At 40.0% G+C, this 144,179-nt stretch overlaps 1 protein-coding gene across 2 annotated transcripts; it reads left to right on the forward strand.

Annotated features, from left to right (window-relative positions):
- The first annotated feature begins 10,239 nt into the window (after positions 1-10,239).
- On the forward strand, positions 10,240-71,370 carry BTC (betacellulin). Of its 2 annotated transcripts, none has more exons than XM_008267743.4 (6): positions 10,240-10,651; positions 40,907-41,005; positions 57,783-57,900; positions 63,168-63,314; positions 67,153-67,263; positions 69,113-71,370. In XM_008267743.4, the coding sequence occupies exons 1-5, from the start codon at positions 10,588-10,590 to the stop codon at positions 67,259-67,261; spliced, it is 537 nt and encodes a 178-aa protein (XP_008265965.1). In that variant the 5' UTR covers positions 10,240-10,587; the 3' UTR covers positions 67,262-67,263; positions 69,113-71,370. The 2 variants fall into 2 exon arrangements, with proteins under 2 accessions (XP_008265965.1, XP_051675662.1); XM_051819702.2 differs by lacking the exon at positions 10,240-10,651 and adding an exon at positions 18,410-18,705.
- The last annotated feature ends 72,809 nt before the right edge of the window (positions 71,371-144,179 follow it).

Raw genomic sequence — 144,179 nt, forward strand, 5'->3', positions numbered from 1 at the left:
AGGCTTTTCAAAGTTGGCCTTCTTTCAGGTGCTGGCTCTAGTTGGCTAAGCTGCTGTTCCTAATACCAGTATCCCATACAGGAGCACCAATTTGAGCCCTGGTTGCTCTATTCTTGGTCCAGCTCCCTGCTAATGTCCTTAGGAAGACAGCAGAGGATGACCCAAGTTCTTGAATCCCAGTACCCATATGGAGATGCAGATGGAGTTCCAGGTTCCTGATTTTGGGCCAGCTCTGACCATTGCAGCCATTTTGGGAGTGAACCAATTGATGAAAGACCTTCCTCTCTCTCTGTCTCTCAAATAACTTACTACTTGTTGAATTATTTATTTAATGGAGGGTTAAGCCTGTAATTATAAAGAAAATGGAAGGCATGTTATTGTAAAAATTAAAAAGAAAAATAAGAAAAGAAGGAGAAGGCATGGTTGGAGTGAATGAGGGAAGAAGGGTATGGTGGGAAGTATCATTATGCTCTTAAAAGTGTTATATGAAATACATGAAATTTGTTCCCTTTATAAGTAAATAAATCTTTTTAAAGATTAAATTTAATTTAATTTAAAAATCTTTTAAAAAAATTACTTATTTCTGGGTCATTGGATTGGCTGCATATTCCCAGTGTTCAGAGCTTGATCATATACAGCATAGTTCTGCCACATAAGCATTTGACCCCTTGGTAGCCATTGTTTTGGCTGTGCTTTGCCTTCAGGGTTTCACTAGTAAAGCTGTGTTTCATCTCTTGTTACAGTTTGTCAAAGAAATGCTATATTATCTTGATCCTACTTATTTAAAATTTGCATAAAAGCTCTGCTCTTGTCTGTGGCTGATCAGGGTACAACAGTTTTGGTCTTCATCAGACAGTTTGCTCCACTTAAATTTTTCAGTTAGAATTGTGTAAGCTGAGCCTGTTGAGATGTCTATGGTGCTGGCTATTGTTTCTGCCATATCATAGTCTTTTCCAATTAGGGCATGTACAAGATTGAATTTCCTCTTACAAGTTGATGTGGATGGTCTGCCTTTGTGGGCTTCTTCTTCAACATTTGAACATGTCTTGGCCTTTCGTAAAGTGATGTATCCATTCTTTAAGCAGTAAGCAAGTTTAATGAAGAGAGTACGCCTGACAGAACAAGAAGGCATGTCAGTAAATTTTTATAGATTTGGAATTGGCCCTCCATTTCTCCTTCCCCCTCCCTCTCAGGGATATGGCTGGGTGGAAGGTGATTTATTTATTTTAAACTGCCTATTTCTGAAGCTATTTTAGGATCAAATAGTTAATACATGGAAAAGTGCTGTACAAATGTAGTTCATTAATTATTATTAAACTAACTAGAAATTAATTATTATTAAACTATTTCTAATTGCCCCCAAAATAAACATAGAAAATTTAAAGAGTTATCCTGGTTTCATTTTCTATGGTCTGGAAATTTTTGCTTTTGTAGCTAATACTTATTTGAAACTCAAAAATAACTGTTTATGTGGGTCATCATTATGTAGTAATACTGGAGGCAAAATTATTAGAAACCTCTCTTATTCATTAGTGGAGACAACAGTAAAAACTTTTAATATACATGGATGATAGAGAAAATAATATCAGAATATTGGGCAGGCATGATATCATATCATTTGCTAAGTCATTTCTAAACATTTTACAACTGTTTTAGCATTTTAAAAATACTCTATTTACAGACAGATGGTAGATACATATTACAGGGCTAGAAACAGCTTAGAAAAGATAACACTGAGAAATCTGAAAGCAATTTAAATGTATCATTAAGCAAAAGCTTAAATTCCAAAGATTGTCATAACTGAATTGTTGGAAAAATCCTGAATGTCACCAAATTATGTTGATGTTAATTACAAGTATATTGATGCTTTTACCTTAAAACAAGGTCTATAAGCCAAGATTCTCTATAGAGACAAATAGAGAGACATTAATGGGAATTTAAAAGAGTATTTGGCACATGTGATTATGTCACAACAACTCAAAATGCAGATTGGAAACCTTGGAATATCTGTAGTGTGATGCAGAATCTAAGTCCAAAGACCTCAGAATGGTGGAAGCCAAGGTATACCTCTCTACTCACGGCTGAGTACCAGAAAGAAGGCCATTGTTTTAAGTTCTGGAATACAATGATCAACAAGTGACAGTAAAGGTAGGGGTTGAATATGTCCCAGCTCTGAAAGCCAGTGCCAACTTTTTTCTATATTCATTCTCTGCATATCTCCAGCCCTGCCATATGAGGTACCTGCCAAACTGAGGCAGAGTCTTCCCACCTAGTCCACACAGACTAGGAAACACCCTCTCAGACTCACCCAAAGTAACGCTTTTCCTGCTTGGTTGGTCAGTTGTAGCTATTCCTTACTCTAGCTAAGTTGACATCTAAAACTATCACAGAAGAGAAAAATGAGAAAGAAAATGAGAATGGTTCCAAGGTAGATATCACCTTCCTGATGACCCCTTTAATACCTAAGACTGCCATTCTACTTCTATGAAAGATGTTTTTAAAGAATAATTTCAAGTTCAAGCCACGTCTCCTCACTGCTCTGTGGCTTCCTTCTTTTTGTTCTCTCATCTCACTATTTCTCTTTCCTAAGAAGTTGGTGAGGAAGATAGAGAAGATTCCTGTAAAGTCTTGGGGATTTATAGTCTGCTTAGTTTGTTGTAAGCTCATTGACCATTAATTTCTTTGACTTGCAAGAGAAATTTATATCTTTAGACTTTAGAAACCTGAAAGTGTGGAAGGAATTTTGGAATTGGGTAATGTAGAGACTGAAATAATTTTTAAGTGAATGCTAGGGGAAAAATAAAACCCTGCATTGTTATGAACAGAGCACAGGGTGCAAATATGCTGTACCTGAAAGCCCCAGGACCCACGTACCTGTCAGAGGAGCATGAAAATTGAATTCTTAATCTTATCCACCAGGTGAATTTGACTTGGCTGATGTGTCCGTAGGGTCTATTTCATCTTAGCCAGCTGGAGCAGCCTTGAACGATTTTTTTCCCATCATCTATATACTCTACCTATTTCCAGAAATCTCCTCCTTAATCAGTTAGTCGCCTTCTTTTCAGTATCATCTTCAGAAGTAATGCCTTCTCTGCTTCTGACAGTGCTTATAACCAATCATACCCTAAAGAAGTAACCTCCAACCAGTGAAAAATCCATCCCTTCATACCTAAAGCCTGGATTTTCAGACCAAGCCAATGTAAGCTCACTATACAACGCATAAATTCTGCTAGAATTTAGCCACTTTGGAACACTTCCCAGACTTATTGAAAGTCATTGGGGGTGCAGTTGCTGTGGCGTAGCGAGTGAAGCTGCCTCCTGCCACGCCAATATCCCATATGAGTGCCGTTTGAGTCCCAGCCGCTCCATTTCCAATCAAGTTCTGTGCTATTGTATCTGGGAAGGCAGCAGAAGATGGCCCAAGTACTGGGGCCCCTGTATCCATGTGGGAAACCTGGAAAAAGCTCCTGGATCCTGACTTCATTCTGCCTCAATCCTGGCTGTTGCAGCCATTTGGGTAGTGAACTGGCAGATAGATGATTCGTTTTCTCTCTCTCTCTCTCTCTCTCTCTCTGTGCCTGTCTCTCTGTTACTCTGCCTTTCAAATAACTAAATAAATCTTAAAAAAAAAGAAAGTATCTCCTAGGCCTAGATCACTCATATTCTTCCCATGGATAACCTTATATTAACATTTTTATAGATCCTGTTTATTTCTATTGACAAAGCTGATTCTGGCAAAGGTTCAAAAGAAGTCAAGACTAGAGAACATCTAGAACTTCTCAGAATTTAAGTGCTCATGACCAGAATGCTGTAGAAATGTGGACAAGTGAAGGCCATTCTGATCAGGTCTCAAATGGAACTGAGCAACAAGGGAACTGGTATGACAAATATTTTTGTCACATTTTTGCAGATAACTTGGTTGCATTGTGCCCATTCCCTGGGACTTTATGGAATGCAGAATTTAAGAGTCACAAACTAGAATATATGATGGAAGAAATCTTAAGCACCAAAGTATTCAGGCTGCTGTGTGGCTCCTCTTAACTATTTACAGTATAATTGAGAGTGCAGAGTGTCCCAGGGTTGTTGGGCAGCAGGTTACTCTGATGCCAGCATGCTATATGAACTCCAGTTTGAGCACCAACTGTTCCACTTCCAATCCAGCTTCCTGATAATGCTACTGGGAACGAAACAGAAGATGGTTCAAGTACTTGAGTCTCTGCCATCCATGTGGGAGCCCCAAATGGAATTCTAGGATCCTGGCTTCAGATTGACCTAGCCTGGGGCAAGGGGGCATTTGGGGAGTGAATCAGTGGGTGGAAGAGCTCTCTCTGTAACTCTGCCTTTCAAATAAATAAAATAAATGCTTTTTTTTTTTATGAGAATGCCTAGTCTAAGGAACGTATTTATAATTAAAAGGGAAATAAAATGGAAAGATTTGGAAAATTCTCAGTCTAGCTATGTGGTAGAGAATGAAAAAGCATTTTTACAAGAGAAATCCAAGAATCTCGCTGAGCAACTTATTGCTAAGAATAACGTGGGAGAAAGGATCTTCAGGGTAACAGGAGAGAGACCCCAAAGGTTTCTGAGATAGTGGTCGCTGCCCCAGAGCACGGGGAGAGGTAGTGTGGTTGCATGGCTTGGGCCTGGAGCATCCTCTGTGAACGCTCTGATCAGAGTCACTGCTCCTTGGCTGTTCCAGCTGTGGCTTAATTGACATTCCAGCCACTGTTCTGGAGGACGTAAACTGTAAACCTCAGTGACTTCCACACAAAGTTAATTCTGCAGGACCAGGGAAGAAAAGCTGCGGGGGCATTGCTTCCTCTACCTAGATTTCAGGAGATGCCCTACGTAGCCTCAGCATCCAGGCAGTTTGTTGCCAGAGATGGAGTCACCAACAGAGTCATCACAGAGAGAGCCAAGGGCAGCCCTGAGTGAAAATATGGAGATCTGAAGTGCAGACTGAGCCCAGTAAAGCCATAGTAGTGGGGCTTCCCAATGGCCCAAACCCTGCACCAAAATACCCAGGATGTGGGACACAAACTCAAAGGGGATGATGCTCCAGCTCTAAGACTTGAATGTGTTTTCCTTGCTGGTTTTGTGTCCTGAGGCCACTCTCTTTTGTGTCCTTGCAGTGTCTTGAAGCCACTCTTATCTGTTTCTGTTTCTTCCTTTTGGCATGGAAATGTCTGCCCTGTGCCTGTCTCACTATTGTATTTTGGAAGTAGATCATTTATTTTGATTTCACAGGTTCACCTTGGAGCGCATTTGCACCAGAATCTCACCCATATCTGATTCAGATGCAACTCTGTACTTTAGACTTTTTTTTTTTTTATATATATTTTTGACAGGCAGAGTGGACAGTGAGAGAGAGACAGACAGACAGAAAGGTCTTCCTTTGCCGTTGGTTCACCCTCCAATGGCCGCCGCTGCAGCCGGCGCACCGCGCTGATCCGAAGGCAGGAGCCAGGATCCAGGTGCTTTTCCTGGTCTCCCATGGGGTGCAGGGCCCAAGCACCTGGGCCATCCTCCACTGCACTCCCTGGCCATAGCAGAGAGCTGGCCTGGAAGAGGGGCAACCGGGACAGAATCCGGCGCCCCAACCGGGACTAGAACCAGGTGTGCCGGCGCCGCAAGGTGGAGGATTAGCCTATTGAGCCACGGCGCCGGCTTACTTTAGACTTTTGAGCTGGTTCTGGCAAGAGTTAAGACTCTGGGACCACTGGAGTAGAATGAATGCATTTTGCATGTGATAAGGATATGAATTTGGAGGACCATGGGCAGAACATTATAGTTTGAATATGTGCCCAATAGTTCATGTATTGGAAATGTAACTCCCAAATTGATATGTTAATGGTATTTGAAGGTGAAACCTGTGGGAGGTAATTAGAGTTACATGAGGTCATCAGGGTGCTCCATGATGCCATTGGCGACTTCATGAGAAGAGAGATCTGAGCTAACAAGCTTGCTGTATCTCACCATGGGATGTGCTCTGCCATGCTGTGACACAACAAGAAGGGCCTCCTCATAAGCTGCCTGGAATCGTGCTTTAGATTTCCCAGCCTCTAGAATCATGAGCTAAGTCAACTTCTGTTCTTCATATATTTTCTATTCTGTGGTACTCAATTGCAGCAACAGAAAATGGGCCAAGACAATGCCTGATAAACTACTGTGTTCTGGGTTGTATATCATCTTGTTTTCTAAAAAGAGCTGAAAGAGATAGGAGGAATGAAAAGGGCAGAGAGAAGAGGGATCTAAGGTAGTACAAAAAGGCACACAATGTGCTGAATTCCATGGGACCTGAACTCTGCATTATTTCCTGGCAAAGCTTTGCTGTTTGCTTCCTTCCCTCCAACTCGGCTATTCCTAAGAGAGAGTTGGAGTGTGAAGGGCTCCCCAGCTCCACCTAGAAATAAAAATTATCTATCTGGGGAACCCTATTGAATCATGGGAAGTACTCACACTAAGAAGAGACCATTGTTACTTAGATTATAGTCCATTTTGTAGCAATTGTCAGCTTCTAGTTGGCCTGCTTGTCTGCTGCTCCCTTGTAGCATGTTCAAGAAATCTAACTCCACCCATTTGACCTCACAGTTCTGGTGACTTCTTTCACCACCAGCAATGCTGGCCTCAATTGATTGCTTTCTGCGACAGTGAATAATTCTCCTGCTGGTTTTCTCTATATATTCCAAAATTTAATATTCTGACAACTTTAACTCATTGACTAATTTGTGAGTACTTTGGAAATATATAAGTATATCATGGTGGATCAGAAAGACTGTGCCACTACCATCACATTTTACAGATGAGGAAACTGAAGCTCAAAGGAGTAAGTAACTTGTGTTTTACCCATTCGGTGACACAGCATTTGAGCAGACAAAACAGACTCCAAACTAACTGTACACAATAGTTCACCTCTGGTGTCCCACCCAAAAGAGTGTCTACACTGATGGGAATGTGGGACTAAATAGGAGGGGCTGAAGCCACTGTAGCAAGTGTGTTAGGGAGGGATGTTTATGGCCTTGCCATATTACAGCATGAAAATTATGCCACTTAGGTGTTTGCCTAATTAGCTTACTACTGGTGCCCACACAAAAGCCTAGATTTTTTTTACAATCAGAAGTTTCTTTTTGGAATAAGAATATGTTCAAAGAAAAAGATCATAATGTGAACTGAGACTATCACATACTAAATTGCAGAGACAAGTATACTTGAGATGTATTAAACTGCTATTAAGCTGTCATTTTAAGAATGACAGCCAAGTCAAATAGGCTGAGGTGTACATGTAAAAAAATGAACCCTCCAAACACTGAAGAGGAAGGTGTAATAAAGTGGCTAAGAAAAAGAAAAAAACAGTGATTCTCTCTTCCAAGAAAATAAGATTATAAAACAAAGTCACAGATTTGAGTGGTGTTTTTCATTGCTCTGTCCTTAGAGGTTAATCCAATGGTCTCATTCATAATATTTCAAAGTTTTATATATGACCTATACTTGATTTTTATTCTATAATGCATGTTTATCAATACTATGAATATGTTATATTTTTAAAGTCTTTCACCATTTGCATTGATTCATTCTTATTGAATTAAATGTTGGCCACTAGGGAATCTTCCTACACTACTGAAGTTATGGTTTAAAGATATAATTTAGAGAGTATATGTTGACCTAGAACTAATGCATTCTGAAATTGTCCTTTCCCTAACATGTATGCATCTGTTTATGTGTTATGACCCCCAAATAGCTAGAAGCTTATTTTGTCTTGTTCAGAGGAAGGGGAAGAATGTTCCTGCTGGAGGCTGCTCTGTGTGGGAAGAGAACAAGGCTGATGCTTAAAGGCCTTTCAAAGGCATCCATTTAACCTCATTCCAGATTTGGGAGGGCTGGCTATACCTGCCTACACCCGAATAGGAAAGACATCACCAACTTGGGGTTACTGAGGATACAAGCTCTACCTTGTGACTCTGGTGTAATTTTGATCCATTTGTCTTTTAGCAACAGCCCAGTTTACAATCTAAAGTATTGAGGCACACTTCAGTAACACGAAGACCCAGGAAGATCAATGTTACCTTCTACTCATCCCAACTTAATGATTGTATTCCAGATTTCCCTTCCTCCATAAGCAGAGAGAGAGAGAGAGAGAAAGGAGAAGAGAGGAGAGGAGAAGAGAGGAGAGGAGAGGAGAGGAGAGGAGAGGAGAGGAGAGGAGAGGAGAGGAGAAAGGGACATGAGAGGAGGGGAGGGGAGGGGGAAAGGGAGGGGAGAGGAGGCAGGAGAGGAGAGGAGAGGAAGGAGGAGGAGGGAGAGAAGGGAGGGGGAAGGAAGGAAGGAAGGAAGGAAGGAAGGAAGGAAGGAAGGAAGGAAAAGGAATCTCTTGACCTTTAAGAGACTGGATCTCTGGTGCCAGGAGATTTGGAACGCGTATTCTCTGGAGCTGTTTTATTTATGGCACATAAATAAAGCCCTCAGGGAAGGTTATCAATTTAGTATATTAAATTACACTATTTCATACTCTAGTGGCCTGAAAAAGTTAATTTGCTATTTGAATGGCATGGATGATGCATACTTATATTAAGTCCTGGTGATTTATCATACTCAACAAGTATTTAGTAGTTTTAATTTAGGTGTTCTTTATTTTTTATTAGTGTCTTTGGAAAATGAAAATAAAGTTGTAATGCTCTCCTGGGGAAGACAAGATAGCTGTTGGCGAGGGTTTCATCCCAAGTGAGAGAAGACCCTGAGTGAGAGAGAGAGGGAGAGAGAGGAAGAGAGAGAACATCAGGGAGGAAATGGAGGGGTGGAAGCATTGCCAGGAAGAGAGAGAGAAAGCCAGAACCCCTCGGCTTCCTGCACTTCTGCTGCTTTTTATGTGGGGTGCAGTCACCCTCTGTCCCAGAACTCTCCCAGCTCCATGTCTGCCTTCTCTCCCAGTGCTTTCTGAGCTATCATGTGGGGCTAGAATGGAATTTGAAAAATTAAGGGCTGATTTTTATTTCTCTGGATGTATTGGTTGCCTGCGGCACAGAAATAATCTTAATTGGTTTTGAAATGAATGTCACTAGTGGAAGAAAAGTGCATAATAATTTACTTAATTTAAACAGTGAGGTGGAATGGAAAGGGCAAATATCAAAACTGCATTTCATATACAGAATAATGTTTGCTGGATCTTTGGATCCTGTGGAAGCACAATCTCTGTGCCGAGGGGACATGATGACATGTCCTGCTCTCACAGGTGGAACTGACCTGAACACAAAAGCAGCTGCACCCATTAGTTATTTTGGAGGGAAGGATGCTAACCACATAAGTAAAATTCGATGCTGCTCTCTGTCTTTGAGAGCTGCAAAGATGTCTTTGTCTTCCAGAAATGGCCTGATGCAAAACCACAAGTCCATCTTTCCACAAAGAGGAGGGGAGACCCGGCAAAGGAAGGGGCTTGGCAATCACAAGCAAAAATCATTCTCCTTATTTTTATAGATACAACCAAAATTAAGAGAATAATGGAACAAATGAATGAAATAAGTAAATGAATGAAAATGCAAATAGTGTGTCTGTAGATTCACCCAAGAGCAGATAGAAAATATTGGGGGAGGGAGTATCGCATCTGTACTGAATACATATATATTTCCCCCTTCATCATCAGTCTCTAAACAATACAGTAAGACAACTACGCAGTATTTACGTTGGATTGGGTATCATACCCCAGCTGGAGAAGATAAAAGCGCACCGGAGGACGTGGGTAGGTTACAGGTACTACACCATTTTACAAAGGGACGTGAACACACACAGATCTGGTGTCCGTGGAGGCTACTGGGACAAATGACTGTCAGGGGGACCGACTGTGACATGAGCCAGCAGAGGAATAAAAATATAAATGAGGTTGCGTGAAGTACATCCCAGAAGACAATGCCCACTGAAAACCACAGACTAGTTCGAGGACTTCTAAAGAGTTTTCCATGTTGCCTGCATGTGTAACAGAAAGCCTTGTCAATGGTCAAATAAATGCCTGCGGTTACCCGCAAGGAATGCTGACTGTGGTCTCCCCATGACAGCAGCAATCCAGGGAAACCAGAGAAGTTAGAACACGTTTGCTCCACAACAAGGCTGGGTCTCAGTGGGTTGCAAGAGCTCAGCGCTTTAGGTGCTGTGCCACCCTCGCTCGCCTCTTTTCTCCCTACCTTGTTTACTCCCCCAGGGGGAGGGACACAGTCAGGTGCGACCCAGCAGGGGGAGTGGGTGAGCCAGCCCGAGGGCCATCGGGTATGTCCCCGGGTGTGGGTATGGGCGTGGGGCAGTTTGGATGGGAGCGCCGTGTCGGCTACCGCCACCGAGCCCTGTGCCTCTTTGGTGGGGTGTGTGCAGAAGGAGCGGGTTAAATAGGAGGCTCCCTCCGCCCCACGACACTCGGAGCTGCCCGCCCGCCCTGGGTGTTTCCCTGCCCCGTAGCCAGGGTGCCAGCCGGGGAGTAGTTTCGTTTCTTCCTGGCTCCGGGATTAGTTTCCAGGCACCCTCTCGGGCGCCCGGGGCCCGGGAACGGGGCGAAGAAGGTCGAGGGAGACCCGTCTAGGGGCTTCCCGGCCCCGCAGAGTGGGGTTGATGGACCCGGCCGCCCAGGGCAGCGGCGCCAGATCCTTGCCGCTGCTCCTGGCCCTTGCGCTGGGTAAGTGGCCGCGCTGGGCACTGAACGCTGGAGGACAGTGGGGCTGGAGTGGCGGGCAGGGCGCACCCTGAACAGCAAGGCGTGCGGACACGAGGGCGCTCTCGGGCTGCAGGCGCGGGCGGAGAACTTGGACGACAGGAGCAGCGCAAGGTGACGGATCTGGCAATCCAATCGGGCACCTGGAGCTGCACCTGTTGGAGGCTGTCCCAGGGCGCAAGTGGAGGAAGACCGAGAGAGGAAGGAAGCCGGCCTCCCAGCAGCCGGTGCTGCGCGCAGGTCGCCGGCTGTCTCCGTGGGCACAGGGCCCGGCTGCGCCGGCTGGTGTTCGCTGGGGCCTTGGGGGCGCCCTGCCCGCTGGTTAGGAGCCGTGGGAGGGAAACTCCCCCATTCGGAAGGCACGTGGGAGTCCGGGCCGAGAAGAATACCGGGGGAGGCAGAGGAAAGGAAACTCTTTGATTTAAGAGATGCTGGCCCCGACTGTGAAGCGGAGTGGAGAGGCGCGAGCAAGGTTCCTGGGGGTGTGCAAGCGGCGGGAGGGGGCCGCGCTGCGGGACTGGCCGTGGCCTGGGAATGACGTTCGCCCCTCGCTTTGGCCAGGGCAGCTGGGAGGTGCTGGGGAAGAAAAACTCTGCTTCAGTGGCTGGAATCTCCCGTTGCTGACAGGAAAGCGAAGGAAAGGAACATGCCATATTTTACGATTGGAATTGTCAGTGAAGTGCACGGATACCTCACTGGGAATCCGTTTCCTATTTTAAGGAGAGATTATGGGAGCGAAGTATCTTTGGTGCTTGGAAAGTTAAGCCTGGCTTGTGGGCTTAAGGACTCCTGGGAGTGGCTGTTGTGGGGGCAGTTGAAAGCCTAGAACCTCTGGCATCACCAGGAGCTCTCCTGGCTGCTTGCTGGCTGGAAATTCAGATGCAGCTGGAAGCCAGGGTCCCACGGCCTCCCGTGTGGGAAGCGAGACAAGAAGGCATTTGGGTGGGAAAACCCCACCACCTCAAGGCTTACTCTCTGCATGGTGGTTTGGGTGAGGGAAGGGAAATCTGTGAGATATTTTCCAGCTTGGTTGTAGAGACATTAGGGATTGGCTCTTATTGTGGGAGGTTGTCTCCCCACGAGACAAGTGACCATGATGTCACTCAAGTCTTCAAACCTGTGAAGGGGAGACTGCATCTAATAACGGATGGGACTCTCTCTTATGGAGGAAAAAGAGGTGGGAGCTAGAAGTTTTCACTTGACTGTGTCCTTGGAGGGAGAGAGGTGGTTAAAGAGGTGCTTGAGCGTGGCCTGAGGTGGGTCAGACTTAGGACCACAGTTAGAAGGGACTGAGTTAGTGAGCTGTGCAGAGGTCAAAGTCCTTGTCAATTTAGTGGCTGAGTGATGTGGGGCATGAGGGAGGGCAATGGCTCGAGATTTAGGCCTAGAAACAGCACTGGTGCTTTTGCAGGTGTTTTTTTTCCCCTCCACCCTCTCTGGGCTGCTCATCAAGGAAAGAACTCACCAGGAACCTGCTGTAGTTGGCAGGAGGCTGGAGCACGTAGGGATGGGGATGGGAAGAGGGCTCAAGAGATCCCCACTCTGAAAGAACTTATGTTGACCTTGGGAATGTACAACGAACAATGACAAACAGTCAAAGACAGACCCAGAAAGCCAGAGCAGGGAGAGCTCAGCCATGAAGGATGGAGCAGAGCAGGGAGGCTGTGTGGAGGTCAGGATGGCTGCCTTGACGCTTGGATAGGACTTGAGATAGCAGAGAAGTAAGAGGGGAGACTGACAAGAGGAAAAAAAATTAGTAAAGAGTTGGTGATGTAATGAGAATGCTTTACTGGAAAGAGGCGATCTGATTGCCGGAAAGTAGGGTTTACAAGAAGCAGACAAATGATGAAGAATCGAAAAAGGCGAATTAGTATTCAGATTCAAATCAGCGAATAAGCACACAACATCATAGGGCTTGAATAAGGGAACATGATGCAAACAATGGTTTGAAGGAGCTAAATCTGGCAATGGAGTGTGGAGTGGGAAGTGGGGAGGATGGTGGAACAGAGGACCTGGTTGTCTCATACGTGTAAACCAGGAACCAGCTAATTAGCCCCTAATTCAGGCTCTGGGCCAGCACACATATCAGAGTAGGAATGACTGATTACTCAAGGTTATTGGCCATTCTTCTCCCTTGACTATCACACGGTGCTTTATTTTTTTTCTCAAAACTTGTCAAAAGGCAGAAGTTTTTAAAAACCCACAAAACTCCAATCCAGTACTATTACACACTCAGTAACCTAATGTATAACCATGCTGTTGAGTGATTAGCTTAGGAAACTGAATTCAGTCTCTAGATCCCCTAAAAGCTCTACTTCTTACAAAATGCCAAAGGATATAATTTGATGGCATCATTCTTTCCATTAAATTATCCTGTTTCTATCACAGGCACTTAACATTTAAGTCTCAGTCCTAATTTAAGCCACATGTTTTTTTATTTACTTTTTAAGAAGAATATGAGCAATCTGACATGATGCTCTGTGGGATGTGTGTTTGTGTGTGCATGTGTGTTTGCACATATGTGTGTGCATGGCAGTGAAAAGAGCTGGCACTAAGCAGACACAGGGGACCTGGTTCCAGTTCTTCCAGTCTCTAACTGAGATAGCTGTAAGTTACAACATTCTTGTATTTGTCATTTGTAAGAGGTTTTATTAGTTGATGATACACTTCCTACTACCACTTTTTTTCAAAAATTGAATAAAATAATATATGATTTACATTAGGAATGGCTTATATGTATCAAAAATGTGGATGCTTCTTAAATACATCTGGCATTTAGTAGATAGATCTATACAAGGCAATTTATATGATAACATATGCAAACAATGTACTATTCCCTTTAGGAAATTTTATGGAGAAGTGGGGCCAGAGATGGAAAAATGATGCCTACTATAAAGATATTAAATTCCCATAATAAATTAAAATGCATATAGATTATATATGTTATTAATATTGTACATTGATTTGGCTTTATTTTTACTAAAATTAGAAGAATTTTCATGGAATCTTGAGAAATCTTGAGCTGTTCTACCACATTTTTCATAAATGGGATCTTTCAAAATGGGCTTACATTTCTCAGTTTTGTTCTCTTGTTAATAACTGTAGTTATTAACAGAAAATAGTCCTGGTGACAGAGAGGTAACTTCTAGAGAGATACTTGAATATGATATTTTTAGCTTTGCTACTGTGGATGAGAAATAATCCCATTAGAATTATTCCCAACACTGAGAGGTGTGGGTGATAGGACATGGTCTTACATTATATCTGGTTACAAATGTTTAAATGACAAAGAAGCCAATCTCCTGCCCAAAAGGAGAAAGAGTCCTGTAGTGAGCTCATTCTAAGCCACGTTTGCATTTGCTCCTTTGTGAAGGGCATGCCAGGAAAACCAGAGACTGGTTCTGGGCTTATATCTGACATCTTATAAATTCCAATGAGAGATGTTTCTGACTTCCCAGTGGCTTGTGTTCCAGACATTAGTGTTATGTTGAATAATTTGAACTCACACCACAAAATATCCCATTTAAACAGTGATGGGTAATTATCTTCTCAAGTCAATTCATGAAGACTTCTGAATTCACAAGGTACTGAGAATATAGAACTAAGAGTAATAATTGTATTGATTGTTCAGCAAATATCAGTTTAGCAGAAAATGTGTTTTGTTCTATTATTATGTCTTCATAGCAGTGAATTTCCTTTCATCTGCAAGGACTTTGGGAGGTAGGAGTGAGGTAATGTCTCCAGTGCATCCCTCATCATTTGTTCAAACAACTGATATTGAGTATCTCTTATGAGCAAAGGCATTGTGTAATTGATGATCAATGCCTGAATATATTTGAATGTTAGAAGACATCTTTCAACTCAGGCTGTTTATTATTCAGATAGGGGTCCAAAGGCAATGGTCTTTATGGGGCTGCAAAGATTTTGACTCATGCCTAGGTGGTTTGCACATCAGATACTGTCTGATATAGCATATATGTAATTCCATCATTCATTTATCTGAGATCCAAGTTAAAAGTATTTTTAAGTCACCTCCTCTGTGACAAGTATGAACTGCTTCAAATAAAGTAGACATCAGCACCTTTTTAAAAAAGATTTATTTATTTATTTGAAAGAGTTACACAGAGAGAGAAAGAGAGACAGAGAAAGAGAGAGGTCTTCTATCTGATGGTTCACTCCCCAATTGGCTGCAACAGCTGGAGCTGTGCGATCCGAATCCAGGAGCCATGAGCTTCCTCTGGGTCTCCCTCATGGGTGCAGGGGCTTTCCCAGGCCATAGCAGAGAGTTGGATTGGAAGTGGAGCAGCAGGGACTCAAACTGGTGCCCACATGAGATGCCGGCACTGCGGCTTTACCCACTACACCACAACGCCGGCCCCCAGCATCCTTTTGAGATGAGCAACTTTGCTTATTTAAATGGAGAACTTAATGCATTACCAAGTTATGGTAATGTGATTTAATCATGCAATGAATTGACTTCCTAGTTCTCTTATGCTGTTCTCACAGCAGAACTCATCCTATTACAATAATAAAGATCACTGTCCAGTGTGGATCATGTACCCTGCGCTGATCCTCACAAGTTTTCTCAGTCTTGTTCTGGAGGAGTTCTAAAATATAGACCTATTTTTAAATGAGTCTTTCTGCAATTTCCTCATGGAAAATACATATCTAGTGCTATTTCAGACTCATAGGAAAGAATTTAAGTAATTAGACACAATGTATACTTCAGGATGTTAAGAATTCATTCCTTCTCAAGGAACTGGGTAGAGGATGATTGAACGTTCTTTAACCTTCACTGCATCTTCAGGACAGAGATGGTCTTACTAATGACTCAATTTACAGTGGTGGAAACTAATATTTTGAGAGATTATATAACTTCCTTGAATTTTCCATATTTCTGGGACTTACCCTTTGTCTTTTCAACACTATCTTGTCTTATTTTGTTTATTTTTTCCAAAAATACTTATTTATTTATTTGAATGCCAGAAGTTACAGAGAGAGAGGAAGAGAGATCTTCAACCTACTGGTTCACTCCTGAAATGGCTGCAATGACCAGGGTGGGGCCGACCAAAGCCAGGAGCTTATTCTGGGTCTTCTGCATGGGGATCGAGGGTCCAGGCACTTACACCATCTTCCACTACCTTCCCAGGTGCATTAGCAAGCAGCTAGATAGGAAGTCTAGCAGCAGACTCGAACCCATATGGTTAGAGCCCATATGGGATGCCAGCACTGTAGGTAGCCACAGGTTAACCCGCTGCACCACAGTGCTCACCCCTGTTAATCAGTCTTAAGCGATGACTGCTCCCAGCTGATACGAGATTCACAAATAATTTGATCAGTTAATTAGAAATGCTCTCAAGTCAAATTTAAGAGGGAAGTCATCTGATAAAAATAGATAGCTTTATTCTGCTAATGACTGGCTATTAGCCCTCATAAACACACTCATAATGGATTTCAAATTTTTTTCACACCAAAATAAACTTATATTTCAGTACTATTTTCCTCAAGCTTTTTGAAGTATCCCCAAGTATTTGTATCTAGAAAATAAGTAATCTTCATAGTTCAAATGATTATCTAATTTGAAGAAGAAAAGTTTTACTTTTAGATCATTGGAGAGATGGGACATTTAATTTTAATTAACATCAATTAAGCTATTGCCTACTTTCATTATCAGCAAGGCCTGGTAGCTATGAAATATTTTCATTCATTCTTTACATTTTTTTCTGAAGATATGTAGTAGATAATTTACCTGACCTGTGTGTAGAAGCATCAGTTACAAAATGAGGGTGCAAAGAATAACAATGTTCATAATCAGCCTTCTTGTTTCAAAATGCTGAGTTAGTTGTATAACAGGATGCGTTACCAATATAAAATTTCACTATTTGTAAAATTATGGATTTATTAGCTTGTGTATCCTTATTTACTAAGGAGGAGTTCCATAAAGAGCACCTGGTATATGTCAGGAGATCAATACATGTTAGTTAAGTCAATGAATGGATGCAAGTGCTATCAGTGACCATGTCCAGCTATTAAAGAGACAGAAGATTCAAGAAAGGAAACATTTCTATTTCTTGTTGGGAAAACACAGACCCTTCTGTGTTTGAAGACACAGAAGGACACGTCATCACTTGTGGCAGTACTAGAGTTTCTTTGACAAAAATACTTTTGTTTTACAAGTAGTAAGATCATTTCTTCCATTTCTTATGTTATGTATTGAAAATGCAGACTGATCCATGCTTCTCATATATTTTTTTTTTTTTTTTTGACAGGCAGAGTGAGGCAGTGAGAGAGAGAGACAGAGAGAAAGGTCTTCCTTCCGTTGACTCACCCCCTAAATGGCTGCCATGGCCGGCGCGCTGTGCCAATCCGAAGCCAGGAGCCAGGTGCTTCCTCCTGGTCTCCCATGCGGGTGTAGGGCCCAAGCACTTGGGCCACCCTCCACTGCCCTCCCGGGCCACAGCAGAGAGCTGGGCTGGAAGAGGAGTGACCAGGACAGAATCTGGCCCCCCAACCGGGACTAGAATCCAGAGTGCCGGCATTGCAGGCAGAGGATTAGCCTAGTGAGCCGCGGCGCCAGCCCTCATATATATATATATATATATATTTAAGATTTATTTTATTTATCTGAAAGACAGAGTAACAGAGGTAGAGACAGAGAGAGAGGTCTTCCATCCTCTGGTTTACTCCCCAGATGGCCACAATGGCCGGAGCTGTGCCGATCCGAAACCAGGAGCCAGGAGCTTCCTCCAGGTCTCTCACGTGGGTGCAGGGGCCCAAGGACTTGGGCCATCTTCTACTGCTGGATTGGAAGAGGAGCAGCCAGGACTATAACTGGCGCCCATATGGGATGCCAATGCTTCAGGCCAGGGCTTTAACCCGCTGCACTACAGTACTGGCCCCCTCTTTTCAATTTCATTGGCCAAAATAGGTTCTTTTAAAACCAGTGTTTAAAAATCAGAGGAAATGGCCATGGATATAGGGCATTTGCCAATAGCTCATCAAAACATGTTGTTTGCATTCTATCACATAAGGTATCTGATGATTTTCTCTTTGGTTTGATTAGAACTTTTTTAGACGTGTGTGTTTTTTATTAGTGGTAAGTAGTTAAGTTAGTAATTAAGTTGTTATATCCATGGCTTTCTTTTTTTTTTTTTTTTTTTAGCTTGTAATTCCATGGCCTTTTAAAAAATTTTATTTAACGTCCACAAACTTTATGCATTTTTTATATACAAACTTAGGAACATAGTGATCCTTCCCACCCTACTCTTCCTCCCACCTGCACTCCCACCTTTCTTCCTCCTCCCTCTCCTATTGCCATTCTTATTTTTTACAAAGATCTATTTTCAGTTAACTGTATTCTCATCAGATTAATCCTACACTAAGTAAAGAGTTCAACAAATAGTATGAAGAAAAAAAAATACTTTTCCTCAACAGTTGAGACAAGGGCTGTTCAAAATCATGGCATCTCAAAGTTGAGCATTAAATGGAGAAAGAAACTTTTGGTGCCCCCTGAAGAAATTGAGATACATTTGCTTTGATGGTCGATTCAGTTTTACTACTGTTGATAAATCCTAGTTTATTGGACATTACATAGAAGGATTTGATAGCTAATGGTTGTTTGAATTTCTTTGCCATTTATTGGTTTTTACTATTTTAAACATTTCTTTGCTTACCATATAGTTTTTAATTAATGCATAGTAATTGTACACATTTATGGGGTATGGTGTGGCATTCAATCTGTGTATACAATAGTTGATGATCAGATAGTACAGGACACAGAGATCCTTGTTTTGTGCTCTCTGGAGTGAGGCATAAGGTTCAGGTCTTTGTGGAATAATAGAGGATCACTTGCATTGCATTTTAGGGCAGAAGAACTAGTTCAGGAAATGTTCATTAGGACTGAATGAAGCACTTTTATGATACCAGGCTTGTTCATGACTACTTTCCTGATGACAACTCTGCACTTCACTGGTCCCATCTTCCAGGGTCACTGACAGATCACGTTGCTACATACTCAGGTATCTGCTTGACCTTTGCCATGGGGTCCAAATGCAGTAACACTTTACATTTTGGGGGGATCTTATAATTAAGGAGCATTTTATCCCATTATTCTCACTTGATCTTTACAACAAAAATAATAGTATAGTAGTGTGTGTGTCAGGCACTGTTCTAAAAGCATAGTAGTTATTTCATCCATATAGCCTTATCCACCCAATACAAGAGCTAGATTTCACTATTCTCCCATTTCTGAAGGTGGATATGCAGCAGAATAGGATTATGTCATTGGTTCAAAGTTCTGGGATTTAGGTTCTTCCTAGCTGCTTCCTTTGCTTTGTTGTCTGCTCATATATCTATGAAACTCTGGCTCTGGCTGTGCCTCAGAATTTTGGACTCCTGGAACTTCATTACATCCATGAAACTCTGCCCACTCATAGCCCAGACACAGACCATCTTGGCTAACAGTATCCAGCTGGTATTGGTCAGACCAGGAGTTTTGCTTCAGTCTGTGCCTAGCATCACTCTGGGCATCCTCGTCTGATCCTATCCTAATTGACTTGGGCCCGAGTGGTGACTCCTGTATCTTGCCTGGTTTGCTTACAGTACAATGACACCTAGGGCATGCTCCATTTGCAGATGGAAAGGGGACCTTTTTAGGGACCCACATAACGATTACTGAGGATGCGTACTAACATGTCCTGAGGAAAGGCACGTGAAGATTGAGAGTGTAGACTCTGTGCCAGCCATCAGTGTTGGCCAATGCCCTCTGCTGTGACTTGCCAGCTCCAAAACCTTGAGTGCATCTCTTACTCCTTCTTGGCTTCAGTTCAACTCCTTCATTGATAAAGGTTGATGTAGTAGACCCAGAGCTATTATGTAAGTAAGTGTATTCTGTATAAAGCACTTAAAATGTGCCAGGAATGTAGTAAGTTCCACAAAAGCATGAGCCCATTCTGTGGGATGCACAGAAAAACTTATTAATTATAACCAATATGTCTTAAATTTTTGGTTTTTTGATTCTAGAGAATTCTTGAATGTAGTCAGGGTCTATTAATTAAGAGGAAAACTTTCTCCTGCTTTTATTTCACATATTTCTGCTCCTGCTAGTTAGAATAGGCAATAGATACAAATTTTCTGAAAAGCTTTATTTTGACTGGTTTGGTTAGAAATGAACAAAAGTAAAAAATAAATCTGCAAAGGTAAAATGCATGGGTACTTTCCAAAAAACCTGCCCATAGATTCTTTTTACCTGTCAGTTTTGATCTTAATTTTATGCACTGAAGATCTTTATAGCATTTTCCTGGCATTGGTATAAGGCAGAAATTCAGAATGCAATAGCAGAGTAAAATGAAATATTTACAAGATCATTTTAATATTTTAGGTATCTCATAAAATTAGGGTTGTCTAATTTATTTGAATTATATAAATAATTGCCTTTATTAAAAAGAAATGAAACTGCCATTTTAGAAGAATGGATGAAGATGCAATGTCAAATTGGCTTCTAAATATCAGAAAAATGGAAAATAATTTATTTTGGAAGTCTGTTGAGAGCAAAATATTTTATTCAGATTTTTCACAATGGGTGGCCATGCATAAATATTTTGTCCTACAATAATGGTCTATAGTATTGAAAAGATACTTTATTGCACTATGTCTCATTCTTTCAACTATATAATAATAATAACAACAACAATAGCAACTGTCATATAGAGCCACAGGATTGTTTTGAAGACAAAACAAGATAATGAAGAAAAAGATTTTAGCAGAATGATTGTCAGGTAAATATTCAGTATCATATTACCATTCTCAACTTTGTGAATATGCAGAAAACTTTTAAGTTACTTTGTAGGTATTATCTAAAATGGAGAAATAAAACCATTGTGTTCATTAAGCCAATTGGACTATTAGGATTTGTACTTTGGTTGGCAAAAGTTGCCATAATATTCACCATGGAAATCCAGCAGCAAAAAAAGTCAGAAATGTTCTCCATGCTACCATGCTTTCAAATGCGCTTTGCATGTTTTCACATGGGGATAAGTCTCCTGATGGAGGGGACTTCTGTGTGTTTTGTTCACTGTTGTCTATCAGTGCCTAGGAAAGTGACTGTTTATAGCAAATGGTTGATAAATATCTGTTGAGTGAAGGAATGACTATGAATGGGGTATCCTATGAAGTGCTCCTAGATGAATGGCTTCATGTTGTCACAAAGATGTCAACTTCGCAGTTTGTTCACTTTCACACATACAACACACATCCACAATTCTCTGGCTTTGATCATCAAAAACTAAATCTTTTACTTTTACTTACAATTCTTTGTATATGTCTTTAATGTCTTTGCATTTGCTAACAATTTGCTAACAATTCATTAGTTAGTTCTTGTTGAGATAGCTGAACTTGGTTTTGCTGAGTAGGTTCATCTGATAGAACGTGAATTGTTTGTGAATTAGGTATTGACTACCACTACTAACAAAATATTAACTTGTCTAAAAACAGGACTCTCTTATCTATATCAATCAGATGGATTGGTGGGAAATACTATTGTGATTGCTAAAATATGCAATAATGAGAAAGACAGTTCTAATCCCCTTTACTATTTTGTTTAATTTTTCAATGCATATTTCTTATGGATTGCATGTGGTTTGTCTCAACAGTTTCTCTGTTGGATGGTTGCATGTGTTGATTTACAGTGTGGTAATGTGAGGGCTGGTGGGACCTTTAAGAAGTGGGGCCTAACCTTTCTCTGAAGGGAGGAAGGAACCTCCACTGTGATATGGCCTTGACTAAACAAATTCAGAGTCGGTGAACTCAAGGGGCTTCCATAGCCTAGACAGCTCATAGCAAGAGTCTCGGGTGATTGCTGACATCATAAATAAGAGTGCCAATTGTTAAATCAACAAAGGAGTCACTGGGTTCATGCTCCCCATGCAGGATCTCTGTCCTTAATATGTTTTACTATGAAACTCAAAAACAACACTACTAGTCAAACAATACCCTATACCTGGTTCAGTTGTGTGAGTGCAACCTGTTGAAATCCCTGCTTAGTATATACTAAGTTGATCTTCAGTATATGAAGGTAGTTGAAAATGAAACGTGATGAAGGGCGGGATGGGAGAGGGAGTGGGTGAGGGGAGGGCCACGGGAGGGAGGGAGGGAGGGAGGGGGGAAGCCACAACAATACAAAAGATGCATTTTATATTCTACTTAAAACTATTGGTTGAACTCTGTAATTAATACACAATTACTCTTAGGTGTTTAATTAATGCTATAACTAGTACTCAAACAGTATTTTACACTTTGTATTTCTGTGTGGGAGCAAAATGTGGAAATCTTTACTTAACATACGCTAAATTGATCTTCTGTATATAAAGATAGTTGAAAATTAATCGTGATGTGAAGGGGAAGGGGAGAGGGAGTGGGAGAGGGGGGCGTTGTGGGAGGGAGGGAAGTTACGGGGGGGAGGAAGCTATTGTAATCCATAAGCTGTACTTTGGAAATTTATGCTCATTAAATAAAAAAAAAGAAGTGGGGCCTATTGAGAAGTTCTTAGGTCATTAGGGATCTGAACTTGGAAGGCTTGGAAGGGATTATAGATCCTAGCTTGTTTCTGCTTTCTGTCTGGTTCTGTGATTAGCCTTTCCCATGTGTGTTGCTGTCACTGTGGTCCTATTCATCATGAAGTTCTCACCAGAGATTGGTGGGTGCTGGCACCATGACTGAATCTCCAGAACAGTGGGCTAAATTAACTTCTTTTCAACATTAGCCTGCCTTAGATATTTTATTACAGTAACATAAACTGGCCTAATTCTATTCAATACTAAGGAAGACTAAAACTGTGCTAAGCATTGATGAGAACAGTCTAAATATGTTATCCCTCACAAATAAAACACTATGTAATAGTTTGATCCTTAAAAAATTAAATTACATAGTACAGATTAAATATGATCTCATGGAAGGGGAATTATTATGGATTGGAGAGGTTGTAGAAAATTTACTAATGACATGATGACTTGAGTTAATTATTCTATGGTAGAAGAAAATGGGAGAAAAATTGGAAAGCAAATTAGCAGTTACTGTGTGTGTATGTGTTTGTAGCAGAAAGTAAGGATACTCAGATGCCTAGAATAGAGGGTTAATCTTGGTGACTGACTTGAATAGCACATGATTTCCAAGATGAGGATGTCAAGACCACGAATTCTTGCTGAAATTCTGTCTCTACAGGATTTTCTAGGCACTGGTACTAGGGATTTTTGTAATTTAGATAAATTCATGCTTTTCATTATAATCTCACACTTTATTTTTAAATATCATATCGTCTCTTACCTAAGAAACTTGTTTGTATACTGTGGAAATACCGACTCTCTTTGACTCAGTGGTGCTGGCTTCACCTTTTGCTTAGTGATCTCCTTCATAGTTCCTTTTCTCAGGTCACTAACTGTGCACTAACTGGGCTTTCTAAGGTTGGGGGTCTCTCTTAATCAGGAGGTAGCTTCAGGTCCATCACAGAGAGCAATATAATCTGGAAATGGGGACTTAAATTTTAATAACAAAAAATTAAATTATTGGAAATTTAGGGATCAAAACTTAATGACAAACCAAAAGGGGATGCACTTCATTCCTGACCTCCCACCCCCACTAACTCTACCGTGCTCAATGAATGATCCATACTGTACTCATTTTGTCCATGACAACTGTTGGAGGGCCTCCTTGGAAATGAAATTATAATGGATAAGAGGTAGGTAAATGATTAGTTTCACTAGGTTTGTGGTTCAGTGGAATAGCAGTTTGGGATTGGTCTTAGTGTGCAGGATAGATCAAATGAGGGGAGATCAGTCAGAGGTAAATAAAAGAGGAATCTGATGTTTTTAATCCTAGAAATGCTGGACTAAGAAAGGAGCCCATTCAATAAATATTTCAATGCAAGAATTTGTAGGCTATTATGGAAAGTCATATGTAGGTAAGGAAAGTCAAAGAAAAATTAAAGCCCTTTCCAAGACTGCTAATCTGAGAGAATATGAATTCATGGTATAATATTTTGAAAATAATTGATGTTGTTACAGAGATGTGAACTTCTTTTGAGATATTTACCTGTCTATGAGAATTTGGAAATATGCAAGTTGACTTTCAATTATGGCAGTGGAATCCAAATTTGGTTGTTTTCCCAAGGAATGTATAAAGTACAGATTACCGTGCATCTCCCTAGACCTGCTGAAATCTTTTCCCATATGACCCTAGGAATCTAGATTTTTAAGACTTTCCAATTTGTCTTATAGAATAATTAAAAACATTTTATGTAGATACTCCTGTCTCTAGAAAGTAGAGCCTAATTCTTTGCTCCCTTTGTGAATATTTTTCGTTACCCATTTGCATGTTTGGCATTTAGGTTGTTTCCTTGTTTTCCTATGTGAATAGTGCTGCAATGACATAGACGTACAGATACTGATTTTAAATAGTCAAATTCATAGAAGTATATGGTGGAATGGTAGAATGGTAGTTTCTATGGTTTAACAGGTGGGTAAGAAATGGGGAAGTATTGGTCAAAGGGGAAAAACTCTCAGTTATGCAAAAATAGTAAGTCCTAGAGGTATACAATAAAGAATAGTGTCTTCAGTTGACAATTTTTAAGTATTATATGGTTAAAAGTTTGCTGAGTGTAGGTCTTACATTTAGTGCTCTAATACACACATATAGTAAATTTTAAAGAAGAAAAATCATAACTTTGCAGTGGAGAAACCTAGCAAACACTACCTTAATCAAATGATCAAGTATGACATCAAAATAGTGTACCTTCCTCACTTGACATCAGGAGAATATTTACCATGGTAGTATTCTTTTAAAAAATCCCATAACCCCAGTCACATCATGCTAAAACATCAGGCAAACCCCAAACTGGGAGACAATCTACAAAATACCAGGCCGAGTTCTTGAAACTGTCAGTGAGGTCATGAAATGAGGTCATGTTTACCTGTCACAGACTGGAGGTTACTAAAGATCTTGACACAGAATAATAGCCATAGTAGAAAAAATAGTGGGATCAGAATGAAGGTTTAAGTTGAATCAATGGTAACATCCCAATATTGTATTCTTAGTTTTGATAAATGTACCACAGTAATCTAAGATGATGACATTAGGGGAAGCTGAAAGTGCTTATGCAATATGCAGAAATGCACTATACTTTGCAACTTTTCTATAAATATAAAATTAATACAAAAATAAAAGACTATTAGACAAAAGAGCTCCTCGGGGTATTCTAATTACCAGAAATCTTAAACAATTGTGTAGTTAGAAAACAAGACTGGGAGTATAAATGAATCATTAAGCTGATAATAACTTCACAGTCTAGCATAGTCCCTGGCATACAATAAATCCTCAGGAAATACTTATTCAAATATTGAGTCCACAAGTGTTTTATGAGAATGAATGTCATTGTAAAACAGAAATCTGAGAAAAAAATCTTATATACAGAAAGTAGAATGAGAATTGCCAGGGGCTGGGTGCAGGGCAGAATGACTAGTTGTTATTTTATCACATAATTTAGTATATAATTTCAGTTTTTCAGATTGAAAAGAATTCTGGAGATGGATACTGATGCTGATGATGTTTGCATAATAATAGGACTGTATTTAATAGCACCAAACTGTATACTTAAACATGGTTAAGATAGTAAATTTTACATTATATGTATTTCATAATAATTTTAAAAATAGAGGGGAAAAGACCTCAATTGGAGTGTTGGCACCTGTATTTATGGCGTGGGAGTGGGAAAAAGAGTTAGCAAAGTTGTGTGAAAAGGGTGGAATAACAGGGAAGCAAAGAGTGGGGTGGATTTTGGGTGGAAGATTTGGGCAGGTCAATCATAGAAAAAATGTGGGTGTGAAGGCAGACAGGGATCAAGCAGAGGCCACTGGGGAGTGAGCTAGAAGCAAACCATCTGCACTCTTGAAAGACGAGAGGTAAGAGACTGATGGTAACTGAAGAAGACACACACACACACACACACACACACACACACATGATTGAGAGTCGAGAAATTGGAATCATGGGTAGAAAAAGTTTGGTATTATAAGTGCCAATTTCAAATATTTGAAAAGTTGTTTCAACACATGTTTTCTCTGTATAGTTCAGGGAACTCAAGTTGGATTAATGAACTAAAATTCCAGGAAGACAGCTCTCACACTAATTTGGGAGGAATTTGGTCCCAGATGAGACTTTGAAGGCAATGGAATGAGCTGCCTTGGGTTGGGGTGAGTTTCCCATGGTTGGCCATGCCATGGTTTGGATCCCACTTACAGGATGTTGTGAAGGGGCTTCTCAGGTGAGGCAGGGGGTGGACTAGATGTCTGCAAAGGTTAGCTGTGGCTCAAGGATATAGGATAATGTTATTGCACTTTGGAAATGATTTGGAGGTCAGAAGGTAGAGTTTCAATCCAAGAAACTACCTTCAGACTTCTCTGGGACAAAGGAGATAGGGCACTTGGAGACTTGGGTACTTAATAGGCACTGTTAATTTGAGAAGTTAATAGTGAAGAATTTTAAAAAAGAAAACAATTTGAGTTTTCTTACCTAAAATTAAATTTGATGACTCTGTCTTCTCATGGTTCTCATCTTGGAATATCGTATCAACCCCTTGCCACAGCCCTAGATTTTGCCTTAAAAACCCTGCATACTTTATATTTTACAATTCATTGGGATAATAATTATCTATTTGGATTTTCTTTTGAAGAAGACAAAGTAAAGCACAATGATCAGTGATAAATTATATTGACAACAATCTCAAATATGTTATGTCAGGAGACACTGCTAACATGGCCATCCTATGATAGAAGACTTTTTGAGAAAAATCTTGATTTTTTTTTGATAAATGGCCATCATCCTATAGTGGAAAAGAGTCAGAAGAGAGATTATAAGTTTGATTTCCACATGGGATGAGGTGACACATGGAATATCAGGCTCCAGTTCCCACTTGCCTTGGCTGCAGCATGATAAGGAGCTACTTTTCATTCTTTCTGATTTCTACCCAACAGCAGCAACCACTACTAAAACTGTATTGAGTAGTTTGCTAGGCTAGTCAGGTTCTTAATTGGGAATCTGACTTTCAGGATGTGGTGAGAAGACATTGCCAAGATTCAGCTAGAAATATGTAGTGTGACTGTTTCTTTATGAGTCTTATTTTCACAGGTCACACCAGCAAATCAATTGAATGATTTCACAGTCACATGGCACACATCAAGAAGAGCCTTATTTCTTAACACTTTGTGTAATTCTTCCCCTCAGCTGGACAGCTTTACTCATTGTCTCCCACATATGTGAAGCCCATTTCTGCGTCATCGCCTTGGGTCTAGTTCAGTTCCCAACTTGCTCTGTGAAACCTTAGGATTTCTCCAGCTGAATACGTTGTCTTTTTTGAAATTCAGTAGAAATTTTACATATTTAAAATATACTTGTACTGGCTACTGCTTCTTTATGTTTCTGGTCTCTACGAATGGTTTTATTGATAAGCACAATGATTATTGCTAGGTTGTGTTGGCTTACTCTAATTCATCTAAAAGGCCTAAATTTTGTGTCCTTTTCAGGTTAGGTAAGCATCTACTCTGACTCTATGTTCTTTTCTCAACCATTATTAAAGTTTGATGACTGTTTCCCCATGGGTCAGAGAATGTGTTATCACTGGATCCACATGCCAGTCCTACAATTCCTCCTCATTTTGCACTTGGTAATTCTCCTTGAAAACAAACTGTCTGCTTTCCTTGGCTCCTTTGCCTTCTTTCTTTGAACTATTGTGGAATTCAGTGAGCCCAGAGCCTTTCATTTAAAGTGTTACAACGTCTGACTGTCTGGTCTGGCCTTATCATAAAAGAATGAGAAGAAAAAGTCAAGTTTTGATGACTGCTGATTTCTAAGAAACTAGCTCCAGTTTATTATGGGGTTCCCATTCAATGCAGTCATTCTTGTCACAAATTTAGTAACTGTAATGGTAAAAAAAAATAGGTTGGTTTACTGGCAAAAGCATTATTGTGGCAGTAACAGTTTTTAGATATATGAGTTAGCTAATATATGACAGGTTGTTGAATTATTTGCCTCTCTGGATTTTAAAAATATAAGATCGTGAAGTAATTTTATAAGTTTAAAATAGTATTATCCATCATTCTTAGCCTTTCTTAAACACTAAGATATTTTTTCTACCATTTGTAATTGAGTTTCCCAATGGAGGAAAAATGAGTTCATATTTTACTTTGCTGATTTTGAACGAACAAACACAATTTGTGAAGACACTGTTATTTTTCTTTCCTTTTGTCTCTGCTTCCCCTGTTGGCCCTGAAAATGTAAGAATCTTTTTGTTTTATAGACTGGCAAGAACCTCAAGGTGATATGATTTGAGAGAACTTAGAAAATCATTCTTTGTCTTAGAATGTTGGTCCTCCTGAGGTGGCCTGTTTGAGTCAGCTTTATGTCACTGCAATGAAATACCTAAGGGAAGCTACTTAGGAAAGAAGGAGGTTTATTTTGGCTCATGATTTTCCAGGTTCATGGTCTAAGATTTGGTAGCGTCATTGATTTCATACACGGTGATGGTGTTCTTGCAGGTAGAGTCCAGAGGCTGTGCAGAGTATCATATGGCAAGAGGGAGCATGGATTGCAGGTGGAGAAACGCTCACATGGGGAGCCAGGACAGAGAAAGGGAGGGGGGGACTGGGCACAATTTGGATTTTTATAACCATGAGAGCTACCTTCGGAGGGCATTCTCTCAGTTATCTAAAACTTTCCTCTAGTCTCATTTTATAGACATCATACTTGGATTAACTATCCACTCTTGGATTAAATCAGTTTAGGATTTTAGGATTTAACCACTTCATGAGTGTGAGAGCCATAGCCTATTAAAACCATAGCATGTTCTGATGCCTAAATTAGTTGGTGTATTGGAATAGAAATGGCATGCAGCTCCTAAGAGCTCTTCAACTCTCTACTTTGTCTCTTAGCTCCCTTCCATACCAGATTGCCCCACATTGGGACTTGGGTAAAACACTAAGTCCCAGGGCCTGAGGTCTGATTCTTAATCAGTGAGGGACCAGAATTGAGGGTGTTGGCTCCCACTGGGATGAATTTTGTTCAGTGGGAAATTGGTGATGAAAGTTGTTGGTTCAGATACATTCCTCCTTTTTTCTTTCTTTGTGCTGCTTTAAGACGCAATTCCTTTTTGAACCGCCATCATGGCTTGGGATGAGTGAACATGGTATCTGAGCGTATTTCTGTGATTCTTTCTGGGCCACTGTGAATGCGTCCACTCATTTTATTCTTTCCCTTGTATATCCCAAATAAAATGAACCCCTAATCTATATCCCATGCTCTGCTTTCAAGAAGGCCTGATTTGGAATACCAGGAACTAGAGTACACAGTCATTGATTTGTGGTGGATTTAGCTTAGCAATTTTTCAATTTCACAATGGTGTGGTAGTCATAAGCATTAGGTAGAAACTGTGCTTCACATTTTGTATTTTGATCTTTTCCTGGGCTGGTGCTGCGCAGTCGGAGCTTCTCTCACAATGCTGGACAGCGGCAGTGAACTGCACCTCCCAGTCAGCTGTGCATCACGAAGGGAAATACCTATTGCTCCACAGTGTACAGTGCTGATGATCTAAACTGTTTGGTAGGTTAGGTGTAGTGGATGCATTTTGGACTTACATTAATCCCAACTTAAAATGTTTTTTGAGACATAATTTTCTTGTAAGTTGAAGAGCATTTTAGTTAAGCAATTTCTCCCCTTGCAAATCTACTGTGGAAGCAAATACAAGGAGTCTTCAAAAAGTTCATAGAAAATGCAAATTATGAAACAGCCATGCATGGATTTCAAAATTTTTTGTACCAAAGTCAATTTGTCATTTAATCCTACTTTCTACAAATTCTCTGAGGTCCCCTTGTACATTTATAAAGGAAGATGTGTTCAAGATTTATGTTCTATTTGGGGAAACATTAAAGCAGTATGCACACAATGAATTATAAGAGAAGAAAAGACAGTAAGAAAACATAGAGAAGAATTATCAAAAAAGGAGAACAATTTTATCAGCTCTCACCTATTTCACTGTTTCTTTCTCAATGAAACACAGAGCTAGTGTTGGACATCATTTCTATTCCTTTTTTTTTTTTAAACCTGATGTTAGATGTGGCTTTTTTTTTTTTTTGGAGTTACAAAATAGTGTGTCAAATACATATTTTCAAGATTCTGGTTTTCTTCAAAATTCCATTGCAATAAACATGCAATGGAAAAATTCCTCAATTCCTTGGTTTTTACTCCTAGTGTTAATTTAAACTTTAAAAACTTTGCTAACTATATTTTCAGAAAATAGATATTATTTATAATCCACTTGATTGTTAGTTATTACTAAGATGTGACATTATGAGTTATAGTCGTATCTGAGTCACTTAACCAACCAACTGAATTAGTAATTGCTTGACGTAAATGGTATACTGGATCACTGGCAGAATTGTTGGGAGAATACAAAAAGCCACACATGTTGAAGGTGCTATATTTCTATTAATCTCTGAGGCAGCTTAACTTCAAATCTCTTTTAAATAAACACTAGAAAATAGTTTGCAAAGAGATTACATACAATTTTGTCTCATTAAATTTATACATATAAACACACTATAAAATGTAGTAGGAAGGCACATATATTTTTTATCTATGGAAGCTTATATCACAAACATATTTTATATACCAAATTATGCCACAAATGTAGAAACTTGACAATATCTATTTATTACAGTGAGAAGGAAGTTACTGTTTTTCAACAGAGTAAGTAGAATTCTTCTTTCACTTCTGGTCTCTTTGGACTACTATTTTTTAAGTGCCTACCCTATGCAAGGCATCCCCAAGTTTGAAAATTCAGAATTTTCTTTTCTCCTTTCATTTAACAGTATAGGTGAGTCCTTACCACAGCCATGTAAGTTTGCTGTTATGGACCTCAGAAAGGAATCCTGAAGTTCCGCGGTTGAGTAACTTCATCATAATCACAACTCTGTTGGTTAAGATACAAATGTACCTCCATTTGACTCCAAAGTGTTCCTTTTCTCACTGGTCTATACTGTTTTCCTTTACTACAAATAAAACTCCAGAGATTTGACTGACTATGAAATACTCTTCTACATTCTGCTTCAATTCATAGGTTGATAAATTCTCATTTGATTCCCAATTAGATTTTCTAATGAGACATGGAATATGGTTCAAATATGAAAAGTGAAATTGATATATGGTATCCAAAAAAATCATGTGATGTGGTCTACACAAGTAGAAGTTTGTAAAGTATCTGGGAGGATGTCCTAAATCATCAAGATAGAGATGAATGGACATTTTGCAATAACGTTAGATCTAATTTTAAAATACAAAATGAGGCCGGCGCCGCGGCTCACTAGACTAATCCTCCGCCTTGCGGTGCCGGCACACCGGGTTCTAGTCCCGGTCGGGGCGCCGGATTCTGTCCCGGTCGCCCCTCTTCCAGGCCAGCTCTCTGCTGTGGCCAGGGAGTGTAGTGGAGGATGGCCCAAGTGCTTGGGCCCTGCACCCGCATGGGAGACCAGGATAAGTACCTGGCTCCTGCCATCGGATCAGCGCGGTGCGCTGGCCACAGCCGCGGCGGCCATTGGAGGGTGAACCAACAGCAAAGGAAGACCTTTCTTTCTGTCTCTCTCTCTCTCACTGTCCACTCTGCCTGTCAAAAAAAAAAAAAAAAAAATACAAAATACACTTGGCTGTAAAAGTGGGAAATTCAGCTCAGAGATGAAGCAAATACAGCATCCATGCCTAGTGAAGTCAGTCACATGTGATCTTTTTAAATAGTTGACCCAGCTGGCACCCTACTTACCGCAGTGTGAGCAGTAGTTTTGAGACAGCCTGTCACACTCCTTCTTGGGCTGCCGCGATTTGAATGCTGATATTGTTCTCACTGACTTCATCCCCAAGCTAACTGACCAGGATAATACTGTTAATACATCCTGCAATTTTTAACTTTAGAATCTCAAAGTATATACAAGTAAATGGAACTGTAACTCACTAATATGAAATTGGGTTTCTTTTCCTGTTTTGTTTAATTTTAGGAATGGAGTATATGTCTCAAAACTATTCCCAGAAACAGGGACTCAACTTCTAGTCAGTTACAATTGTGCTTAACAACATTATTTTGCTTTTATCACTTTTTTGCATCAGAGAAATTCAACAGGTCATGTAAGGTAGGGAGGATTGAATGAAATAATTTAAAAAGAACAAATCTAGTAGTCATAGCTTCCTAGAAGAATTTAGGGGCTTTATTTAATGGTAAACCAAATAGAAACCCAGAATTTAATGTGATAGTCAAGAAGGACTGTTAGGCTGTGGTGCTGTATTATCAGAAGTGTGGGGGCTGGGAGCCCCACTCTATTCTGCCTTTACCAGACCAATGCGTGATGGCACTTTATTTCAGCTTACCTATAGAAGACTGACGGGGCTTCTGAGGGTCTAGATGTCCAGCAAAGTATAGTTGAAGGAAAGAGGATGCCTCTCCTGAAGAAAGGAAATGCTCTCAGGGGGAACTGACATTGGCTTCAAATATATGAGACTCTGCTATGAGCCAGAGAGATTAGATTTATTGTAGGTAATTTCAAAGATCAAAGTGAAATAACAAGAAGGCAAAAACAAGAAGCATTTACAAAGTATAGAAATAAGTGCTTAATTTTTTGAAAGTGAGTGATTGGGATTGGACAAACAGATAAATAGTTTCCTTGAAATTGCATGTGTTTGAAGAAACTAAAATATCCTTACTGAAACTTTGGATGTGAGTTTGATGAGCTCTCCCAGGCAATGATTTCCAGGGAGCTGAGAGTATGTTGGCAGGAGATTTGAATACCTTTTAAGTTTTGACTAATTTTGAAATCTAATATAGCTCTTGATTCTTTTGAGTGGAAATCTTACTATGTTTTCCCCAGTTAGGGACTATATTTTCCTTAATTTACTGTAAAATGCAATTCATGCTTCCACGGATAATTATTTTTAAAGATTTATTTTTATTTGAAAGTCAAAGTTACACAGAGAGAAAAAGAGAAAAAAAGAGAGAGAGAAGTCTTCAATCTGCTGGTTCACTCCCTGGTTGGCTGCAATGGCCAGAGCTGAGCTGATCTGAAGCCAGGAGCCAGGATCTTCCCCCGGGTCTTCCCACCCGGATGTAGGGGCCAAAGGACTTGGGCTATCTTCCACTCCTTTCCCAGGTCATAACGGAGAGCTGGGAGTGAAGCAGCCGGGACATGAACCAGAGTCCATATGGTATGTCTGCACTGCAGGCAGTGGCCTTATCCGCTACACCACAACGTTGGCCCCTCCACTGATAATTTTAATAATGTATGTTCCTGGAGCTGGCACTGTGGCGCAGTGGGTTAAAGCCCTGGCCTGAAGTGCAGGCATCCCAAATGGGTGCTGGTTTTAGTCCCGGCTGTTCCTCTTCTGATCCAGCTCTCTGCTATGGCCTGGGAAAGCAATAGAAGATGGCCCAAATCCTTGGGCCCCTGCACCCACGTGGGAGACCTGGAAGAAGCTCCTGGCTTCAGATTGGCACAGCTCCGGCCGTTGCGGCCATGTCTCTCCCTCTGTCTTTACCTCTCTCTGTAACTCTGTCTTTCAAATAAAGAAAGAAAGTCTTTAAAAAAATAATGTATGTTCCTTTAAAAATTCTTATTTCATTTCACTTGATATTCACAAACTAGGTTATGGAATGGAACAGAACCTATGATGCTAGATTTTCTTGAGGAACAAAAGTCCAGAATAGTTTGCTAACAAGTTCAGTGTCACATAGTAAATTAAGTATTGAGTCTGATGATCTTTCTACAAGATAATCCTACTTTCCCTAGACATTTGTTAAGAAGTCAAAAGTTGAGCCTTTGAGGGTGTACAACTGACTTAGATTAAAGGGCTATATTTCTACAATGAAAGCTGTACTTGGGTAAAAATGTAAAATAGTTCAGAGAGACTTGCAGTGGTCTTCAGCTGGAGTAATCTCCCCACCAGGGGTATTTGGCATTGGCTGGACATCTTTGATTGTGTAACTCGGGAGTAGGGGTCAGAGAGGCGCTGGATGCTATTGGCATCTACTAGGTAAAGGCCAAGGATGCAGCTAATCATGCTGCAATGTGCAGCCTCCACAGCAGAGTCCAGCCCCAAGTGTCAGTAGTGTGAAGTCAAGGAACCCATCAGATGGTTCACATTCATTTAAAACTCGAGTTGGGTTTCCTTCAACAATGAAATGAGATGTATAGACTATACAATACTTAAGTTCTTATTTTTCAAAGATTTGTCATTCACTCAGAATGAAGTGCATTGGCAGAATAGGTGATTTTGACAGCAAAGAGCTGTACCTTGCAGAAGAGGCCTTTATTCTCAGGATACACTTTCCTACCAGTTTGCCTATATTGGGAATCTGTCCTTTGCTTTCCTCTTAAACATTTGATTCCTTCCTGTCAGCCATCTATCACATTAAAGAAAGCAATGGAACAGAAATTTCTTTCTTTTGTACACATTGACTACTTTCCTAAGTCCAACATCTTTGAGGAGTAATCCATAATTATTTGTACTTTCTTTATCATTGAGATCAATCTAGAGAGATTTTAGTAGTGTTTTTAGTTGTTAAATCCAATGCATATATTTAATTGGTATCTTTAATTATCTATCAATTTTTACATTGTTGATCAACTTGTCGCAAAGCTGTGTCTCCTTAGCTCTGTGGCTGCTCCTTAGTGTCTTGTGGGCCCTCTTCTTTCTACCTCACTCACTGTCTTACTGGTGTTCTTCAGGATTCTGTCCTTAATCAGTTTCTCTGTTCTTACTTCTCTTTATGATAGATCTGTTCCTAAGGAATGAAATGCTAATTTATTCATTGTTCATTCCTCAACTATAGAACCTGTAACGTTGACATTGCTCCAAAGCTCTGGATCTATAACTCCATCTTCCTCCTCGATGAACCAGTCTAAATTCAATGTCCAAAATTCAATTTCTGTCTCCATGCCCAATATCTGTGTCTTCCCATATGCCTTATATCTTTGTGATTAGTGCCACAACCCAGATAATTACTCAAGACACAAATTCCAGGGTTGTTCCAGACCCCTTTTTCCTCATTTCCAACCCTACCTTATCAATCACCAAGTCTGTCATATTTTACCTGGTGAATATCTGGCGTATTCACTTCTTTTTCATACCCAGTACTGCCACTGTGGTTTATTGTGTCTGATTGACCCATACTTGCATTAAAGTAACCTTTTCAACCTGGAAAAAAGAGAGATGTTGCTTATCATGTAAAACTTGCCAGTGGCCTCAGCTGCATAATAAAATCCAAACTCATTATTATGAGATGCATCTTTTTGTTACACACTTGCTCTCTTGCCTCCTTCTGCTACCACAGTCCCCACCCAAACCTTCCAAACAAGCTGGCGAGTTATTTAATACCCATTTTTTGTTTTTACAAATTGTCTTTCTTTTTTAAGATTTATTTATTTATTTAAAAGACAGAGTCACAGAGAGGCAGAAGCAGAGAGCAAGATCTTCCATCCATTGGTTCAGTCCCCAAATAGTGCAATGGCCAGAGCTGGACCGATCTAAAGCAAGGAATCTGGAGTTTCCTGTGGGTCTGGCATGGATGCAGGGACCCAAGGACTTGGGCCATCCTCTGCTGCTTTCCCAGGCCATAGCAGAGAGCTGGATCAGAAGTGGAGCAGCTAGGACTTGAACCAGTGCCCATATGAGATGCTGGCACCACAGGCAATGGGTTTACCTGCTGGCCCCACAAATTGTCTCTTTTGTTTACAAGTTATTTCTTTGTTTATAATTCCTAGGTAACAACATTTTTATCCTTTTCTTAAAACTAGTTTTGTTTTTTAATAAAGTAATATGTATGCATAGATTTTTTTTAAAAACCCAATAGCATGGGGCCGGCGCTGTGGCGCAGTAGGTTAATGCCCTGGCCTGAAGCGCCAGCATCCCATATGGGTGCTGGTTCTACTCCTAGCTGTTCCTCTTCCAATCTAGCTCTCTGCTTTGGCCTGGGAATGCAGTACAAGATGGCCCAAGTCCTTGGGCCCTTGCACTCATGTGGGAGACCTGGAAGAAGCTCCTGACTCCTGGCTTCGGATAGGCACAGCTCTGGCTGCTGCAGCCATCTAGGGAGTGAACCATCAGATGGAAGACCTCTCTCTCTCTCTCTCTCTCTGCCTCTCCTCTCTCTGTGTAACTCTGACTTTCAAATAAATAAATAAATCTTTGAAAAAGAATCCAATAGCACTATAAGGTATATAACAACAAACCACAGATCTTTGCCTCCCTAGAGGCAATCACTTTTGAGTTTTTTAGATGTTTCTTCTGGTATTCATCTCTGTATTGCTAAATAATTTGCTTATAACGCTACTTCTTCATGTGTCAAGTTTAGATCTTACCTACTGAGCACCTCTTCTCTCATCATTCCTGTATAGTTAACTATAGGGAGGTTATTCAAAGAATGGAAGATCTTCTCTCATCATTTCTGTATAGTTAACTATAGGGAGGTTATTCAAAGAATGGAAGAGCTAGCACAGTGCAACCTCTCATTTATCACTGCCAGTTATCCTACATGGTATGTGTGGCTTAATTATTGCTTTGATTTTATGACATTTTTTGTTAAAATATCCGTGTTGACATTATCATAACCACAAACAAACTATTCACTGCTGAAACAAATAATATACTATCATTGTTATAGGGTTGAAACTTTTTTTGTTTCTGGGATAATTGACGTTTAAAGACATCATTTATTTTTCATTAAAAACTCATCATGAAGCTCAATTTCTTTATGAAGTCTTTGCCGCTAGGCAGAGTTGATTCTCTCTCCTGTGTTAACTCTGTTGTGTTTACGACATCAGACTTGGAAGACTCGTGTCTGTCTTACCAGAATGCATGCATCAGTGATAACATCTGTTCTCTTTGAACCTGCAGTGTTTTACACCAATGCCAAGCACATGGTGCTTAGTAAATATTTGTTGAGTTGTTGAAGTATGGATGGAACAGTAATGTCCTTTCTCTTTGTAGCAGCTTTTAGTATTTGGCAGATTGGTTTGTGAGCATTTCTGATTTCTGAGTCTCTCCTTATAGATCATAAACTCAATGCCCATTTAGGGGCCAGGCAGTTAAAATAACTGAATATAGCAAGCCACATGGGGTTTGTGGCACTTGCAGGGATCCCTGCTTCTTTCTTCCAGCACACTGGAGAAAACCCTTCAAATCTATGTTGCCAGACCTCCTGCTTTTTCAATGGTAGCAGAAAGTTCAGGTTTAACATAAATTGATCTGATTTAATTTTTTTTTCAAAAAACTGTGCAGATCAAGAAAATGGTTCTCCAGGCTAGATTTGGTTTTTGGCCACTAGCTTACAACCCGAGGACTATTGCAGTGAGCAGTAGGAAGAGCAGTGCCTGCTGCTCCTTCAGTGGCCCCTGCTGCATCTGGGCACTGGCTTGGCTCAGAGTGTCTCTTCCCCAGGGTCTCTGCCCTTATCTCTGTGTGCCCTGACCTCCTTAGCCAGCTGATAGCACCATGTGGACTGAGGCTTAGCAGTAGCAGCCTGAGCTCTAGCCCCCAGCCTGTGGGGATGCTTGGAGCACCTGGCAGAGTTTCAGTGGAATCAGGTGGAAGTGGAGAATGAATGGATTAAATTGTATATGTTGGCTGGAAGGAATACAACTAGACTAAAAATGGTTTATTTGTGACAAGTCATGTACTTTTTGTTATGAAACTTATGTTAATTTTTAGAATAACTCTGAGAAGGAGCTCTGGTTAGCTCTGGTTTGTAGATACTGAATATGACATTTAGAAATCTCTTTTTGGTTCCCAGTAAGGCCTCTGATTCTGTCCCATGAAAAAAGTCTGCATATGGGATTTGAAAAAAGAATTCAATGAATTCTTTAGTATTTTCCAGTAAAAATTACAATAGAACTTTTAAATTTGAGGGTCTTTTTTGCTTGTTTATTAATGGATTCACTTATTCATTACCCATTATGTTCTGTAGTAGGTTACAGAGGTGGGTAAGACATTGCTTATAAGCCCTAAGTGACTGTTTCTGTTTATTGAAGGATGAATGGAGTGGCAGGCCTTGGGAGAAGAGGTGCAAATAATCTAGAAATTTAGTGACTAAGCTCTGATTAGAAAATAAAAATTTAGCTACTCCGTTTTTTCTCCTTGCAATAAAATATGTTTGGGAAAAAGGTAGGAGGTGCAAATAGGCAAAATTAAGGGAAAAGTCCTCTGCTATCCAATGTTAGCAGTTCTGTTTTCTCAGGCAGGGTTGTCACTATGGATAACAATAGCTTTCTATGCTTGTCTCACATACACCAGACACAAACCCCCAAGTATTTGATACTTATTGCTATTCCAGAGTCTGCTTTCTTGGTAGGAATTTATTGAAATGTTCTATTAAAGTATTTCCATCATTTTTATGACAAAATCACTTTTTATTGTAAAAGATAGTTCAATATATTTTGTATTATTAGATATTTAGGTTACTTATTTTTATTTTTTAACTTTTATTTAATGAATATAAATTTCCAAAGTACAGCTTATGGATTACAATGCCCCCCCCCCATAACTTCCCTCCCACCCGCAACCCTCCCCTTTCCCCCTCCCTCTCCCCTACCATTCACATCAAGATTCATTTTCAATTCTCTTTATATACAGAAGATCAGTTTAGCATATATTAAGTCACGATTTCAAAGAGTTTGCACCCACATAGGAATACAAAGTGAAAAATACTGTTTGAGTACTAGTTATAGCATTAAATCACAATGTACAGCACATTAAGGACAGAGCTCCTACATGAGGAGTAAGTGCACAGTGACTCCTGTTGTTGACTTAACAAATTGACACTCTTGTAATAAGTCATGCCAGATAGAGAACTTTTGTAGCTAAATCTTTCTATATATCCTGAATTAACTCCTTGGAATAAGTTACTTACTGTGTAGTTACAGAATTCAAGGATTTGTACATTTTTGGTGTGTTTTTTCTTTTATGCTCTAGACAGTGCAAAATTATCTTACAGAAAAGCAGAACTGATTTATCCATCATCAGTAGATTTGAATTTACATTTCTCTTCACTGTTTCTAACACTGGCTATCAGCTCTTTACTTAATAAACCACTTTCCAACTTCATAGGCAGAAAACCTCTTTTATTTGAAACTCTTTGACCTTGAACTTGCTAGCTACTGTTGTTTGCTAGAACAGCACTATCACTTTGTGTGATTGCCAGTTGGTTGCCTGATTATCTTCCTTAGTAGCTTTGCAGCAACTTGAGGGTTGTTGCTGTGGATTCCTTCTGAGAAGAGGAGTGTGGTGGGGGCAAAAGGCGTGGAGTCACCACACAGACCCCGGGAGTCGGGTGAAAGCAGGCCAGAGGCAAGCAGCCCGCAGACTCCTTTATTTCAGTTGGTACAGCAGCTTAAATAGCCAAGGCAGCCAATCTGGTAAAGGGGCGGTTTATGCCCTAACCAATCACAGCCTGTTGCCAGGCAGGCTCAATTGCCAGGTGGGTTTCGAAGCCATTCCTGAGTAACTGACGCTTGCTTGCCAGTGGCCATCTTGTCATGGCCTTCTTATTCCACCACAGAGGGTCAAATGTCCTATTCACCTGTGTGTTCCTGGAAGCTATAGATATTTGTTGAACTGAACTGAATTGGAGGACATGCATAGTTTAGATACCATTGGCCTGATGTTAAAATTCCTTTAGTGAACTGATTTTTTTATTCCTGTCAGCTACATGATAATGAGTCATTTTTATTGAGCATTGATTATATGGCAGCATTCTGCTAAGTGCTCTGCATATTTAACGTAGGTAACGCTGGCAAAGGTCTTGAACTCAGGACCAAGTAATTCCTAAACTATCTTTCTTCCTTCCCCCTTGCCTTTTCTCCTCTCCTTTTCTTCCATCTTTTTATTATAGAAATAAAATATGTATAATAAACAGGGCATCATAATGAACAATACACCTACCACCCAGCTTCAACAATTGAAACAGGTGGTCCTCTTGTTTCATTTACACCTTTCCCTCACCGCTTTTACACCCTTTTCTGCTTTGGGTTATTTTAAATCAAATCTCAGATATGTTATTTCATTAGTATTTAAACATGTATCTCTAAGAGATGTGGACTCTGGTTGTTAACCTAAACCATAAGATACTTGTACTTTAAAATATCTTTAGCAAGCTAATGTCTAGCCAGTGTCAAATCTCCCTGATTATCCCATGAGTGAGCTTTTGTGCTTGATTTGTTTGAATCAGGCTCCGCAGAAAGACACTCTTTGGAGCCATTCTAACCACAATTTAGAATTCCTTTCCCTCCGCAAGGCATGAGGACTGTCCTTCTCAGAGACAGAGACACCTAGCCAGGGGGCCCAAGATTTTTAAAGCATTCCCATGAATCAAACATCTAATTCCCATCTCCTAAGAAGGAAGTGCCCTCAGTAGTTAATGTCTGTGGGACGCTGGTATTGTGGAGCAATCCTTATGGACTGGGGGAGGTGCTTGTTGTGTGAGATCAGTGCACTCATCTGGTGACCGGGCACTCAGCTCCTCTGCTTCTCTGCTTTTGTGAGACAGCTCCAACACATTCTATAGCCAAGTCTCCTCCCCTGAGAAATGTAGTTATATGTATGTGATGCTGGTTTGAAAGTTCTGTCTTTAGCATTGAGCTTAAAAATAAATGATGGGGCCAGTGCTGTGGGGTAGTGGGTAAAACTGCCACCTGAAGTGCCAGCATTTCACATGGGCACCAGTTCGAATCCTGGCTGCTCCATTTCTAATCCAGCTCTCTGCTATAGCCTGGGAAAGCAGTAGAAGATGGACCAAGTACCTGCGTGAGGGACCTGGAAGAAACTCCTGGTTCCTGGCTTTGGATCATCCCAGCTCTGGCCATTGTGGCCATTTGGGGAGCCATTTGCCATTTGGAACCAGCGTATGGAAGACACAATCCCCCTGCTCCCCCGCCTCTGCCTATTTGTAACTCTGCCTTTCAAATAAATAAATATTACAAAAATAAACGAGACCCGGTAGCCTCAGAACCTCTCTCAGACTGGGAGAGAAAGACTTTGAAATAGAAGCCATAGGCTTACTATATAGAGAAGTAAAGCATGACTTTGCAGATTGCACAGTAAGAAACTTTGCAAGTTTTCACATTTGTTTTGTGTTCTGTTTTGAACTTGAAGGGCTGGTGATTCTCCACTGTGTGGTGGCTAGTGGGAATTCCACCAGAAGTCCAGAAACGAATGGCCTTTCCTGTGGATATCCTGGAGAAAACTGCACAGGTAATGTCTAAGCTTCATATTCAGTCTTGGGAAATGATCTTCTTATGTTTTGATATCTGTTAGCAATAGTAATCATAATGTGAATCTTAGATGGGTTTTTGGGCACTTACTAGTAAACCAGGCACTATGTTAAATGCTTTATAAACAGTAATTCACTCCTCATAAGAGCCCTTTGAGCTACAGCATATACTTGACTTTATTTCAAGGCAAAGCCTACAAAAATTAAGTAGTTTGTCAAAGGTCACACAGCTGGTAAATTGAAACTCAGGTTTGTGTGAGTCTAGTGCCTGCACTCTTAACTGCTGCACTCTTCTGGGATATCACAGATGTGCACTCCAGACTCTGCCAAGTGTTAGTTTGGACTGGATCACGGAAAGTTGTATTCTGCTCCACTTTCAATTAATATTTTTTGTATTCCATACCTTTAAGAAGGAAGGAAGGCAGGGATTTTTATATATTTTACCTTGGTTAAGCTTATTTTAGTGTTGTCAAAGTTACTGGCCTTAGGCTATGGTCACTATTAGCAAAAGCACATATCATAAGAATTTTAGTCACAGTCACAGACACTGTGAAAATTAATAGGCTTGGCTGTGTTCCAATAAAACTTTATTTAAAGACACAGGCTGTGGGCCAGATTTGGCACTTGGACTGTAGTTTGGTGACCTCTGGTCTAAGGATTTGTTTGTTCTGCATAGGTGGTGTGTTGTGAGTTGCTTCTGTTTTAGAACAAAACACAAGCAAATTGAAATAAGTAGAGTGGGGTGAAGAAGAGCCTTCTATATTCTCTGGAAACTTCATCGAGCTAGGGTTACGGTGACTTGGTGTGAAGCTCTTTCCTAGCATGCTGGGGACGTTGTAACTGAGCCAGGAACAAGCTGAGCAAGTCTTCCTGATGTGAGTCATCAGTGCCAGCCCAATCTTCCTCTTTCATCCCCCTCAGCAGTGGGTGGTCCAATGGGTGCACACAGGCTGTGCAATCTCGTGATGTCTTAGGTCATGCCTGTGTGGGCTTCGTCACCACGTACAGAGAACAGGGCCAACTGTATGTGTTTGTGTGCATTTCTTCAATCTGGTTCCAAATGTCTTAAATGATGACATTTCCACATTTTCCATAGGAAATTATTCTAAAATCTGATGATTAACAATTTTCAAAATCTTACTAAATATCATTTTAAGCATGTTTTCTAATTTTATTTTTAGTGTGTTAAGAATATTTAACAGCATGATATACCTTTTTAAGTGAATTGTAAAGTGGATAATATAGTATTAACTATAGGCATGATAATATACAGTATATCTCTTGAATTTGTTCATCTTGCATGACTAAATCTTTATACTCATCAAACAGCAATACTCATTTCCCCTCTACAAGAACTAAAAACCACCATTCTTCTCTCTGCTTCTGTGAATTTGGCTATTTTATATATCTGATGTAAGTGATGTCCTATAATGCTTGTTCTTATTTGGGTTATTTTGCTTAGCATGATGTCTTCCAGGTTTATTCATGCCGTAATATATATCACAAATCTTTTATAAGACTAAATCATGCTCCATTCTTTGTATTTATATCCATTTTACTTATCTAGTCATCTGTCAATAAACATTTGGGTTGCTTCCAATTTTTTGGCTATTATGAATAATGCTACAATGAACACAGTGTCTACATATCTCTTTAAGAAACTAATTTCAATTTTTATTTAGGAATATAAAGCAGGATTGTTGGATCTCATGGTGGTTCTACTTTTAATTTTTTGAAGAATCTCTGTACTATAGCAGTTGTACCAGTTTATGTTCCCACTCACAGTGCACAAGGTTTCTAATTTCTCCACATCCTTGCTAACATTTGTTATCTTTTGTTTATTTGTTTTTTTAGTAATGGTAATCTTAGGTTTGGGATGATATATTATTGTGGTTTTGATTTACATTTCCTGATGATTCATGACTTTGAACATCTTTTCATATACCTGTTAGCTATTTGTGTGTGTGTATGTGTGTGTGATTTTTTTTTTTTTTTTTGGAAAATGTCTGTTCAAGTCCTTAGGGCATTTTTTTTTAAACTAAAAATTTATTTATTTATTTATTTTTAACTTTTATTTAATGAATATAAATTTCCAAAGTATGGCTTGTGGATTACAATGGCTTCCCCCCCATAACGTCCCTCCCACCCGCAACCCTCCCCTTTCCCACTCCCTCTCCCCTTCCATTCACATGAGGATTCATTTTCAATTCTCTTTATATACAGAAGATCAGTTTAGCATACATTAAGTAAAGATTTCAACAGTTTGCTCCCACACAGAAACTTAAAGTGAAAAATAATAGATGATTTTTTAAATGATGATGAAATCAGATCAGACCTATTGTCATGTTTAATCCCAGTGAGAGTCAAATTGGGAATTGCTAATTTCTCTTTTTTTTCTTTTAACAGAAGATCAGTTTAGTATACATTAAGTAAAGATTTCAACAGTTTGCACCCCCATAGAAACACAAAGTGAAACATACTGTTTGAGTACTCATTATAGCATTAAGCCTCAATGTAGAGCACATTAAGGACAGAGATACTACAAGAGGAGTAAGTGCACAGTGACTCCTGTTGTTGACTTTACTGGGTTACTTGTTTTCTTGCTGTTGAGTTGTAGGTTCTTTATATATTTTGGGTATTAGCCTCTTCTCAGATGTATTTGATATAACAAATGTTTAAACACCTTTTCTCCTGTTTCATAGGTCGCTTTGTCTCCCTGTTGATTGTTCCTTTTGCTGTGCGGAGGCTTTTTAGTTTGTTGTCACCCCAATTGTTTGTGTTTGCTTTTGTTGCCTATGCTTTCATATTCAAGAAATTATTTTCAAGAGAAATGTAAAGAAGTTTTCTTAAGATTTACTTTTGGGTTGTGTGGTGAAGTTGTCAATTCATTCTGACTTTTGTGTGTGGCCTAAGAAAAGAATTCAACTTCATCTTTAATCCATGTGGATATCCAGCTTTAAGAAATCATTTATTGAAGAGACAATCTTTCCTCCATTTCGTATCCTTAGGTGCCTTGATGGAGATCAATTGACTGTATTCACCTAGGTTTATTTCTGGGCTTTCTATTCTGTTCCACTGATCTATACGTCTGTCTTTATGTCAATATCATATTGCGTTAATTGTTATAGTTTTACAATGTATTTTGAAATCAGAAGTGTGATATGTCCAGCTTCATTCTTGCTTCAGACTGGTTTGGCTAGTTGGGGTCCTTTGTAGTTCCATGAATTTTAGAATTGTTTTTCCATTTCTGAAAAACGAAAATTCATCAGAACTTTGGTACAAATTGCATTGAATCTGTAGATCATTTTGGAAGGTATGGACATTTAAAATGCATTAAATTGTTCAATCAATGAACATGAAATGTCTTTCCATCTATTTGTATTTTCTCTAAGTTCTTCCACCTATTTTTTCAGTTAAGGTAATTTCCTCTGTATCTATTTTTTTTTTTTTTGGATTTTTTTCTATCATGAGAGGATGCTCAGTTTCATCAAATGACTTTCTTTGTCCATTGAGATGATCATGGGAGTATTGCCCTTCTTTCTTTTAATTTGATATCTCATTGATTTTTGTATCATGAGTCACCTTCACATCCCAGAGAGAAGACCCATTTTGCCTGGTTGGTGCTTGATCCTTTTATGTTGTTATTGGATTAAATTTTCTAAATAGTTTGTTGATGATTTTTGCATCTTTTTTTTTATCAACATTATTGGCATATAGTTTTGTATTCTTAGTGTCTTTCTTTGACTCTGCTATCAGGATGATGCCAGCTTTGTTAATGAGTTTGAAAGTGTTTCCTTCTCTTCAAATTTTTGGAAGTTTGAGAAGAATTTTCATAAATTATTTAAATGACTGAGAAAATTGAACAATGAAGACATCTAGTTCTAGGTTTTTCTTTATTGGGAAGTTTTTGACTACCAAGTTAATCTTATTAGTTATAGGTCTGTTGAACTTTTCTAATTTTTTTGTGATTCAGTCAATTAGTATGTTTCTAGGAATTTATCCATTTCTTCTAGAATATTCAGTATGTGGTATACAATGTTTCAGGGTAGTCTTGCATAATTCCTATTTCTGTGGGATCAGTTTTACTATTTCTTATTTCATCTCTGATTTGAGTTTTCTCTTTCTTTCCTAGTAAATCTTGCTAATGGTATGTCAATTTTGTTTGACTTTTCAAAAGCACAACTTAGTAATTTTGTTTATGTTTTCAGTTGACTTTCTATCCTGTAATTCATTTAATTTACTTTAATCTCTTATTTCCTTTCTTCTACTAACTTGTGACTTAGTTCATTTTTCTTCTTCTAGTGCCTTGAGACATAAAGTTAGCTGCTTGAGACCTTTCTTCTTTTTTAATGTAGGTGTTTATCACTGTAAACTTCCCTCTTAGTGCTGTTTTTGCTGCAACCCATAAGTTTTCATACAATGTGTGTTTGTTCCAAGATATTTTCTAATTTCCGTTTTTATTTCATTTCTGAACTCTTGTTTGTTCAAGAGTATGTTGTTTGACTTCAACATATTTCTGAATTTTTCAGTCCTCCTGCTATTATTGACTTGTTGTTTCCTTTTGGAGTGAGATAAAAATACTTGATATGATTTCAATCTTATGTTTCTGAAGAATTTTTTGTGCCATAATACGCTATCTATCCTGAAGAACACTGTCCAGGCACTTGAAAAGTAAGTGTGTTTTGCTGCTTTTGGACAGCATATTCTGCATATATTGTTAGGTCTGTTTGGTCTAAATATTGCTCATGTCCATTGTACCTTAGTGACTTTTCTCTGGATGCTGTATCCATTATTGAAAGTGGGATGTTGAAGTATCCATTAATCCTCTCTCCATTTTTATATTTGGGAGTTTAGCTGTTTTAAAGTACTTTTCGTTAGGAATGGCCTTGGTATTGTCATTTTGTTAATTATTTCCCCTCTTGAAAGTTCTTTTGTCCCTCTCTTCCTCTCTGTAGTTTTCCTTTTGTTTTGGTGACTGTTTTATATTGATAGGCTCTTTTTTCTTTTCATTTATGCACCTTCTATAGCTATTATATTTGTGAACTTACATAAAATATAATTAGAAAAGGTCTATTTTAAGCTGGTAACAACTCAAATTCAATCAAATATTTCTTCTCACTCCATGCTTTGTGAATAATGCTGTAATTTAAGTATTTTTAATATTGTGCATCAATTAATGATTTATTTTATATTTGTAATTATTTTAATACATCTTTTAACTTTTATATTAAAATTACAAGTATTATATCCATCACCATTATAGTAACACAGAGCTCTGTATTTGTCTAATATATTTACCTTTCCCAATGAATTTTCTATTACCTTATACTTTTAAATTTATTTTAGCATTCCTTTCACTTCAACTTGATGAACTCTATAAAATTTCTTGTTGATAATGAAATCTCTCATACTTGTTTGTGAAAATTTTTGCCTTTCCTATGTTTGAAGGATGGTTTTGCTTGGTAGAATATCATAATTGGCAGACTTTTTTTCTCAGTACTTTGAATCTATCGTCCCACTCCTCTATGGCCTTCAGGGTTTATCCTGAACTGAGAAATCCACTGATTTTCTAATAGAGATTGTGTTGCATATGAAAAGTCTAGATGCTTTCTAAAGCTTCTCTTCATCTTTGACAATCTGTTTATAATGTGTCTTGTGATGTCTGTGTTTGACTACATCTTATTTGTGACCAATCGGACCTCCTGAATGTGGATAACCATTCTGTTACTAGACTTGGGAAGTTTTGGGCCATTATTTCTTGGAATAATGTGTCCCTTTTTCTGTCTCTTTTCCATCTTGGACTTCTGTGAAGTGTGTATTGATGTGCTTAATGGTATTCCATAAATCCTTTACATGTCTTCACTCTTTTCACTCTTTTTTCTTTTTGTTCTCTGCATAATTTCCAATGACACGTCTTCTGGTTCATTGATCTTGTTTTCTCATTGGTGTAGTCTACTGTTGAAACCCACTAGTGAATTTTTCAGATCAACTTATTGAGATCCAATAGCTATGTTTTTAAAATATTTTCTCTATTTTAGCTGAATTTTTTTCATGATTCATATATCCTCCTCCTGATCTTATTGAGCATCTTTATGATCAATTATTTTGAATGCTGTTATAGCTTCTGTTCTCAGACATGACCTGGAAACAATGATCAGATAATTATTTTTGGGTGTATTTTCTGCTTTCTGACTATAGTTTCTTTAAAGAGACAAATTTATTAATACTTGCTACTTTTTCTCATTGCCATTTTTGTTTCTGGCTATTTGAACTGTGACTTAGGAGGCTGGGTAGGTATTTCTAGGTCTTATAAGCTATTTTAGTAAAGTTACCAGCACAATTTAACCACAAATATATTGTTGATTTGGTGGAGGTTCAAGGTTTATTTAAATATTATAGTGCTAACTTGATGTCAGAAAAATTATTTCATTGACTGATATTATGGCAAAGTAGAGTAAGCCTCTGCCTGGATGATTCCAGTATCCGATATCTGGGGACAGGTTAGAATCCCAACTGTTCCACTTTCTGATCCAGCAGCTCCCTGCTAATGTACCTGGAAAAGTAGCAGAAGATGGCCAGATATCTGGGCCCCTGCCACCCACGTGGAAGATTCAGATAGAGCTCTAGATTCCTGGTTTCAGTCTGCCCAGACCCAGGTGATGCATCCATTTGGGGAGTCAACCAGTGGGTGAAAAATCTCTTTCTTTCTCTGTCTCCCCCTCTCTCTCTGTCAATCTGCCTTTCAAATAAATAAGATATATCTCTGGGACCTGGTGATGTGGCATAGCAAGTTATGTCACTTCCTGTGATGCTGGCATGCCATATGAGTCCTGGTTCAGATTCCAGCTGCTCCACTCCTGATCTAGTTACCTGCTGATGTGCCTACAAAAGCAGAAGAAGATGACCTAAGTACTTGGGCTTCTGCCACCTTTGTGGGAGAACTGGAGTTCCAGACTCCTTTCAGCCTGATGGAGCAAAAGCAGTTGCAGTCACTTGGGGAGTGAACTGATGGATGGAAGGTCCCTTTCCTTCTGTCTCTTCTCTCTCTGTAAATTTGTTTTACAAATAAATAAATCTTAAAAAATAAAATAAATCTTTAAAGTTATTTCAGATTCTTCTATAGAGAAGATAAATTTTTTTCTCTGAATTGAGCTTGAAAATTTAACCACATATTTTACCATTTGAGAAACATTACCTGGAGATGTGAATAGAACAGACTTCAGCATGACCACAGTCCATACAATGTTGAGGAATTAAGAGATAAGCCAGAAATTCTTAATTATTTCTTTGTTTTACTAGTCTTTTCTTAGTAACCTATTAAAAACAAAACAAAATTAAACATTCATAGAAACAGAAACAAAGCAAAAACAATTCCAAAATGGTGGAAAATAATTTATTTTAATTTGAAAATGCTAACCAAGAAGTTTATTCCAATTTTTTGTGGCAATAACAATAATATTATTCATATTATCATTGTAATTGATTTTTTTCTACAAATGAAGTCCTAATCTCTAAACTTTCCACTTTTAAGTTGTCATTTCTTTGTTTTTTAAGATTTATTTTATTTATTTGAAAAGCAGAGTTACAGAAAGAGAGAAGGAAAGTCAGAGAGACACAGAGGTCTTGCATCTGCTGATTCGCTTCCTAAATGGCAGCCAGCACCAGCCAGAGCTGGACCAGGTTGGGGCCAAGCTGAAGACAGGTGTCTAGAAATCCACCTGTCCCCCCCACGCGGGACCCAAGTACTTGGGCCATCTTCTGTTGCTTTCTCAGCCACCTTAGCAGGGAGCTGGATCAGAAATGCAGCTGCTGGGACTTGAACCGGTATTATATGTGATGCCAGCATTGCAGGCAGTGGCTTAACTTGCTGTACCACAATGCTGGCCCCTAGTTTGTCAGTTTCAATCTTGAATGAGGCCTTCACTCATTCTAGTAATACTTATGAACACTTAACATATAGCAATCCCTCTTCTAAGTATCAAGGACTTAACAATGAATGACATGGTTGATGATGAGATCAGAAAGAGAGGTAACAGGTAATGTCATGAAGAGTCTTGATAAGGATCTAAGACCTTTAGCTTTTACTGAGCGTCAGTTTTATAGCAATGATCTTGCTTCTTGGTACAGTTAGATAAAAAGGCAAAGGCAGAAGCAAGGGCACTAGTTAGATGTGTTGCCATGGAGATTGCTTCCAGCCTAGAGATGATGTTGTGCTTGGACTAGGGAAGTGGAAATGATGGGATAATTCTGCATGTGTTTTGAATACAGCCAATAGAATTTACAATGAATTCGATGCAGAGCAAGAGAGAAAGAAATTGAGATAATGCCAATTTTTTTCCTAGACAAAAGAAACAATGGATATCATTTCCTGAGATAAGGACAGATCACATTTGAGGTAAAAATCAGATTCCATATGTGAAATGTTAAATTTAAATGCCTGTTAGTTAAGACAGTAGGCATTGAGGAAAGATACCTGGGATTTAAACTAAATTTGGGAATTATCATAAAGATGTGTTGAATACCAGATTTGATGAACTCACTGAGGGACTGAGTATAGAGAGAAGAGATAAGAATGCATTTAACCCAGATGCATTGCAAAATTTTAGAGTTTGAGGGAGATGAGGAATAATCAGAAAATAAGAATAAGCAAAGGAGGAATCATAGATGTAAGAGTTCCATTGTATATATTCTTACAAAAAAAGGTCACACCAGTTTTCTTTCTGCCTTTATCTTTGTTTACCCTCAGCCAGGAATTTTAAACACATTCAAATATACTTCCACTTCAATCCTGGATTCTTGCTTTTGTTTTTGTCTTTAAAGGGACAGAAATGGTTGGCATGGCCCTTCTGGAAAAAGACATATTGATTTGGCCATATTGCTTCCCTTCCTCTACTGTCCCAAAGGATATCCCAGTAGCTCAGAAAGCATTAGGAGTGACATCTGTGAGATGTCACTCCCCCTTTCACTTTTTTTAAAAGATGTATTTATGTATTTATTTGAAAGGTAAAGGGATAGAGAGAGAGAGGACGAGACAAAGAGATAGGGATCTTCCCGCCACTGGTTCACTCCCCAAGTAGCCACAACAGCCAGGGTTGAGCCAGGCTGAAGCTAGGAGCCCGGAACTCCATTTGGATCTCCCAAAGTGTCTGGCAGGAGCCCAGACACTGGACTATCCTCTGTTGCTTTCCCAGGTGCATTAGCAGGGAGTTGGATCAGAAGTGGAGCAGCAGCTAGGAACGAATGCTCATATGGGAAGCAGGCATGGCAGGTGGAGGTTTAATCTGTGCTGCACCACAATACCACTTCCTCCCTCTTTCACATTTTTATTCAAAATGCCATTGTAAGGCAACTGGGAATCCTCAATTAAACTAAATTTCTAAAATTTTCTTTTCTTCAAGGGCACATTCCTTTGACTCAAGGAGACACTAGGCAAGATAAGAAGGAACATAACCTAAAAAGTAGAAAACTTTCTTCCTCACCTTTTGGCTTAAGGAGGCTGTAAAATGAAGAAATCACTGTTAGAAGATCCTGGGAAGCCAAGGAGTCACACATTAAAGCCTTTACTTCTACTTCAGAATCTAGAAGGAAACTTTCCAAATTGCCATGGCCACTTACACTCTCTCCTCTGTGCAATGGTTCTTCCTATTTTAGGTCAGTGATCTGTGTAGGAGGAGGAATTTACTGATGTTTGCTTTCCTTCCTCTCTCTCCTTGTTCTTCATTGTGGGAATTGTTTTACAGCTCTCTGCTATGGCCAGGGAGTGCAGTGGAGGATGGCCCAGGTGCTTGGGCCCTGCACCCCATGGGAGACCAGGAAAAGCACCTGGCTCCTGGCTCCTGCCAGGATCAGCGCGGTGCGCCGGCTGCAGCGGCGGCCATTGGAGGGTGAACCAACGGCAAAGGAAGACCTTTCTCTCTGTCTCTCTCTCTCACTGTCCACTCTGCCTGTCAAAAAAAAAAAAAAAAAAATTTCACATCTCTCTATAAATCTGGTACATATATATTTAGATATTTATCCAACTAATGGGCTAGAGATACTATGAGGTTAAAACCTTTGCAACAAGTATTTTGAAAAAGCATATAATAATAATAATTGTAGTGGCTGCCTTTAGTGTTGACTTCAGAATAGAGTTTTCTGGGGTGGACATTTGACATAGTGTTTAAGACACTTCTTGGGAATGCCTGCATCTCATATTGAAATGCCTGAATTCCAGTTCCAGGTTTGCTTCCAGTTCCAGGTTTGCTCCCAATTCCAGCTTCCTGCTAATGCAGATCCTGGGAGAGAGCAGGTGACGGCTCAAGTACTTGGGTCCCTGACACCCACATGGGAGACTCAGTTGAGTTCCCAGCTCCTTGCTTCAACCTGGCCCAGTCCCAGCCATTTTGGGCATTTGTGAAGTGAATCAGCAGAATGGAGGTTCTCTCTCTCTCTCTCTCTCTCTCTCTCTCTCTCTCTGTCTTCTTTCTGCTTTTCAAGTAAAAAGAAATGAGTTGCTGATATAATGTCATTTACAAAAATCATTTAATGGATTTTTAATTATCACTGTCAGGAAAAATAGTGAATATTTTACAAAATAATAGACATAATATATCCTTTCTGAAGACTTTAAGTCACAAAGGCATCATCACAAAACCTCTTTCTTTTTGGGAATTAGAACCACATACAAAAGGACCAAGAGACTATATTGTGTTTATTCAAAGCATCTGTCAAACTGAGGAACATTCCACATTGAAACCAAATCATTTAGGTATCTACTCTATTTCTCTAGTTTTGTTTAGCCCAACAGAATCTTTTGCATCTTGCCCACATATCCATATGACCCAAGTAGGATGACCATTTCTTGTTTAATTGCCTGTACAATCTAAGACAGATATCCTTGTTTCTAAACCAAACTCTTAGAATCAGATTTTTACTTACAGAATCCAATAGTAACCCTAAAAATTTCTTAACTAATTGACTTCTAGAATCTTTGGAATATAGTAACCATTGTGTTAGTTTTTTGTTGTTGTTGAAATAGTTAAGGCAGCTTCATTCAGCTCCCAGCTTTGGAAGTTCCAAGTCCAGACAGCATGATGCAGGCTTTGGCTCCGACAAGGGGCCCATGATGGATGGTGGAACACGTGCGGAACAAGAGTTCCATGGTGATCCAGGATGCAGAGAGTGGTCGGGCCCAAACACCAGCTTTTATTGTAACCTTTTCACCAAAATTACCTTCTGAGGACATGCCCCCACTGAACTGAGGGCCTCCCCTTAGGCTCCACCTACTAAAAGTTCCACCACCTCCAACAGTTCCAGTTTGGGGGCCAAGCCTTTAACACATGGATCTTTGGAAGTAATTTAACCATAGCATCCATGAGGAGATGATGTATGGAACCCATCCACTTAGAAGACTGTGTTGCAGCTTGGCCTACTAGTGGGTGTAGTTTTCCAGTGAAATTTTGTGGGACTGTCTGCCCTTCAGGGGCATACTTTCATTTTGGAAACATGTGGTAGAAAAAGGTAAGACAAGGCCAGCTCTGTGGCTCAATAGGCTAATCCTCCGCCTGCGGCGCTGGCACACTGGGTTCTAGTCCCAGTTGGGGCAACGGATTCTGTTCCGGTTGCCCCCTTCCAGTCCAGCTCTCTGCTGTGGCCCGGGAGTGCAGTGGAGGATGGCCCAAGTCTTTGGGCCCTGCACCTGCATGGGAGGCCAGGAGGAACTACCTGGCTCCTGGCTTCAGATCAGCGCGGTGCGCCGGCTGCAGCGCGCCAGCCACAGTGGCCATTGGGGGGTGAACCAACGGCAAAGGAAGACTTTTCTCTCAGCTGCTCCTCTTCCAGTCCAGCTCTCTGCTGTGGCCCTGGAGGGCAGTGGAGGATGGCCCAAGTGCTTGGGCTCTGCACCTGCATGGGAGACCAGAAAGAAGCACCTGGCTCCTGTCTTCGGATGGATGCAGTGCTGGCTGTTGCGGCCATTTGGGAGTGAACCAACAGAACGAAGACCTTTCTCTCTGTCTCTCTGTCTCTCTCACTGTCTACTCTACCTGTCCAAAAAAAAAAAAAAAAAAGAGTGAGAGAAGAGAAAAAAAAAAAAGAAAAAGGTAAGATAGGAGAAACAAAGGTCAATGAAGTGTCGCTACCCTCAGGACCCTAGACAAGTTTCCAGCTGCTTCGTTTTTGAGACTATACCATTTCTTCAAGAGAGAAACGTAATACTTGGGACTAATCATTTTTCTGTGCTAGGATTAGCTTTTTCTCCTTCTTGATAAGCATCGCTAGAACAGAAGGGCAGTTTTTGCCCTTCCTTACCCTATATCATCACATCTCATGGTAGGTGGAAAATGCTAGGTTTCACAGTTATTCCATTGTCAGATAACAGAACCTTGATGAATTCTAGATGAAAAGCAACCGGACTTCTAGGTGCAGTTTGCAAGGGAGAATACTGATAAGCTTTCCATTGCTGTGGGAGAGGAAGAAAAGATTCCCCCTTTCCTTGTGATTTGTTTGCCTTTCAGGTTATAAATTTCCATTAGAGAAATCACTGGGCATTTTCTGCCTGGTGATGTGGAAAGGGTTTTAAATCCAAAATAATGCTGGGAATACTTAAAAATGCTTCTTTGGAAAAGGAGGGCACTCTGTGAGCAACCAAAGCAGGACTTGGCAACAGTCCCCTGGCATGGATTTAGGCTGCTTGGATGAAGCAAGGCTGATCAAAGCACTGAATCCAGCAGCCGCTGGTTAACGCGCTTTCTGGTATCACACTATGCGTGATGTTTATTAAAAGTCTGGGTGCATTTAAGGGGGTAGAGTTCCTAGAGGAATTGGTAAAGTTCAGAAAACAGAGCCAAACAGGTTATAAATTTAAGGCAGGTGTGTTTCGGGTAGCCGGGAAGTCCCTTCTGGAAGATGGAAGATGAGTTATAAAATCTTGCTGTGTCTTGAATCCATCTCCTTCCTCATATCACACCTGTCTGCATGATTCAGGTATGCCCCGGTTTTCCCGGCCCCAGGCATCTTCCTACTCTAATCCAGAGTAGGTAATTAATTTTCTAGTTAATTCATTTATTCAGTGCTTCACAGTTAATGTACTTTTTACACATACCATAAGAACCATCTCTGGAGGCTGGCACTGTGGCACAGCACATAAAGATGCTGTCTGCAGTGTTGGCATTTCATATGGGCACCAATTCGAGTCCCGGCTGTTCCACTTCCAATCCAGCTCTCTGCTATGGCCTGGGAAAGCAGCAGAAGATGGCTGAAGTCCTTGGGCCCCTGCACCCATGTGAGAGACCTGGAAGAAGCTTCTGGCTCCTGGCTCCTGGCTCCTGGCTTTGGATCAGCTCAGCTCTGGCCATTGTGGCCATTTGGGGAGTGATAAACTCTCTCTCTCTCTCTCTCTCTCTCTCTCTCTCTCTCTCTGTCTTTGCGCCTCTGCTTCACTATAACTCTTTCAGATAAATAAATCTAAAAAAAAAAAAAAAGATCTTCATCCATAAAACAATTTTCAGCTCTCCTGGCCTTGTATTTCATACGTAAACACTTTAGCCTACTGACATTTGAGTTTCTAAGTGTCATTCACAGTCATCTTTGGCTGCTGTTCTTGCTGACTCTTCCATTGCAATGACATCTACCTGCAGTGTGTCTGACTCTGCCTTTCTCCTGACATTCTCCAAAACTCAACTGCTTGCTCATCTCCTCCTAAAATACATATTTTCCAGAAATTGTTCTTTGATCACATAAGCATTGTGATAAACATTCGTATTTACAGAAAATTTTTCTTAAGATTGCCAAAATATTTAAAATTTTATAATCAGGGCCAGTGTTGTGGTATAGTGGGTTAAGCAGCTGCCTGCAATGCCTGCATCCCATATGGGCACTAGTTCAGTTCCTGGCTGCTCTACTTCTGATCCAGCTCCTTGCTAATATGCCTGGGAAAGCAGCAGAAGATGCCTGGATTCCTGCACCCACATGGGAGGCATGGATGAAAATTCTAGCTCCTGGTTTTGACCTGGCTCAGCCCTTGGCCTTGAGATAATTTAGGGAGCAAACCAACAGAAAGAAGATAGCTCTCTCCCTCTCTTGCTCTCTCTCTCTCTCTCTCGCCCACTCTTGCTTTTGCTCTTGCTCTATCTCTCCCTGCCTCTTTGTAGCTCTGCCTTTCAAATAAATAAATAAATAAATAATTTGAAAATATTCCATAATCAATTCATTTACTGAGGACTTCATGGTTTAAGCAACTCTGAGAGGAATATGCTATATATATTATGTATTTATATACATGTGCATATGTATACATATATGTATAAAGTTTGAGAGAGAGAGAGAGAGAGGCTGAGGCAGAAATAGACAGAGATCTCCCAAATGCCCTCAGCAGCCAGGGCTGAGCCAAGCCAAAACCAGAAGCTGAGATCACTGCCCACATTTCTCATATGAATGACAGGGGCTCAACAACTTGGCCCATCATGTGCAGCCCAGTTGTGCATTAGCAGGCAGCTGGAATCAGGAATGGAACTGAGACTTAAGCCCAGGCACTTTGATATGGGATGTAGGCCTCCCAACTGTGACACCAAATGCCTACCTCTCACATATATTTTTATTTTTTGCCTTCCAACAGCCTTTCATGGTGGATGTTATTATTTTCAGTTTGTAGGTGAAGAAACTAGGGCACAGACAGCTTGATTAACTTGCCCAGATTCATGCAGCTAATGAAAGGCAGAGCCAAAGGTTGAGCCTTGATTTCTGCCCCCAATCCAGTGTTCTTGTTCCTATTTCTAGTATACTACAACTGTTTATATGGTTACTATGGTTGTTTTTAGGGGTTGATTGCGTAGTTTCATTTTTAACTTGCTCTATCATGGCAATTTTACTAAACAGTGTATCCTTTATTTCTTCAATGCTTCTCAGTCAGTGGCTATTATAGAGGCTCTGGAAATAGGAAACATTCACCTTGACTTATCAATTTATTTGTGAAAATACATAGGTATTTGACCTTGACTCACTTACCAGTTATTTCTAGAAGTTTCACTCCCATTGATTGGCATGCATAGGAGCAACTATGTGGAATGTCCCAGCAGTCAGCATGGGTGGAGATCAAGTTGATGACCAAAACCAGGTCGGCCAGTTTCTCACCAACATTCTGCCACATGCTAGAACTCTGCACAATGACTCTTTGTATCCAAAGCTTCCACATCTGTGAATTTAACCAAACATAGATAATAAACATTTGGAAAAAAATTTACATCTGTACAAAACATCATTGTCATTGTTCTCTAAACAATATAATACACCATCTATTGACATAGCATAAATATGACATAGCATATACATTGTATTAACTACTATAAGTAACCTAGATATGATTTAAACTATATGGCAGTATGAACAGAGGTTATATGCTAATACTGCACCATTTTGCACAAGAGGCTTGAGCATGCAGAGGTTTTGGTATGCTCAGAGAGCTTGGAGCCAATCCTCTTTGGACACTGGTGGACAACTGTCTCATAGTCTCATAGGAATTTACAGTTCAGAGAGCATTTGAAGTCCTCTCTTTGGTGGCCCTGGTAAATAAATACACCCATTTTATGGTACTATTTGAGACGTTTAATGGCCCCTGCCATTAATGAAAGATTTCTTTAATGTCATTTGGATGCCATTGCTAGACCCAAGCTCATGTGAATGACCTTTCCTAAGTGAACAGTGTGGTCTTTGTGGTTGCACCGGTGTGTGAGTCCTGCAGGCTGTGAGCTATACCATGAATGAAGGAGGTCTGACCGTCGGTTAGCTGTTTTTTCTGGATATGGACATTACTTCAGTTATGAATCAGCAGCTGAAATGGCTAGTTAGTATTTCTGTAACATTCCTCTCCACAATAATTATTCACTGAAATTTTTACATGTGTGTGCTGGGGAAATTGTTCCATATTATTTATCTTCAGTTTAAAAACTTAGGCAGTCAAGGCTCTAAAAAGGTAAAGCAAGGAAGTCCCCTTGGAACTAAAATCGAGGAATGAAGCTCTAGCGTTTTCCTTCTCCTTCAGAGCAAGGGAAACCTCCTGAGGCCAAGTGGAAGGCGTGAGCTCCCTGAGGCAGGCACGACACTTCTGCTGCAGCAGACGAGAGTAGGTGACAGATATGTGCTTGACAGCGAGGCTGACAGAGCACCTGCGTGTTGCAGTCAAGAGCATGGTTTCTGGGGACAAGATTGCCTCATTTGAGATCCAGCTCTGCCCTTCCTAGCTGTGTGATCTGGAAAGGTGACACCCTGTATGTGTTGTGCTTTGCTGATTATGTAGAATGCTACTCACCTTACAAGTCTACTAGGAGCACTGAGATAATTCATGAGAAGCAAATAGACCACCACCTGGTTGAAGCATCTGTGTTTAAGCTGAAAAATAACAACAAAATCAACCAACCAACGATCTGAGACCTCTTTTCTGTAAGCATAGCTCTGCTAACTTGCAAAGAATGCAGGCTTTTTCTCTAATATCTACATTTCACTCTGCAAATGACATCAACATTTCTGAAAGGTAGATTGGACATAACTGTTATTTAAAATGTGAAACAGCTCAAGTCCTATTACCCAATTTCTATAGTTATTTTGGGAGTTACCAAAATCTGAACTTTATCCTAGTGTGGAGAGAAGCAGAAATGAGATTTTATTCTTCTCCGGGGGGGGGGGGGGGTGCAGAAACAACAACAACAAAACTGGTCTTGATATAAGAATATGATTAGATTTACCAGTAAAATGGGTTGATTTATTGGCATTTCTCTCATTTTCCAGCTACCACTGTGCAGCCTAAGCGGAAAGGACATTTTTCTCGGTGTCCCAAGCAATATAAGCATTACTGCATCAAAGGGAGATGTCGCTTCGTGGTGGCCGAGCAGACCCCCTCATGCATGTAAGTGTGGTGTCCTGAGCCAGCAGTCAAAGGAGTGCAGAGCGGTATCTGCCCAGGGCTTGGCAGGACTGGAAAGTCTGAGCTAACTGTGCCATCTGTCCGGACACGGTTCCGCCTGGTCCTGCCCCCAGCCGCTCGTTTAGGGGCCCTCTCGGCAGCTCCTTATGGAGAATCTGACGCACACTTTCCTCCTGAAATATGAGTGTGTGCAAGTTCAGAGCCACTTCCAGGCTGGGCAGTGTCCTGTGCTTCCTTATGCAAGCAAAGCTGATTCTGCCCGTTGTTGAAGATGCTTTTCAGCTCAAATATTCTCCAGAGTTGTTCGGATGGAAACGATTCCTCTGCTCCATGTTATGTGGTTTGCAGTCATGTGAAAATGAAGGAGATCCTGCCAAATTAAAAGCTACTTTTGCAGGTGGCAGTTCAGTGCAAAGGAGTCAGTCCTACTTTTAATGATAATTAGCAAAGCTGGTTTAGCATAGTAGTGAATTGGGAGAAAAATCTCTCTTCCCAACTCTTTGTTACTTAAGAGTCCAAGTTCTTCTCAGGCACACACAATTCTATTTTGCATCTTTCTAAAAGTCACTTTTAAAAAAATATGTTCCTGTAAAGTGCTCTCTGGGACTTTTTTTTTTTAGAGAAGTGAGGTGATTCTTTCCAACTTTGAACTAAAATTCACAGAATGCATAAATTTTTTTCCATAAGTATCTCAGAACAGGGATTCTAAATTCTAATTTTTTGGAAACATTAAGGGGCCTAGGTTTCTTCAAAAATTACAGCTAAGTTTAATTTTAAAAATAAAAATGCATTGATAAAAATCAGAGATAAGAATTGCAAATATAAGAAAACAAGAAAAGGGATGTGTGTGTAGCTGTTATGGAGTGTAAATATGATTTTTTAAAATTTCATTTGATTTTTTATTGGCCTGGGAGCATTTTTTTTGTTCAAATATCAATGCCCTTAAATTTAACCCAGTACATTTTCTACCTCCTTCCTTTGTCTTCAGATTTCTTGTTCTCTAATACTGCTGCCTTCTAAATGAATGTCACATTGTATAATCTACTCCCTGAGATCAATCCACTGCTTATCCCCTTGAGTTTGAGCTTAGAACTCATTTCCTTGGCCTCCAGATCTCCTCTGATCTTGGCTTAACTTTCCAGCAAAGTTGTTCACCATATTCTCAAGTGTTTCCTAAATCCTACATTCTTTTCTATGATTTATTTATTTATTTATTTGAGATTTATTTTATTTATTTGAAAGGCAGAGTTAGAGAGAGAGAGAAAGAGAAAGAGAAAGAGAGAAAGGCTGGTTCACTCCCCAAAGGGTCACAATGACTGGAGCTCGGCTGGTCTGAAGCCAGGAAACAGGAGGCTCATCTGGGTCTCCCACATAGGTGCAGGGGCCCAAGCATTTAGTAATTTGCTGCTGCCTTCCCAGGCTTGTTAGCAGGAGCTGGATAAGAGGTGGAGCAGCTGGGACTCCAAACAGCACCCACAGGGGATGGTGGCACTGGAGGTGGTGGCTTAAGCTGCTACATCACAATGCCCGGCCCTCCCATGGCTTGTATACAAACTCTTCTCATTGCCTGGAAAGCAAACTTTTCCTGACAGCTTAAGGTACAATTCAAATGTCAGGTTCTCTAGACCCCTTCACATGCCCAAGTCTAAGCTGGATGTCCTTCTTCTGCAGTGTAGTCACGCTTAATGAGAACTGTATTCCAGTGGAAAATAGCTGTTGGTTTCCTTGACTGTGAGCTTCTAGGGGAAGGGCTGTGGCTTATTCATTTTTGTGTATCAGTTGTAACCTCAGTGCCTAGAATTCACTAGGGGCGCAAGAAGTAACTGATGAATGAATAAGTGCTTCTATCAAAGTCCATCTAACACTTTTTGCTGAATTCAAAACTGAGTCCTTTATCTGAGCCAGGAACACCATCTTAGTGGGGGAATCCTTTAGCATCAATGGGAGACAGAAGAGCTCTAAGGTTATTGCATAGATTTTGGAGTCAGACCTAAAATAAGGTTTTGTTTCCACCAATGATAAGCAGTATTAACAGTGAGTCCATTACCTATCCTGAGCCTCAGTTTTAATACCTTCTACTCACGTGTTGAAGATTCAGTCAAACAATAAAGGCAGAACTGCTTATTGTGGTACCCAGCACAGAGTAGGAGCTCCCTAATTGTACCACTGAGGGCACGGTAGATATTCAACCTAGGCCTAACCTCCTGGGTGACTTGGTATAGCATGGATTCAGGCAAATCTGTCTCAGCATTGGTGACAAAGTCATCTTGTGAAGCCAGAAATATCTCCCTTGCTTGGGCTCATCAGAGTTTGTAGACTCCTGTTTTTATATGAAAAACCAAAATGTGTTTCTGATAATTCAAATCCCTGTTGGTCTTCTCAGTGTTTCACTTGGAGTTGGGATAATTTGTTTCCACACACACAATTTTTATTTAACACAAATTATTTACATGCAATTTAGGGTATGGAATTTGGGAGTCAGAAAGGCTATGTTTGAATCTTAGCCCCATTCACTTAATTTCTCTGTACCTCAGTTTCTTCATCTGTAAAATGGGGTTAGTTTACCATCTACCTTGAAGGTTGACATACTGCTTGAGGTAATATTTATAAGTCTCTCAGGAATAATTTCAGTACAATAATCCCAAAAGTCTGACTTTGCAGTCCCTCGAGAGTCAGGGTCATCTTTAAAAATTATTTTTTAATTTTCAATTTTATCTTATTTAAATCGATTATCATCTTATATAAAAACCCATATATCCAATTAGTCACCATTAAATAAACACTATGATCTTGGTCCCATTGCCTCTTCCTCTCCCAAACAGGAGTCACACTTGTTGAGCATAGCCATCAGCTGATACGCAATGGTTTGCTGAAGAGTGAAATTACATGAGAGCCACGGTAACCGGCTTGGTTAAGGTTTGACCTTCCAGCATGGCTTCATTGAGTTACAGCTTACAAGAAGTACTGCTTGCTGAGAAATTCAATTAAACCATGGTCAAGCCACTGAACCCAGAGCTTATAATTAGGAAAACATTCTGAAAGAACAGCCAGTAATTGCTGAGCATTTTATGGGCAAAACTGTTGTTTAAAAATACCATCCCCCTAGTCAATTTGTTAGAGGAATATTTAAGCCAATTGGATGAGACTATATTTGTAAGGTTTAATTATGACCTTGAAAAACCTTTTTAGAAAATGTCTCCTCATGCATGTGCAAGAAGAGGTGATTCCCCTATGCCCTGCAACAATTTCAATACTATGTCCAACAGATTTTTGTATTTCAAGATATTTCTAAACTTGCTTTCTTTTATTTTGACCTTGGAATGAGGATAACCAGCTATCTTGTAGGAAGCAATTTTCTCATTCCTACTGTGGTCTTTTTGGAATAGCTGGCATTAGGTGTTTTTTTCTATTTTGTTTGTGTTGCACCTCACTTTTCAATTGATGGTGTTACTGAGCTTGTTTTTGTTTGTTTCTTAAAGCATTGTGTCAGCTACCTTATTGGTGTTAAGGGATCGCCTAACTTGAGAAATACAGGGTTTGTGGGAATTAACTGCCCAGGCTCTTGTCAAGTATAAGATATAGAGCAGCCTGGTAATAAATCTTTCCTTAAAAAAAAAGTTTGCACAGAAATCTTTTCGAAGAGCAGAATTTAATCTTTCTGATATTTAACTTATTATGCGTATGACTAATATCTCTTCATGTTTTAAATGCATTTGAAGAGAAGAAGGGGGAATACTTCTTTTGTTAAAAAATTTCCATTTTGACTTCTGCTAGGCACTTTAAATGCTTATTCATTTTATTGGAAAGGGAGAGAGAGTAGAGAGAGTGGGTAGGAAAAGGAATAGAGACCAACAGAGATCTTCCCTCTGCTGCTTCCTAAATGCCTACAAAACCCAGGGCTGGCCCAGGCCAAAGCCAGGAGCCAATCTTGTCACCCGCAGGAGTGTCAGAGAACCAAGTATTTGCGAAAGTGCCTGCTGCATCTCAGCGTGCTAGAATTGGAAGTGGACTAGGGACTCGAACCTAGGCACTGCAATATGGAATGTTGGCTTCCCAAATGAAATTTTAAATCCTGTGCCAACCATCTACCCTGGGAAATACTTACTAATGCAACAGCACTGTGGCTACATAATATAATTTTGGTTAAAATATCAGACAAACTCTTTACATAGCTTTTAAGCTTCTGACACAATTCTGAGAATTCTAAGGGTAGTTCCCAAATCACGGAGCCTTTGGCTTGCTGACAGTTGCCTCTCCAAAGCCCCAGCTTGGTCAAATGGGTCCAAACCTCTCACCTCAGGCCTGGGGTATCTGCTGAGTTGAGTTGCAGTCCAAGATTATACTGACAGGCACCTGAGAGAAGGAGGAAAGTGATAGCTCCACCTAGAAACTAGCTTAATTTCTGGCTTCTCCACTTTAAGAGAGTCATGGATAAAAGGCCATTAGTAGGATAGTAGAGGGAATGGTGAACAGATTTGAAAATGTAGACTTAAAGAATCAGATAAAGGGCCTGGATTGGATAGCACCTGTCATGTTTTAGGGAGCATATTTGTGAGCTGGAGAATAGAAGAGCATTACCTCATATGTGACCCTCCTCACTTCCAGTAAATAGAACTGCAACCAATGGGTAGAATCAGAGAAGAGAGGAGAGCAGAAGGGAGGGAAAGAGAGGGGAGGGGAGGGGAGGGGAGGAGAGGAGAGGGCAGAGGTGCATGTGGAGGAAAGAGGGAAGAATCTGTAGAAATGACATTTATGAAACTTTCTATGTGTTGGACATTGGGTTATGAACCTTCATATACATTAACATGTTTGATCAAATAAAATCATGTAATTTAAAAGTAATTTATGTAATAGAGCTTGAGTACACTAAAACTTCCTGCTGCCCTATGATGAAATGGAAATTCTTACTGGGAATGTTATGGAGGGAGTTTTATCAGCCTCTCCACTTCAAACTCAGAGTCTAAAATTTCAAAATAAATGTTAGCAAATTGTCATTATGCTTGCTTATTTATAGTCGACATGTTAATAATGTCCAAGTGATGACAGGTTTTCAGCACAGCAAAGAAAGTGAAATCATTTGTGAACACAGGGGTGAATTTTTTTTTCCTTAAAGAAATGGTGTTCTTTATTAAGTAATAAAAAATAGTAATTTTCTCAAAAAGAAGCAGATTCTTAAAAGTCTTTCATTCTTTATTGTGTTTCCCTCCTGTTGTTTCATGTGTTTCCTTCCTGTTGCTTCATGTTTACAGCTGTGATGAAGGCTACACAGGGGCAAGATGTGAGAGGGTTGACTTGTTTTACCTCAGAGGGGATAGAAGACAGATCTTGGTGATCTGTTTGATAGCAGTCATGGTCATTTTCATCGTTTTGGTCATTGGTGTCTGCACATGCTGTCAGTAAGTATTTTTAAATTTAATTTTAAATAAGCCTGACTTCTTATCCACTATTTTTACTTTCTTCTTTTCTTCCTTCGCTTTCCTTCCCCCCTCCTTCCTTCCTACCTTTTCTTTTCTTTTTTGCTTTGGTTTAAATATACCTACTTCTTGTAGTGCACCATCACTGGTGTTAAAGTATTTATGTATACTAAGAGTCAAAGGGATCACATAAACAAGACTAGTGTCTGCTAATACTGATAGAATAAAAAAGGGAGAGAATGATCCAACATGGGAAGTGGGATACACAGCAGACTCATAGAATGGCAGATGTCCTAAAGAGTGCTCTGGCCTCAGAATCAGCCCTTAAGCCATTCAGATCTGGCTGAAGAGCCCATGAGAGTATTTTAGGCATGGAAAGCCAAGACACTCTGCCAAACAAACAAACAAACAAAAAACAAAACCTAAATGAAAGATCTCTGCGAGTGAGATCCCAGTAGAAAGAACGGGCCGGCTAGTGCCGTGGCTCACTAGGCTAATCCTCCACCTTGCGGCGCCGACACACCTGGTTCTAGTCCCGGCACACCGGGTTCTAGTCCCGGTTGGGGTGCCGGATTCTGTCCCAGTTGCCCCTCTTCAGGCCAGCTCTCTGCTGTGGCCAGGGAGTGCAGTGGAGGATGGCCCAGGTGCTTGGGCCCTGTACCCCATGGGAGACCAGGAGAAGCACCTGGCTCCTGCCAACGGATCTGTGGGGTGCGCCGGCCACAGCACGCCAGCCGTGGCGGCCATTGGAGGGTGAACCAACGGCAAAGGAAGACCTTTCTCTCTGTCTCTCTCTCTCACTGTCCACTCTGCCTGTCAAAAAAAAAAACAAAAAAAAAAAAACGAACGTCCGAGAGCTGCTCAGGGGGCTTCCATGGACTTGGCAACTCATGACTAGAGCCTGGGGAGATTGCTGACGCCATAAACAAGAGTGTCATTTTTTTTTTTTTTTGACAGGCAGAGTGGACAGTGAGAGAGAGAAACAGAGAGAAAGGTCTTCCTTTGCCATTGGTTCACCCTCCAATGGCCAGCACGGCCGGCGCCCTGCGGCCGGCGCACCGCGCTGATCCGATGGCAGGAACCAGGAGCCAGGTGCTTTTCCTGGTCTCCCATGGGGTGCAGGGCCCAAGCACTTGGGCCATCCTCCACTGCACTCCCTGGCCACAGCAGAGAGCTGGCCTGGAAGAGGGGCAACCGGGACAGAATCCGGCGCCCCGACCGGGACCAGAACCCGGTGTGCCAGCGCCGCTAGGCGGAGGATTAGCCTAGTGAGCCACGGCGCCGGCCAAGAGTGTCAATTTTTTAAGTCAACAACAGGAGTCACTGTGCACTTACTCCTCATGTAGGATCTCTGTCCTTAATGTGTAGTTCAATGTGAATTAATGCTGTAACTAGTGCTCAAACAGTATTTTGCACTTTGTGTTCTGTGTAGGGGCAAACTGATGAAATCTTTACTTAATATATACTAAATTGATCTTCTGTATATAAAGAGAATTGAAAATGAATCTTGATGTGAATGGAATGGGAAAGGGAGCGGGAGACGGGAGGGTTGCAGGAGGGAGGGAAATTATGGGGGGGGGGGAGCCATAAACTGTACTTTGGAAATTTATATCTACTAAATAAAAGTTAAAAAAAATGAAAAAAAGTATTTATGTATAATAAAACACACAAACAACACATGATTTTTATTATTTTACTAAACAATTATGATGCTATAAAGCAAAATATGTACAACTTATAACTGATAAATCATTTAGTCCTAAACTCAGCTATGTTTAGTGTTTGTTAGTATGCTAAATAAGACTTTTATTTTTTCATATTATACCATACACAATAACATTGACAGCTAGAAACCAACAAAAGCATTTTTTCTCGGTAACTTTAAAATAATGAATTTTATACACAAATAATGATTATACTGTTATTTTTTTATTTACTGCATTTATGAATGAAGAAACACCTTGTTTTTCTCTGAGGTAGAGTGACTTCAAACAATTCTTCACTAAGATAGCTTATTTTGGAAATCTACCATTTTTTATCAGCAAGACTACCAGTGTATTCAAAAGGTCCTTTATCATAGTATTATACTTTTCGCTTGTGAAGTTAAACCAGCTTCCTAAACTCTCGCATCTGTGTGAGGCTTTCAGAAGGCTCATGGAAGACGCATATGATGACAAGACTACTCCATCCACATCTGTACTATGGTCCACACTGATGGAAGCTGTCTCTCATGATTCTTTTTGCTACAATGTTCTTGGGGGGGAAAAAAAAAGAAACACTAGCATAGAGGGAACCTTCGACTTTGTCATTATACACCTTTGAGAACTTGAGCATATTGCTTAACAGCTTTGAGCCTTACTTTTATGTTTTGTAAAATGAGACTATTAAACCAGATAATCTGTAATCTTCCTTTTAGATATAAAATTAAGAGATTTTTTTATTTTACCTACTTCATGGTGGGAAGGGATGGTTTTTGAGAAAATTTCATTTTTTTTTAAAGATCTATTTATTTATTTGAAATTCAGTGTTACACAGAGAGAGGAGAGGCAGAGAGAGAGAGAGAGAGAGGTCTTCCATCCGGTGTTCACTCCCCAATTGGCCGCAACTGCCGGAGCTGCGCCGATCCGAAGCCAGGAGCCAGGAGCTTCCTCTGGGTCTCCCACACGGGTGCAGGGGCCCAAGGCCCCGGGTCATTTTCCACTGTTTTCCCAGGCCACAGCAGAGAGCCGGACCGGAAGTGGAGCAGCCAGGTCTCGAACCAGCGCCCATATGGGATGCCGGCACTTCAGGCCAGGGCGTCAACCCACTGCGCCATGGCGCCGGCCCCGAATATTTCATTATTAATTAGTACTATCCAATGAAACTCTTTTTCCTGAGACAGGGTGGACTTATGTTGACTGCCTTTTTTTTTTTTTTTTAAGATCAATTCATTTATTTGAAGTTAGAGTTACACAGAGAGAGAAAGAGAGGCAGAAGGAGACAGAGTTCTTCCATCCACTGGTTCACTCCCCAACTGGCCACAATGACTGGAGTTGTGCTGATCTGAAGCCAGCAGCCAGGAGCTTCCTCCAGGTCTCCCAAGGGGGTGCAGGGGCCCAAGGACTTGGGCCGTCTTCCACTGCTTTCCCAGGCCATGGCAGAGAGCTGGATCGGAAGTGGAGCAGCCAGGACTAGAACTGGTGTCCATATGGGATGCTGGCACTGCAGGCAGCGGCTTTACCTGCTATGCCACAGTGCTGGCCTCAGGGATGTTTCTAGTACCAGGTTTGGGCAGAAAATCATTTGGGCAAGACTGTGAAGTGGCCTCTTTGGTTATACTAATGTTGAACTACTCTTAAAGAAAACTAGACTGCAGTCTAGAATATTTAACACGTTTCTTAATCAATGTATCTAGAAGCTTAATTGATATATGCAGAAGCTACCAACACTCTTTTGGTTTCTTCTTCATGTTTTCAATTTGTACTATTTCTTGTTTACACATGAGATAGTATATAATGTTCATCAGTACATTTTGTAATCTCTTGGCCTGAACATGTTCTTGTGCTAATCAAGCTCCATAAAATATTAGGTTCTATGACTTTTCCAATAGATAACTATGTACAGATCATCATATATATGCTTCATACACGATTGTCTATTGTAGCTTTCATTTGAGCCCAGAGAAAGAGGTGGGTTAACAGAGAACCTAAAATGCTCAAGAAGAAAAGAACCTATATATTTTAAGCATTATAGAAATGAGATCGTAGACTCTCTGACAAATAAGTTTATATTCCCATGAACTAACAGGCCCACACTAATTTCTAACATGTTATTTTCTAAGTCCTCTCCGGAAACATCGTAAAAGAAGGAAGAAGGAAGAAGAAATGGAAACTCTGGGTAAAGATATAACTCCTATAAATGAAGATATTGAAGAAACTAATATTACTTAGTGGTAAGTGCGTTGAACTTGATAGGTGAGAAACTATTTAAATGATCTTTAAGTGGCAAGATGGGGCTTATTTTAACAGGTCATTGTTTGGAATTTGATTATGTTTAAAACACTTAAAATAAATTGATAGTTTTTCATGCAATCTGTGGCCACTAAAAAACTTTCTGTTACTTTTCTTCTCATATTCCCACAGAAACAGACACTTAATTTGCATGGTGGTGGTGGTGGCTATTTAAATTCTGCTATGCCTCATTTTGGGGCATACAGAAGAAATATTTTAATTTAGAATGTCACATTGAAAGGAAATCACATGGATGCAGGTGCAGACTGTGGTGCTTAGTGAAATAAGCTGCTCGCCAAAAGACAAATATCACATTTTCTCTGGTTTGTGGTAGCCAATAGAATACAAAAACCTGCAATGCATGTGAATGAAATTGACATTTTGTGACTTGACTATATAGTTTATAGTTCTTGTCTATACTACTGAGGATCAGTGGTTTTTCTACTTGCGACTTGTTGAATTCTTTATTTAGCAGAAGATTAAGCTTGCAATTATAAAGTAAATTGAAAGTATGTCATTGCAAAAATTGAAAGAAAAATAAGAAAGGAAAGAGAAGGGAGGGTAGTAGCAAGGGAAGGAGGGAGGGTAAGATGAGAAGTATCATTATCTTCTTAAAACTGCACATTTGAGGTTTGTTCCCTTTATATAAACAAAATAAAATTTAAAAACATGAAAAAAAAGGTCTTAATAATAGATACAATTATTGAGCATTTACCATATGCCAAGCACTGTCATAAGCTCTTCAAATGTTATACCAGTTAGAATCCCAGTAGAGTCATGTGTCAAATGTTATACCAGTTAGAATCCCAGTAGAGTCATGTGTCAAATGATATACCAGTTAGAATCCCAGTAGGGATCAAAAATCCTCTTGGATTATCCAATAGATTTTGATGAAGGGACTGTGACATTGAGGGCTAAGGGAACCCGCAGGACTGCTGAGGTTCCTTGAGTCAGGCAATGGTAAGGAGCTGCCATTCCTTTACCAGGAAAGGCTGGAGCTAGTGTTACTTAGCACTCAGAGGCATGCTGGCAGACAGCCCCAGGCAGGAATTGTGATTGTGGAGGGAATGGCCACTGTGGGAATCTAAACAAGATGGAGAGGAGATAGGCAAGAAGTAGCCAAGCTTTCCTCCTACCTTCAGAGTTTCAGCAAGTGCCTCCTACTAGCTGGAGCCCACCAGAGTCTGAGAGCCATGGAGCTCTGGGCATGGGCTCAGCAGCAATTGGCCCCTGGAGACAGGGCAGGACAGGGAAAGGTGGCAAAGGCAGCCACGGTGCATAATTAGCACAGCTAAGCAGGATACTTTGGGTTCTAAAAACCTCAAAGACAACTCAACTGGCTAAAAATTAGGGTGATGGATTAGTTCACCTGAATGGCAGTCAGAGGGAAGGTAAGTTTCACGCTTGGTTGAACCAGAGGCACACTCTGAAGGAAACATGATTTTTCTGTCTTGCTCACTGTTCAAAGCATTGTCTTCATTCTTGCCTGGGTCCTGCTGGGTTAAAGGAGAGGCCAGTAGCAAGTGGGACCACATGCTTCCCCACATGGTAGGAGAGAGCAGTGACTTTACCATAGCTCTCACAGCTATAAAAGAACCTCCTCTCCAAGAAAACCCCAGAAATCTCCTGGGGGATGGTAAATGCTTGTTGAGAGCTTTTAATGTCCTCCTAACTTATTACCAGGACGACAATGAATTGAAAATAAAAGTGCTGGTTCTAGGTATTTTTTTGTTATCCTTTGTACATAGCACATTTCCTTGAATGTCACTTGTGTTTTCTCCATTCTTGCAGCCTATGAAGTTTCCTCCAGGCTGATGGCGAAGCTGCAAATGCCTTGCTTAATTGAAAATGGACAGAACGTGTCTCAGGAAAACAGCTAGTAGAAAGGGATTTTAAATAATATATTTACTTTTTATTTGTAACTTTAGTTTGTGTTATTTGTTACTGTTTTTTGATAATAAAAATAATATTATTATTGTATAGTAATTGAGAAAAAAGTACCTGGTTAGGTAGCAATAGTAATAGGGAAAATTTCAATGCACTTCCACTTTCAGGCAAATTGAGGAGGGGGGAAGAATATACATCTTTTTTTAAATTTTTTTTTGACAGGCAGAGTTAGAAAGAGAGAGAGAGAGAGAGAGAGAGAGAGAGAGAGAGAGAAAGGTCTTCCTTTTCCGTTGGTTCACCCCCCAAATGCCCGCTATGGCCAGCGTGCTGCGCCGATCGGAAGCCAGGGCCAGGTGCTTCCTCCTGGTCTCCCGTGCGGGTGCAGGGCCCAAGCACTTGGGCCATCCTCCACTGCCTTCCTGGGCCACAACAGAGAGCTGGACTGGAAGAGGAACACACTGGGACAGAATCTGGCGCCCCAACTGGGACTAGAACCCGGGGTGCTGGTTCCACAGGTGGAGGATTAGCCAAGCAAACCAAGGCGCCAGCCAAGAACATACATCTTAAAATATGAATTAAGAATGGAGTAAACACTTATCAAACACTTAGTGTATGCTCAGAGTTTATAATCTATTATTTCACACACACTATTTCATTTCATCCTGTCTATAACCTCTGAGATACATACAGTGGTCTTCATTTCCCAGATATGACAACAACCCCAAAGGAGTTAAATATCAAATCCAGATTTAGACAGTTAAGAATTGATGGAACTGGTATTGGAACCAAGATTTACCCAAATTCAAAGTTGGAGCTCATAACCATCATTTCTGTTAATCTGGGTTGGCACAACTTAACCCAATCATACAGCCCATGATTTTGTACTGAACTGTGCTTTGCTATGATTCTGAGATGACTAGGCCACTTCCCCGCAGAAAAACAGACCTGCAGAATCTGGCCTTTGTTGATGTTTCCATCATGCTTTCTGTAGAGAACTTTTAATGTTTCTTTGTTTTTTTATAAATTCTCAGTGACATGAATAAATTCTTATTTTTAAAGCAAACAGATTTGCCCCATAGCCGTGGTAATGAATAGAGATGGAGAAGTAAATGCCTCTGGTCCTTTAAGCCCCAGGCCAGTGTTTACCCTCAGTAGAGTGCAAGTAACAGCACTGGAAGAGTCTAAATATGTCAGTGATTGCACCAGAGGGCCCAGGCAGAGGCTGGCTGGAACCACATCCTCACTTTGTTCTTCTAAACAACAGCATGCGCATTACTCTCAGGTGAATGTTGGTGCAGTGAAACCATGACCATAGCATGTGTTACTGGGGACCAGCTTTCCAAGTGTGCCTTCAAATTCATGGCATATTTGATAAAGACAGCTTTAAACCTGAAAGAGTGAAATCTGTTTAGCCGATATCCCATAGGATATGCAACTTTCTACACCGATTACATGAACTGCTTCCAAAAACTAATGGAAGATCTTCCCAAATTGCTGTACTTTGTTTCTGTCAGTCAAGCTGCTTCTTTTCCAGAATCTTTGTGATTCAGCTCTGCCATGGAAACTCCATGGCCCAAGCGAAGCAGAGAATTCAGACAAAGCTGAACTTGTGTACCCTTTTCTAGCATGCATGGTGTTTTGAATGAGGCTGGCAGTGTGCTTACATAGAATATAGAAGTAGCTCAACTTCTAGGAAGAGCTCAGTCAAATAACTGATAATTTTCAACGTCTATTTTTTTTCTCCTGGCTTAATGGTCAACCCTGAAGCAACATTATATCCAGCTGATTGATGTTGTATATGCTTGATTTTCAAAAGTCTCTTTAGGGTTCATTCATCAGTCTTCTTTGATACTAAAAGAGTTTGACACACAAATACCCATTAGAGCATTTAAAAATAGAAAACAATGCCATAAATTCCTCTTTACCTGACTGATGTTGGTTGACAAATGGAATCTCTCAAGCCAGTTCAGGCTTGGGAATTTTGTTTTCATCCAGGAAAGTTAATGTTTTTCTTGAAATTCTCAAACCAATGAAGAATTTCAAGGATTTTTGTATCTTTACAAAATGTATTATATAATTGTTTTTGCATGTACTAAAAGACCTTGATTATGTAAACTGTCAATATTATCACGTAATAAAATAAATTTATTTTTAAAACAAAATGGACATATTTTGTTTGAGAATTTTCCATTATACCATGAATTATTAATAGAAATAAATTTGAACATTACTGCTTTTGAAAACTTTTTGTAAAATTTTGAAGGCTTGAAAGTATGGTAGACGCCCATGGGACTGCCTGGCCGGTACCCTGGTTGTATTTTGAACTCCACTTTCAATGTTTTTTGATTGGTTTAGGGTGGGCACTTAATGATGTTGGGCCAATTGAAGTCATTTTCAGAGTTGCTGGGAACTTGAACTGAAGTCAGTGTTCTTTGGGTTCTTGGGGTATAAAAATGTGCATTTTATAGCCTTGCTTCAAGTGGATAAGAAAAATTAAGGAATCTGTTCAGTGGTGAGAAAAAGGCTTTGGGCAGATAATGAGAAATATAGGAGAGTATAATTTCCCAAAAGACTGAATCTCAGAGACTTGAATTCAAAACTTTAGCCTCATGGCTGGCATCACTCCATGAGACATGTGAGCATCTTTATAATAAAGTCTTCCTTTCAGCTGGTTCTCTGTGTTTTAGTAACCTGAAACCAAGATTCTGATCAAGTGGGTGCATCCTGAGATTTTGAACAACATTCTGTTAATGCAGAAACAATGTGTGTGAAGAAAATCATGAAACTCTTATTTTACAATAGAGCCTTTCATTGTATTACAGGAACATTTCCAGCCACAAACTTCCATTTTCGCCATACAGGGAAGCATGTGGAGGAATCAGGGAGTTTGCCAAGCACTTATTGGGCACCACTGTGTTCCAGGTACTGTGCCATCCACTGTGGCAAATGCTAAGGAGAAATAAGATACGGTTTCTCAAGAAACTTGGAGTTTAGTGGGGAAACATCAACTCACTGATGATTTCAGTACAATCTGGATTCATGACATTTAATTTTAGGTGTCAACTTGACTGGATTAAGAGATGTCTAGAAACCTGGCAAAGCCTTATTTTGGATATACGTATGAGGGTGTTTCCAGAGGAAATTGAAATGTGATTCCGAGTGAGTTATGTAGGGAAGATCTGCCCTCACTGTGGCCAGGTACCACCAACTGTCTGGGACCCAACTGAGAGAATGAACATGTAGGCAAGTTAGTCTCTTCTCTGGGAACTGGAGTAGACTTTTTTTTCCCCTAAGGCCTTGGCCATCAATACTCCAGGCTTTCTGGTCTTTGGACTCCAGGATGTAACCTAGTGAACTGCACTGGTTCTCAGGCTTTTAAGTACAAAATGACAATTATGCCTTCAATTTCCCTGGTTCTGAGGCCTTCAGACTTGGAATGAGCCATGTGGTGGTGTTCCAGGGTCTCCAGCCTGCAAGTGGCCTATTGGAGACTCCTCGTTAGCCAATCACCCTAAGAAACCTGCTCCCCCTCATCTATCAATATGTATAGTGTGTAGGTTCTATCTCTCTGCAGAATTCTAAATAAATGAGATGTTCTGAAAGAAGCTCAAGATATTATGGTAATAGAGAGGAGTATGACTTGACCTGGCTAAGAAAGTATCAAGGTAGGCTCCTGTAGCAAATTAGATCTGATGACTAGCTGTGAGAAATAAAAGTCTCCATACTCAAACCTGGATAAACTCAAATACATCTTGAGTTCTTTTCAAATGCTGCAGAATTCCTCTGAAAACTGTAGCAGTGGTGGGACTACAAAGGAAGAGAGCAATCAACAGTTTCATGCATTGTTCCCAACAGCCCTGGGCATGACGGGATAGAGTATGTGGGCATATGAGCTGTGAGGTCAGATAGTCCTGGTCCCAGTGATGCTATGTGATAAAGTGATGGGCTGGATCAGGAGAGAGATTTTTATCTTTCTTGAAGTAATTTATTCAGATCATTAATGTTTTACACTCTATCTTATTGAGCAGGGTATAAACATATTATATCGAGGACAGTAAAATAGTTTGAGTCAAATATATGTTATTTACATAAAACCGTGATGGTGCCGACTTTCATGAAGGTCACCAAGGACATATTTCTGTGTCTAAAGCTTTGCCTTATTGGGCCCTTCATTTTGACATATTCTGCAGATACTTTCCTATGAGAGCTAAACACATCAGCACATTGTTATTATTCATTCATTTATCCAAAAGTATTTAATAAGTACCTAAAATGTGCTATGTATATTAGGTTCTGGGACTACAGCAGTTACATAAAATTAAAAACCCCTTACCTCTTGGAGCTAATCTTCTAGTGGATACAATCTTTGTATCATGAAATTTAAAATAAGACTTACCCCAGAAGTTGTTACCCAAAAAACACTGTCATTAGACTTTTAACCTAAAAGTCTTGAAACATGAAACCAGCTGAGTAGTAACAGAAGAACCCAGGATATGGTAGATTTAGGTGATTTCCCCTGTGACTGAATCATTTACATATTTTAATGATGACTCTCAAAAGCAAAAAAAAAAAAAAGTATAACTATGTTGCTTTGGTGTAAAAAATCTTTGTTTATACTTTTTTTTTATTTTGCTATGCTTGACGAATTGGAGCTCTATTTGGGCATCTGCTCTCCTTCAAAGACTCTTCTAAGCTTCAAAGCATTTTTCTACAAAGAAACCTGTTCCCATGTGACCACTGCTGGCAGCTGAGTGTTAATGTTAGAACATAACGTGCAAACAGTCTACTCTTGCCTGCTTGCTAATGTTCTTGGATCCTAGAGTTGTGTATCTTATTGTAACATCTAGTTGGCACTTCTATAAACCCATTCTTCCCCAAAAACTGTCAGCAATTGCAGCTGGAAGGGGTCTGAAGTCCTATTAGGAAAGAATATAAACTATTTAACTCTAAAAACTGTATCAGCAATTGTTTTCAAGAGCTAAGTTATTAGGATTTTTCCTGAAATTCCAAAATGTGGATTTTTGTATGTTTAATGAATAATTGTAGTCAGTACTTATATATATATATATATATATTTAAAGATTTATTTATTTATTTGAGAGGTAGAGTTACAGACAGAGAGAGGGAGAGAGGGAGGAGAGAGAGAGAGAGAGAGAGAGAGAGATCCTCCATCTGCTGGCTCACTTCCCAAATGCCTGCAATGGCCAGAGCCAGAAGCCAGAAGCTTCATATAGTCTCCCACAGGGTTACAGGGGCCCAAGCCCTTGAGCCATCTTTCTCAGCTTTCCCAGGAGATTAGCAGAGAGCTGGATCAGAAGAGGAGCCGCTGGCACTTGAACCAATGCCCACATGGAATGCTGGCACTGCAGGCGGAAGCTTAACCAACTACGCCACAGCACCAGCCCCAGTACTTATATTCTAAAAGAAATGTTGGGAGCTATAGTTTTGAAGGACATTTTTCTCTACGTTTTATTATTATTGCTTAAATCACCGAAAACAAACAAAAACCCAATATATGCAGCAGAAGTGCTTCAAGAGTGTTTCGGAGCTGGCTGAAAAGCTCATGAGAGTATTTCAGGCATGGAAAGCCAAGACACTCTGGCAAAGATCTCTGTGAGTGAGATCCCAGTGGAAAGAACAGGTCATCAAAGAAGGAGGTACCTTTCTCTGAAGGGAGGAGAGAACCTCCACTTTGACTATGAGCTTGTCTAAACAAGATAAGAATCGGAGAACTCAGAGGGCTTCCATAGCCTTGGAAACTCATGACTGGAGCATAGGGAGATTACTGATGCCATAGACAGGAGTGTCAATTGGTAAAGTCAACAACAGGAGTCACTGTGCACTTACTCCTCATGTAGGATCTCTATCCTTAATGTGCTGTACATTGAGATTTAATGCTATAACGAGTACTCAAACAATATATTTCGCTTTGTGTTTCTATGGGGGTGCAAACTGTTGAAATCTTTACTTAATGCATACTAAACTGATCCTCTGTAAAAAAAAAAAAAGAAATTATCAATTCCCAACTTGACTCTCACTGGGATTAAACATGACAATAGGTCTGCTCTGATTTCATCATCATTTAAAAAAAAAAAAAATCTATTATTTTTCACTTTATGTTTCTGTGTGGGAGCAAACTGTTGAAATCCATACTTGATGTATACTAAGCTGATCTTCTGTATATTAAGATAATCAAAAATGAATCTTGATGTGAATGGAAGGGGAGAGGGAGTGGGAAAGGGGAGGGTTGTGGGTGGGAGGGACGGTATGGGGGGGAAGCCATTGTAATCCATAAGTCGTACTTTGGAAATTTATATGCATTAAATAAAAGTTTTAAAAAAAAAAAAAGAGTGTTGTTTTCTTCATGTTTTTTTTTTTTTCTCTTTGGTGTATTTAAAAGTCAAAATTCTTCACAATCACAGAAGTTCTCAATGTTGCTTGCTGCAGCAAGCTTAATTATTCCTGCAAGATGTGTACAGAATAATAAAAATTTTGAAACTCCTTAATCCAAGCTAGGAAGTCATTTGTAGTATTCTGAGTTTTAGCGACAAGTGAGAGCAAACACGTATTTGAATTGTTCTCTAAAACCATACTTGAAATCCTGTGATGTTTAAACTAATTAAAACAAACCTGTTTCCAGTACTTTTTTCTTTAACACTCTAGGGACATTTTGTTTGCTCAATAAGCCAGAATTAACTATTCTAAAAATTCATATACTCAGTGCTTTTTTTGTTTGTTTGTTTGGTTTTTGTTTCAGTGCAAAAGACCATCTGGTCTTGGTACTGTACCACATTGCTCTCCCTCCTAACTCCCCCTGGATTTAAAATATCTGAACTCTTCACCAAGCCAGTGTTCTTCATCATTCAATAAATGCTGTGGGGGATGAGCAAACTCACTTCCAAATCTTAATACAAATGTTATGAGCTTAAGATCTTTATTCAAACAGCTCAGGACTTCAATCCCAGGTATGCTACTCAGTGTGAGGCTATGAACAAATTACTTAACCTTCATAATGTTTTCATCCCCAGAGTCAATGTAAGGGATAAACAGGGCCGATTGAGAAGATTAACTAAGATGGTGCTGGTTAAATACTTACTTACTCTGGCATCTGGGATATTTCAAGCACTCTGTAGGTATGAGTTAAATTAAATGTTAGTTGTTTATTATTGCTAAGATCAATAATATTAGTGGGACAGACATTGAGCACAGTAATTAAGACACCACTTCTGGGGACCAGTGTTGTGGCCTAGCATTTTAAAGCTGCTGTCTGTGAGCCGGCATCCTATATGGGCATGGGTTGTGGCCCCTGATGCTGCATTTCCCAACTAGCTCCCTGCTAATAGCCTGGAAAAAGCAGCAGAAGATGGCCCACTTGTTTGGATCTCTGCCAGCCACTTGGGAAACCCAGATGAAGTTCCTGGCTCCTGCTTTGGCCAGGGAAACCCCAGCCATTGTGGCCATCTGATGAGTGTATCAGTGGACGAAAGATCTCTCTCCTCTCTCTTCTTCCCTCTCTTTCCATCTCTGTCAGTCTGTCATTCTCTTTCTTTGTACCTCTCTGCCTTTCAAATAAAATGAAAGTAAATTAAGTAATTAATTTTTAAAAATAATAGTGGCAATGGTGATGGTGATGATAATGATGCACTCCAATCACTCCTGCGGAAAATGAGGAATTCTTTCCTACAGTTGAGTCATTGCCCTGAAACAGTGCGAGGTCTCTGTATTTAAGCATTCATGATCCTTATGGAAAGGAATGCATTTCTATTCCTATTGGAACAAGTCATGTTTAGGTGAAGAATTCCAACTCAGTGACTTGTCTCAATGAAACTGCATCATTTATCCCCTACATTCCTCCTCTATCCCTTCTCTACTACTTCCTAAAAAGCACCCAATGAGAAAAAATTGTGAAAGAACAATTATAACATTGTTGAAAACAATGAAGTCCCAATAACATCTTAGTTTATGCTGATATAGAGATGTAATGTATTTTTGAAGGTGGAATTGAATTCACAACTACTTGTACAATCAGCATCAAGGGAGGTTTAAACATAACTTGGGCCAGGTCCAGAAAATAGCTTCTGTTACTTGATATTCACAATCAACCCTCATATTATAAATTTCCTAGATGATAGCTTTCTCCTAACTTTGGTATCTCCAACTTTAACATAAAAAACCACTCAAAATATATCATTCCAAATGGAAAATAAAACAAATATATTGTCTGGACTCCCACTGTGGATAAATAAATGATTATTAAGGCTGTAGTTTTTAAATTCTCAGCACATTTTAAAAAGTGAAAAATGTGAGAGCAGGTGTTGGTCACAGTGCTTAAGTTGTCACGTGGGATGCCCATATGCCTTATTACATTGATCGGTTCAAGTCCCGCCTACTCTGCTTGTGATCCAGCTTCCTGCTAATACACATCTTGGAAGCAGCAGATGATGACTCAAGTAGTTGGGTTCCTAACACCCATGTGGGAGACTTAGATAGGATTTCAGGCTCCTGGCTTAAGCCTGGCCCAGCCCTGATTTTTGAGGTCACTTGGGAAGTGAAAGAGCAAATAGAAGCATTCTCTGTCTCTCTTTCTTCCTCTTAAACAAAGTGAAAATAAATAGAAATATTTTAAAAGGTGAAAAATGGGACATAAATAAGATTCTGAGGATTCTGTTGCAACCAGGCACTTTGTCTTCATTTTGTAAATGAAATTCAATTTTCAACTGCCTTTGACAGGTTTAGTTCTCTTTTCTCAAATCTTAAAATATCCTAAAATATAAGAGAAGGATATTGAGCGTAATGCATCCAGATTGAGCAATGAAGTGTGCACACTCCCTCAAGGTGTGCTTTTTTGCCAGAGAATAGTGCAACTGGGTATGATCAAAGTATTTTTTCATATAACATAGGTTATGAAGAAGTAAACTTGGTTACTCCTGAGGTTTTCATAAGTAGTAAAGCTTTATACAAACCAATTTAATAATATTTGATAACTATTCACTCTATATTGCTCACATCTTTTGAATTCAATGTAATGTTGTGACCTTAGATTCCATCAATATGGAATTTATCATCACTTAGGCATGAACTGAAAGTGATAATCACAAAATAGTAATTTTTTAAAAATAGAAGATCTCGGGATTATAAATCTTTCCAATACATTTAAAATCACATTTCAACAGCAACAGCAGTATCTTCTTTCTTTTCATGATACTAACATTACCTCACATGACGGTGGTTACATGTTTCAAATCAAGCATCATTTTCACGAAACACTTTGATTCTAATTTAGTTAAATACTACTGAAAGCAGACAATGGCCAGATACACAAATGTTTCTGAGTTCAGGGGAAAGTTAAAAGAAAAATAAGAGGCCATGTGATTTTTTTAATGAGGAGCACATATTGTCCAATAGCCATTATAAAAACAGTTGAGTAGTTCATTTATTCATCTAGTGAATATTTAGCATCTACCAGAGTTATAACATAGTGCCAAATGCTAAGGATAAAAAGATGAATTAGATTTAATGTGTGCCCTAATGGCCAGTCAAAATGATGAGGTTTTACATAAACAATGCTTTGTTAGTATGGATTCAAGATTGAAGAGATTAGAAGAGACTTCTCAGAAGAAGGGACATAGATCCAAGCCTGGAGAAACAGACCTGAGAGCCAAGTACAGGTGAGAAGACAGTCAAGTACCTCGGTTAGTGTGGATAAAGGCACAGGAGCAACTTCAGTTGGTTGAGAAGTGGCAACTACTAGAGGAAACCAGACACCAAAGGCAGTCTAGGAAGTATCCTGGTGCAATATTCACACAGGCAATGATGACTGGAAGAGTACATACTGTCGCCCAAGTGGAGCATCTTCTTCCAAATAGAGTATATTCTGCCATCAGTCAAAACAGTGTTCAAGACTTTTATAGGTGGAGTGGATGTATGTTAGTGATTTGTACCATGTGAACTACATCACAACTCATGGCATTATATACGTTGATACTCAAGAATATAATTAGTTGTCAACTGGATCATGCCAGACTTACTGGAGCCTGGTATATATAGCCTCTAATACGCTTCTCAAAAATCCACTTATATTTTGGACCACCTAGAAAAAGTGAATGAAATTTCTCTAATCAAAGGCCATGACCCTATGTATAGCCTTGCATTGTATACTCTGTTCACACATTTTCATAAACCTTCATAAACCTGCTGGGGGCTTGGTGGCTATGGGTCTGTGACCTGCAATATTTTCATTGCATAATAATATGAAGTTGTAAAAGAACTATTATCTGTCTGTACTTAGTTTTGATATTTTGCTCATTGTGACTTTTTTCATTAATTTTGGTTTTAAAAACATATCACATTGTGTATTATTTATCTTGGTTCCTGAGACTTTGGAACCACCTTAGATTTTGGACTATAGCAAGTGAGTGCCTCACTCTTTTCACTCTAATCCCAGCCCTGTTGATAAAAGACAGGACAGGAGACTAAAATTAACAGGCAATTTTCCATAAACAAAAAACTAACAGAATCTCTACTGGGACCTAATGAATTTTACATTTTCATTATTCCTACCAATGTTCTACAGGTTTACTACAGAGGCCTTAGGATTGAGTTTTGATGTAAAACGCATTCCTTGCTAGCAGTAAGACTTCTGATAAATTGCATAAATTTCTTCACCCTCAGTTTCTTAATCTGTGAACTTTGTATGGCAATACCCACCCCACAGATGGTGAGCTCATGAAAGCCCCTGGCCAGAGCCAGATTCACGGGCATACAAACTATGCAGCACACAGGGCCCAGGACTTTGAACAGCCCTACTCTTGAAATTCTGAGCTGCTTTTAAACAAGGAACCCAGCCTTGTCATTTGGCCCTGGGCCCCACACATAACATAGCTGTTCCTGGCCCTAATAGAGCGCCTGCAATACAGAAATCACTCAAGCAGCATTAGTGGAACTGACTATGGCAGTGCCTGGGGGGACGCATATTTATGGAGAATGTGCTCTGTGCCCAGCACATGACGATATGGGGTTTAAAGAATGCACTGCATTAGTTATGATTCTTGTTTTTAGCGTAGGAGAAACCAAAATAGATTGAAAGCAGACAATGAGAGGCAGAAAGGAGACTAACTGATGGAGACTTTAAATGTAATTGTATTGCCGAGGAGACAAGGCCCCAGCCTCCTTTTTGAATTGTTCACCCTGCAAGGGGTCCTGAGGCCCTCAGAGCTGTAGCACTACCTACTGGAGTGGGGTCCTCATTGCCCCGGCCAAGTGCTCTGCTCCAAGCCACAGAGATCCTTTAGCACCTGTTTTACCTCCAGGTCAAGCTCAGCTATAGATGGTGCTCCCCAGCGTTTCAGACAGCCACGCTCTATCCTTGTGGGTACCCATTAATCAGCACTTATTGGGATCTAAGAGCTGCAACGTGGCCACAAATCACCAGTCGCCTCTTCCCTGCTGCTCTTTCTGTAGTCAGCTGATGTTAGTGTTGCTTTCAGTTTTTCAACACTCTAAGCCCAGAATGTCCAGTCCTTTTATTTTATTAGGAAATAAAATTGAATGAGTTGAGACACAAATTCTCGCTTGTGGTTTCATCAGTTTGGTCCCTCATTCCTTTGGCAATTTTCCTTTTACAATTGTCAAACAAAAGCTAGTAACGTTCGTTTTGCCAAAAAAATCCTAAGCTTAGACTCACGAAAGCCCAGCTACTCCTTGGAGGGGAGATAGATTTATGCAACTTCTAGCAGTAAACATGTGCAATGTGTTAACATCGCCCACTGGGCCACCCAGCATATCCTCAATAAATCACCCTTCTCTGAAAAAACAAGGCAGAAGGTATTAAGTACCGATATGGAGTCATCCATGATGCAGTTCTCATATTTCTGATGCTTTTTTGTCTTTAGCATCTTCCAGGGAGGATCAAGCTGAAATCAAATTGAGTGTTTTCCTGCTGGGTGCTCTCCGTGTGGAGATGCTTTGAGTAATCCCATACCCTGCCTGGAGGAAGAGCTTGGTTAGCTTAGAACTTGGATGTAAGGGATATTCCTTTTCTTCTTCTGGGTGCTGCTTTACCCACTTTGCGTTAAAGAAAAATGTGTACTGGACACCCATGGAGTGTTTTCATTTCAGCTCTGAGGAGATTGTGGGTCCTCTTTCCAAACTGTTCCAGATAGGAATGGGTAGGGAGGAATTTGAACAAATCAGGATCATTCCCATCCTTCAGAGCAACTCCTTTTCCCCGCTTCGCCCCCACAGGATTCTCCCTTTAGCCATCCATTGCTCCCTTCAGATTCCCTCTTCCCTCTATGCTCCCTAGGTCCTTTCTCAATAAAAGTGAGTCTCCTCAGCTTCTGCATGAACACAGACGACCTTGACCCTTGTGCCTGGCTGTATCTTTTCACAAAAAGAATGAGCTTTGTCTCAGGGTCTGCTGGCTTCCTCTCTACCCCTCTCTGGCAAGGTTAAGAAACATGGAAGTTTCTTCTATCTCTGTATTAAATATTTAATCAAGCAACTCTCACCATTAAAAAGATTCATTCTCCAGGCAGGTATTGTGGTGTAGCAGGTAAAGCCACTGTCTGAAATGCCAGCATCCCATACAGGTGCAAGTTTGAGTCCTATCTGGTCCACTTCTGCTCCAGCTCCCTGCTAATGGCCTGAGAAAAGCAGCAGAAAATGGCCCAACTGCTTGGACCCCTGTAACCCTTGTGGGAGATCTGGATGAAGCTCCTGGCTCCTGGCTGAAGCTCCTAGCTCCTGGCTTCAGCCTGGCCCAACACTGGCTATTGGCTACCTGGGGAGTAAACCAGTGGATGCATGATTTTCTTTATTTTAAGATTTATTGTTTTTAATTTATTTGAAAGACAGGGTACAGAGAGAGGTAGAGACAGAGAGAGAGGTCTTCCATTTGCTGGTTCACTCCCCAGATGGCTGCAACACCCAGAGCTGCGCCGATCTGAAGCCAGGAGCCAGGAGCTTCTTCTGGGTCTCCCATGTGGGTGCAGGGGCCCCAAGGACTTGGGCCATCGTCTACTGCTTTCCCAGGCCATAGCAGAGGGCTGGATTGGAAGAGGAGCAGCCAAGACTAGAACCGGTGCCCATGTGGGATGCCAGCGCTTCAGGCCAGGGCTTTAACCCACTGTATCACAGCGCCGGCCCCATGATTCTCTCTCTCTCTCTCTCTCTCTCTCTCTCTCTCTCTCTGTATGTGTGTATCTCCCTCTCTCTCTGTAACTCTTTCAAATGAATAAATCTTTGAAAAATAAAGGAATTCAGGGGAAACCTGTTGAAGTGAAATGGACACTATGAGAAACAGTGATTTGATCAGCTCTTGTCCTGACTGTTGATGAACAATGTAATACTTTATCCACTTCAGTATTTTTTTTTTTTGTTCTAGTACTATTGGTTGAACTCTGTAATTAACACACAATTATTCTTAGGTGTTTAAATTTTAACTGAAAAGTGATCCCTGTTAGGAATATGGAAAACATTATGCTGAGTGAAATACGCCAGCCCCACAGGGACAAATATCAAATGTTCTCCCTGATCGGTGACAACTAACCGAGCACCAAAAAGGAAATCTGTTAAAGTGAAATGAACATATGAGAAATGGTGACTTGATCAGCCCTTGCCCTGACTGTTGATGAACAACTTAATACGTTATCCCTCTTAGTATTTTTTTGTTTGTTCTACTTAATACTTTTGGTTGAATTCTGTAATCAATACACAGTTATTCTTAAGTGTTGAAACTTAACTGAAAAGTGATCGCTGTTAAATATAAGAGTGGGATTAAGAGAGGGAAGAGATGTACAATTTGGGACATGCTCAAGCTGACTTGCCCCAAACAGTAGAGTTAGAAACATACCAGGGGATTCCAATTCAATCCCATCAAGGTGGCATGTACCAATGCCATCTCAATTTCTGTTCACAATTGATCATAATGAAAGGACTAAGATCCAAAGGGAGCACATAAACAAGACTAGTGTCAGCAAATACTAGCTGATAGAATAAAAAAGGGAGAGAATGATCCAACTTGGGAAGCGAGATACACAGCAGACTCATAGAATGGCGGATGTCCTAAACAGCACTGTGGCCTCAGAATCAGCCCCTGAGGCACTCAGATCTGGCTGAAAAGCCCATGAGAGTATTTTAGGCATGGAAAGCCAAGACACTCTGGCAAAAAAAAAAAAAAAAATGACCTAAATGAAAGATCTCTGCGAGTGAGATCCCAGTGGAAAGAATAGGTCATCAAAGAAGGAGGTACCTTTCTCTGAAGGGAGGAGAGAACTTCCACTTTGACTACGACCTTGTCTAAATATGATCAGAGTTGGTGAACTCAAAAGGCTTCCATAGCCTTGGCAACTCATGACAAGAGCCTAGGGTGATTACTGATGCCATAAACAAGAGTGTCAATTTGTTAAGTCAACAACAAGAGTCACTGTGCACTTACTCCTCATGTGGGATCTCTGTCCTTAATGTGCTGTATATTGTGATTTAATGCTATAACTAGTACTCAAACAGTATTTTTCACTTTGTGTTTCTATGTGGATGCAAACTGTTGAAACCTTTACTTAATATCTTCTGTATATAAAGAGAATTGAAAATGAATCTTGATGTGAATGGAAGGGGAGAGGGAGCGGGAAAGGGGAGGGTTGCGGGTGGGAGGGAAGTTATGGGGGGGAAGCCCTTGTAACCCATAAGCTGTACTTTGGAAATTTATATTCATTAAATAAAAGTTAAAAAATGAAAAAAAAGGAATTCTCCATCATACTTCCCAAGAGGAATCTGTATCCCTTTCATTAGCACATTTTTAAAAATCTATTTCTTGAAAGTTAATACCTTGGCATTATGATGATAGCCGAGCATTTCTGCCTTCAATCCCCTTGAGTTACATCAAAAGAATTCTCTCTTTAATAGAGGACAATTCAGGCAAAAGGAGTGGAAAGTCTGAAGTCCACTTCACTGCACAACTTTATTTAAGACCTGTCTAAGACCGGAAGAAGAGCTGGATCTTATTGGTTCATAAGAGATCTGTGGGTGGATGACAGTCAAGACATGAAAGCAGAGTGTGAAGAGTTTCCTTTGAAGAGCATACCATCATAAAAGGACTACACAGGTTTGTAAGTGCAGGACATATTTGGAGAATGCTGCACAGAACAGTGTTCTAGATAGATGCAGTCATTCAGTTAAATTTGGATTTCAGATAAGCAACAAAACTAGCCACAACAATTGTGCCTGGGCCAGGCCAAAGCCACTCAGGAGCTTCTTCCAGGTCTCCCACATGGGTATAGGGACCCAAGGTCTTGTGCTATCCTTTGCTGCTTTCCCAGGCACATTAGCAGGGAGCTGGATAAGAAGTGGAGCAGCCAGGACTCGAACCTGCATTTATTTGGGATGTTGGCACTGCAGGCCAGGGCTTTAACCCACTGTGCCACAGTACTCCCCCAAGGATTCTTGTAATTTAATGGATGAGAAAGATGATAGATTTTGAGAAAGCAAGTGATATGGTAAAGTCATATGGTTTAGGAGGATGATTCTGCAGGTGTTCTGAAGAACAAACCAGGAAGCTAATGGAAAGAGGCAGAATAAATCATAGAAGCCACAACTGGGAGGTAGAGAAGTTAAGACTGTGATACACTGAGGATGTTTCGTTGAGTGTGACCACATGATTTTGTGATTTGTTGTACTTGAGGGTGTGAGGGAGACAATGGTTATAGAAGACTGATGCTTTCAAACTGGTGACCACAGAGCTCTTGGGATGGTTAACTGAGACATAAGTAGGAACAGAAAGGGAAGACAGGGGGCTTGGATGAGGAAAAGATCATGCTTTTGGTTAAAAAAATTGGATTTGAGTTTCTGAAAACATCTTTGTAGAGGAATCCTGCAAGCAACTAGGAATGGACTTGGAGTTTATGAAAATGTCCAGGTGAAGGAGAAGACCAGTTCTGAGTATTTGAGAGAGATACTGAATCATAGCTTCAGGAAGAACCACTCTAATCCTTACATGGTTTTGCTTTCTCTAGTTTCACTTACCTGAGGCCAGCAACAGTCCAAAAGCACCAAACGAAAATTCCAGAAATAAATACTTTAGAAATGTTAACTTGTGCTCTGTTCTGAGTAGAACGATGACATTGTGTGCTGTGCTCACTCTGTTCTGCCCAGGATTCCAGTCATCAGTGTGCATCCACACTCTATATGCCCCCTGCCCCTGGCCACCATCAGTTGTGCTTCTACTGTATTTACTCCCTGCACAGTGCTTGTGTTCAAGTAACCTTTGTTTAACTTAGTAATGGCCTCAAAATGCAAGAGTAGTGCTGATACTGGCAATACAGATATGCCAAAAGAAGCCATAAAGTACTTCCTCTAAATTAGAAGTCCTTGACTGAATAACGAAAGAGAGTCATGTACTAAGGTGGCTAAGAAATGATAGGCAAATCTGGCCAGCACCACAGCTCACTAGGCTAATCCTCCACCTGCGGCACTGGCACCCTGGGGTCTAGTCCTGGTTGGGGTGCCGGATTCTGTCCTGGTTGCTCCTCTTCCAGTCCAGCTCTCTGCTGTGGCCCAGGAAGGCAGTGGAGGATGGCCCAAGTGCTTGGGCCCTGCACCCACATGGAAGACACAGGAGGAAGCACCTGGCTCCTGGCTTCGGATAGGCACAGTGCGCCGGCCGCAGTGGCCATTGGAGGGTGAACCAACGAAAAAGGAAGACCTTTCTGTCTCATTCTCTCTCTCTGTCTAACTCTGCCTGTCAAAAAAGAAAAAATGATAAGCAAATCTTTCCATGGAAATTGCAAAAGTTACTGCCACAGTGCATAAGTGTTTAGGTTTGATGAAAAAGGTGTTAAATTTGTTTATGTGTATATGAGATAAAACACAAGAAATTCAGCATTCTGCACTACCTGTGGCTTCAGACATCCAGTGCAGATCTTGACATGGATCCTGATCACAAGAGGTAGGCCCACTGGATTTAAGACAGACTAAAGGGCCAGATATTGGACCAGAAGGAAAAGAGGAGATGATTGGAGGTTTCATGATGTTGGAATGGAAGGTGAGAGGAAACACCTAGAGATGCTTTGAAAGAAAAAAATAAAATAACAGGTTTGACACTAGATATAGTTGGGAATAAAGGAGAACAGGAGATAAAGCCCTTTGATGCTGTTGAGAAAGACAGGACATGGAAATGCTGTGTTCATGATGGCAAGGGGCAGGGCAAGAGGGAACTGACTTCAGAAACAACAGAGAGGCTCCACTGAGCATCCTGGAGTCTCAGCTTCTCAGCTCGTCTGTACAGCATCCAAGTTAAGGTGTCCCGTTAGTGTAAATTATACATCACTGATGAAAATACAGATTTTTCATGGTGTGGAGTTACGACAAATCAATAGTGTTTCAGAGGCTATGAATACAGAATACGGATCTTCACTCTAAGAAAGGCTGTGCATGCCTTGAAAAGAAATGCAAATTTCTTCTGGTTTTGGTTAGAAAAAAAATAACAGGATATGCAATCCACACTCTAAATTGCTTGTGCAGGAGAAAAAATCTAATAAATTAATTTAGTCCATAACTAATCAGTTTTCCACTCTTGAATGCTCATCTGCTAGTAAGGGGATAAACAAACTAATTAAACATCCAAATTGGTTTAAACTTAGCACAATGGAGTGTTGTAAAGAAGTCCCTCCAGAAATTTCCTGGCTGGCTTGCAATGCCATGCTGATGTTCTCAGAGTCTCCATCTCTTTCCATCTCTCTTAAGTGCTGTGCAGGGAATGAAGAAATGGGCTTCGGAAAATTGTGGGTTCCTGGGATTTTTCTGGCAGGAATCTGTTGTTTTCCAGGAACATGTCCCCGGTGCACATGGCTTGAGTTTGAAACTCTGAGACAGCTGACCATGTGGTCTGCCTTCAGCACAGTGACCATCCTACCCTAGCTGACTTCCGTTTGGAGCTCCTGGCTTCCTTCCAACCCTCCATCTTGCCTCTGGCCTAAGTGTTCACCACATTCTTTGTGGTATTGGCTCATCCTCCATGACAGGCTGTATGGCAGGGCATGTCGCTCTCTGTATCCACACCATGGATGCATGCATGGGAGGCTGAGCGTTCTGGTTGGCAGTAGCTGACTCTTATAGACAGGGAAGACTGGTACAGGGTATGTAATCAGTAAGACAAAAGGAAGAAATGAAAACAAACAGCCACATGCTCACCTCTTTGTCAGAATTCCCCTCTGCTTACAGAGCAGACACCTTGAAACTGATTTTCAGGAGTCCTTTCTTCCTATTGTTTCTGTATTAGAATCTTATCTGCACAGAATTTGGAGGGAGCAAGAGAAAAGAAGTTGGTCTTCTCCAGCAGCAGGAGGAAGCTGAAGTCTGGCAGATGTGGTATTGCAGATGTTTCCCAGGTGTGAGCCGAGCCTCACATCCTTTCTTGACCTGCAATTCTCCAGCTCTTTATTGATTCTATCATCCACCAATGTCCTGCAGCAAAACTCTTCTTTAAGATTTATTTTACTTATTTGAAAGGCAGAGTGACAAAGCAAGTAGGAGAAAAAGAGAAACACATCTTCCATCTGCTGGTTCGCACCTCAAATGGGCTCCAGCTTGGTTCAGTATCAGCGATTGCCAGGAGTCAGGGACTCTGTCCAGGTCTCCCACATCAGTGGCAGGGCCCAAGCACTTGGGCTGTCTTCCTCTGCTTTCCCAGATGCAATAGTAATGAACTGGTTTGGATGTGGGGCAGCTGGGAATTGATTCATAGCTCATATGGGATGCCAGCATTGCAGGTGGAGGCTTAATCTGCTGCGCCACGTTGCTCCTTCTACAGGGAGCCAGGCGAGATTCTGCTTTCTGGATGGAACCTAGAGTGAGGCATTGGGATGTTGGTGAACCTAAAAATATCACTTCATTTTACTTTACTTGACAATAATAACATTATTTTGCAGATATGTTGATGTCAAGACAGGGACAAGTGTTTTACCAAGGTTGTGTTAACATGAAGTGCTCATTGGTACATTACCTACAGCTGTTGTTATAATTCTTGCATCTGTAGACTGTCCTGCTCATGGGTAGGAAACTCTCCCCTACTGAGGGCTGGAGTTTCTAGATCTGTGGAGCTGAGTCCAGGGCATTGGCTGAGTCATTGCCATGGGGCATCCCTGCATGTCAGGCTGTGTCTGTCTTTTGCTTCTGTGCAGTGAAAGGAGTAGAAATGAGACTAAGAAGGAAGACAGGGCTGCAGAGGAATGGATGCAGACAAAGTGTGCAGGAGTTTGAAGGAAAGTGAGAGAAATGGCTAGAATTTGACTAGGGTGATCCAGGAGGAATCTGCACTTTACACTTTCTGTTTTTACCTCTGTCCTCTCTCCCTTTCTCTCTCCTCTTCCACCTGATATTCTTCTTTTAATTCATATTAATTTACCCTTTTGATAATGCCTACCACAATGTTTAAGAAATTGATTTGGTCATTTAAAAAATTGAACCTGATCATTCTTGTGAAATAAACGGAATGTGTTCTTCAAAATGTTCCCTCTCTGGATAGCTCTCCCCTACTCCCTACCCCAAGGCAGAGGGAAAGCAGTCACCTGCCTTCAGCAAATATGTGCAGTATTGCTCAATAAATATAGGTTACCATGGAAACCAAACCATAAGAGACTAGAAATATGAAGCTGAGTATTAAGGATTTGTTTGGTCTTAACGACTTTTTCCAGATATGAGATTTTTAGCCTTTAAAAATATAAACCCTATTTCCCTTTCAAGGATATACCAGGTGAATCCTAAAGTCATCCCTAACCCTAAGTTTCTGTACATTTTAGTGCCTTTTCATCAGCCCTTCCTCTATCGCTTTTTCCCTCTTCCAGGAGATCATAAAATAGCCATTACAAATGACCTCTGATGGTGGCAGGTAGTGGTGGCGGTGGAATACACTGGTGGAAACAATATGACAGACAGGACAAAAGATTGGAGGGCAAATAGACCTGGATATGCCTTTCAGCTCTGCTATGATATTTTTCCCATCAGCATTTTGACACTGATAACTCTTATTATACAAGGACATTTTGCCAATATATTTGAAAAGCACATAATTTGCATTTAAAACATGGAAATATCCCAGCGACTAGTGCTTTTTACCTGTATATCTTACTGCTCTTATCCAAATCTGGGATTTAGTTCCTGTTATTGTTAAACTATCCTGTACAAACAAATTCAGAGTGACAAGAATCTCCGCTGATCTCTCCACAGCCCAAACATCCCAGGAAAATGTATCTGCATTGATTTGGAAAGGACCAAGGGACATTGTTGCCAATGGCAAAGTATATGTCAATTAGCCAAGGGTCCTTCCTTGAGGTTCCAGAAAGACAATTTTTACTGTGGACTGGGGAGGCCTGAAAGAGTGGACTTGGACCCAGAAACCGTCTGTTTGAGTTTCATGCAATTAGTTAGCCAAGCAAACCTGGACAGGTACTTACACTTTTTGAGTCTTAATTTCCTGAAAATCCACATAGTAATTTCTAAGCACCTAAATGGACTTGTGAGATTTTGTCATTCCCAGCACAAGTTTACATTTGTGCAGTATACTTATCCTGGGCCAAGAATTATTCTAATGCTTTGCATAGGAACTCATGTAACCTCCCCAGACTTCATGGGTAGGTGTTCAAGGTTCCCTGATGTAATCCTGAGGAAATCACGGGACACAAGGTCAACACCTTGCCAAGTATCACACAGCCAGGTATGTGGCACAGCCAGGATTCAACCTTGGCAAGTCCATCTTCAGATTCTAGGCAGAAATTATTCCTGGCTTCCATAGGAGAGACATCTGACAATATGTACCCAATTTCATTTTAGAATTTTTATTAAACAGTGCTGCTGTGTGACTCTTGTTTCCTCCTTTTTGCATGAGCGTCTGTTATTTATCTGTGACTCATCATTACATACTAATCAAGTAAAAAACTGACCTCTTTTCTTCTTAAGTTTAGAAGTCTTGGTCAATGGGAGGTGTTAACATAGCACATCCAAGGACCCTCTTCACATTTGAAGAAGACATATCTTGCAAAAATATTACATCTTGAGATTGATATTGAACAGACTTGGGGGGAGTCCTAAGGGTTAATGCTTTGGTGAGAATACAAAGAATTTACCTCAGTGAATGGATTGTGATAGAGTGAAACGGAATAGTAACAACTCTTAGCAGTTCTGCACATCATGGGGTAGAATTTATTTCTCAATCTCTTAAACGTGAACTTTTCTATGTGGCTTGCATTGGCCAAAGGGATGCTAGAAAGTGTGACTCAAGCAGAGGCTTGAAAAGTACTTGTTCATTGAGGCTCATTGTTTCTTGTTCTGGACTTTTTCATGTGGGAAGGATAAACTAGTGTCTTGAAGGGTGAGATTTGGGATGAGAAAAGTCCCATTAGCCTAAAACAACCAAGAGAACCATGAGCTAGATGAAATAGTTGTAGTTTTAAACAAGTAAGTATATTTTTGGGGGGAACAGGCAGAGTTAGACAGTGAGAGAGACAGAGAGAAAGGTCTTCCTTTTTCTGCTGGTTCACCCCCTGCCATCCGAAACCAGGAGCCAGGTGCTTCCTCCTGGTCTCCCATGCAGGTGCAGGGCCCAAGCACGTGGGCCATCCTCCACTGCCTCCCCGGGCCACAGCAGAGAGCTGGACTGGAAGCGGAGCAACTGGGACAGAATCTAGTGCCCTAATAGGGACTAGAACCCGAGGTGCCAGTGCTGCAGGCAGAGGATTAGCCAAGTGAGCTGTGGCGCTGGCCAAACCAGTAAGTTTTGAAGTGATTTGTTATGCAGTGAAAACTAACTGGTATTGGTTTAATTTGTATAAGTAGACTGCAGGTAGAGAGGAGGGAGTGTCATCTCATCTTCCTATAATACAACGTTAAATGAGTAGCATTTAAGATGATGCAGGGGTCTCCATAGCAGCTCCTTTCTCAGTCATCTCTACACAAGTCCAGAATGTAGAGAGCAGCACCTCCAATAATCAGGACTTCCTGATTCCAGGATTACACTGTGAGATAATGAGCTTAGAAGAAAGCAAAGGCATCAAGCCAACTTACAATCACATCCATAAAATGGTCAAGAGATGGACTTAGAATGAACTAAATGAAGCATTAAGCAATAATTTCATTTGTTCTTCAAACACTTATTAGGTTCCCTATCTGAACAAAAGAAAACGATATGAGATTCCATTAGGGCACTGTAATTGCAACCTAAAATTTTGCTTTCTAAGACATTTTTGGTACTTCGAAGCTCTAGCTAAAAGGCTGAACAATCAGGAAAGGACTTGAGAAAATAGAGCGAAAGCATTATCTTAGCAGTAATTTCACAGTAAATTTACCCTAATAAAATTTCACATGCCTTATTTTTAATTGACTCTCAAACAATGTGACTCTTTGGAAGATGAATGTCAAGGAAATAAATGTTATTCTGTGCTAATTTTAAATATGCTTACAATATGAAGTCTAATACAAAGGAAAGAGTTTCTCTGATATTTGCAGTTTATTATCCTTTCCTTCTTTTCAGGTTGAAGACTTATTAGGTTATTAATATGCTTATTTCCATCTCCTAATATAGAATTCTTGCTTTGTTATTATTGAAAGAACTTAAGAGCCTTAAGAGAAAGCTAATTAGTTTTCTTAAAAATTCTTCATTTTTAGAATTTGATTCATTTAAATCACTTTAAAAATAAACTTTATTTTTTAGAACAGTTACAGATTTACAGAAAATTGTGACATTAGTTTAGAGAATTATCATGTACCAGTTTTTGTTATTATTAATGTGTTATATTAAGTATGGTATACTTGTAATCCATGAAGCAATATTGATGTTATTACTCTTTTAAATTTTTATTTATTCATTTTTATCTTATTTGAAGAAGGAGAGAGAGAGAGAGAGAGAGAGAGAAGAGATGTCAATCTCTGTTCATTGGTTTATTGCCCAAATGCCTGCATCAGCCCAGGGCTGGATCAGGACAAAGGCAATGGTCAGGAATCCAGTCGTTCCAGGTTTCCCAAGTGCATGGAAGGGACTCAAGCACTTGGAGTTACATCTGGGTACTCCCACATGTGTGACAGGGACCCAAGCCCTTGAGCCATCACCTGCTGCCTACCTAGAGTGTGTATCAGCAGGACACTGGATGGGAGATGGAACAGGGACTTAAAACAGGTATTCCTATGAGATTCAGGCATCCTACTATGTTTGTTCCAGCACTGGTACATTGAAGGCATAGTATACATCTTTGGGGGATAAATGAATGTGTAAATAAATGTATATGTAGGATCTATTTTAGTACTCATATTCAGTGTGGACAGATTTTCTAGGGAGTGATTCGCTGGACCAGTTCTGGGGGAACTACTATCCTGAGTAGCTTGTGCAAAAGAAGTAGTAAGATACATGAAGAGTTTGGAGTTGAGGAAGAAATGTGAAGTTATATGGAGAAATAAGAGTGCTGGTGATTGGAGTGGGGTTTTTGCAATATACCCATCCTCACTTGTGAAATTCTGAATCGGATATAAGAGAAGGGGAAGAGAGAGTGATTGGGCTGAGCAGTTAAACTGTAGGGTAGGATGCCTGTATCTCACACAAGAGGGTTTGATACCTAGCTCTGGGTAAAAGTTGGTTGGGAAACCTGGGCTGCCCCTAAGCACATGCCCAGAGCCCTCCAGTATCCATCTAGTGCAGTGGGCGACCCCCATGCTGGTGTCAGGCGCCACTGACGCTGTGGTGACTGAGGGTCCCAGGCTGTCATGATTTACTGACCCTGAAATCCAGTTGTCTTCTGGAGCTCCTCTCAAGCCAGTGAAACTGGTTTCTCTCAGAGTCAGCAGGAAAACGTTGTTACATGACTAAGATGCCTGCGATCTCAGGGAAAATGTTCAGTTTTTTCTCTTTTCTCCCCTTACTTGGAATGGCTGCCCCTCTTCTCACAGTTCTTCTTCTTTTCCTAATCACCTTGGAAGGAAGTAGCTACTATGGTGCAAATCATCTGGAAATTCACATTTTGAAAAATTATAGTGCACATAGTCATGTGTGACTCACAGTAGCTTTAAAGTCACATACACTTGCTTGCTCAATTAATAACAACTTTTAATAAACAGGCTTTATTGTTCACTGCCAAAAATATTCCTGTTGGGCTTTGGTTGAAAATAAAGATATGATAGAGATCTACAGCCACGACAGCAGTGTTTTTAGGAGGAGTTCATAATTTGACAATGATCCATCACAGCTGTTGAAGATGTTCGGGTTTTTTTTTTTTTTCAACTAAGTAGGTAGGTAAGAAGGAAGGAAGAGAAAGACCATAAAGCTGAATGTGCAGATTTTGAATTATCAGTTCATCTGGCTACAGCTGGATAAGCCTTACCTTAATTACAGCCAGAGGTGAATCTAATGGTGCTTGTGATGATAAAACTGAAACTCGTTAGAAAGTTAAATTGCACCTGTCCATATAGAAGCTGCTAGCCTTCTGGACTGTGCTTACTGGGGTAGGAAACCACATAAGAATGATGAAGATTTATAGTTACTTAGAATTAATCCTGAGTCAAAATAAAGTTTCCCGAACCATCTCACAAGTCAAATTAATTAGTTTTAGATCCAGAGATGTTGCTATATATATTGTATTACAGACCTGTCTCAGGGCTGGCTTGCTCAGTTCACCATGAGAGATCTTAATAAGCTGTACTATACGATGCCCTTCGAAGTCCTGATGACTCTCTCGAGAGGAAGAATGCAGAGTAAGGAGAGGAACTCACCTTGTGTGATGAGGTTCTCGGAGCAGATCTGGGGCTCAGTTGACACCAGCGAGGTTACTTTGATGGCAATAAGCACTGAAGCAGTGAAACTGGGGCCCAAACTACCATTTTAGAACATAAATGCAATAAAAGTATAATTTAAAGTGCTTCTTGGGGTGGATGTTGTAGCAAAGCGAGTTAAGCCACCACTTGGGATACTTGTGTCTCATAGAGGAGAACCTCTACCCTGCTACCTGATGCATTTTGACCTAGATTCCTGCTAATGCACACCTGAGTTACAGCACAGGATGGCCCAAGCGCTTGGTTTCCTGCCACATACATAGGTATTCCTGATCTAGCCCAGGCTTTGGGGAAGATTCTCTCTCTCTCTCTCTCTCTCTCTCTCCCTCTCCTTCTCCCTCTCCCTCTCCCTCTTTCACTCACTCTGCCTTTAAAATAAAAAAAAAAATTTTAAATAAAAAATGTTTCTCTTTATTTGTATTGTTTTCTGATTTTGAAGGGGGAATATTATTCATTGTCAAAAATTTCAAGATACATGGGAAAATACAAGACAAGGAAAAGTCATCCAATATCATGAGCCAGAGGTATTGTCAAACAGATTTTCACATTTTCCTGATGTACGAGAGTTAAGCTCTCAGAAGTGAAAGACATGGACAAAGATCATTTACTATAGTTGGTTACAGATGAGGACAGTGTCAAGGGGGAGAGAGTCTGTGCTGAGCTCACACAGCCAAGTGTGCCCAAGTCCACAGACAGCTCATCCAGGAAGTTTAGCTTGACATCACACTGCTTCTCTGATTATTTTCTCTCTGAACAATTTACGGGAAATCGTTAGTCTTCCAATCTGGATTTCTCATAAAACAGCAACTTGCAGAGAGCAAGTGCATCTTCCGCATTATGGACACAGCTGCAATTGTTCAACCTGTGATTATAGCCATCCCTTAGTATCCTCGCGGGATTGGTTCCAGGGACCTCCACAAATTCCAAAATCTGCTGCTGCTTGATTTCCCTAATGTGAGATGATGTGGTATTTGCATTTGACCTCTGCCTATTCTCTTATATGCCACAGATCTCTCTAGGTTACCTGCATTACCTAATACAAATGCTATATAAATAAATGTTATACTGTATTATTTAGGGAACGACAGGGAAAAAGCCAATACATGATCAGCAATGTGTTTTTAAAGGAACATTTAAATCCATAGTTGAAGTTTTGGATAAATTCATATCATAATTTAGACAGAATCTTTGTGATAATACTAATTAATATAAAGCCAAGCAAAAAAAAAAAAAAGTGACAGCCATTAAAACTGCATTTATTTTTTCTCTGCCATGTGTTTACTCTGCCTGTTCTGGGAAAGTTAAGGGAGAAAGCAGTGGATCTGTAGTTGAACAGCTAAATGTTCGTTAATCCCAATTACTTATGTTAGGAGATGTCACTGGGAGCGTTTGAGTGAGCATGTCAGGACCTCCAGAGCCAGGAACGTGTTATAATGTTGGCTTTCCTAGCAACTCTTATTTCGGGAGGATCCATTCCTCACCATATCTAACATCTTAAAATACACCCACTCTGTATGTTACATATAACTTTTGGTTATAACATTTGAGAAAGTAGAGAGTTGTTAAGAATTCATGATCTAAAGGTATAAACTTTATGGCATTATTCTTTATATCACAGTTGAGTTGCAGGTGACAAATTGATGCATTTAGTGGTTTCCTGTAGCTGCCATCATGTACCAAGAGGCTCACAATGAAAGAGATTTATTCTCTCACATTTCTGGAGGCCTGACGTTCCACTGGGTTAAAAGCCAAGCTATGGGCAGGGCTGTGCTCCCTCTGCAGGCTCTGGGGGAGACTCTGTCCCTTTCCTCTTCCACCTCTGGAAGCTGCAGCATTCCATGGCTCGTGGCTGCATTGCAACAGCCTTCGACCCTGTGTCCACATCTTCTCTGTGCACACAATTTCTTTCTACTGTTCTCTTGTGTGGATACTTGTAATGGCATTCAGGGCTCACCCAGGTTAACCAGGATTATCTCCTCATATAAAAATCTTGAACTGAATCACATCTGCAAACAACATCTTTTTCAAGTAAAGCAACATTCATAGGTTCTAGAGATCAGGACTGATATCTCTGGAGTCTCTTTTTTCTTTTCTTTTCTTTTTTTTTTTTTTTTTTTTGGACAGGCAGAGTTAGAGAGACAGAGAGAAAGGTCTTCCCTTCATTGGTTTAACCCCCAAATGGCTGCTGTGCCAAATGGCGGCCGGTGCGCTGTGCTGATCCGAAGCCAGGAGCCAGGTGCCTTCTCCTGGTCTCCCATGCGGGTGCAGGGCCCAAGGACCTGGGCCATCCTCCACTGCCTTCCCGGGCCACAACAGAGAGCTGGACTGGAAGAGGAGCAACCAGGACAGAACCAACGCCCCAACCGGGACTAGAACCCGGGGTGCTGGTGCCACAGGCAGAGGATTAGCCAAGTGAGCCGCGGCCTGGAATCACTTTCAACCCACTGTACTATAATATTACATATTTTAGTCATTGAGTTAAACTTTTATTAGTTTGTTTTAGTAGGATTTTTCTTTGTATATGTCATTATTGATATATTTTTTCAGGTCTCAAACTTTCTTGTGGACCCTTTAGAAATTTCTAGCTATAGGTACATTGCTTATAATGGATAAAAAGCCCAGAGATAGATTTCCTTCCTTCCTTCCTTCCTTCCTTCCTTCCTCCAACCAGAGAGGTCAAAAGAACTTTCATAACCTGTAGCTTGATTAGGTAATTTTTTCAGAGAGACAGTTGGCAGAAAGAATTGTAAGGATACATTGAAAGGAGACTCCTATCAATAGAGTCCTTGGCTTTCATACTTCTGTAGCAGCAAATAAGAGAATTATGTGGATACTGAAATACTCGATGCCAGCTACCTCAGACAGGACCACTGTACTTAAAACCCTGATCTTTGAGTAACTGCTTCATTTTCCAGCTCTCAGGAGCTTACTGTGGTGCCAGGCACAGTGCAAGACTCTTTCTAACTTGCTTGCTCTCTTACAAGGGTAATAAACAATAATCAAATCATAATATGTCAGTTTCATTCTTTCAAAGTGTTTTTTTAAAAATTACATATTAACTACCACATATCAGAAAAAACCAATCCCAAAGGGACAAATACTATATGTTCTCCCTGATAGGTGACAACTAACTGAGCACCAAAAAGGAAACCTGTTAAAGTGAAATGAACACTATGAGAAACGGTGACTTGATCAGCCCTTGCCCTGACTGTTGATGAACAACTTAATACGTTATCCCTCTTAGTATTTTTGTTTGTTTGTTCTACTTAATACTTTTGGTTGAATACTGTAATCAATACACAGTTATTCTTAAGTGTTGAAACTTAACTGAAAAGTGATCCCTGTTAAATATAAGAGTGGGAATAAGAGAGGAAAGAGATGTGCAATTCGGGACATGCTCAAGCTGACTTACCTAAAATGGTAGAGTTAGAAACATACCAGGGGATTCCAATTCAATCCCATCAAGGTGGCATGTACCAATGACATCTCACTAGTCCGAGTGATCAATTTCTGTTCACAATTGATCATAATGATAGGACTAAGAGTCAAAGGGAGCACATAAACAAGACTAGTGTCTGCAAATACTAGCTGATAGAATCAAAAAGGGAGAGAATGATCCAACATGGGAAGCGAGATACACAGCAGACCTATAGAATGGCAGATGTCCTAAACAGCACTCTGGCCTCAGAATCAGCCCCTGAGGCACTCAGATCTGGCTGAAAAGCCCATGAGAGTATTAGAGGCATGGAAAGCCAAAACACTCTGGCAAAAAAACAAAAAAACAAAAAAACAAAAAACAAAACAAAACAAAACAAAACAAAACCTACATGAAAGATCTCTGCGAGTGAGATCCCAGTGGAAAGAACAGGTCATCAAAGAAGGAGGTATCCTTCTCTGAAGGGAGGAGAGAACTTCCACTTTGACTATGACCTTGTCTACATATGATCAGAGTTGGTGAACTCAAAAGGCTTCCATAGCCTTGGCAACTCATGACAAGAGCCTAGGGTGATTACTGATGCCATAAACAAGAGTGTCAATTTGTTAAGTCAACAACAGGAGTCACTGTGCACTTACTCCTCATGTAGGATCTCTGTCCTTAATGTGCTGTACATTGTGATTTAATGCTATAACTAGTACTCAAACAGTATTTTTCACTTTGTGTTTCTATGGGGGTGCAAACTGTTGAAATCTTTACTCAATATGTGCTAAACTGATCTTCTGTATATAAAGAGAATTGAAAATGAATCTTGATGTGAATGGAAAGGGGGAGGGAGAGGGAATGTGGAGGGTTGCGGGTGGGAGGGAAGTTATGGGGGGGAAGCCATTGTAATCCATAGCTGTACTTTGGAAATTTATATTCATTAAATAAAAGTTAAAAAAAAGAAAAAAAAAACCTACAACATTTACCTTTGTAAGAGTGACTTAATGCACTAAACATAATGATACTGCTTCTAATTTTTTATACCATTTCTTCAAATGAGATGAGTCCTAACCTTATAGATGAGGATGTCAGGTAATCAGAGGCTAAGTAATTTGCCCCAAATCACATAGTAATGGGTACCAGCGTCAAAATTTCAAGCTAAATCCACCTGGCTACAAAGCCCCAATTCTTTTCTGTATGCTGTGGTCTATTGTTAAAAAAGTGAAATGAACATATAATTTATACATAAAGTATATTATAAAGAAGTAAAAAAGTATAGCCTAAAGGACAGAAAGATTAGAAGTGGCACAGAGACTTGACCTGTGTCACTCCTAATTAGTCTTCATTTTTATAACAGGATGGTGGATAAGCAATAGTGAACACTATTACTTGAACTATGGCCTGTGACTATGTAGTAAGGTACTTCAGAATTATCATGGCAAATACAAAGGGAAAATTTATTTTGATGCAAAAATTTTTGAAAGCCATGCAGTTTTTTAGAATATGCATTTTCCATGAAGTTTTGGAAGTGCCACATATTTGTGTGTTTATTTGCTGTTTGATGAACTGAGCATTATGGAGTCTATTGAATGGGTTTTTTTTTTTTTTTTGCATTTTTATGGTCCTAAGTTTTTATCTTAAATTAAAAATAACTTTTTAAAAATATTAAGGGACATTCTAGTGTGCACGGGAGGTGAACCAGGAAAATCCTTATCTGTTACAGAAATATTTCCCAAATGTTAATGTATTGTTGAATAATTCTCTCTCTATATATATTATTGACCATAATATTATTTACTTGATCTTATTTCAATTACTGCCTTTATTTTTTTTAAAGATGTATTTTATTTATTTGAAAGACAGAGTTACAGAGAGGTAGAGAGGTAGAGACAGAGGGAGAAGTCTTCCATCTGCTGGTTCACTCCCCAGATGGCTGCAACGGCCGGAGCAGTGCTGATCCGAAGCCAGGAGCCAGGAGCACAGGACCAAGGAGGTGGGCCATCTTCCGCTGCTATCCCAGACCATTGCAGAGAGCTGGATCAGAAGAGGGGCAGCCAGGATTAGAACCAGAACCCATGTGGGATGCCGGTGCTTCAGGCCAGGGCTTTAACCCACTGTGCCACAGCTCCGGCCTCAATTACTGCACTTTAAATTTATATTTATTTTAAGGCAACTATATTACTATTGTAATTGGATAATCCATGTAACCTATTAAAAGTAGAAGGGAAGTAACAAACATTAATGCAATGAAAAGGAAATGGCATTTTAAAATTGTTGGACTATACAGTGTTAACAACCCACGGATCATGTTTTGGGCTTGCTCTGTTATTGTTAGGAAAGGATTTACAGGTGTTGAAGAGATTGTAAATGCACATCGGCATTGACCCGAGACTTCCTACTTGACAAGGTCTGAGAACTGAATGAGACCTGAAAAGGGAGTAACTTTCTCACCAGGTGAGTCAAAATGCCCGTGTGTGTGTGTGTGTGTGTGTGTGCTTTACTGTCACTTCTGACTCACCTCCCTCCTTGTGATATAAAGCTGGAAATGAAGATTCAAGACTATATGGTTCTTTGACATCTGAAATGGGGAGGCTTTGAATGGGCTAACCATAAGCTCTCCTCTCCCATCCATTCTTGTGGATAAAGTCCTCTTTATCACAATCTTCAGGCACAGTACCTGAATAGAAGCCTTCATTCCTTTCCTGCCTGCCTTGCCTGCAGGTTTATTAAAGCCAATCGATCACACCCTTCTGCAGGAAATAAAGCTCATCTCACCCTCTTGGTACTACAAGGCCGCCTCCCACAGCCCCTGTTTGTCTTCGGTATCCTGAGTGCAAGCCACCAGGGTGGCATACCGTGTCCTCCTTTCCCGTGCTGTTAAGTATATGTGACTAATAAATGGCTGTGATGTCCTCTGTCTAGCGCTGGCTGTGTGTGTTCTGCCATTTTTACAAACCCAGAGTGTGAATCCTTCCCTCACCAATGGAGTGAAAGGCGGCAATCAAAGCACTCGTTAGCGAAATACCCTCATTCTACAGAGCGGCAACCAAACAGATCATCCACCTTCTTTTTACTCATTCTTTAAAGGCTCACCAGACCATACTGGAAAAGACAGCCTGTTCCACGTGTCTCTGGGTTGTTCAGATGAGGAAATCATCCTCTTATCCCCCTAAGTGTCTTCACTTACCCTCCCAGATAGGGCCATGAAATGAATTTGGCACATGTCCGGCAGGTTCCTATCTACAGGTTATGATGTGAGGAGCTCTTTACACGTATCATCTTTCCTAGTGGTCCTGTCAGCTCCTAGATCAGCTCCTAGATCACACTGCTTAGCACTCAAAGCTATTTTCTTCCAAAAGTGATTGACAGAGTGCTAAATGTTGTGCAATGCATGGTTAAGAACACAAGTGGCTCAAGAAGTGCAAGAATCACACTTCCTAGGTTCAACCGCTGACCGCTTATTTGCCAGTGTCTTTCATTAAACTTCTGAACCTCTTGTAGCTTCACTTTTCCTACTAACAATACCTTCCTCGTGAGGCTGAATTATTAAATGAGATGCTAAATAAGAAGTTAGACCAGCAAGGCTGGCACTGTTGTGTAGTAAGCTGAGCCTCTGCCTGCAGCACAGGCATCCCACATGGATGCCAGTTTGTGCCCTGGCTGCTCCTCTTCAGATCCAGCTCTCTGCTTATGGCCTATGAAGGCAGTTATTTGAGATGCAGAGAGAGAGAGAGAGAGAGAGAGAGAGATACAGAGATAGAATGAGCTCCCATTCAATGGTTACCTTCTCAAATGACTGTAACAATCAAGGTTGGTCTGGTCAAAGCCAAGAGGTGAGAACTCAATCCAAGGGCCTCACATGAATGAAAGGAACCCAACAATATGAGCCATGACTTGCTCCCCCGAAGCTATGCATTAGTAAGAAATTGGAACTGGGAGCAGATCCAAGATTTGAATCCAGGCACTCCCATATGGGATGCAGGCACCCCAATGAGTGGCTTAACTGTGAGGCCACTTTTGTTCCTGTATGAAATTATTGAGAAATATTTCTGCATTTTGTATTCAGATAACATCAAGGAGGAATCCAAATTTCATGAACCAATTGTATTTCTCATCTTGAGTTCTGTATTTAATTTAGCATGGTGATCTTTGCAACATTTAATATTTGCTAAGTTGTTAAATAAACAAGAATGGTTCCCAGGGTTTTATTTTAGCACAAAATTTGTAAAAGCTTTGTGTTGGTAAAGTGAGTATCATTAGAAACTCAGATTATCAGAGTTGAGAAGAAGATGACTGGGTCTGAGTCTAAAGGCTCCTGGTAGAGGGGCTGGCACTGTGAGGTAGTAAGTAGGCTAAGCCTCCACCTGCAGTGCCATCATTCCACATTGGTGTTAGTTCATGTCCCGGCTGCTCTGCTTCCCATCCAATTCTCTGCTGATGGCCATGGAAAGCAGTAGAAGATGGCCCAACGGCTTGAGCCCCTGCATCCACATGGGAGACCTGGAAGAAGCTCTTGGCTCCTCCTGGCTTTGGATCGGCCCAGCTCTGGCCATTACAACCACTTGAGGAATGAACCAGAGGATGAACGATCTTCTTCTCTCTCTCCTCTCTCTCTCTCTCTCTCTCTCTGTCTCTCTCTAACTCTACCTCTCAAATAAAGAGATAAAATATTTAAAAAAATAGAACAACACCTGGTGCATGGTCAATGTTTAATAAGTGCTAGCTATTATTAGAGAAGCCACAGAGTACTCATGTAACACCTGGGTTCATACTGATTTTAAAAAAACCATCCAGGCAGTAAGAATCCAAGGAAGAAAGACAAATGTCACATCTATCTGGATGGAAGTAGAGACACAGGGGTCATCCAAACACGATGGGGCTTCTACAAGAGAGGCCTACAGTAGAAAGAAGGGTTCGGTATCTGCTGAGGGAAGAAGGAATAGGAAACCGACAGGAGAGAGGGGTGTGTGTAGGCTTGTCTGTTCTTGTTATCTTCATAGACAATCGTTCATCATCCCATTTGTGTGTGCTCAAGAAACACTGTTGGCTGGCAGTTTGAACAGTTGATAGGATACTGTGTGCTCTCCCTTCTCTGAAGCACTATTGTATCCTCTCTAGTTTTGCGCTTACACCTGCATGTGTCCCTTTCTGCTAATTTTTTAATCTCTTGGAGGGCAAGGACTGTATATTTTTATTTTTTTATATTCCCTGCTGAGAGTAACACAGTTCCTGGCGCTAAGAACAAAAATGATTGAATGATTGTTGAATTCATTGCTTTCATATATTGTTGAATTCATTGTTAGAAAAGATACAAATAGTGCTGCTGCCATACAGGAATTCAAGAATACAGTGACCCAAACAAAATAGAGGTCTATTTTTTTTCTCTCATGTAAGAGCCCCAAAGTAGGTGGCTTTGTTTCATGATTGTCATTCAGAGTACTGGCCCCTTCATCTTTGTGGCTTTGTCACTCACGGGGAATTTATCTTCTTCTGCATGGGCAACATTTTTCAGTGCAAGGAATGAAGGAGAGTCACAGAAGGTGTGCACTTTCCTTGAGGAATAACTTCCACTAACACCAGAGCCAACACTTAACCACATGGCCTCACCTAGCCGAAAGCAGCAATCTAGAAAGGGGCAGCCATTGGCTCAGCAAATAGGAATAAAAAGGAAGGGGAGAAACATATTGGGATACAACAAGCAGTCTTTGCATACTTGTTAATTGTGGACTATTTACACTTGCTTCATGTGCTTTCAGCATCTTCTAGGAATGGACATTAGGTGTGGAGGGAGAGAAAGAGCATCTTGGTGCAAGCCCCTTTTGTCCTAAGAAGGTGTGTGTCTAGCCCTCTGCCTGTGTGATGGATGCCACATTCATCTGGGAAGGCACAGGCCTCAGATGATTTTTGATCTGAGGCAAAATGGGCTTGTCATTTTATCACTTGATAGTGTTTTTTACTGCGGAAGAAAAATGCAGCTATAATTACATGCAGTGCACGGTATGTTCCTTTAAAATTAAATGTGCATATTTTGGTCTCTGATGCAGTTTTTCCAGATATAGAAAGCACTGCAGAATTCACCGACAGCAATCCTAGATAGGAATGTAAATGTAGGCTTGAGAAGTCATTTATGGCACCAATAGACAGGCACATAGATGTGAATGACTTCTTTCTAATTCAGGAATTTTCCACTGTTAAGTCATGAAAACTGTGCAGTTAAACAATTTTGAAGCATTAATCAAGTGATGGCACTTTGCTGATGTGAATGTTCAGAGTAAATGGCAATAAAACTAACGGCCCATTTTGCGGGCTATCTATGACTATTAGAGTAGGCAGCTGGACAAAGTTCTAGTATTAGAATAGCTTTTCTTGTATGTTTCTCCTTGCTTCTTATCTGGGTTATGGTAGTTCAGTTGCAATGAAATCTGCCTAAGTGTAGTCACAAGGACTTTCTTTGCTTTTTTCTTAGCTCCTTATGCTTGGGAATAATTATCGTGATACAGTCTATAAATGGGAGTGGAGTACAATTTTGGAGTTAGGAAAGCAGGAAATATCTGGTTTTGGAATTAATACTTACATGAAATGTTATATTATAAAAAGTATAGTAATATCACACATACACACACACACTCCACATATCATTAAACCAGCCTTAGAAAGTACCCCAGAAGTCTAGCCTTTTGCTTTAGCTGAAGCTCATTTTTGAATTTGGAAGTGATTCTTGTGTTTACTCTGACAGTTTGTGAATGTTCACAAGAACAGGCAGTTGAAAGGGTTCTGGAGTTCCACAAACCCTATAGACTGCCACGAAATCACAGGCAATGACAGAAAGCTGCCCCTTTGGAAATATTCTCTTCTCTACCAATCGCTATTCCCCTCTGAGGAAGGGCTGGGGTGAGCTTGTCCAGGTCTAAGCATGGCCACTTTCCATACTGAAGTTTCAGTTCAATTTAGAGTCTACAGCGACGTCTTTACCTAAAGTCACCATGTAACATCACCATTTGATGGACCTCTCTATCTGACTCCCTGTAGACCATGGACCTGACAGTGGGGATTGTGTCTGTAGGTTCCAGCTGTGTCTCTTGTGCCTACCCAGTGCCTGGCACCTACAAGTACACAGTAACTGTCATTGGAATAAATGATCCCAGATTACGATTCATGCCTTGACCTGGTGACTTACACTTCACTAAATCTTCACAAAAGGAAGTGGAACTTTGGAAAGGGTACATTTATTATTTAAGTGATTCTGAGAAGAGGCTAAAATTGTTTAGAGAATGTCTCTGTGTCACATAACTAGGATTTGTGGGGCTAGAATCATTGTCCACATCCCCGGTCTAGGACTTATTCCCTTCTAACGTCTCCAAATTTCCTCCAAATCAGATAACCCAATGATGTAAGGTATGTGAAAATACTTTGGGCAATGTAAAGGATTATGCAGTAGTCATCTTTACTATTATTCTTTGAATATACAATATTTCCACAAGTAAAAAGAGTTATTTGATGGCCAACTTATTTTAGCCTCCAAGTAAAAACACAGATGCATTAGCTTGCTCATTGGAAAGAATTATTTTGAGAGCATGTCTTTCCATTGCAGTGTAGCTCAGCATAACCGTTAACAAATCCATTCCCAGTTGTCCTGAGCTTGCAGAGTGGCTGCTTCCTAGTGACTGGCACAGATGTAGAAGAGAGGGCGAATAGTCAAATTTAGGGTCCTTGTTTTCTTTGTCACTGATTTTCCTTTGACAAAAGTTATGCTGTGATGTTCAGGCATTAAAAAGTGCTGTGCACAGAAAGACAAACATCTTCTGTGTTCCCTCACATGTGGAAGCTGAAGAGTTGATCTTATGGAAGTAGAGACTAGAATAGCAGTTACTGGAGGCTAAGAAGGATGTGAGAGGCAGCAGGATGGACAAAGGGTGGTGAACAGGCACGGGGATGCAGATGGGTAGGAGGAATGAACCTGATGTTCTATAGCACAATAGGGTAACTGTGGTTGGCAAGAATTATGGTATATTTCAAAGTAGCTAGTGGAAAGGAATTTTAGATGTTTTTATTAATTAATTATCTATTTATTAATTATTATATTTTAATTATTTAATTTTTATATTTATTTATTATTTTTTTAAAATTAATAACAGCCAGGGCTCAGTCAGGCTTAAGCCAGGAGTCTGGCACTCAGTCAAGGTCTCTAGGTCTCTCATGTGGGTGACAGGGACCCAGATACCTAAGTCATAATGTGCAGCCTCATAGGAACATTAGAGGCAGAAGTGACAATCCCAGGCAGTCTGATATGGGATAGGGGAATCACAAGTGGTTGCTTAACATACTGTAGCTCCATGCTAGCTCCAGGAAGGATTTTGTATGTTCTCACTACAAAGAAGTTATAAGTGTTTGAGATGATGGATATGTCAATTGCCCTGGCCTGATCACTATTGTTAATAAATTGGATTAAATCAGATATTACTATCGTAAATAGTTCAGTACAATCAAAATTTCCATCTCATATTTGATTCAAAACCTTCCTAATCCTGAATAACTCAATCTTGACCCTTGTTTGGGGACCAATGTGGAAATAGAACCATGCTCTGTTTTTTCAGCCTTCCTTCATCTATCTACACATTTCTCCTTCTGTCTTCTCCATATTGGTTATAGAAGAAGGAGGAAGTAAAGGAAGAAAGACAGCATCACATCTGCCTGGAGCAGAGGCCATAGGATTGTCAGTGGTCGCTCTTACTCCCTGCTACTGGCAATTCACACCCAGCTGATCCTGGGTTCCCAATTCCAGACTTATCTACTGACCCTGTATGCATCGCTCCGTTCAAGTGCTGGGATTCTGAATGAGGCCTCCTGACTTGACTTGGCTGTGCCATTCCTTAACCAATGGGAATTCCCACGTTTTGCACCACTAAATCAGACGCAGCCCCTTTCTTTCTGCTCTGCCGCAGCACTCTCCATGTGGAAAATGGGCATCAATCTCAACGTTCTTTTAATTCCTAAATTCAAGGGGATCTAGGTCATGTTTTCCCCATTAACTCAGCACATTTTTCTCCTCTCTATTGGAAACACCTAGACCTGCATCTCTGTGGTTTGATGAAAGGAGGGTGAGAAGCCCATTTCCTCTTTCCTGTCTAATGGGAATCCTGGAAATCTTCCCCTTCTTGTCTTAGGGGGAAGGAAGACCGTCCTCCTACTCCCCTACTCTGCCTGGATGAATCCCCTTCTCAGCAGCTCCCCTTTTGAATACCAGGCTTGCCCTAATAGAGTCTAGAAGTAGCAATGGTCCCAGCACTGGGTTTTCTCCCTTCTAACAACCTTCGTGGAAATCATCTGGAGCAGATTTCCTCCAAGTAATTCCCAAGTATCTTAGCTGCACTGTCTTTAGATGCAGAGATTCAGCATAAAAATGCCAAGGTACCTGGAAAAGTACCAAATGGACACCCAACTACCATTTATCAAGCGCTTTCTGTAAGACAGGCCCTGAACTAAGACATTACATGAATTCTTTCATTCATTTGTCACAGCCTATGAGCTGTATACTATTATTATTCCATTGTACCGATGAGAAAATTGAGGCTTAATTCAAGCTCTCAGCCAGTCACATGGCTAAGAAGTATCTGAACTGAAATTCAAAGCTCAGCAGCCTGAGCGCAGAGCCGAGATGGCGAACCACCACATAATTTTGTTTCTTCCTCGGCTTAAGTCCTCTGCACCCACTGGGAATTTTCAGGTAATGCTCAGAAAACCCAAGAGTTGTCGTGTCTTGGCAAAGAAGGTTCAACTGGAACACAGCCATACTTCTCTGTCCGTGACTATTTTCACACCATAGTTGCACGATTGCGCAGTGTGTCAGGGGCAGTATGGCCTGCAGAGCCTAAAGCAGTGCCTATCTGCCCCTTTTTAGGGGGAGATTGCTTGGCCCCTGCTCTAAGTGACTCAGGAAGTTGACTCCAACATTGTCTGCTGTGTTCCTTGAGGTGTAGTCCTCTCAGCTACACAGGGTGGTGGCTACTTCTCAGCCATGGATAGTAGTTATGCAAACCTAGAAAGTGATCCACGAGCCAGAGACTTTTAATTGAGATGTCAGCAAAAAGTTGAATGTGCATTGGGTTGAACCATAGTAAATTACCCATATCTGACTACCTTTGGCCAATAAAATGCCAATTTTATATGTTTTGACCAAAGTATTATTTAGTTTTCAAATAAAACAGATATGAGGTTTGAATTGTGTCCTTCACTTATCAGACATGTGATTTGAAGATTTTTTTAACTTTCCAAAACTCTATCTCCTTACTAATAAAAATGGAGAACAGTAAAAATCTCAGAACTGGTGTGAGAATTATACCTATTATTGAAAGCACTCAGCACAGTTTCTTCTGGAAAAGAGTTCTTAATAACTGGCACTCAAGTTTCTCTGTTGCAATTACTATTGCTAGCAAGAAGGCATAGATGAGGAAACCCCCTCCAAGAGATTTTATGACACCTGGGGGCAATTTAGCTCTTGTGTGTGTTGTTTTCCCCAGGAATGCCCCGACGGTATCACTTCATGGATGGATCCGTCCATGGTAGCCATCAGCTCTGATCTAGGGCATGTATGTTCTCAGTGACATAGAAGCATACTGATAGTGACTGTAAGGACTCCTGGCTGGGATGGTGGGGGATGGGTTTATGTGGAAGGGCAGAAAGTGAAAAGCACTCTCCACATTCATTGATCAGACCCTGATAAACACTGCCTTCTGATGTTCTCTCCATTTCCCATGCAATGGTTGGGACTCATCACGCTCTTCCATGTTCAAGCAGAGGCTGCAGCAAGCATCAGTTGTCGTTCAGTTCACCTGCACCCTTGGGTGGGAACTGTTGACATGCCTATAGAAGCTCTTCACACAGCCCAGCTGCTTCACACTAGGGGAGCTATATCAGAGTGAATTCTAAATTGGATGTGCTACTTAGCTGGGGTTGAGAGGGTGGGCGTGCATAGAGGACATGAGTGATTTAAAACAGAGGGAGAGAAAAATCCAGAACTTGGAATTCTTATGCTAAATGCAATGGAAATAACACATGTTCATGCATTAATGGCGGGCTTTTAAATATCAGGAGAAAAAATTATTTTACTTAGAAAAATACATTCTTACATTTTCAGGTTATGAAAGTTGGTGCTCTCTCTCCTAAGAAAAACATCACCAATTGAAGTGTCAGGGGTTGGAAGCTATGAGAAGAAAACAGTGTCAGAGCATTATGGAAATGGATAAGGATCGAGTAAAGCAAATGAAATTTAGGCTCTAGAGCATCACATTTGCATGAGCCCCATCTAAGGCCCTGTACCTAATTTTGCATTCAGAGTTTTGTATTGTTTGTCTTTAAAAAGGCTCCCCAACATGGTATAAACTTCGGGCTCCTACAACATTTTTTTGTTCCAGGCAAAGGGGAGACAAAGAAGAAAAAGGGACAGAGGCAGAGGAAGAATTGTTCCTAGCAGTAAGAATGTGGAAGAAACTTGAAAGACCAGTGTCAATAACACGAGCTGTAGGCTGGTTGCTGCTCTGAAACATAGTTTGCTTTTTATTCAACTTGTTGTGGCTCTTTCAGGAAGTTCAAGCAGCAGGGGAATATCACTTGAGGGCTGACACAGTGATGGTAGAGGCCACTGTGAGCAGGAGATGGGATTTAGGGAGAGTCAAAAATTCAGCTGGAGATGTATACCAAAGGTGTCAAAACAGAAACACCTCCCCCATTCCTCCAAGTTTTAGAATTATTTGTCCTTCTAGACTTTGATTATATTGAGGATGAATGTGTGCTGTCGCACTAATTTGGTAGTTTCACCATCAATTGTTTGTGTAGTCATTCCTTGCTATCCCAGGGAATTGGTTCTAGGACCCTACAGGCACCCAAATCAGCAAATGCTCAAGTCCCTTTTACAAAATGGTGTAGTGTTTGCATAGAACCTACAAACATCCTTTTATAGACTCTAAAGTCATCTCTAGGTAACTTGTAATACTGAATACAAAGAAAAGGATATTTAAGCCATTTTTTACAACAGGGTCTTTTATTGTTTATTTATTTACTTATTTATTTGAAAGGCAGAGTCGCAGAGAGAAGTGATGGAGGTGGGGGGAGGAGAGAGTGAGAATGAGAATGAGAGAGAGAGAGAGGGAGAGAGGGAGAGATCTTCTACCTACTGGTTCACTTCCCAAATGGCTGCAACAGCTGGGGCTGGGCTAGGCCAAATCCAGGAACCAGGGAGTTCATCTGGATCTCCCACGTGGGTAGGCAGGGGCCGAAGCACTACAGCCATCTTCTGCTGCTTTACTGGGTTCATGAGCAAGAAACTGGATCAGAAGTGGAGCAGCCAGGACTTGAACTAGCATTCAAATGGGATGCCTGCGATGCAGACAGTGTTTTTTTTTTTTTTTTTAATTTTATTTATTTACTTGAGAGGTAGAGTTACAGACAGTGAGAGGGACAGAGAGAGGTCCTCTTTCTATTGGTTCACTCCCCAAATAGCTGCAAAGGGTGGAACTGCGCCAATCCAAAGCCAGGATCCAGGAGCCTCCTCCTGGTCTCCCATGTAGGTGCGGGGGCTTAATTACTTGGGCCATCCTCCACTGCTTTCCCAGGCCACAGTAGAGAGCAGGACTGGAAGAGGGGCAGCTGGGACTAGAACTGGTGCCCATATGGGATGCTGGCACCACAAGTGGAAGATTAACCTGCTGAGCCACAGCGCTGGCCCTGCAGGCAGTGGTTTAACCTGCTGTGCCGCAGTGTCAGTCCCAGTCATTGTTATACTATATGTTTTTAGAGATAAAGACAAGGAAAAGAAGATCTGTTACATGTTCAGTATATACAATTCTTTTTTCTGAATGTTTTCAATCCATGGTTGATTATCAGTGGATGCAGAGCCCATGGCATGGAGGGCCAACTGTACTATCTGTGAGCTCTCCTTTTTGGGCAAGAAAGAAGCACATTGGTAGTGACTGTAGGAATGGAGTACAGATAGTTGCACTTGATAAGCTGAAAGGATGATGACTGGTGGTTTGTCTTCTGCGGGCCTTAGAGTCTCCTTGGTCCTCAGTTTGTGACTCATCTCCATTCTCTCCATATGTGGGTGCCTGAGAAAGAAATCATTTCACCCAGTGAGCTTTGAGCACTGCATGTAAAATACCTCTGAAACTGCCCACAAATGTCTTCTACTTTGATAGAAAGGTACCGCAGAGATTCCTTTCAAAATATTCATATTTCTTTTTTTTTTAATTCCAGGTATGTTTTTTTTTTTTTTTTTGACAGGCAGAGTGGACAGTGAGAGAGAGAAAGAGACACAGAGAGAAAGGTCTTCCTTTGCCATTGGTTCACCCTCCAATGGCTGCCGCGGCAGGCGCGCTGATCTGATGGCAGGAGCCAGGTACTTATCCTGGTCTCACATGGGGTGCAGGGCCCAAGGACTTGGGCCATCCTCCACTGCACTCCCTGGCCACAGCAGAGAGCTGACCTGGAAGAGGGGCTACTGGGACAGAATCCAGTGCCCCGACCGGGACTAGAACCCGGTGTGCCGGCGCCGCAAGGTGGAGGATTAGCCTAGTGAGCCACGGCACAGGCCTCATATTTCTTTTTAAAATGTATTTATTAGAAAGGCATAGAGATTGAGAGAAACAGACAAGACAGAGACCCCTTCATCCACTGGTTCATGCCACAAGTGCTTACCACAACCAGAATTGGGCCAGGCCAAAGCTGGGATCTGGCAATTCAATCCAGGTTTCTCACATGGTAGCAAGAACCCAACTACTTAAGCCTTCGCCAACTGCCTCCCAGGATCCGTATTAGCAGGAAGCTGGAATCATGAGCCAAATCTGAGGCTCAAATCCAGACACTAATATGGGATACAGGCATCTTAACTGGTATCTTACTTGCTAGGCCAATTCCCACAACAAAATATTTGTATTTCATAAGCATCAATAGATTTCTGAGTTAAAGGACATTTTAGAATCATTGGTGAAATCCTTCTCTGCAGAATATCTTTGTCCAGAGTTGATTTCTAAGTCTCCTTGGAGCTCTGCCTTCCCTGGTCAGTCATTTCCCTGGAGGGGTTGCAGATTTGCTGGCATTCCTCTGAGGACAGAGATGGATGAGGTGTATGGGTTTGTTGATGTTCACTTGGTATTTTTAGCTCATGCTTAGCCAAAGTAGAGACAGCAGCAAGTTGACTTTTATTGAATATGAAGTTTCACATCTCTCCCGTGAAAGTCCCTTTCTTCAGGAGAATCCGTTTAATTGGCTGCTAGATCAACTGCATTGGCACTGCTGCCAGGATTGCTGCCTGGATGCTGGCATCTGATGCAATGGGGCTCACGGTCGCTAGGAGCCTTCCTGCTCCTTAAAAGGCTGAGTGTGTAGGCTGTCACAAGACTCAGCCTTAAGGCGCACGATTCTAAGTAATATCGTTAAAGACATTTCTAAAGAATGTAAGCTTTGTCCATCTTAGGATGTGTCCACTACAAGATGTTTTAGTTAGAGTTGTTCCCTACTAGGCACTGGGTGCTGTGTAGAAAGAACACCAGTTCCTAACATTCATGTTCATCCTTTCCTTTATCCAAATAATGTATGGCTATACTATTGGTTTAAAGTATCTTTGATGGAGAGATAGGAATGTGGGAGGGAGAAGAGGGGCTAGGGAGGAGTGAGGGAGGAAGTGACTATTATTATATTCTTAGAATTGTATCTATAAGCTGTATTGAATGCTAAAATCTAAAAATTTTTAAAAATTAAAATTAAAAAATAAAGTTCTTAATTAAAATATTTAAAATTGATATGGTTATATGGCACACATTACTATGTCTAAATGAGGAAGATGTATGTGTGTGTCTATACACACACATATGCAACATATATGTAAGATATATATGTGTATGTCCAGTTCTACCCAGACACAGTTGGGCTTTTGTTCCCATACTCTTACTGTGCATTAAGGTATGAAGGGCCCCACCCTTTGCTTCGCCTCATGTGTGTCATGTGCAGTTGAAACAAGAGGCAGTTTGGATGTGTGTCAGCACTGTCTGGTGTGTGAGTTCGCTGAATGATCTCTAAGTGTCATGCAGGTAACTGAGCAGAAGGAGCTCATGCCACAGGGCCAAGAGACAACAGCTTGGGTTCTCTTATGAAGAACAGAAGTCTACAGGTGGTTGGTTTCTAAGACCACACTGGTCTGAGCTGCCTACATGGTAATCGGTAATCTTCTGATGCTACTGCTGCTCCTTCCCCCATGATTCTCTTTCAACTTCCACCACCAGACAGCTCCCTTCTCCTCTCTGAAGGGCAGAACTTCAGGGTCAGAGGGTTAGGGGACAAGGTGGAATGGTTTCTTTCCTGTTCTTTTCCATGTTCCTTTTTAATGGCACAATCTGACATTTTCCTAAAGACCTTAGCTTTTGATTATCAAAAGACTAACCTTAATGTATGCTAAATTGATCTTCTGTATATAAAGAGAATCGAAAATGAATCTTGACATGAATGGAAGGGGAGAGGGAGTGGATAAGGGGAGGGTTGCGGGTTGCATGGACGTTATGGGGGGGAAGTCATTGTAATCAATATTCTGTACTTTGGAAATTTATATTCATTAAATAAAAGTTAAAAAAAAGACTAACAATATAGTACAAGAACGACACATCTTCTCCCCTAACACACAGAATCTTGCTCTTGTCATTTTTGCTCTAATAACTTCTGTTATACACACTGTGAAAGTCTCCAGTAGGGTAATGGAAATGCCATATACACAGATGGAAGAAAAGGAATGAACAAGAGTTAATATTATACTAGAGGGAGTGATTCAAAACATCTAAATGTGTGCAGGCTCTTTTAAAATCCAGAGGTTATTTCACAAAATGAGCTCCAAAAGGAATTCTGTCTTTATAGAAATGCTACTTTCTATTTCCAGCAATATGGCAGATTTGATATTCTGGGTCACTTTCTTGCTTAGAAAAATATTGAATAAATATATTTTTAAAATATTTACTTATTTGAAAGGAAGAGTTACAAAGAGGTAGAGAAAGAGAGAGAGAGAGAGAGAGAGAGAGATTTTTTCATCCACTGATTCACTCCACAAATGGCTACAATTGCCAGGCTGAACCAGGCTGAAGCTAGGAGCCAGGAAGTTCTTCTGGGTCCTCCCACATGGGTATAGCAGCTCAAATTCTTGGGCCATCTTCCCCTGCTTTCCCAGGTGCATTAGCAGGGAGGTGGTTTGGAAGTGGAGCAGCCAGGAATTGAACCAGCACCCATATGGGAGACCAGCTTTGCAGATAGCAACTTTACTTGGTATGCTACAGCCCCAACCCTTGGATAAATATTTTTTAAAACTTTAAAAATTCATCACTGAGTGAGCAAGCATATAAGCAGGTTAGACCAGGAGGCCTGTGTGGAAGTTGTTCCTGTAGAGAGCATTTACATTGACTTCAAATGACTGTTTCAATACATGGGCAAAACATTTGTGTTTTTTTTCCCACTACTCTATCTGTTCTACCTAGAGTAGATGTTAGGCAATATTAGGCACATTGAAGACAGTGAAAATTATTTACTGAATCATTGAGTAAAATATTCTTCAGAAAGGATTTTTTTTTCATGTTTGGAGTGGAAGTTTATATACAAATAAGGTAGCAAGCTAGAATAGCCCATGTAGTACTGGGTTAGAGTTGGACACATAAATAGGAAGACTTGCTTGTGTTATTATTGATACAGGTGGTTGTATATGAAACTATAACTAGCAGGAGGTATGTGGGTTGCTTTATATACTTACGTTACCTTGGTGTCTGGCCTTGAAGCACAGTGTCAATCAGCATACTCAGATCCCAGACCTTGGTTTCTAATACTATTCTCCAACAAAAGAAACAGGGATTTGTGGAGAAGTGGCTGATCCTGGGGTTGGGATAGAAACATACAAGACAATCCTGGAGCATTTTGAAATTCCAGAATAAGCCAATAAAGGACTGAAACAAAAACCCACAATGATAGGGGTGTGTCAGTGGGACTTAGGAACCAACTGCTTATACTCCCAGTGATGAAATCTGGGATAATTTCAGTAACAAAGTAAATAAAGTAATATTGGATTATAATTCAAAGTATTAAAAATGTAACCATTGAGTTCATACTAAAATGAACCAAAAACTAAATGGACAAGTAAATAATAAACAACATAAAAATCCCATGGAGAAGACTTCCATTAAATGATGTAGATACCCTGCCTTCAGGAGGTGAATCATGACTTCGCACTCATGAAATAGGGAGCCTATGGGTGACTTCCTTTCAAAGATCACAGATGGAAAGGCACAGTAGATAAATTGGACAAACACAATCTCAGGCAAGCAATCAGGTTCATGTCAACAGTGATTAAGTAATGTTGATAGTATACATTCTAAGTGTGATGTGATAAGAATGGCATTTGACCTTTTAGTCTTCCTCCCCCATAACCATAAATCCACTCTAATCATAAGAAAAATATCAGACAAACTCCCAGTGAAAGGTATTCTGCAAAAATCTGACCAGTACTCCTCAAAACTATCAAGGTAACCAAAAGCACAGACAAGTCTGAGAAACTGATGCATCCAAAGAGGCCCCCTGATGTACTGTGACAAATGCTGTGGTGTTCAGGGTAGTACTTTAAAACAGGAAAGGACATTAGATTAAAACTAAGGAAATCAGGATTAAATTAACATGGACTCTAATTAATATGAAGTGCTAACATTGGCTCTTTTTTTTTTTTTTTTTTTTGCCACGAACTGATCATGCTAATCATGTTAACCATAGGCAGGAGTTAATGTGAAATTTGTGGAAACTGAATAATCTTTTCAACTTTTCTGTAAATCTAAAATTATTTTAAAAATAAAATATTTATTTAAAAAGAATTAAAAGGACATAATTTTTAAATGGGCAAAATTAAACCACATTGCTTATGTTTGCACATTTGGTGATATACATATTTTTTTAAAAAACAAGGAAGGTATTACTATAAAATTCAAGATAGTGGTAGTTTTTGAAGGGAGAGAGGCTGTTGTGGTTGGACTGTGACTCTAAATTCTCTCAATAGTGTTAGGTGGTAAAAAGTATTATTTCATGCATTTTAGAAAGGATTAAATGGATATTGGAGATATTACTTAAATTTTCTGAGGCACCATTTATTGAATAGACCGTCCTTGCTCCAGGAATTAGTTTTAGATCCTTGATCAAATATAAGTTGGCTGTAGATGTTTGGGTTGATTTCTGGTGTTTCAATTCTGTTCCATTGGTCTATCCATCTGTTTCTGTACCAGTACCATGCTGTTTTAATTACAACTGCCCTGTAGTATGTCCTGAAGTCTGGTATTGTGATGCCTCCGGCTTTGTTTTTGTTGTACAAGATTGCTTTAGCTATTCGAGGTCTCTTGTGCCTCCATATAAATTTCAGCACCATTTTTTCCAGATCTGAGAAGAAGGTCTTTGGTATCTTGATTGGTATTGCATTGAATCTGTAAATTGCTTTTGGGAGAATGGACATTTTGATGATATTGATTCTTCCAATCCATGAGCATGGAAGATTTTTCCATTTCTTGGTATCCTCTTCTATTTCTTTCTTTAAGGTTTTGTAATTTTCATCGTAGAGATCTTTAACGTCTTTGGTTAAGTTTATTCCAAGGTATTTGATTGTTTTTGTAGCTATTGTGAATGGGATTGATCTTAGAAGTTCTTCCTCAGCCATGGCATTGTCTGTGTATACAAAGGCTGTTGATTTTTGTGCATTGATTTTATACCCTGCTACTTTGCCAAACTCTTCTATGAGTTCCAATAGTCTCTTAGTGGAGTTCTTTGGGTCCCCTAAATACAGAATCATGTCATCTGCAAAGAGGGATAGTTTGAGTTCTTCCTTCCCAATTTGTATCCCTTTAATTTCTTTTTCTTGCCTAATAGCTCTGGCTAGAACCTCCAGAACTATATTGAATAGCAGTGGTGAGAGTGGGCATCCCTGTCTAGTTCCAGATCTCAGTGGAAATGCTTCCAACTTTTCCCCATTCAATAGGATGTTGGCTGTGGGTTTTTCATAGATTGCTTTGATTGTATTGAGGAATGTTCCTTCCAAACCCAGTTTGCTTAGAGTTTTCATCATGAAGGGGTGTTGTATTTTATCAAATGCTTTCTCGGCATCTATTGAGATAATCATATGGTTTTTCTTCTGCAGTCTGTTAATGTGGTGTATCACATTGATTGTCTTGCGCACATTAAACCATCCCTGCATACCAGGGATAAATCCCACTTGGTCTGGGTGGATGATCTTTCTGATGTGTTGTTGCATTCTATTGGCGAGAATTTTATTGAGGATTTTTGCATCTATGTTCATCAGGGATATTGGTCTGTAATTCTCTTTCAGTGCTGCATCTCTTTCTGGCTTAGGAATTAAGGTGATGCTGGCTTCATAGAAAGAATTTGGGAGGACTCCCTCTTCTTCAATTGTTCTGAATAGTTTGAGAAGAATTGGAGTTAGTTCTTCTTTAAACGTCTGGTAGAATTCAGCAGTGAATCCATCTGGTCCTGGGCTTTTCTTTGTTGGGAGGGCCTTTATTACTGTTTCAATTTCTGTCTCAGTTATGGGTCTGTTTAGGTTTTCGATGTCTTCCTGGTTCAATTTAGGCAGGTTGCATGTGTCCAGGAATCTATCCATTTCTGATAGGTTTCCCTGTTTGCTGGCATACAAGTCCTTGTAGTAATTTCTGATGATTCTTTTTATTTCCACGTGCAGAATCATGAAGCAAGACCCCTACCTTACACCTTACACAAAAATCCGCTCAACATGGATTAAAGACCTAAATCTACGACCTGACACCATCAAGTTACTAGAGAACATTGGAGAAACCCTTCAAGATATTGGCACAGGCAAAGAATTTCTGGAAAAGACCCGGGAGGCACAGGCAGTCAAAGCCAAAATCAACTATTGGGATTGCATCAAATTGAGAAGTTTCTGTACTGCAAAAGAAACAGTCAGGAGAGTGAAGAGACAACCGACAGAATGGGAAAAAATATTTGCAAACTATGCAACAGATAAAGGGTTAATAACCAGAATCTACAAAGAGATCAAGAAACTCCACAAAAACAAAACCAACAACCCACTTAAGAGATGGGCCAAGGACCTCAATAGACATTTTTCAAAAGAGGAAATCCAAATGGCCAACAGGCACATGAAAAAATGTTCAAGGTCATTGGCAATCAGGGAAATGCAAATCAAAACCACAATGAGGTTTCACCTCACCCCGGTTAGAATGGCTCACATGCAGAAATCTACCAACAACAGATGCTGGCGAGGATGTGGGGAAAAAGGGACACTAACCCACTGTTGGTGGGAATGCAAACTGGTCAAGCCACTATGGAAGTCAGTCTGGAGATTCCTCAGAAACCTGAAGATAACCCTACCGCTCGACCCAGCCATCCCACTCCTTGGAATTTACCCAAAGGAATTTAAATTGGCAAACAAAAAAGAGGTCTGCACCCTAATGTTTATTGCAGCTCAATTCACAATAGCTAAGACCTGGAACCAACCTAAATGCCCATCAACGATAGACTGGATAAAGAAATTATGGGATATGTACTCTTTAGAATACTATACCGCAGTAAGAAACAACGAAATCCAGTCATTTGCAACAAAATGGAGGAATCTGGAACACATCATGCTGAGTGAAGTAAGCCAGTCCCAAAGGGACAAATACCATATGTTCTCCCTGATCGGTGACGACTGACTGAACACCAAGAGGGAAACCTGTTGGAGTGAGGTGGACACTATGGGAAATGGTGGCTTGATCAGCATGGCCCTGAATGTTAATGAACAACTTAATACATTATCCCTCTTAGTAGTTTTTTATCTGTTCTACTTAATATGACTGGTTTAGATCTGTAATTGATGCACAGTTATTCTTAAGTGTTGAAAATTAACTGAAATGTGATCCCTGTTGAACATGGTGGTGGGAATGGGAGAGGGAAGAGATGTATAATTTGGGACATGCTCAGGCTGACTTGCCCCAAGTGGTGGAGTTGGAAGCATACCAGGGGATTCCAATTCAATCCCATCGAGGTGGCATGTACCAATGTCATCTCACTGTTCCAGGTGATCAGTTTCAGTTCACAGTTGGTCATGGTGAAGGGACTGGGAGTCTAAGGGAGCACATAGACAAGTCTAGTACCTCCTAATGCTAACTGATGGAGTAAATAAAGGGGAGAGTGATCCAACATGGGAAGTGAGATACTCAGCAGACTCATAGAATGGCAGATGTCCTAAATAGCACTCTGGCCTCAGAATCAGCCCTAAAGGCATTCAGAGCTGGCTGAAGAGCTCATGAGAGTATTTCAGGCATGGAAAGCCAAGACACTCTGGCAAAAGATCTCTGCGAGTGAGATCCCAGTGGAAAGAACAGGTCATCAAAGAAGGAGGTACCTTTCTCTGAAGGGAGGAGAGAACCTCCACTTTGACTATGACCTTGTCTTGTCTAAACAAGATAAGAGTCGGAGAACTCAGAGGGCTTCCATAGCCTTGGAAACTCATGACTGGAGCATAGGGAGATTACTGATGCCATAGACAGGAGTGTCAATTGGTAAAGTCAACAACAGGAGTCACTGTGCACTTACTCCTCATGTAGGATCTCTGTCCTTAATGTGCTGTGCATTGAGATTTAATGCTATAACGAGTACTCAAACAATATATTTCACTTTGTGTTTCTATGGGGGTGCAAACTGTTGAAATCTTTACTTAATGCATGCTAAACTGATCTTCTGTAAAAAAAAAAAAAAGAAAAGAAAAAAAGAAATTATCAATTCCCAACTTGACTCTCACTGGGATTAAACATGACAATAGGTCTGCTCTGATTTCATCATCATTTAAAAAAAATCATCTATTATTTTTCACTTTATGTTTCTGTGTGGGAGCAAACTGTTGAAATCCATACTTAATGTATACTAAGCTGATCTTCTGTATATTAAGATAATCGAAAATGAATCTTGATGTGAATGGAAGGGGAGAGGGAGTGGGAAAGGGGAGGGTTGTGGGTGGGAGGGACGGTATGGGGGGGAAGCCATTGTAATCCATAAGTCGTACTTTGGAAAATTATATACATTAAATAAAAGTTTTAAAAATAAAAAAAAAAAAAAAAAAAAAATTTTCTGAGGCTACACAGCTAGCATGTCAAGAAATTGAGTTTTAGACAGAAATTATTTCATTTAGGGACTCAACTTCTCTGCCATTTCCCCAACCAATCCAAAACTGAGAGTATATGGGCTGCAGAAAATTTAAAATAAAATAAAATAATATAGTTTTTCTATTTTTATTCATTAAGAATGGATTTTAGGAAAGGATTTGCTAAAGGATTACAATAGTTTTTTTTTTTATTTAAAGCAGTTATGTGGACTGAATTTTTCAGAAAGTAAGAACTGAAGATTGTAACAAATAGAATTACAAATATCCAGAAGACAAGATGTTGGTGGACACTTCAGCAGCTTAGAGGGGGTACACTATGTTTGCAGGCTTTATTCAGACATATTATCAAAGGCATAGCAGATGGAAATTTTGTTTGCAGAAATAAGAAGTAGACATGTTTTTTATTTCTCTTGATAAGTGCACCAAAATCCTGAATATTGAGGGCAAATCAAACATAAAAAGGTTAACGATGGAGAAGGCAACTCACTGGCTGGAGATTTTGGCACCCAGAGAAGGACATGCTGGTGAGTTCCCTGGCTTTTCTTTTTGCCTCATATATTCCAGATTTTAAGCTTAAGAAATTGGAAACCTAGAGAAAACAATAGGCAAGGCAGAAAAGCCTAAACAAAACCTGTTTTCTCCAATCAAACGGACAGCTTAGCAAGCAGAATAAGTAGATAACACCTGCTCTACTTCAACCAAACATTTCAGAAAACCCCACACCCATGCCAGCAAGGGCTTGGTGGAGAGGGCAGACTTCTACCATCAACAGGGTGTAACATGATACATTAACTTCTGCATGCCTCAGGATGCTGGCAGGAAAGTCCAGGCAGGGTACTAGCACTTTTATCTTTCCAGGTGACAAGATGTTCACAGTATCCCTGGAAGCCACGTAGGAAGGTTCCTCCTACTTGGCAGGAATGAGGCACTCTATTCTCTTTCTTATAAGGCACTATCATGGGACTTCTGGTGGAGAGTCAGGACTTTTACCACTGCCCAGTGGTATTGAGGTAATGACATCACAAACCCGCTTGTGCTATCAATGGAGTCCATATCAGGCAAAAATAATGAAGAAATCATAACATTCCAGTCTTGGAGATACTCAAAGAGGCTAGAATCTAGTGATGAGGATACCTGTGTGTGTCTAGGGAGGCTGAGTGGGGAATTTGGACTTGTACCTCTAATCCTGGCAAGTATGAGGCTCTTTCACTCTTATCCTATGGGAGTGGTATCAGGAATTCAGGTAACACAGAATATTTAAATAACATCCATAGTTCCATAATATAATGCCCAAAACACTGAGATATCAAACGCTCATAATACTAAGAACCAGGAAGTCTTCAAAATTAATATTAAGGCTATTAATAGATTCCAACACTGAAATGACATGTTAGAATTACCTGATGAAATTTTTAAAGCAACTATCATTAAAATGCTACAGGGAAGAGCTGGCACTGTGGCTTAGGGGGTTAAACCATCTCCTGTTGCGTTGGCATCCCATATGGACACTCATTCAAGTCCTGAATCCTGGCTGCTTCTTTTCCAATCCAGCTCCCTGCTAATGAGCCTGAAGAAGTAGCAAAGAATGGCCGAAGTGCTTGGATTCATGTACACATGTGGGAGACCCTGAAGAAGCTCTTGGTGTTCTTTGGCTTAGCCCAGCTCTGGCCATTGTGGTCATTTGGGGAGTGAACCAGCAAATGGAAGATTCTCTCTCTTTACCTCTGTCTCTGTACCATTGTCTTTCAAATAAAAAAAATACATATATAAATCTAAAAATAAGTTCTTTCCTTATACCAATTTTTTAAAAGTTCTGCATTACAGACTTATTGGAAATAAATGAAAACTAGAAATTCTTAGCAAGAAAAAAAGTTGTTAACAAAAAGCCAGAATGCAAACAATCAAGAGGAAGTTTTAGAACTGAAAAATACAGTAGCAGAAAGAAAAAACTCAATGGATAGGCTTAAAATCATTAAACTGGAAGGTAGAATATGCAGTAAAGCATAAAAGAATTGTTCAACTAATAACAGTGATAAAGATGAAAGGGAGATATTTTTTGGACATAAGCAGGTAGCAGCCACTACAGCTTTTCTGTGCTCACCCAGCAGCTAGTAAGGACAGTCTCTATCTGTTGGCAGGGACAACCATGGCAGTTTGAGTCAATTGGCAGGGACTGTCTCCACCTTGTCAGCTGGGCAACAACACAGGCTTTGCTTTGTCCATTGGGTAACAGGTGCAGAGGGAGAGCTATCCCAATGGAAAGGAAGTGCTGCCTGTGGGAATTCTTGTACATGCCCAGCACAATTGTGAAAGGAGTGGGGCTGCGGCTGGTGGGTATTGTGCATGTGTGTGATCCAGGGATTTTGCCAGAGGGAAAAATCCACATTCTACACTGACTTTAAGTCTGGCTTGGAGAATCTAGTTCTATCTGTCCAGGCAGAACACTCATGGCAGTGGCTTGGGGAACCCCTCAGCCTCTCTGTGAACAGCACAGGCTGGTAGGATGGAGTGGATTCTCTTGCATTCATGGGAGCCCATGGTGCTGAGGCTGTGAAAACACTGTAACTGCATGAGAGGGGGCAGGATGTAGCTGGGGTTCTGGGCAAGCTCTGGGTGCAGAGCTACACTCTGAAAGCTCCTTGGTTGACAAGGCAGCCCATTGAAGCTGGAACCAGGCTCACAGTGAGTACTGTGCAGATCATTTGTGTGGTTCATAAGGTGATACAGATGATTGTTGAACACACTGGGGATTAACACCTTGGCATTGCTCAGCTTGGAGGAGAGGAGGTGAGGGGATGATCATACCAACAGATATGACCATCACTTCCTCTTCTATTAATAAGAGTAGAGAAACCATGCCCAACATAGTTGTTACCCTGGATACTAGCCCCACCCTGGAGCACTGACCAGAGCTCCCTGGCCATACCCACAACACCCATCTCAGTATTCATGGAAAGCACAGACATTCCACTTAGCCGCAGAGGCACAGCTCAAAGTTAAAAGCCATCAGATGGAAAAAAGCAACAATTAAATACTCAAATACCTAAAAATAAATGCAGAAATTCAAGAAACAAAAATAAGTCACCATGACCCCCCAAAAGGAACACAGCATTTCATTATTAGAATGTGAAGATGAAGAGATTGAAGAAATGCTGGAAACAAAATTCAAAAAGTAATCATAGGGTTACTCAAAAGCAATCAGAAGCAAATCCATGAACTAAAGAAAACCATATGTGACATGAATGAAAATTTTTCCCATGATTGATATTTTAAAGAGAAATCAAAATGATACACTAGAAATGAAGATCAAATAGATCAATAGATCAAATAAAAAATGCAGTGGAAAGCCTTAACAACAGACTCAGTGAGATAGAAGAAAGAATATCAGAACTAGAAGACAGATCTCTGGAAATCATTCAGTCAGACCAAAAGAAGAAGAAATTAGAAAACTTAAAAACACTGTTGTAGATTTATGGGATACTATCAAATGACCCAACATATAAGTCTTAGGAGTTAACGAAGGTGTGGAAAGAGATAATGGACAAGAAGGCCTACTTACTGAAATAATTACAGAAAAAAATTCCTAGTTTGGAGAAAGAATGGGATGTCCAAGTAGAGGTAGCACATAGAATACCTAACAGACATGATCAGAAAAGATCTTTACCACAACACATTATAGTCAAACTTTCTGCAGTAAAGCATAAAAAAAATTCTAAAATTTGCGTGAGAGAAGTACAAGATTACTTTCAGAGGCTCTCTAATTAGACTCACAGCTGACTTCTCATCAGAAACTTTACAGGCTAGAAGAGAGTAGCAAGAAATAGTCCAAGACTTAAGAGAAATAAACTGTGAACCCAGAATACTGTACTCTGCAAGGCTCTCATTTATGAATGAAGGTGACATAAAGACCTTCCATAGCAAACAGAACCATCCAACCTTACAAAAGATACTTATGGGTGTGCTACACACAGAAACAGAGAAAGATAATCATCATTATGAAAGAATGTGAAGGCAAAAAGTCCCCTAGTAAAAGTACAAAGTAAACAATAGGAATATTTATGGAAAAATGGCAGGGCCCAGTCATTACTTAACAGTCACCTTGAATGTAAATGGCCTCAGCTCTCCAGTTAAAAGACACATATCTGCCAAGTAGATTAAAAAACAAGACCATCTATTTGCTGTCTGCAAGAAAGATATCTCACTAACAAAGATACATGTAGACTGAAAGTGAAAGGATGGAAAAAGGTAGTCCATGCTAATGGGAAGCAAAAAAGGACAGGTGTAGCCATCCTAGTATCAAACAAAATAGATTTTCACATAAAAACTATTGAAAGAGACAGAGAAAAGCACTATGTAATGATTAAGGGATCAATTCAACAGGAAAATATGAATATAATAATTGTACATACACTGAATTACAGGGTACCTGGCTATTTAACATAAATATTAATGGATCTAAAAGGAAACATAGACTCCAACACAATAGTATGGGGGCCTTCAACACCTCACTTTCATCAATGGCTAGATCAACCAAACAAAAAAATCAACAAAGAAACAACAGAGCTAATAGGATCTATAGACGGAAAGGACCTAACCAATACATCCAGAACTTTTCATCCCACAGTTGCAGATTACACATTCTTCTCATCAGTGCATGGGAATTTCCCTAGGAGAGACCATATACTAGGCCAGAAAGCAAGTGTCAGGTGAATGCTACCAGACATTTAAAGAACTAATCCCAATTATTCTCAAGTTATTCAAAACAATGGAAAAAGAGAGACTATCCTCCCAAACTCCTTCTATGAAGCCAGCATTACCTTAATTCCTAAAACAGAAAAAGAAATAACAGAGAAAGAAAACTATAGACCAATTTTTCTAATTAACATAGATGCAAAATTCATCAAAAAAATTTTGTCAATTTAATCCAACAACAAATCAGAAAGATCATTCACTTGGACCAAGTGGGATTACATTAAACTGAGAAGATCTGCATTACAAAAGAAACACTTAGCAAAGTGAACAGGCAACCAATAGAATGAGAGAAATTATTTGCAAACTACTCAACTGATAAAGGATTAATATCCAGAATATATGAAGAGCACAAGAAATTCAACAACAGCAAAAAATAATAATCCAGTTAAGAAATTGGTAAAGGAAAGAGAGGAAATTCAAAGGGCCAACAGACACAATGAAAAATGCTCGGTACCCCTAGCAATAAGGGAAATGCAAATCCAAACCACAATGAGTTTTCACATCATCCCAAGTAGAATGGCTCTCATACAGAAATCAACAAACAACAAATACTAGAGAGCATGTTGGAAAAGGGTACCCTAAACCACTCTTGGTGGGGATGTAAACTGGTACAGTCACTGTGGAATGACCGTATGGAGATACCTCAGAAAGCTGAATACAGATCTACCTTGTGACCTAGCTATCTCATTCATGGAAATTCACCCAAAGGAAATGAAATCAGCATTTGAAAGAGTTATCTGTATCCCCATATTCATTGCAGCTCAATTTACAATAGCTAAGATATGGAATCAAAGCTGATGTCCATCAACTGAAGACTGGATAAAGAAATTATGGTATATATACACTATGGAATACTATATGGTGGTACAAAATGTGAAATCCTGTCATTCACAACAACATGGATGCAATTAGAAACCATTATATGTAATGAAACAAACCAGTCACCAAAAAACAAATACAGTATGTTCTCTCTGATCCGTAGGAGTGAAGCCAACTCTTTATAATTTGGTAATTCTGAATAGCTCTTTTCTGGACTGTTGAGGAATGATGCTTTTTGTTTGTTTGTTGTTGTTTGTTTTTTTTAACATTTTTCTTCATGCTATTTGTTGATGCCTCTACTTAGTGTAGGGTTAATCTTATAAATATAAAGGTAGCTGAAAATAGATCTGTGTAAAAAAATAAGAATGGGAATAATAAGGGGATGAGGAAGAAGGGGGGAATATGGGTGGGAGGGAGGTGAGGTGAGAAGAATCACTATGTTCCTACATTTGTATGTATGAAATGTATGAAGTTTATTTTCCTTAAATAAAACTTTTTTAAAAGGAAAACAATAAAGTGAAAAATAAAATTTAAAAAGATGGAAGGAAGAGGAATGAAGGAAGGAAAGAAGGAAGAAAGGAAGGAAGAGAGAGAAAGAAAAAGAGAAAGAAAGAAAGAAAGAAAGAAAGAAAGAAAGAAAGAAAGAAAGAAAGAAAGAAAGAAAGAAAGAGAAAGAAAGAAAAGTAGACATAAAAGTAGAACAAAGACAGAGTTCAGGGACTGGGGTCCTGCAAGAATATACAACAGGATTCAGCATTTATGTCTTCAGAGTGGAAAGAGAAGAGAATAAAAAGGAGAGCTGGAAAAGTATTGAAAGAAATCATGCCCAAAACTTCCTCCCATATTATAAAAAATATAAATATAAATTATACAGATTCAAGTACCTGAGTAAATCCCAAGGAAGATAAGCTCAAAAAAGCCACACCCAAAAGCATCAAGTCAAATTGTTGAAAAATAAAGACAAAGAAACAGTGTTGACAGCAGTGAAAGGAATGTCAAGGTACCTACGGGGAGAAACAATTCAGACAAGAAGGTTGATAATCAGAAATAATTGGCAAAAAAATTTTTAAACAGTCAAAGTCAACTCAGAATTGTATACCCATGGAAAATGTCCTTTCATAGTGAGGGGAAAATTAAAACATTAGCAGGTGAACTAAAACAAAAAGATTTTGCTGATAGATCTACCTGTAAAGGATGGATATAGAAAGGTAGCTAAACCAAAAATAAATTAAAGGAGAGAATTTATCTTGGTACATGTTTCATAGGCACAAGAAAATGCATATTATGTTTTGGGGAACAACTATTCTCACAAGTTTTGGGGAGACAAGCTATATATATATATATATATATATATATATATATATATATATATACACTGAGACAATAATGTATACTGAGAACTACAAAATGCCGATACAAGAAATCAGAGAAAATAGAAATAAGTATATAAACATAACATATTCATGAACTGGAAGATTCGAGATGGTAAATATATCAGTGATCTCAAAATTGATATACAGTCTTAATGGCATTGCTTTCAAAATCTTGGCAAAATTTTTTTGTACCTGTAGACATGATTATTCTGAAGAGGAAGCAAAACACTTCAATGATTTTAAAGAGGATGAACATAGGAGGAGATATTGTTCTTGATTTAAAAATTTTTTAGTTACAGTACCAAGACTGGTAGCACTGGCAAGAGGATAGAGAAAAAGATAAATAAAATAAAATAGAAAACTCAGAAAAACTGTACAAAAATACAGTCACTGAGTTCTTCCCTTGTTTTGTGCTAAAAAACATAATTTTATCATCTTAACTATTCTAAGTGCATGTCACAGTGGCAGTAAATGCATTCACATTGTGCAACCATCACAACCATTCAGGCATATAACTCTTTTTATCTTACAAAACCAAAATTCTGTACCCATTAAACAATAACTCCATGCTCTCTCCCCTCAGCCCCAATACCTATCACTGCACTTTATGTCTCTATGATAGTTTCTCCAGTTACCTCATGAAAGTGGAATCATACAGTAATGTCCTTTTGATATCGACTTATTTCATTTGCTGTAATGTTCTTGAAGTTCATATACTCTGTAGTATGTATTAGTTTCCTCCCATTTTAAGGCTCAATGACTTCTCATGGTGTATATGTGTAATGCTCAGTTTATCCATTCATCCGTTGGTCGTGTGAGTGGTTTCCGCCCTTTGACAGTTTCTAATCTGCTGCTGTGAATATAGATGTACACGTTTGTGTGTGAGTTCTTTCTTTCAGTTCTTTTGGGCATACACTCAAAAGTGAAATTTCTAGATCATATAGTAATTCTCTTTTTATGGTGGAAGAACCACTCTACTGCTTTCCACAGTGGCTATGCCATTTTATATTGCCACCAACATTGCACAAGGGTTCAAATTTATCCACATCCTTGGTAACACTTATCTTATTTTTCTTTTCTTGTAAACAACATTAATCATTCTAATGGATGTGAAGTGGCATCTCATTAATAAATTTGCATTTCCCTAATGATTATTGACACTGAGAACCTTCTCATGAGTTTGTTGGCCACTTGTAAGTTATCTTTGAAAAAATGTATATACAAATCCTTTGCCTATTTTTACATTGCTTGTTTTTGTTACTGTTGGCCTTTATGAGTTCTTTAGGTATCATGAATATTAATCCTTATCAGGTAAATGATTTGTGAATACTTTTGTCCATTTTATATTATTCAGCTTTTTATTACTATACTGATATAGGTTACCTTTTAAAGGAAACAAAATTATTTTGACTTATGATTCTGCAGATTCATAGTCTAGGACTGGGATTGTCCAATTGGTTCAGCCTCTGGTATTGATGTTTCTGCTGGCAGAGTCCCAGGATGGCACAGAGGAGCACACAGCAAGAAACAGGGAGACTGTGTGTCTGTGTCTTTGTCTGTGTTCCTGCCTCCTTTCCAAAGCTACCAGGATTCAAATCATAAGGCTTCAACTCCAGTGACCTAACTCAGTCCAATCAGTGTCCAAGGACTTTTAAACTCCATAATTTGATTAATTTCCCTTGTGTGTATTATCATTAACATAAGACTTTGGGTTTAAACGCCTACATAAATTAAGGGGACGAGTTATACTCAAACCATGGCACATCCCATAGGTTCCATTTTCACACTGTTGTTCATGTTCTTGCATAACAAGCTTGAAAATATGCAAAAGTAATTCACTGGAGGAAGGGAAGCCTTTTCAACAAATAAGGCTGGAGTAATTCGATGATCATATACAAAGACATGAAACTCAACCCAAGTCTTACACTTTATCCAAAAGCTAACAGGCCAGGTTTTAAACTAGGGCTTAAATGCAGAACAAAAAACTTTTAGAAAAAAAAAAAAACCACAAGAGAAAATCTTTGAGATTTAGGGCTATGCAAATAATTCTTAGACTTCACACACCAAAAGCATGATTCAGCCATGGAAAAACTGGTAAGTTGGACTTCATCAAAGTTTATGAATTTTGTTCAATAGAAGACCCTGTTAATAGGATGAAGGATAGTCTACAGACTGAGAGAAAATGCTTGCAATCTGTATATCTAACAAAGGATTTACAATATATAAGCAACTCTTAAAACTCAACATTTTTTAAAAAATGGCAAAAAATCCAAATAAAAATTGGGCAAAAGACTTGAAGAGACATTTTATGAAGGGACATATAGCTGAAAAATAATCATGTGAAAGATGTTCAATACTATTAGCCATTGGAGGACTGCAAATGTAAGCAGGGTAATATCATTGTTCACCTATCAGAATGGCCAACCTACAAAACAGTGATGATAGCTATGGATAGCATCTGGATTAGTAGAAACTGGATTGCTCACACATTGCTGTTGGGAACGTACAGGCACTCTGGAAAATTGTTGGCAGTTTCTTTAAAAGCTAAACATGCACTTATCATAAAAATCATAAATTGCATTCCTGGGCACTTATTCTAGAGCAATTCAAACTTACGGTTACACAAAAATCTGCACATGAATACTTATAGTTACTTCATTTTATTTTATTTTTGACAGGCAGAGTTAGTGAGAGAGAGAGAGACAGAGACAAAGGTCTTCCTTCCATTGGTTCACCCCCCAAATGGCCGCTACTGCCGGCACACGGCGCTGATCCAAAGCCAGGAGCCAGGTGCTTCTTCCTGGTCTCCCATGTGGGTTCAGGGCCCAAGTACTTGGGCCTTCCCGGGCCACAGAAGAGAGCTGACTGGAAGAGGAACAACCGGGACAGAATCCGGTGCCCCAACCAGGACTAGAACCCGGGGTACCGGTGCCACAGGCAAGGATTAGCCAAGTGAGCCACTGCGCTGGCCTAGTTACTTTATTTTTAATAGTCTGAAACTAGAAACAACCCAGATGTCCTTCATTGGATAAATTGGTAGGCAAACAGTGGCAAATCCATATCATGGCACACTACTCAGCAATGACAAGAAATAAACTGTGTACACAGGAACCTGGATATTTCTTAAGAGAATTATGTGGAGTAAAAAAAGCCAATACCAAAAGGGTACAGAAGGTATAATTAATTTATATAAGAACATTATTGAAATGACAAAATTATAGAAATATAGAAAAAGAGCTAAATGGTGGGGGAAGGTAGGTAACCGATGGTGGTACAGGAGTCCATGTGGCAGTGGAAGTTTTCTGTGTCTTTCCTGAAGCAACCTCAGCAGTCTAGCTATGAGAATTGGAACATAATTTGATAAAATGTCCTCATTGGTGGCAACTGGCTAGCAGGTACATAGCATCTCATTGTATTATTTCTTACGGCTTCATGTTAATTTATAATTATCTCAAAAATAAAAGGCCTAGTTAAAACATATAAAGCACTTAAGGAAAAATGGAGGATGACTTTTTTAAATGTCTTAAGGTGCTAGCAGTGTGAGATAGATTGCAAATGTATCTAAAGGCTTTTGGATAGAGATGGGATATTTATATTCATTTCAGACAAATTTTACATGGCAAAAATTACTTGAAATATGAAAATTAAAGTCATTGAGAGCACTTATACTACTTAAATTTAAACTTACAATGAATAGGACCAACATACCTGCCAGGGATTAAAAGTAGGTAGGGAATTAGTCAAAAGCTCCCAGGGTCAACATCTCCAGCTCTGAAAGACTTAAAATCACCACCAGAGGGTGCAACAATGCCAGCTATTACTTGGAGAGACATGAACAGGTAGAGAGGGCCCTGAGCCAAGAATACAGAAGTAAGTGGAAAAGATAATGTTTTATTTATTTTTTTCGATTTCAATTAACTTTGTACACAGAAGATCAACTCTATACTAAGTAAAGATTTCAACAATTTGCACACACACACACAGAAACTGAGAACAGGCTTTACATTTAATTCTCATAACAACTCATGGGGAGAGAAGTCCTATATGGGAAGTAAGTGCACAGTGACTTCTATTATTAATTTAACAATTAACACTCTTATGTATGACATCAGTGATTACCTGAGGCTCTTGACATGAGCTGCCATGGCTATGGAAGCTTTTTGAGCCCACAAACTCCATCAGTATTTAGACAAGGCCATATTCAAAGTGGAAGTTCTCACCTCCTTTTGGAGAAAAGTACATCCTTCTTTGATGGCCACTTCTATCCACTAGGATTTCATTCACAAAGATCCTTCATGTATGACACTTTTTTTTTTCCACAGTGTCTTGGCTTTCTGAGTGCAGACCAGAATGCCTTAAGGGCTGATTCTGAAGTCAGAGGGCTGTTTAAAGCGATTATCATTCTGTGAGTCTGCTGTGTGGACTGCTTCTCATGTTGGAATGTTCTCTCCTTTTTAATTCTATCTATTATTATTATTATTACCAGACACTTGATCTTATTCATATGACCCCTTTAACACTTAATCGTATCTATATGATCACTGTTACATTTAATATGGTCACTTTAACACTTTAGATGGCATTTTTACCACCTAGCTTAAGGTGATTAGCGGTCTTGTGGAAAGTTTTTAAACTGAACCCTTAGAAGTAAGTCTGGGGTGCTGGCGCCATGGCACACTAGGTTAATCCTCCACCTGCAGTGCCAGCATCCCATATGGGTGCCGGGTTCTAGTCATGGTTGCTCCTCTTGCAGTCCAGCTCTCTGCTGTCGTCCAGGAGGTCAGTGGAGGATGGCCCAAGTGCTTGGGCCAGGAGGAAGCACCTGGCTCCTGGCTTCGGATCAGCGAAGCTTTGGCCGTTGAGGCCACTTGGGGAGTGAACCAGCGGAAGGAAGACCTTTCTTTCTGTCTGTCTCTCTCTCTCTCTCTCACTTTCTGTAGCACTGCCTGTCAAATAAATAAATAAATTCTTTTAAAAAAGAAAAAGAAGTAAGTCTGGGGGATGGTTCTGTGGTGTAGCAGGTAAAGCCGCCACCTGCAGTGCTGGCATCCCATATGGGTACCAATTTCAGTCCTGGTTGCTCCACTTCTGATCCAGCTCTCTGCTATGGCCTGGGAAAGCAGAATATGGTCCAAGTGCTTGGGCCTCTGCAGCCATGTTGGAGACCTGGAAGAAGCTCCTGACTCCTGGCTTCAGATCAGCACAGCTGCAATCACTGGCAAATTCGGGAGTGAACTAGTGGATGGAAGACCTCTCTCTGTCTCTCTCTCTCTCTCTCTCTCTCTCTCTCTCCTTCTCTCTCTGTGTAACTCTGACTTCAAATAAATAAATGAGTCTTAAAAAAAAGAAGTCTGTAGGAATGTATGCAGAATTCTTCTGCTTTATGGCTACAAACTTCCTCCTCCTTCTCTTATTCTCACTCTTATTTTTTACTGACATCTATTTTCTTTTTCAAAAGATTTATTTATTTATTTGAAAGTCAGAGTTACACAGAGAGAGAGAGGCAAAGAGAGAGGGAGAGAGAGAGAGAGGTCTTCCATCTGTTGGCTCACTCCCCAATAGGCCACAACAGATGAAGCTGTGCCTATCTGAAGCCAGAAGACAGCAGCTTCTTCTGGATCTCCCACATGGGTGCAGGGGACCAAGGACTTGGGCCATCTTGCACTGCTTTCCCAGCCTGTAGCAGAGAGCTGGATCAGAAGTGGAGTATCTAGGATTCAAACTGGCACCCATATAGGATGCCAGCACTGCAAACAGTAGCTTTACCTGATATGCTTTATCACTAGCCCCACTGAAATCTATTTTCAATTGACTTTCTGCACATATGATTAATTCTATGTTAAGAAAGGAGTTCAACAAATAGTATGAAGAAGAAAATAAAAACTGTTTCTCAATAGTCAAGACAAGAGCTGTTCAAGTCATTCTTTCTCAAAATGTCAATTCTACTTCTACAAATTTCTTTTTGGGTGCTCTATTAGTTATCACAGATCAGGGAAAACATATAGTATTTGTCCCTTTGTCCCTATTTCACTAAATATTATGTTTTCCAGATTCATCCCTTTTGTTGCAAATGATGGGACTCCATTTTTTACCACTGTATAGTAGTCCATAGAGTACATATACCATAATTTCTTTATCCAATCTTTAGTTGACAGACATTTAGGCTGATTCCTGATTCCCTATCTTAGCTATTGTGAATTGAGTTGCAATAAACATGGAGGTTCAGATAGCTCTTTTATTTACTGATTTCATTTCCCTTGGGTAAATTCCAAAGAGTGGGATGGCTGGGTCATATGGTAGGTCTATATTCAGATTTTTGAGTTATTTCCATACTGTCTTCCTTAGTGGCTTCATCAGTTTATATTCCCACCAACAGTGGATTAGAATACCCTTTTCCTCACATCCTTTCCAGCATTTGTTATTTGTTGATTTCTGTATGAGAGCCATTCTAACTGGGATGAGGTGAAATCTCATTGTGGCTCTGATTTGCATTTCCCTGACAGCTAGTGATCCTGAACATTTTTTCATGTGTCTTTTGGACATTTGGATTTCCTCTTTTGAAAAATTTCTGTTTAAGTCCTTTGCCCATCTCTTAAGTGGGCTGTTTGTTTTGTTGTTGTGGAGCTTCTTGATGTCTTTGTAGATTCTGGTTATTAATACTACACAAGTTGCGTAGTTTGCAAATAATTTCTCCCATTGTGTTGATTGCCTCTTCACTTTCCTGACTGTTTCTTTTGCTGTACAGAAGCTTCTCAATTTGAAGGGATCCTATTTGTTAATTTTGGCTTTGACTGGCCGTGCCTTTGGGGTCTTTTCTAGGATTTCTTTGCCTATGCCAATGTCTTGCAGGGTTTCCCCTTTGTTCTCAATTAATTTGATGGTATTGTGGCATAAATTTAGATCTGTGATCCATACTGAGGGGGTTTTTGTGCAAGTGTAAAGTAGGGGGTCTTGCTTCATACTTGTGCATGTGGAAGCCCAGTTTTCGCAGCACCATTTGTTGAGGAGACTGTCCTTTCTCCAGAGATTGGTTTCAGCTCCTTGGTCAAATATCAGTTGGTTGTAGATCCTTGGATTGATTTCTGGGGTTCCTATTCTATTCCATTGGTTTATCCATCTATTTTTGTACCAGTACCAGCCCATTTTGATTATAAACACCTTGTAGTATGTCTTAAAATCTGGTATTGTGATGATTCATCTTTGCTTTTGTTGTATAAAATTGCTTTAGCTATTTGATGTCTCCTGTGCTTCTATATGAATCAGCATAATTTTTCTATATCTGAGAAGAATGGTATTTTGATTGGTATTGCACTGAATCTGTAAATTGCTTTTGGAAGAAAGGACATTTTGATGATATTGATTCTTCCAATCCATGAACATGGAAGATTTTTCCATTTTTTTGTATCTTCTATTTCTTTCTTTAATGTTTTATAATTCTCAGCATAGAGGTCTTTGACATCCTTGGTTTACTTTATTCCAAGGTATTTGATTTAAAAATCTTAGTGAAGTCTTTTGGATACCCCATATATAGAATCATGTCATCTGCAAATAGAGATAATTTGACTTCTTTCTTCCTAATTTGTATCCCTTTGATTTATTTTTCTTGCCTAATGGCTCTGACTAAAACTTATAGGACTGTATTGCAAGCAACTGTGAGAGTGGGCATCCTTGTTTGGTTCTGGATCTCAGTGGGAATGCATCCAAATTTTTCCCATTCAATAGGAAGTTGGCCATGGGTTTGTCATAAATTTCCTTGATTGGGTTGAGTAATGTTCTTTCTATACCCAATTTTCTTAGAGTTTTCATCATGAAAGGGCATTGTATTTTAACAAGTGTGTTCTCTATATCTACTGAGATAATCATAGGGTTTTTGTTCTTCAAATTGTTAATGCGAGGTATCACACTGAGAGATTTGTGAATGTTGAACCATCCCTGCATCCCAGGGATAAATCCCACTTGATCTGGGTGGATGATCTTTCTGATGTGTTGTTTTATTTGATTGGTTATAATTTGATTCAGATTTTTGCATCAATGTTCTTCAGAAAATTTCATCTGTAGTTCTCTTTCTCTGTCTTTTTGGGGTTTAGGAATTAAGGTGATGCTGACTTCATAGAAAGAAGTTAGAAAGATTCCCTCTCTTTCAATTGTTTTGGATAACTTGAGAAGAATTGAAGTTGGTTCTTCTTTAAATATCTGGTAGAATTCAGCAGTGAAGCCATCCAGTCCTGGGTTTTTCCTATTTTGGAGGGTCTTTATTACTGATTCAATTATGTCTTGGTACTGAGTCTGTTTAGGTTTTCTATGTCTTGGTGGGTCAGTTTAAGTAGGTTGTATGTGTACAGATCTATCCACTTTATCTAGGTCTCCCAGTTTGTTGGCATACAGCTCTTCATAGTAATTCCTGATGATTCTTTTTATTTCTGTGGCGTCTGTTGTTAAATTTCCTTTCTCATCTCTAATTTTATTGATTTGGGCCTTCTATCTTCTTTTTTTTTGGTTACTTGGACCCATTTTGTGTCAATTTTGTTTATTTTTTTTTAAAAAAAAACAGCTCTTTGTTCTGCTGATTTTATATTGCTTTTTTTGTTTCAGTTTTGTTGATTTCTTCTCTAATTTTAATTATTTCTCTTCTCCTACTATTTTCGTGTTAGGTTTGCTGCTGTTTTTCTAGATCCTTGAGATGTATTGATAGCTCATTTATTTGCTGTCTTTCCAATTTCTCGATGTAGGCACCAATTGCTATAAACTTTCTTCTTATTGCTTTTGCTCTATCCCATAAGTTTTGAAATGTTGTATTGTGGTCTTCAATTTTTTCCAGAAATTTTTTTATTTCTCTTTTGATTTCTTCTATGACCCACTGTTCATTCATGTCTCCATGTATTTGCATATGTTCTAGAGATTCCTGAGTTGCTGATTTCTATCTTCATTGCATTGTGATCTGAGAAAATGCATGGTATGATTTCAGTTTTTTTGAATTTGCTGAGACTTACTTTATGACCTCTTATGTGGTCAATCCTAGAGAAAGTTCCATTCAGTGGTGAGAAGAATGTTTATTCTGTTACTTTATGATGAAAAGTTCTGCAGATCCTTTGGTCTATAAGTCCTTTTGGTCTATAGTGTTAATTAACTCTGCTGTTTCCTTGCTGATTTTCTATCTGGTTGATCTGTCCATTGCTGAAAGTGGAGTATTGAAATCCCGCATTACTATTGTGTTTGAGTCTATGACTCCCATAAGATCTCTTAACATTACTTTTAAATATCCAAGTGCCCAGTAATTAGGTGCATATTTGTTTATAATAGTTACATCTTCCTGTTGAATTGACCCCTTAATCATTACATAGTGTCATTATTTGTCTCTTTTAACAATTTTTGTGTTAAAGTCTACTGTGTCTGATATTAGGATGGCTAAACCAGCTCTTTTTTGGTTTCGATTAGCATGGAATATCTTCTTCTAACCATTTACTTTCAGTCTGCATGCATCTTTGTTGGTGAAATGTGTTTCTTGTAGGCAGCAAATAGATGGATTTTCTTTTTTAATCCATTCAGCCAGTCTGTATCTTTTAACGGGAGAGTTGAGATCATTTACATTCAAGGTGACTATTGATAAGTAATGAATTTGCCCTGCCATGTTTCCATAAATATTCCTATTTTTTACATTTTATTTCCTTTGTACTTTTTTTATTTGACAGGTAGAGTTACAGACAGTGAGAGAGAGAGATAGAGAGAAAGGTCTTCATTCCATTGGTTCACCCCCCAAATGGCCACTACGGCTGGGGCTGTGCTGATCTGAAGCCAGGAGCCAGGTGCTTCCTCCTGGTCTCCTATGCGGGTGCAGGGGCCAAGGATCTGGGCCATCCTCCACTGCACTCCCAGGCCACAGCAGAGAGCTGGACTGGAAGAGAAGCAACCAGGAATAAAACCCAGTCCTTGTACTTTTAAAAGGAGATTTTCTTTACCTTCTTTCATAGTGATGACCATGTTGCTGCGTTTCTGTGTACAGCACATCCTTAAGCATTTTCTGCAGGGCTGGACAGGTGGTGAAAATTGTTTCAATTTCTGTTTGTCATGGAAAGCCTTTATTTTACCTTTGTTCATAAATGAGAGCTTTTCAGGGTATATTATTCTGGGTTGATAGTTGTTTTCTCTTAGGACTTGGAATATGTCTCCCATTCTCTCCTAGCTGTAGAGTTTCTGATAAGTCCACTATGAGTCTAATTGGACATCTTCTGAAAGTAATCTGGCATTTCTCTTGTGCACATTTTAGAATCCTTTTTGTTTTTATATTTTACTGTGGATAGTTTGATCACAAGATGTCATATGAAGATCTTTTCTGGTCATGTTTATTAGGAGTTCTATTTGCTTCCTGTACTTGGATTTCCCTTTCTTTCTCCAAATTGGGAAAATTTTCTGTTATTATATCACTTAAAAGGCCTTCTAATCCTTTCTCTCTTTCCACCCCTTTCAGAACTTCTAGAACTCATATTTGAATCATTTGGTAGTATCGTGTAGATTACTGTAGGTTTTTAGTTTTCTAATTTCTTCATCTCGTGTTTGGTCTGACTGTATAATTCCCTGTGCTTTGTCTTCCAAGTCAGATAGTCTTCTGCTTCACTGATTCCATTGTCAAAGTTTTCCACTGCATTTTTAATTTATTCTATTGAATTCTTCATTTCCAAGATTTCATTTTAATTTCTCTCTCTTTTTTCAAAAAAAAGATTTATTTATTTGAAAGTCAGATTTATTTATTTATTTGAAAGGCAGAGCTGAACTGATCTGAAGCCAACATCCAGGAGCTGCTTCCGGGTCTCCCATGTGGGTGCAGATGCCCAAGGACTTTGGGTCATCTTCCATTGCCTTCCCAGGCCACAGCAGAGAGCTGGATCAGAAGTGGAGCAGCTGGGACTTGAACTGGCACTCTTGTCATGCTGGCACTGTAGACAGCAGCTTTACCCACTGTGCCACAAAACCAGCCCCCATTTTGATTTCTCTTTAAGATCTCAATTTCCTGGGAGAAATTTTCTTTCATGTCATGTGAAAATTTCATTAGTTCATGCATTTGCTTCTAATTAATATTATGATCTTTTTTTGAATTCCATTTTTGGCATTTCTTCAAGTTCATCATCTTCAGAATCTAGTATTGAAGTGTTGTGTTCTTCTGGGGGTATTATGTTGCCTTCCTTATTCTAGTTTCTTGAATTGGTGCATTTGTTATTCAGCATTTGTGAAGATACTTGCTGATTTCTTCTTTTTTTGGTGTGTTGCCTTTTATTTTTTCACTCTGTAGATTAGTGGAGTGTCTGCCTTCAGTGAATACCTTAGAGGTGTGTGGTAGGTATGGTCAGGAAGCTCTCAAATTCTCCAGGGTGAAGGGCACGTCTGAAATGACATAGCCAGGTTTGACATGGTAAATCTCCTTTTTAAATTTTTATCAAAAGGACATTTGTTCTTGTCTGTTGGTGTAGACTCAGCTGAGCTCCTCTCCTCAAAGGAGACCAGTTACTGTGGCACTAGCTACAGTGGTTATATTATTTGTCTGCTCTACCACAAGTACTACACAAAGGATCTGTGTAATCATCACTGTGAGCTAAGATTCCCCAGAAATGTCCCTCACCAGATAACCAGAGAGTCCTGAGCGTGTGGAGTCTCCCACAGTTCCTGCCCAAAGTCCCAGCCACACCCTGAGTCCTCCCACACAGCCTCGGTGTTTTCCAGTGCCGGCACACAAGCCTCCCATAGTCACAAGCACCCATCCCCCTGTCTTCCCCACCAGACTCAGGAGTCTCCCACAGCAGGTGATATACACACAGGTGCTTTGCAAGCATCAGTAGAAATGGGTATCAAATATCCAATTGGATGTGAAGCTGATTCCTCATGATTTATATGTTGATTTACAAAGAGAATGGTCTCAAAGGAAATCTCCCAAATCTTTGGCCATTTCAGTTAGCTGTTGATGCGGAAGGTAGCTATGGGATTGATAAAGACAATTCTTTTTAGAATAGTTGTTCCTACTGTGAAGTGTATACATTTGGTTTCTTTAGGAGAAAGGAAATAGAGTTTCTATTGTTCAAACCCTAGCCTTGAAATGGGCTTCAGTGGACCACTGAGAGAATCAGGAAGTGGAGGAGGCGCAGGACTGACATCCAGCCTATTTCTAGAGAAGAGAAAGGGAGTCTGTGACCCTTTCCCACCAGTAAATCCACAGGGACACAGAGATGGGATCCTGTGAACCCAGAGCTGAGGAAGGCTGGAGGAACATTTTCCATGGCCGGGGAAAGAGCCAGGTTTCTGAAGAACACTTGTACACTGTCCCATGAGAAAGATAGCTTAGCTTCCTGCCAGAGCCAGAGAGTCTGAGGCCTCCCACCAGGTGAATGCCTGTCTGCTTCTTCACATCTCCCCTTGTACCAGCTTGTTTCCTGGAGATGAGCAAAAGTGTAGCCAGGGGCTGGTGCTATGTTGTAGTAGGTTAAATCTCCACCTGTGGCACCAGCATCCCATATGGAGGCCAGTTTATGTCCTGGTTATGCCACTTCCAATAGAGATTCCTGCTAATGGCCTGGGAAAGCAGTGGAAGGTGGCCCAAGTGCTTGGGCCCCTGTACCCATATGGACGACACAAAAGAAGCTCCTGGCTCCTGGTTTCAGATTGGCCCAGATCTGGCTGTTTTGGTCATTTCAGGAAATAGTGGATGGAAGACCTCTCTCCCTCTCTTTCTCTCTATCTCCCCCTTTCTCTCTCTTTCTCTCTCCTTCTATCTTTCTGTAACTCCACCTCCCAAATAAATACATAAATCTAAAAAGCAAGTGTAGCCAATACCAAGTCTGAGCTGGGAAATGGGAGAAAATTAAAAGTAAATTAAATTTTTGGTGATAGAGTATATTTGGATATTGCAATTTTTTTAATTGAGACTGCTTTAAGATGAAAATTGGTCTGAAATCTAGGAGTAAAACTCGAGAAGTCATGGTCTTGCTCAAGTATTAAGTCAGGAACCAGGGACAATAACCTTGTGAGTCAAGTTTTAGGGGCAGCAAAGACTGCCTAAAACGTAAAGTTTTCTGTGATATGTGATAACGTTTCTATGTCTTTCTATTATCTATTCAAATGCTATAAATCAATGAGCTTCCTTTGCTCTTTTAGGTATATTTAGATGTCTTCCAGACTTTTCTTCTCTCATTTTCTTTCTTCTCCCCTTTAAGATTTGTGAGTCATTTTTATGTGTTAAGTACATTGTGCCAGGCACTTTTGAGGCACAATTTTGACATTTTCTCTGCTTGCAAGAAACTCATAATCTGAAAAGGAAGGCAGATGTAGAAGCGAATGTATTACAATATAGTTTGGTGAGTACATAAGTACAAATTTCTTTTACTATATAAGGTCACTTCCAGAAGATTGGGGAAAACTTGAATTAGAAGACAAGTTTATTTTGGTGAGAAAAACAATTCTGAAATTCATAGACATGTTTTTTTCAGAATACACATCTTCTGTGAATGCTTCAAGGATTCTTTCTGTGTGGAAGAGTGTCTGCCTGGGCACTCAGAGAAGAATGAGAGAAGAATGCTGTGTGATGCTCCTTTTTGACTGCTTCCCTGCTGGAGGGGAGGGGGGGAGAAGGTGTTGATGTGGAGGGTGACATCCCACAAGACTGATCCAATGCGCTATCATTTGCTGGTGTCTGGCAACATTTGTCATTGTGCTTTGGTGGAACTATGGATACAAAACCAGGGTGCAGTGAATTGAGGAGTGACTGAAAAGGGTGGAAGGGAACACCTGTTGTATTATCTTCTCTTCTGGAAAGTTTGAGGAAGAGAGAGTACTAGATAAGGAAACGGGGTCAAGGAAAAGACTTAAAGGATGGGAAGAGCCCAGGCTTTGGCAGGGAATGAGCCCAGAGAGTTGCCAGAGCTGGGGCTGAGCATGAAGAAGCAGCTGTGGAATGGTGTTGCTTCTTGGGAGGAGAGTCCAGGGAGCCAGGCCCAGGGTGTGGCTGCACAGCTAGAAGAAGGGAACTCCCCTGTCTCGAGAACAAAGGGGAAGCAGGAGAGAAGAGAAGCAGTCCAGAACATTTGTAGGGCGCAGACAGGAGGTGAAACTTCCCATGATCTGGATCTCCTTAGTGAAGTCAATGTTAAGGTCACATGCTGGGCTGAAAGGAGTGAAGGTTGTCCAGGAAATTTGGGGCAAAAAAATCCCTGTAACAGCCTCTAACTCCAAGTGTCCACTGACTGAAGTCCCTTGGCTGACTAAGGCCAGGCAGATGAGGAGATAGCGTTTCTGTTGACAACTATACTCTCAAACTAATGGGTTACTTATTTTTGATGATTCTTGTCTTTATCACGGGCTGTTAGTAAGCACTAAATTGTGCGTGGGCTTACTCTTATTTCCAAGGCTAATTATTGTTAATATTCTTCAGCTGTTTTAACTTCCTAATTAGAAAGAAAAATAAACAGTGATGCTGAGAACAGAAGGCTCAGTGCATGGTGCCTTAATCAAGAAGACAGGGGTGCACATTAGTCAGCTGGAGCATTTTACCTGTCAGGTCAGCAGGTGCACTTATCTATATCACTTTGTTTCACCTGAGTGAAATGTATAGGTACAGGCATGCATTCTTTCAGTACACATGTGTTCATCACTTACTCTATGAGAGGTACTTCAGCAATAAGAAACTAATTCCTGGGGAAGGCATTTGGAAAAGTGGTTAAGCTGGTACTTGGGATGCCCATGTCCCATATTGGAGTGTCTGGGTTCAGGTCCCAGCTCCACCTTTCTGCTACTGAATACCCTGGGTGGAAATGGCTCAAGTAGTTGGGCTTCTGCCACCCATGTGGGAGACCTGCTTGAGTTCCCAGTCTTGGCTTCATTGTGGCCCAACCTCAAATGTTGTGGGCATTTGGGGATAGAACCAGTGAATGGAGATCTTTGTCTGTCTCTGTGTCCTTCTGTCTCTGTGTCTGCCTCTTTGTCTTTCAAACAAATAAAAGTAATTAATTAAAATTTAAAAACAAAAATTAAAAATCTTATTTCTCACTTGTAAAGAGTGAAAATACTTTCTTGTGTGGACTTGTGGAATTACTAACGCTTCTATTTTTATTTTTCTGGCTCACTATCTGAGCTATTTCTCCAGGAGCTACCAAACTGCAGATTCTCTGTTCCCTGCTCTCCTCACTTACTAATTTCACTTGGCTTCTGTACAAAATCTTTGGGATAGCTGGATTTCATTCCCACTGCAAAAGGCCTTCCCCTCATCTCTCTGCTACAGTGGCTGAGGCATTGAGAAGGGTGACTCAGTAGCTGAGTCAGGCTTTGGAGTCTTCAAAACCCACCAGAGTATCCCTAAAGTCAGGAGCAATTACTTGTATGGATGGGAACCAAGAGATTTATCCAACACATCTACTGAATTTCCAATATTAAAATGAAATACTACAAGTTGATCATGGAACTGCTATGGAATATTTTAATTTTTTTAGTTTTCTGTAATATCTCTTGGGCTTCTGCTGAATTGCAAATCACAGAGACTGTATTTTATGAGTAATTCAACTGCACTTTTAGCATCCTAGTAGTATATAAGCGAGGTGAAAACAAGAGTCTCTTGTATTTTGCTTTATTCCTTACCTTCTGCCCTTGGCCTTCCAATTTCCATTCTAGGCACAAACCTGCCACTTATTTAATCATACTTCTGGGTCACTCTTTGATTCTTCTGCCAGTGGAAGTGGTGGTGAGCTGCCTCCCAGCCTTTTGCCTCTGGGTGTCATCACTGCCCTTTCTTATCTATTTATGTCATCCATGTCTACAAATCAATCACTATGCTGGAATCAAAAGTAATTAATTTTCTATTTTCCTTTTTCTTTTTAAATTTTATTTAAAGTGTACAAATTTCATGTATTTTGTATGTATAGATTTAGGAACATAATGATACTTCCCATCCTACCATCCCTCTCCTACCATCCATCTCGCTCCTACCCTTCCTCCCCCTTCCTCTCTTATTCCCTCTCTTAATTTTTACAATGATCCACTTAATTTACTTTATACTTATAAGATTAACCATACATTAAATAAAGAGTTCAACTAATAGTAAAAAGAAAGAAACACTGCTCATCAACAGTAGAGACAAGGGCTGTAAAGTATCATCAGACTACAAAATGTCAATTTCACTCCTTCACATCACTTTTTGATACTCTGTTAGTTATCATAGATCAGGGAAAACATATGCTATTTGTCTTTTTGGGACTGGCTTATTTTTGCTAAGTATAGTGATTTACACTTTGTTGCAAAAGACAGAATTTCATTCTTCTTATGGCTGAGTAGTATTCGATAGTGTATATTTACCTTTATGGTCATCTGAGTTGATTCCATATCTTAGTTATTGTGAATTTATCTGCAATAAACATGGGGGTACAGATAACTCTTTCATATGCTGATATCATTTTTATAATTCATTTTCAATAATAAAAGAAATCTTGTAGGGAATCTCAACTTTACTGCAATCCCAGGGATCTGAGATAGTAATATATTTGGCAATTTCTTTCCTGTTTTTAATATTGACAAAGTTATTTCATATATTTTCATTTTTAGCCATTGGAGTTGTAGAGATGCCTTGACAATCATCTACAAAGGGCAGTTCTCATGTCCTCCTTGCCTCTTTCCCTTTTTTTCACTCCTTTCTTCTTCCCTCCCTCCTTCCATTTTTACTTTCCTCTTTCTTCTCCTTCCTTCACTCCCTATCTTATGAATGTTTACTGCATACTTACTCTGTGCTAGTCTATGTGTTAGACTTTCAGGACACAAAGGGGGAATAAAAGACTGTTATTGCCCTCAGAGAACGTATAGTCTAGACAGAGGCAGACAATACCAGCAAGGCTTCCATTGCAGTGTGTAAAAGGAAGTGTTAGCAGGAGACCCTGGACCCTGTGGAGGACAGAAGAAAGGCTTCAAAAACAGCATGAAGCCAGAGAAAGCTTTCTGCAAGTCCGTTTGCAGAGGGAGACTCCAAGGCAGCCAGGCAAAGTCAGGTGGAGGGAAGAGAAAGATTTTTTCTGCAAAATTTTAGCTTTTAATTTAGATCTTTGATGTAAAATTCATCAAATAATTCCAGTAAGCTTATGATATCCCATCTGCTGAAAATGATCAAGAAAGAATACGCTTATTTGCTGAGCTTGACTTTGAAACTTTGGTTGTTATACCTATCAATGGAATATGATTTGGGGGTTATTACAGTGCTATGGACTACATTTACAGTAGTCCATCATTTTAAGATTGAATGATCTTCTTGTAAGGGTGAACATGAAGCCTGGGCAGAAGCCTGAACCATAACACTTCCAACCAAAGAAAAAGGAAAAGAATCCCTTCATTTCACTTACATGTATTCTCGTGTAGACAAAACTTCGTACTTACCTCTACGAAGCAATTTCTCAACTCAACCGACACATCAGAATTTCTCAAGGATGTCTTGAAAAGCATAGAAACCCCTTCTCCATTCTCCTCTGGGAATTTTTGACTTTATACTTTATATTTCTGATATTGTCATGTTAGCCAGTGTTGAGAATCAAAGCTTTTGATCATACTCAAGTAGCATCCTGAAGCAAAAAGTCTTTAACATTTGGAGTCACACAAATTTGACTTTGA

The sequence above is a fragment of the Oryctolagus cuniculus genome, chromosome 8 (assembly GCF_964237555.1).
Source record: "Oryctolagus cuniculus chromosome 8, mOryCun1.1, whole genome shotgun sequence".
Taxonomy (NCBI): domain Eukaryota; kingdom Metazoa; phylum Chordata; class Mammalia; order Lagomorpha; family Leporidae; genus Oryctolagus; species Oryctolagus cuniculus.

Coding starts and splice junctions, on each gene's coding strand:
- BTC (XM_051819702.2), top strand. CDS start 18,591: ATGAAGCACTTTTATGATACCAGGCTTGTTCATGACTACTTTCCTGAT. Junction 41,006..57,782: donor TCCTGGAGAAAACTGCACAG/GTAATGTCTAAG, acceptor CTCATTTTCCAG/CTACCACTGTGCAGCCTAAG. Junction 63,315..67,152: donor GGTGTCTGCACATGCTGTCA/GTAAGTATTTTT, acceptor TTATTTTCTAAG/TCCTCTCCGGAAACATCGTA.